Below are 144,179 nucleotides of genomic sequence, written 5' to 3' on the forward strand. Positions count from 1 at the left end.
CTGTAGGACAACAAGCAGGCTAGGGATCACCCTCGAATCCTTAATGGCACATCTGGACGCCCCAGTAATATTTATATTCATATCCGTGATGATAATCTGTGGACTAGAGAGCCATTGTTGACATGGTGACAGATATCTCTTTGATACATGACCTATCCATGCATGTAGCAATCCATCGGCTAGACATCTCGTTTACAATGACACGTCGATAGGCCTACCTTTAATAATTAAACACATTATAGGCTATAATGTCTGACGGGCAGGAAAATGTAACCTGTAAAATAATAGTGGGTATCCATTTGCTGGATATTTTATAATGCACTAGGGGGCCTATGCTATTGTGTGTAATCCGAATAGGCCTCTCGGCTTTGGCTGTTGGCATGCAACAACAATAAATCCTCAGGTTTATGACTATGTGATTCACAAATCCACAGTCATGGAAAGGGTAAATAGGCGATTTAGGCAGTAGACGCGGTGGGGTTCCTATTCAGAAATAGGACACAGCCTTGGCTATACTCCTACTTCGCTCCCCTTTCAATCACTCTTTAACGACCGCGCTGCGCACCTCATTTCAAGTTGCGAACGCACGATTCGCATCTGGAATACGCCTCGGGTCCACGCCTACGGACCAATTCCCCCCTCCACCAACCTGCGTGCCCGAAAAACGCCACGGTCCGGTCTAGGCCAGACTGTTTCGTACGCGGAGGCACATTTCTCTCTCTCGTGTTATAGACATTTGAGGCTAGAGTCGTGTGTGAGATTTGCATTCAGCAGCGTAATAGTTAAAGCGGTACCGAATGCGTTGTTTTATGTTCTGTGTGGTGCCCTCACTCCAGCAGACCGCTACAGTAGGAAGATGGCGTCGGAGGGAGCGAGCGGGGAGCAGCCTCCTCCGGTACAAACACTGGCAACCACAGTGCTTGGAAGTGTCGAAGCGGTAAGACCTTTTGTTTTATATTATATCCAGGTCTATATGTTTACATCGTTGATTTCCCCCCCCGTTTTGGAATAAAGGAAAGGGAGTAAGGAATTAGGAAAGACGGCGCATTTCTCTACGAACCTGAGTGTTCATCTTGAAGCAACAGCAATATGTTTGGCAATGTAGAGAAAAGCAAAACCAGGGTTCTCTGATTTGTGTAGACGCCGACTATACATATGATCAAAGGCTTTTATGGGAATTAAAATCCTATAGAAAGGCAAAGGAATTGGGTTTATCTATCACAAATAGGTTAATAGCTCAAATTGGTACGGCCCATATGGGGAAACGTAGTTGGGCTATATAGGACTGATTTGCGATGGTTACAAAGGGGGTTTCAATCTGTACTTACAGTTGAAACACAATTTGGGCTATAGGTTTTCGCTCTCACAGACCGGGATGTATGTAGGCTAGTCGTCTGAATAGATAACGAGCTTGCTTTTGACATGGCTGTTCGATGCATAATCGTGCCCCTTTTTCACTCCGTCAACGCTCCAAGTTGAAACAAAATATGTTGATGGCTGTGTGTCAGTGAGGCTTTTGACGTGAATATGTTGTTATCAGATGTAGCCTAGTTATGTTTGAACAAACCTGCCTCTACGGTTAAAGAGAGAAAGACACTAAATATCCTATGAGGACCCCAAACCTCTTACAATCTTACATTTTAAGCAGCTCTTGTCTGACCACAAAGCGTGGCTTATTTGCAGTCAAGAATAATGTTTCCTATTCTGTATAGACCTACTAATGCTTTTAGATTTGACCTGTGACCCTTAGAACAATATTAGAAATGTTGACTCTCAGTGAAAGTGGTTTTGTTTGTCTGCAAACTCCCCACTAATCGGACTGAGCTGCAATTGTTTTTTTTTTTCTTTTTTAAGCTCATCTATCCGGGACTTCTCACATTGGTCCCTCATCTCGCAGACAGGTTGCAACATGTGTGCCAGGACACCGGCTTGCTACCCCTCTGTGCAAATTAATCAATCTCTTTCCCTGCCGGAGGGGGCCATGCAACCTTTCCCTGGTTGTGGTATGCTTGGATGGTTCCATGTGCTCTGTTCAGTCAGACCATTGCCCACTACCTATTCTGCATGAATTTACTGACTGGTCAAAAGAAAGCAATCTCCCATTTGCCACTTGACTTTATCCTCAACTACATCATATACTACACTCATTTTTATATGTAATTGAGCAGTCCTATAGGACACGGGAAATATAAAGAACTGTTCTGGGTTTGAGGTTCAAAGGCTATTGAGACTATGGACTGTTCTTGACTGGAAGATCCCAAGGGACGGCTGTTGAAATGGGAGGAAAATAAGACGTGTGGGTGGGAGGAAAATAAGACGTGTGGGTGGGAGGAAAATAAGACGTGTGGGTGGGAGGAAAATAAGACGTGTGGGTGGGAGGAAAAGGCAAGAATATCAAGGCAAAGTAAAATAGCGATGGAAAGGGGGCGAGTGAGAGCAGAAAGAAAGCATGAGAGATGGACGGAAGGAGAGCAGTGAGAGAAGCCGGGTGGGGGGTTCATGTACACCAGAGACATGTCTAAATTGGTCTTCATTTCAGTGACTCAGCTGGTATAGCTCAGAGTACTCTGTTAGCCAAGCCAGCCCTGATCTACTGAGTGCGTTCAGTGCACATTTCGCTCCTTCCTTGCTTTTAAAGGCCCGTTCTGCTGAACTGGTACCTCGACGACGGCACCGCAGCACAGCAACCAACCGTCCTCTCTGACTCGGCCATACATCTCTGCCTGTCTCTCTCGCAAACCGTCTTCCAAACATGCCAGGACAAGCCAGGCCAGCTAGCCTCTCTTTAGGGGGGCTTCTGCTTCTATGCTGCCAGTTAAATAAAGCTCTTTGCATACCCCTGCAAGACCCTCCTTTTGTTTGCTCTCGGGGGAGGAGTTTCTCTTGTGAAGGGTCCTTGCGGACCGGCTCACTTGGTTTAGAGAGGGGTCAGAGGGTGAAAAATGGTGGTGGTGTGGGGCCACACTCGTCACCCTATAGCATTAGTTAGTACGCACACATTTTTTGCTACTTGTTCGGCTGTAGAGGGATGTCTAATTTATTTGAATGTCGCCACTAATCCAACCTATTAGGCTATAGGACAGAGCCCATAGCAGTTGGCTCTCCCTTCCCTCCACATAGTGCAAATACACACTCACCCACACAGAACAGCTATTTTGAAACGCACGCCTCATGGAACAAATTAGCATTAGCTTCCCTCACCTGCTCACTGTGCAGAAATGCAGGAGGGTGAAATGCCACCCGAGCACATTGACGAAGACTGGGGGGCCCACCTGATAGGCTTTTGGTTTGGATAGTGTCGTGCAAGCCTTCCCGAGACTCCCAAATCCGATTCTCCAAATGGCTCACTGGCAGCACAGTGAGGGAGAATGCTGTGTGGGGTTGGTTGGAAATTGATTAGCTTGTTTTTTTTTTTTTCAAGCTTTCAAATCGATCGCTGGATTCTTTCCTTTTAACCCCCTGCTGTTCAGAATGAAATAGAATGCCGTACTTTCTAAGGGCTTAAATCACACTGTATCCTGGTTCGCTTACTTGCACTACTAGTTATTTGACATGTATTAGGCTAAAACCTGTCTCATTGTTGGCCTATGATTTACGCAAAAGTTGACGTACCGATATCTCAAGCCCTATGAGTGTCTTGTCATCAAGACATAGTATTTGAATGCCCAGTATTTAGGGACACTTTGAACTACAACAGTCTGCTAAAAGATCAGACCTGCTGGTTCCATATTCCATATTTTGTCCGTGATTTAAGAGAGGGCTTTGAAGGAGGCTGCTGGGTCAAAGATGAAAAAATGGAGAATACTTGGCAGGGATTGAAACGCATGATAGTAAATCACGCACCTATGGCAGGGTGATCGAATGTCGGGAACAGGTACCAATGAATGTGCCTATGCGCAGATCGACTAGAACACTTGTGACTTGAGGCAAGGAGGAAGTCTCTTCCTCCCTCCCAGATTATCTTTGGTTTATGATGTTTTATTGAACAAATAGCCGTGCAAAAAGGAAAGCTCCTCTGGGATATAAATTAAATTGAAAAATGGAATTGGATGTGTTTCTAGAAGAGAGAGGTTTCTCTGCAGATGTTCTTGCCAAGTAACTTTCTCCCATCCAATCTTACCTCAGTGTATCTCTGCCTGTGAGGTTCTCTCATTTTCATTGTACACTTGTGAATGTAGTTCAGTTAAATTCCCGATATCTTCAAAAGCTGAGGATGACTAGACAAGTTCTTCTTATTCATCAGGACACTGCCGTCTCTGTCGTGGAATGTAGACGAACCAGCCGCCGCTCCGATGTCCTCGCTCCTCACCCTACTAGCTGCCATTCGGATAAACCCAGGAACGACGTACAGTCTGACATTTTTCTTGTTTTAAGGATGTTTTAATTCCCTTTTCTAAGGGCAACAGTCAGAGAGGATGGAAAAGCCTTTTAATCGATTGAAGCAGCAGTAGAAAGTGGTCCCGTCACTCACAATTACCCTCAACCTCATTCTTTCTCCCTGTCCGTTTGCCCTGCGGGGTCCGTCTGGCAAAATCAGCGTTTAATGATGTGGCTAAATGCAATTGGACCTTTTTTAATAGCCTCAAGGTTCGGCCAGACATTTTAGGTTTCGTTAAGGTTCCGAAACTATCTTGAGGAATGAGTTCTGTTTGTCATTGTGCGACTTGCAAACCCAACTGTTTTGCAGTAAGTTGGTGCTCTGAAGTTCTATGCATGTCCTTCTTTGCCCCAGAATGTGGGATTTCCCAAGAATGAATAGAAACATGTCCTATAGAACACGGTGTCAAATTATTTCAGGAGACAAAAACGTGTTTTAGTTATATTAAAATGTTTCCTATGCTGCGAATAATACTTATCTTTCTGTGTGTGTGTGTGTGCGTTTTTGCAGAAATGTGAGTTTAACATGGATAATCTGAGCAAGCCGGAGCTCCTGACCCTGCTCAGCATCATGGAGGGAGAGCTGGAGGCCCGGGACTTGGTCATAGAAGCCCTGAGGGTGAGTCTGGACCACACACACACACCTAAGTTTTCAGTACCCTCGTGAGAAAATGCAATTGGGAATTGAACCGTTGTTACAGTTGATGCAAGCTGTAGAAATCTATATGGACTTGCTCAATACATATGCGGACTGTGATACGTCAGTGTTTACTTGTCAGCGATATGGACGAAGGATGTTATTTGTGTAGGCTTGTTGTTGTAAGGGCCACTTTGACCGAAATCTGGAAGTTCTACAGTAGGGATGAGGTTACTCTATTTGGATTGAGAAGGTTCTACAATACAGATGCGATGGATGGTGTGGTTAAATTGGATGTAGACAAGGTGACACGGTGTCCGTTCCTCTCGTTTGTGTGTCCTGGCATTGAGGTGACTATCCGTCCTCCTCAGGGGGCTAAGTGGCAAGTTATTTCTGTGAGAAGAACCTTTCGGGACACTCTCTCCTTCTCTACCCCCCCCCCCCCCTCTCTCTCTCTCTCTGCTGTATTTAGGTCAGAATCACACCACTGAATTTTGCTCGCTGCTCCACTTCGAGCTGTCCTGTCCTCTTAAACTTTTTAATAGGTTTCTTAATGTTGAGTAGTTCTGGGAGCAGGGCTGGAAATGGGATTGAGGCCAATCTCTTTTCTTAGCCTCTGGAAAGTGATATTTGAAATCAGCACGTTGTTCTCTACTGGCGAGAAATGGGGTTTGTACTGTATATTGCGGTTTGTACTGTATATTGCGGTTTGTACTGTATATTGCGGTTTGTACTGTATATTGCGGTTTGTACTGTATATTGCGGCTTGTACTGTATATTGCGGCTTGTACTGTATATTGCGGCTTGTACTGTATATTGCGGCTTGTACTGTATATTGCGGCTTGTACTGTATATTGCGGCTTGTACTGTATATTGCGGCTTGTACTGTATATTGCGGTTTTTCTTTGCTGTAGTGCGTTTTGTTGTTGTCCTTATCGACCTGACTGGCCTTGAACAGTGTTTTCTGACATCATTTTTTTCTTCCTTGCGCCTAGGCACTGGCTGTGCTTGGTTTGGATCTATACAGTGCATTCGGAAAGTATCCAGACCCCTTGACCTTTTGCACATTTTGACATGTTACAGCCTTATTCTCAAATGGATAACAAACAAAAAAAATCCTCATCAATCTACACACAATACCCCATAATGACAGAGATTTTTTTTCGAACTTTTTGCTAATTTATAAAAATGAAAAACAAATACCTTTTATTTACATAAGTATTCAGACCCTTTGCTGTGAGACTTGAAATTCAGCTCAGGTGCATCCTGTTTCCATTGATCATCCTTGAGATGTTTCTACAACTTGATTGGAGTCCACCTGTGTTAATTCAATTGATTGGACATGATTTGGAAAGGCACACACCTGTCTGCATAAGGTCCCATAGTTGACAGCACATGTCGGAGGAATTGCCCGTGGAGCTCTGAGACAGGATTGTGTCGAGGCACAGATCTGGGGAAGGGTACCAAAACGTTTCTGCAGCATTGAAGGTTCCCATGAACACAGTAACCTCCATCATTCTTAAATGGAAGAAGTTTGGAAGCACCAAGACTCTTCCTAGAGCTGACCGCCCGGCCAAGCTGAGCAATTGGGGGAGAAGGGCCTCGGTCGGGGAGGCTCCAGAGTTCCTCTGGGGAGATGGTTGTCCTTCTGGAAGGTTCTCCCAGCTCTACAGCACTCTACCAATCAGGGCTTTATGGTAGAGTGTGTCTTTTACCACTCCACAGTAAAGGACACATGACAACCCGCTTGGAGTTTGCCAAAAGGCACCTAAATGACTCCGACTATGAGAAATAAGATTCTCTGGTCTGATGAAACCAAGATGGACCTATTTGGCCTGAATGCCAACCATCATGTCTGGGGGGAAACCTGGCACCATCCCAACAGTGAAGCATGGTGGTGGCAGCATGCTTGTGGGGATGTTTTTCAGTGGCAGGCACTGGGATGCTAGTCAGGATCGAGGGAAAGATGAACAAAGCAAAGTACAGAGACATCCTTGATGAAAACCTGCTCCAGGGCGCTCAGTACCTCGGACTGGGGCAAAGGTTCACCTTCCAACAGGACAATGACCCTATGCACCTAGCCAAGACAACTCAGGAGTGGCTTCAGGACAAGTCTCTGAATGTTCGAGTCCGGGCCACTAAAGGACATCTATGGAGAGACCTGAAAACATCTCTGCAGTGACTAGAGGTCGACCGATTAATCGGAATGGCCGATTTCAAGTTTTCATAACAACCGATTTAAAAAAAATAAAAAATAATAATAATAATAAAAATATATATATTTTTTAAATACCTTTTATTTAACTTTGCAAGTCAGTTAAGAACACATTCTTATTTTCAATGACGGCATAGGAACGGTGGGTTAACTGCCTTGTTCAGGGGCAGAACAACAGATTTTCACCTTGTCAGCTCGGGGGATCCAAACTTGCAACCTTACAGTTAACTAGTCCAACGCTTTAACAACCTGCCTCTCATTGCACTCCATGAGGAGCCTGCCTGTTACCCGAATGCAGTAGAAGCCAAGGTAAGTTGTTAGCTAGCATTAAACTTATCTTATAAAAAACAATCAACCAATCATAATCACTAGTTATAACTAACTACACATGGTTGATGATATTACTCGTTTATCTAGCGTGTTGCATATAATTGATGCAATGCTGGGGGATGATTTAACAAAAGCGCATTTGCGAAAAAAGCACAATCGTTGGACGACTGTACCTAACCATAAACACCAATGCCTTTCTTAAAATCAATACACAGAAGTATATATTTTTAAACCTGCATATTTAGCTAAAATAAATCCAGGTTAGCAGGCAATATTAACCAGGTGAAATTGTGTCACTTCTCTTGCACGCAGAATCAGGGTATATGCAACAGTTTGGGCAGCCTGGCTCGTTGCAAACTAATTTGCCAGAATTGTACGTAATTATGAGAACATTGAAGGTTGTGCAATGTAACAAGAATATTTAGACTTAGGGATGCCACCCGTTAGATAAAATACCGAACGGTTCCGTATTTCACTGAAATAATAAACGTTTTGTATTCGAAATGATAGTTTCCGGATTCTACCATATTAATGACCAAAGGCTTGTATTTCTGTGTGTTATGTTATAATTAAGTCTATGATTTGATAGAGCAGTCTGACTGAGCGATGGTAGGCAGCAGCAGGCTCGTAAGCATTCATTCAAACAGCACTTTTGTGCGTTTTGCCAGCAGCTCTTCGCAAGCACAGCGCTGTTTATGACTTCAAGCCTATCGGCCCAATGGCTGGTTTAACCGATGTGAAATGGCTAGCTAGTTAGCTGGGTGTGCGCTAATAATGTTTCAACTGAGACTTGGAGTAGTTATTTCACTTGCTCTGCAAGGGCCGCGGCTTTTGTGGAGCGATGGATAACCCTTCTTCGAGTGTGGCTGTTGTCGATGTGTTCCTGGTTCGAGCCCAGTTGGGGCGAGGAGAGGGACGGAAGCTATATTGTTACACTGGCAATACTATAGTGCCTATAAGAACATCCAATAGTCAAAGGTATATGAAATACAAATGGTATAGAGAGAGAGTCCTATAAATATACTATATTAACTACAACCTAAAACCTCTTACCTTGGAATATTGAAGTTTCATGTTAAAAGGAACCACCAACTTTCATATGTTCTCATGTTCTGAGCAAGGAACTTAAACGTTAGCCTTTTTACATGGCACATATTGCACTTTTACTTCTCCAACACCTTTGTTTTTGCATTATTTAAACCAAATTGAACATGTTTCATTATTTATTTGAGGCAAAATTGATTTTTATTAATGTATTATATTAAGTTAAAATAAGTGTTCATTCAGTATTGTTGTAATTGTCATTATTACAAATAAAATGTAAAAAAATCGTCAGATTAATCAGTATCGGCTTTTTTGGTCCTCCAATAATCGGTATCGGTATCGTCGTTGAAAAATCATCATCGGTTGACCTCTAGCAGCGATGCTCACCATCCAACATGACAGAACTTGAGAGGATCTGCAGAGAAGAATGGGAGTAAATCCCACCAAGCTTGTAGAGTCATACCCAAGAAGACTCAAGGCTGTAGTCACTGCCAAAGGTGCTTCAACAAAGTACTGAGTAAAGGTGCTGAATACTATTTTTTTTTAAATGTCATATTTCAGTGTTTTATTTTTTTTATGCATTTATAAAAAGTTTGCTTTGTTTTTTTATGATGCATTGTGTAGAATTTGGCTGTAAAGTAACAAAATTTGGAAAAAGTCAAGGTCTGAATACTTTCCAAATGTACACCCATCTCTCGTTCCCTCTTTCTCTCTGTTTTTCTCTTTCTCATTCTTTCTGTCTGGCATTCATGCTGGCTTTTAGTGTTCTTCCCGGCTCCCTCCCTGTGGAAATCGTATCTCTGCAAAAAATAAATAATGCCCTCTTGACTGTCGTGATGACTGTCCCAAACACAAAGACCCTACTTGTTCTTCCTGAGATAAGCCTGCTCAAAGAGGGAGGAGAGCGATGGCTAGATGGATAGAGAGGGGGGGCCTATACCCTGAGAGAAAGAAAGTGTTTCCCGTTTTGTTTGTCTGTTTCACTTGCTTTGGCGCTGTAAGCATATGTTTCCTATGCCAATAAAGCCCATTGAAGTGAGAGGAAAATAAATGGGAAGGGAACTAAAAAGAGTTGAGGACAGAGATAAGGGGCCCACATCTTGACGTCTTGAGAGGGGTGGAGAGGCTGACGTCCTCTGTGAAAGTGGGATGGACGGTGTGCCAGAGAAGATTTGGCTGACAAAATCCTCTCAAATCGCCAGAACGAATGGAGCCGTAAATAAAAAAAAGTCATCTGGAGACCAGCTGGCTAGAGCCATTGATATCACACAGTTAGACAAGTCCTCTTCTTTTAAACCAACCACTAGTGCTGTGCCATTTAACCAAGATTTTGTTTTGTTGTAAACAACTAATTGACCGACGTCTGTTTTAATTATTTGAATTACGTGGTATCGGTGTTTTTGTGTTTGCGGTGTTTGGGTGTTAAGAGGCTTTTGTGGCGACGACTAATTAGCATGTGGCTAAAACTGGCTGAGCCCCGCGAATCAGTTTCATTTTAGAGAATAGAAGGGCCGTAAACAGATTAGCCAAACGAGCGCAGTCACATGATTAGTGCAGCAGTACAGCAGAGCACTCTCATTCTTATGGTGGCTGAGCGTGTCTGTCAATGATCAACTGTCAACAACCAGGGTTTAGTAGCAGTTGGTCCGGGCAACCACTTAACCTAAGACTGGGTAATAAAACACAGTTTGTTAAAGGTGCAGAAATCTCTCCATCATTTCCTGGTGACTAAAATTCAAATACTTTTGTCTAATTTCACTTTGCGACAAAACAAGAGGTCATTGTGTGGAGAATCATTGTAACATCTAAGCCGCTGTGAAATCTATTTTTATTTTCAGCTGTTATACAAAACCGAAAGTATAAGGCACTGGAAGCATAAAAACGGTGCATATAGAGCAGCTCTACCTACCACTTATTAGACGCTTTCAATGAGAATGGCAGATCTATAACTCACATTTCTATGTTTTGGTCAGGCATCCAAAATGTGACATTGCAGCTTTACAGTGGAAGCTCTTTTTTTGGAGTGCCAAAATCTCCCATGAGGATGTTTGTTCATAATTCATGTAAAAAAATATATATATATAATAATAAAGCTAAATGGTGGATCCCCTGATTTGACCTATGCAGTTGTTAGATCGGGGATTATTTTATGTAAGTAAGGAAGGAAGCATTTTATAGGCTAAGTATTCCAAAAGGGCACAGGTCCAGCAGACCAGGCATATATTAATTCCACCCACTACTGACTTGGGTTCATTCTCTCGCATGCTCCCAACAACAGAGCTGCGTGTGATCTCTTGTATGAGTAAAATGCTATGATACCCTTATCCTTGAGGCATTATGTAGCCAATGTTTATGCATAGCAGGATGCCCCAAGCAAGTTTTATTTATAAAAAAAAAAAAAATAAATATATATATATATATATATATATATATATATATATATATATATATATATATATATATATATATATATATATATATATATATATATATATATATATATATATATATATATATATATATATATATATATATATATATATATATATATATATTTAAGCTTTGAGACGTGGATTGTGTGGGGGTGGTGATGATGGTGGTCGCTATTCAAGCAGGGTTGAAACATGACCCCAAAAATCTCCATGACTCTATCGCCATGCAGGGGGGGGGGGTCTGGTTGCTATGCGGACATCAGAGCCATGTGGTTGGTTGGATGCTAATTTACTAGTGTGGCGGAGAGAAGAGGGTTAAACTGAGACTTAACACCAGCCAAGGTAGACCAGCCTCTGTAGCCATCCAGTTATCTATATATACATACACCCGTCACTCTGCCTCTCCGGTGGATTTATGTCTTACATTTTTATCTCATACAGGTTTCTGTTTCCAAAACTAGAATCTGTAGACTTTACCCTTCGCCAAAGTAATTGTTTCATTTTTTAAAATTTTTAAATGTGGTGTTTAAAATGTATTTTGACACTGATAGGGGTGGGGGGGATTTGAAGCCCTGTCAGACTGAGACAGGTTAGTCTCTGGAGAGAATGGAGTCTGACTGTGTGGTTGACCAAGTGTCTGTCTTGAAGAGGGTCAGTGCACACTGGAGTCGTGTGTTTTACAGGGTCAGCCATAGTAGTACCTTTCGGTTACTGGCCCAACACTATGCTACCACTAGTCTACCTGCCGCCTTATAACACATGGGGATTGGAGAAGAGAGAGGTTTAGGAGGTAGGTCTTAGGAAGCTGCTCTCACTCTCTCTCTCTCTCTGGTGATTGGTGGGCTACAGGGTGAACTGTCTCCTGGATGATTGGATGACGCAGCACAGGCCTGTTTGATGTGCGTCAGGCTTCACTCTAATGTTGCGCGAATGTGTTCGCACAGGGTCGTTCCACCTTGATTGCCAAATGAAATAGGAGAAGGACACCAAAATAGCCCCCCTCTCTTTCTCAATCTCACTTTGCTGTGTGTCTGTGTGTGTCCTTCTTTTGGCTGTGTGTGTGTGTCAAGGTTACCGTTGGCCGATAATTGCTGTTTTTTGTATAAAAAAAGAAAAGCATTTCCCTCCCCCCATTCCCTGTCATGCTTATCGGTCTCAAGGTTCATTTACATAATTTGGTGGAATTATATTGACCCATGTGTGTTTTCATTAGTCATCATGTATCTTATCACATACACACAGCATACAGAGCCTATTTTGAGCGGAATATCACCTCCGCTCTAGATCCTCATCTCGTTGCTGCTTGAGTGAAACCTGCTTTTAGAAGCCCAGTCATTGCGCAGCAATTCTAAATGCAATGGCATGTTAACTGTTTTTGCTGGCCGCTAGGGTTGCAAAGGGTCGGAAACTTTCCGGTAAATTTCTATGGGAAGTTAAGCCCCGGGAATTTTGCTTAAATTCGTCAAAAAAGTTAGCTTATAACAGTGCACCATTTTTGGGGGGGATACACAAGGCAATTATAGGTCTTGTGGCATATTTTGGTTAAACTATCCCCAACCCTCTGCATGCACAGTGCATTCTTCCATCACATGTAAGGCTGATTCTCAAGATCTTGCACACTAATGAGATGCTATTGAGCCCACACTGCTACACTGTCTTAGCCAAGGACTACATGCTTTCTGGAAAGAATGCAACAAAGATGCAGAATCATCTGGCCAAGTGCATGAAGTTCCCTCAGGAGAGATTTCCGAGTGTTCTTTGCCCAGCATACACCCCTCCAACCAGACATGCTTTATCTACTCATTTGCTGGATGCAGAGTTCAACAGAGTTCAAGTGAAGGTCAAGTAAATCATAGAGAAAGCTAACTGTATTGCAATCATCTCTGATTGGTGGTCGAATGTCGTGGGCAAGGAATAATTAGCTACATCACCTCCACCCCTCAACCAGTATTCTATAAGAACAAAGACACAAGGGACAACAGACACACCGGGCTCTACATTGCAGATGAGCTGAAGGCAGTCATCAATGACCTTGGACCACAGAAGGTATTTGCACTGGTGACAGACAATGCTGCGAACATGAAGGATGCTTGGTCTAAAGTCAAGGAGTCCTACCCTCACATCACACCCATTGGCTGTGCTGCTCATGCATTGAATCTGCTCCTCAAGGACATCATGGCACTGAAAACAATGGATACACTCTACACGAGATTCAAGGAAATGGTTAGGTGGGTCATATAGCAGCAATCTACCTCACCAAGCAAAGTGAGAAGAATAAGAGCACCATATTGAAGCTGCCCAGCAACACCAGTTGGGGTGGTATTGTCATGATTGACAGTCTGCTGGAAGTGAATGAGTCTCTGCAAGAAATGGCCATATCACAGTCTGCCGATATGGACAGCCCCATCAAGAGGATCCTCCTGGATTATGTATTTTGGGAAAGAGTGGTAAGCAGCCTGAAACCCCTGAAACATATAGCAGTAGCCATTGCACGGATTGAGAGAGACAATGCCATCCTGTCTGATGTTCAGTCTCTGCTTGCAGATGTAAGAGAAATCCGTACTGCCCTGCCCACTTCACTGTTGCTCCAAGCAGAGGAAACAGCAGTTCTGAAATGCATCAAAGAGCGTGAAGACTTCTGCCTGAAGCCCATACACGCCGCAGCGTACATGTTGGACCCCAAGTATGCTGGCAAGAGCATCCTGTCTGGTGCAGAGATCAACGAGGCCTATGGTGTCATCACTACCGTGTCTTGCCACCTTGGCCTGGATGAGGGCAAGGTTCTTGGCAGTCTGGCGAAGTACACTTCCAAGCAAGGGCTTTGGGATGGAGATGCAATATGGCAGTCGTGCCAACATATCTCATCAGCCACCTGGTGGAAGGGACTTTGTGGATCTGAGGCTCTTTCCCCTGTTGCCTCCATCCTACAAATCCTATCAACATCAGCCACATGAGAGTGCAACTGGTCCTTGTTTGGGAACACACACACCAAAGCTGACCAATACAAGGGTTGAAAAATTGGTGGCCATCCGGGCAAATTTGATGCTTTTTGAGCCTGACAAAGAGCCATCCTCAACAAGGTTGGAAAGTGACAGTGAAGATGAGGCCTCAGTCGGATGTTCAAGAGGTGGACATTGAGGAGGTCCAGGGAGAAGACATGGAAGCCTGAGAGGAAGACAACCAAAGCTTTAGTTTCTAGATTATCATTTTATGTATGTTGAAAACATTTTTGGGAGATGCGATGCGTCATTGGAGATCATTCAGTATTCCCTTTTGTTGTTCTGTGAAATCATCCCACGTGAAGAGTCAAAGAATTTAATTAAAATTTGATTCGTATACTAAATTTGTTTTTTAAAAATTGATATTGGAAGCATTTAATCATTTGCAATTATATCTACTTATGATAAGCGTGCCTCCTATTCGCCATTCAAGTGCGTAGGCAGTGGTAGGCAGGCTATCAGCATGGCACACAGCACGTTGCAATGTGAGCTGGAGGCAGTAGGCCACGCATTATGAAAACATACACATATTTGTTTGAAACCTGGAAGTTTTACTTCATATTATAAGGCATGTCTTGCCTTCCTTCAAATTATAGGAAAAATCCATCCGTAGAAACGTGGAGGCAAATATTTTATAAAGACTTCATCATTTGCATTTCTCTCCTGTGTTATTGGTTTTCATATAGGCATATTGTCATACCTTCATACCGACCTTGTGCCATACCGGGATATTCGGTAATACCAGCACTGAACACAATGCTAACAAGTACATGTAATCCCATAGAGGGTGCTAATTAAACGCTAACGTGCATTGCAAATGGTTTGAGGGAGCGTGCAATTGGAATGTTGACTGCAGGAATGTCCACCAGAGCTGTTGCCAGAGAATTTTCTGTAAATCTTTCTACCGTAAGCCACCTCCAACATCGTTTTAGAGAATTTGGCAGTACGTCCAACCGTCCTCACAACCGCAGACAACGTGTATAGCGTTGTGTGGGCGAGCAGTTTGCTGATGTCAACGTTGTGAACAGAGTGCCGCATGGTGGGGGTATGGGCAAGCATAAGCTACAGAAAACAAACACAATTGCGTTTTATTCATGTCAATTTGAACGCACAGAGATACTGTGACCAGATCCCGAGGCCTATTGTCGTGCCATAAATCCGCCGCCATTTCATGTTTCAGCATGATGATGCACGGCCCCATGCCGCAAGGATCTGTACACAATTTCTGGAAGCTGAAAATGTCCCAGCTCTACCATGGCCTGCATACTCTCCAGACATGTCCCCCATTTGAGCATGTTTGGGATGCTCTGGATCGATATGTACGACAGCGTTTCTGTTCCCTCCAATATTCAGTAAATTCTCACCGCCATTGACGAGGACTGGGACCACATTCCACAGGCCACAATCAACAGCCTGATCAACTATTTGCGAACAAGAGGTAAATGTTGTAAACAATCACCATGTGACTGGGGACTACGGTAAGCTTCGTAATAATGTGATGGGTGAAATGAATTGCACAAGTTGACTGCAGGTATTTACTTAAGTAGCTACAAATATTTTAATTCATAAAAAAAACATCAGGAATAGTTTCAACGGTGTTGGAAAACCATCCCATGGCTTTTTCCAAATACCCTGGTATGTATACTGCCCCCAAGCCTATTTTCATATCAACTTTCTTTCATTGTCCAGAAGCCAAAGGCACAATCCTAGTCATATTAGTAACCCATCCGAGTTGTTGCATCTTTAGATTATCCCTCTTCCTTTTGTTTTTAACAGAGATTTTTTTATCTCTGTCACATATGGGACCGCACACATCAGGTGCGCTGTTTTAGAATGGCGTTTTCCTGCAAATGGCATTTTGGCAATTGTTTGAAAATGTCATTTGTATTGGCAGCTTCATCACAGAAGTGATCTAGGTATTATTCCTGTCATTCTGAGCACCGTTGGTGGACCACCTAATGGGTTTACGCGCCCAATGCATATGGGTCCGGTAAATTTCTCAACTGGCCGGTAATTTAACATCTTGTCCAGCGGTTTTCCTAATGGAAACCCTGGTGTGTTTGTGTGTGTATGCTCTTTTTCTTGACTGTGTGTGTTGCCTTTTTGTAGGAGTGGTTTTTAGCATGTTAGACCTCATTTTCCACGTACCTTTAGTGTTTAAGCATCATCCAGACAATTGTTTTGGTCAGTTCCATACCTGAGATTTCTTTGGCTTGCATAGTTGCTTGCATGAGGTCATATAGTGGTAGTGGCCAGACTCTCACAAAAATAATTAAATAATCTGCAACCATCCACAATTGTGCTTTTGAAGAAAATGGAAAAGCTGCTTCAGCCGAAGTATGTTGGCAGTAATCGGAATGGGCGATTTTTAATTAGGCCCAATTTCAAGTTTTCATAACAATCGGTAAAAACTTCTTTTTTTTTTACCTTTATTTAACTAGGCAAGTCCTTTAAGAAGATTAAGAACAAATTCTTATTTACAATGACGGCCTAGGAACGGTGGGTTAACTGCCTTGTTCAGGGGCAGAATGACAGATTTTTACCTTGTCAGCTTGGGGATTCAATCTTGCAACCTTACAGTTAACTAGCCCAACACACACCTGATTACATTGCACTCCACGAGGAGCCTGCCTGTTACGCGAATGCAGTAAGTTTCTAGCTAGCATTAAACTTATATTATAAAAAACAATCATAGTCACTAGTTAACTACACATGGGTGATGATATTACTAGTTTATCTAGCGTGTCCTGCTTTGCACATAATCGATGCGGTGCGTATTCGCGAAAATGTGTACCTAACCATAAACATCAATGTCTTTCTTAAAATCAATACACAGAAGTATATATTTTTAAACCTGCATATTTAGCTAAAATAAATCCAGGTTAGCAGGCAATATTAGCCAGGTGAAATTGTCACTTCTCTTGCGTTCATTGCACGCAGAGTCAGTGTATATACAACAGTTTGGGCCGCCTAATTTGCCAGAATTTTACATAATTATGACATAACATTGAAGGTTGTGCAATGTAACAGGAATATTTAGACTTATGGATGCCACCCGTTCACTGAAAGAATAAACGTCTTGTTTTCGAGATGATAGTTTCCGGATTCGACCATATTAATGACCTAAGGCTCGTGTGTTATGTTATAATTAAATCTATGATTTGAGCAGTCTAACTGAGCGATGGTAGGCACCAGCAGGCTTGTAAGCATTCATTCAATCAGCACTTTTGTACGTTTTGCCAGCAGCTCTTTGCTGTGCTTCAAGCATTGCGCTGTTTATGACTTCAAGCCTATCAACTCCCGAGATTAGGCTGGTGTAACTGATGTGAAATGGCTAGCTAGTTAGCATGGTGCACGCTAATAGCGTTTGAAACATCACTCGCTCTGAGGCTTGGAGTGGTTGTTCCTCTTGCTCTGCATGGGTAACGCTGCTTCGATGGTGGCTGTTGTCGTTGTGTTCCTGGTTCGAGCCCAGGTAGGAGCGAGGAGAGGGACGGAAGCTATACTGTTACACTGGCAATACTAAAGTGCCTATAAGAACATCCAATAGTCAAAGGTTAATGAAATACAAATGGTATAGAGCGAAATAGTCCTGTAATTCCTATAATAACTACAACCTAAAACTTATTACCTGGGAATATTGAAGACTCATGTTAAAAGGAACCACCAGCTTTCATATGTTCTCATGTTCTGAGCAAGGAATTTAAACGTTAGCTTTCTTACATGGCACATATTGCACTTTTACTTTCTTCTCCAACACTTCGTTTTTGCATTATTTAAACCAAATTGAACATGTTTCATTATTTATTTGAGGCTAAATTGATTTTATTGATGTATTATATTAAGTTAAAATAAGTGTTCATTCAGTATTGTTGTAATTGTCATTATTACAAATAAAAATTTAAAAAGTCAGATTTAATCTGTATCGGCTTTTTTGGTCCTCCAATAATTGACCTCTAGTTGGCAGTGTTGTTCTGCTCTCCAGAGCAACAAGTCTTGTGCTCAGGAGTAGGCGTGTCCATCTCTCGCTTGTCAACAGCACATGGATACAAGTACAGGAATACGGATAAGGAATACAAGCAGCATTTCACTAGCTAGGACTAACATACGGATAGCCTAGATGTCACTAGCTAGGACAGGGATTAGCATACGGATAGCCTAGAGGTCACTAGCTAGGACAGGGATTAGCATACGGATAGCCTAGATGACTAGAAGAAGCTATATAGGTTGTTGGATTGCTGAAGCATGTTCTGGGACGGTGTGTCACAGCCTCATCGGACTAAGCTTGTTGTTATTGCAGGCAATCTCAACACTGCGTTACAGGGAAGACATCCTCCTCCCTCATGTGGTACCCTTCCTGCAGGCTCATCCTGACATGACCCTCCAGCATGACAATGCCACCAGCCATACTGCTCGTTCTGTGCGTGATTTCCATGGCCATGGCCAGCGAAGAGCCCGGATCTCAATCCCCCGGCAGCACGTCTGGGACCTGTTGGATCGGAGGGTGAGGGCTTGGGCCATTCCCCCCCCAGGAATGTCCGGGAACTTGCAGGTGCCTTGGTGGAAGAGTGGGGTAACATCTCACAGCAATAACTGGCAAATCTGGTGCAGTCCATGAGGAGGAGATGAACTGCAGTACTTAATGCTGCTGATGGCCACACCAGATACTGACTGTTACTTTTGATTTTGACCCCCCCCCCCCCCCCCCCCCCCTTTGTTTAGGGACACATTTTTCCTTTTCTGTTAGTCACATGTCTGTGGAACTTGTCAGTTGTTGAATCTTATGTTCATACAAATATTTACACATGTTAAGTTTGCTGAAAATAAACGCAGTTGACAGTGAGAGGACGTTTCTTTTTTCTTTTTCTTGCTGAGTTTATTTACATGGTTCTAGCCATAGACGTGTTGTGTAATACGTTTTGGTGTCATTACGGGTTCAGTCTTTACACGTTCTTGAGAATCAAGTGGTTCAGAGAAGCAGGTGTGTGACCTTTTCCAAGCTTTCTCCCTTGAGTTCCATCGCAATGCGAAACGCGACAAGACTGTATTGACTATGGAACATGGGAAAATATCAATAAGGGATCATTATAGGAAACAGATAACACGTTCAAATTGGTATGCATTCGTTATTGATCATTTCAACGGTTTACTTACTCTATGGGCAGCTGCCCGTTTTGTCCCTCTGGCCATGGAAAAACGGTTTCAATTACTCCTGGGTTGATGAGGGCTGGGAAAACCTGCATGATCTGTCACACAGATTGTTGCGCTGTTAACGGCATCATCAGTGTCTTCGGTAGTTAAGTGTTGGCATTATGAAGTCCCATCGGAACAGCAAACACACTACATTTCGGTTGGTATTGCCTTGCACCCCCCCCCCCCCCTTGATTTTTCACATTTGCACCACCTGTCTCTGGGAACTGGTCTGCCGGTCTGCCGGTCTCACTTGTTGCCATTTCCCCCCTGTCTTCTATCTGTCGAAGCTCTTCATCAGTATATTCTGGCTCATATATAAATATGGTTCTCAATATGCTCATGATAGTGGAAATATCCAAGTGCCCACAAAGACATGAGATGGCTGTAGAGTTTCTTGTGAGGATGTTTTGAAGCTTTTTTTTTTTTGTCTGCCCACTACCACTATAAGGCTTATGCAAGCAACTAAGCCAGCCAAAGAAATCTCAGGAATGGAACTCTGACTAAAACCACTGTCGAGATGATGCTTCAACACTTTAAAAAAAATAAGTGGAAAATGAAGTCTAACATGCAAAAAAGAACCGAAATATCCCTTTAAGAATGTTTTTTCCATTTGTCACATCCCCAGTATTGTCACATCCCCAGTATTGTCACATCCCCAGTATTGTCACATCCCCAGTATTGTATGTTCCGCAGAGTTCTATGTTATGTGTGCACGTTGCCTAAGTGTTGAGTGGAATGGACCCTCGTTAGCAGTAGAAGGAAATTAACCACCCCACACACACACACTGTTAATTCACCGTGGGTGTTTTGCGGCGGGGTTTGTTGCTCGTGACAGAAGGAGAGGAGCAGCTGCGAGCAGTTGTTACATCACCAAGCAAGGACTGCTGTCGCCGTCACCATGGATAAGAGGCCTGATGACCAGGGGAGAGCGAGTCCGACAGAGAGAGAGAGAGAGAGAGAGAGAGAGAGAGAGAGAGAGAGGAGAGTGACTAAGTGAGACCGAGAGTCAGAAAGCCCAAGAGAGATGTTAGAGAGACAGACTGTAGCTCTACTCCAAATCTCTCTCTCTATCTGTACTATCTGTATTTCTTTACCTCAACCCTTACCTATCTCACTAGCAAAACGCCCCCCCCCCGCCTCCCTGTCATCTTGGCTGGGAACAGATATTATCATGACAGTTAGGTGCCGATACGTAATGTATTGCTGTTCTTTACCGCGACGTTGTTGTAATTTGATGGTCCAAACCCAGGTAACATGCACACCTTTGGCCGACCTATCAAGTTGCATGGGGAATGTGTAGTTTGGAGAGAGATTGCACATTGGGAACATGTCAGTCGAGACATCCAGAATAGAATAGACTTCAGCATGTTGATGTCTGGTCGTCGTATAAACGCTGTAAAACTGCAGAGTTTAGAATGTGGGCATTCTACATACATCTGCACGACGTCTCGCCAACGAGTAAACGCTGTCTAAACGTCTTTCTTCCCAATGTATCCTGTACACATCATGCCTACGTTGGGCAGACGTGTGTGTGTGTGTTATCTGGGAACATATTGCTCACTATATGTCTGTTGTAGAGAGCGCATGAGAAACTGATCAGTCATAGAAATGAAAGTGCTGAAAACACGTTGGCTCACTATTTAAAAAGGGGAACGAGCTACAGGATGGAGAATACCAGAGTTTTGGAGCAGGTACAGACGACTAGCGCAGAAATAACGCTACCTAGCAACAACAACAACAAAAAGATTCACACCCCAATACTTTTTTTTCTCTCTCACATTTTTTTGTGTTACTGTCTGAATTTAAAATGGATTCAATTTAGATTTTTTGTCTCTCACTGGCCTACAAACAATACCCCATAATGTCACCAGTTTTTCATAATTTGTCAAAATGAACTTAAAATGAAAAGCTGAAATGTCTTGAGTCTAACTAAGCCTAAATACCCCCAGGAGTAAAAATGTGCTTAACAAATAGCATAAGCTGCATGGACTTTTGTTTGCAATAATAGTGTTTAACATGATTTCTGAATGGCTACCTCATCTCTGTACCCCACACACACAATTTATCCGTAAGGTTGAGCAGTGAATTTCAAACACAGATTCAACCTCCAAAGACCAGGGAGGTTTTCCAATGCCTCGCAAAGAAGGGCACCTATTGGTAGATGGTGTATCAATACACCCAGTCACTGCAAAGATACAGGTGTCCTTGCTAACTCAGTTGCCGGAGAGGAAGGAAAGCGCTCAGGAATTTCACCATGAGGCCAAGAGTAACGTTAAACCGTTTTAATGGATGTTGTCGGAGAACTGTTGTTACTCCAAAATAGTAACCTAAATGAGAGTGAAAAGGAAGCATGTATAGAAGAAAACTATTTCAAAACATGAATCCTGTTTGGAACAGGGCACTAAAGTAATGCTGCAAAAAAACGTGTCAAGCAATGAAATTTTGTCCTGAATACAAATAGTTTTGTTTGGGGCAAAATGAAGATGGGAGATGAATTCACCTTTTCAGCAGGATAATAACCTAAAACACAAGGCCAAATCTACATTGGAGTTGCTTACCAAGAAGACTGTGAATGTTCCTGAGTGGCCGAGTTACAGTTTTAACCTATATCTGCTTTAAAAACTATGGCAAGACTTGGTTGTCTAGCAATGATAAACAACCAATTTGACAGAGCTTGAAGAATTTAGAAAAGAGTAATGGGCAAGTATTGTACAATCCAGGTGTGCAAAGCTCTTAGAGACTTACCCAGAAAGGCTTGCATCTAATGGCTGCCAAAGGTGATTCTAGCATGTATTGACTCAGGTGTGTGAATACTTATGAAAATGATTGATTTCTGTGTTTAATTTGCAATAAATGTGCAGACATTGATAAGAACATGTTTTCACTTTGTCATTTTGGGATATTGAGTGTAGATGGGGGGGAGAAAAGATTCCATTTGGATTTCAGGTTGTAACATAACAAAATGTGGTCAAGGGGTATGAATACTTTCTGAAGGCTGTGTGTGTGTGTGTGAATATAGAGTTGAAGTCAGAAGTTTACATTACACTAAATTGACTGCCTTTTTTAAAAAGCTTTGAAAATTATGTAATGGCTTTAGAAGCATCTGATAGACCTCCAATTGACCCAAATTATGTCAATTAGCCTATCTGTGGATGTATTCCAAGGGCTACCTTCAAACTCCGTGCCTCTTTGCTTGACATTATGGGAAAATCAAAAGAAATCAGCCAAGACCTCAGAAAATACATTGTAGACCTCCACAAGTCTGGTTCATTCTTGAAAGTGCATTTGGAAATTGCTCCCATCTGTACAAACAATAGTACTCAAGTAAAAACACCATGGGACCACGCAGCCGTCATACCGCTCAGGAAGAAGACGCGTTCTGTCTCCTAGAGATTAATATACTTTGGTGCGAAAAGTGCAAATCAATCCCAGAACAACTGAAAATGACCTTGTGAAGATGCTGGAAGAAACAGGTACAAAAGTATCTATATCCACAGTAAAACGAGTCCTATATCGACAACCTGAAAGGCCGCTCAGCAAGGAAGAAGCCACTGCTCCAAAACCGCTGTAAAAAAAGCCAGACTACGGTTTGCAACTGCACATGGGGACAAAGATCATACTTTTTGGTGAAATGTCCTCTGGTCTGATGAAACAAAAATAGAACTGTTTGGCCATAATGACCATTATTATGTTTGGAGGAAAAAGGGGGAGGCTTGCAAGCCGAAGAACATCATCCCAACCGTGAATCACGGGGGTTGCAGCAGCATGTTGTGGGGGTGCTTTGCTGCAGGATGGACTGGTGCGCTTCAGAAAATAGATGGCATCATGAAGGAGGAAAATGATGTGGATATATTGAAGCAACATCTCAAGACATCAGTCAGCAAGTTAAAGCTTGGTCGCAAATGGGTCTTCCAAATGGACAATGACCCCAAGGATACTTCAAAGTTGTGGCAAAATGGCTTAAGAACAACAAAGTCAAGGTATTGGAGTGGCCATCGCAAAGCTCTGACCTCAATCCTATAGAACATTTGTGGGCAGAACTGAAAGTGTGTGCGAGCAAGGAGGCCTACAAACCTGACTCAGTTACACCAGCTCTGTCAGGAGGAATGGGCCAAAATTCACCCAACTTATTGTGGGAAGCTTGTGGAAGGCTACCCGGAACGTTTGACCCAGGTTAAACAATTTAAAGGCAATGCTACCAAATACTAATTGAGTGTTTGTAAACTTCTGACCCACTGGGAATGTGATGAAATAAATAAAAGTTTAAATAAACCATTCTCTCGACTATTATTCTGACATTTCACGTTCTTAAAATAAAGTGGTGGTCCTAACTGACCTAAGACAGGGACATTTTATTAGGATTAAATGTCAGAAATTGTGAAACTGAGTTTAAATGTATTTGGCTAAGGCGTATGTAAGTATGTATGTATGTGTGTGTGTGTGTGTATATATATATATATATACGTATATGTGTGTGTCGATATATTGTCCAAAATAATGTTGCGATGTGTAACTATCAATTTATTCCCTCATCACTACTTTCATCCCTGTTGTACTCTCATTCTTTCTCTGTTATCATCTCTTATTGAAGAGTGTGGAATAGCTCTGAGCACAGGGCCATGGTTTCCGATCGATGACTAGGCATCTGCGTGAGGAGAAGGGCCTGCCAGTGTGTGTGTGTTTGTCTGTTCCTCTTGGATATAATTAATTGAGATGTCTCCCACAGACTTTAGTAAGAGTAATTACGATGAATAATAGGGTATTAGACTAGAGGAAGGTTAATGACAATGAATAATGACAAAGAATATGATGACTTGTCATTCACCACATTTCAATTTCATCATTCCATTACAATTGAAAGAATGATTAACTAACTAAAAGGTGGTTAAATAATTAATCCTACAACAAAGCAATTCACAAACCAGAGCAGAGACACTGGCCAGCACTGCCACAGACCCCAGACCCCAATGACTACTTAGATAGAAGTTCTATCGTCACCGTGTCAGCAGAAATGCGACTGAGGCCAGCCACAATGGAAATAAACCTTCAGGCTCGGTGTTAATCCTCCATAATTGTTACGTTCATGTTAATGTCGCCTCCAGCTGGAGCGTCTTTTTATATGCATTTGAATGATCATATGAATTAAATCAATCAGTCTATGGGAGCCGTGGGGACGTGACTGGAGCTGTTGGAATGGGAAACGCCAAGTGTGTGTGTGTTTGTGTGAGAGAGCGAGAGAGGCTGAGGATTGAGGAAGGGCCGGGATGTGATGGGAAGAGAGCGGTGTTTTAAGTGCTGCTGTGTCTGTGCTGTATAAGGCCTGGCTGGCTTTCATTTGGACTGGTGCCCTGTGCCTCCCCCAACAGCAGACAGTAACCCCACTACAGCCCTCTCAATGAGACACTCCATACTGGACGGTGACACCTGGCTGCTGTCTGCTTTTATTAAAGATATGTAGACATAGATCACCGCCATTACTGGCTTCCCAGGCAGTGGTCAGTAAAGCTATAGAGTTCGCTGCAACAATTCAAGGCAAGGGCTTAGCAATGTTAACGTAAGCCTTTTTAAAAAATATTTAATCGGGAGGACTTGCCCTATCCATCCCGGTAAACTGTTTCCTAGTTTAACTATGCATGTGTGTGTGTTCAGTTTCATGTCCACGGAAATTCAGAAACTGTCTGTAATAAAACAACCAAATGAGGTTGTTCTCCTCTTTATCTCTGTCTCAGTACAGTCCTGCCTTGAGGCTGCGGCTAGGGGTCGTCTGGCTTGTGAGGAGAGGAGGTCTCGGCGACTGTCTTGTCGTTATACAGAAACAGCTTTGTCCTATAGGAGAGGATAGCAGAGGAGAGCTGCTCTTCTCAACACTGGCTCTTCTGTTGTCCCGCTCGTGGTTACACTACTGTTAGCACTGCCCTCCTACCTGCTGTCAGGGGACACGGGGCTACCTACCTTTTTTAGGTCCCCACATTTTGAACCTGGTTAGGTCCCCTTAGTGTGACGGGGGGGGGGGGGGGGGTAGTCGGATAGCTCCGGTCTTCGAGGGGCCATTGGTGTCGCACGTTTGCCCTCTATTCCTCTACAGTAAAATGCCAACGCAAGTCAGCGTCATTCACAAGTTACTTCAATTCCATAAGGACTTTCCTGGCCCGTTACAGGCCTCTTCTGTTCCATTCTACTCCCAACATTACTTAACCACCCACCTCATCTCATTAATGGCCGCATAGTGTCTTTACAGCCTCCCCTCAATCCCTCCTCCATTTGATAGGTTTGGGTTGGTGGCAATATTCCCAGGCAGGGGACTTTAATTCAATCTGAAAGGAGGTGGTTGTTTTTAAAGGATGCAGAGCGCTTTGGGGTCATTACAGTGTGGGCTTATTTTATTGGAACCCGCGGTATGTACACTGAGCTTCTGGGGAAGAGGAAGGCGAAAGCTGCATGGTTTAGGGAGGGGGGGGGGGGGGTGGGTTATGTACCCAGGGCGGTCCACTGTGTGTGTATTGAAGCGGGTGGGTTATGTACCCAGGGCGGTCCGCTGTGTGTGTATTGAAGCGGGTGGGTTATGTACCCAGGGCGGTCCGCTGTGTGTGTGTTGAAGCGGGTGGGTTATGTATGTATTGAAGCGGGTGGGTTATGTACCCAGGGCAGTCCGCTGTGTGGGTATTGAAGCGGGTGGGTTATGTACCCAGGGCGGTCCGCTGTGTGTGTATTGAAGCGGGTGGGTTATGTATGTATTGAAGCGGGTGGGTTATGTACCCAGGGCAGTCCGCTGTGTGTGTATTGAAGCGGGTGGGTTATGTACCCAGGGTGGTCCGCTGTGTGTGTATTGAAGCGGGTGGGTTATGTATGTATTGAAGCGGGTGGGTTATGTACCCAGGGCAGTCCGCTGTGTGGGTATTGAAGCGGGTTGGTTATGTACCCAGGGCGGTCCGCTGTGTGTGTGTATTGAAGCGGGTGGGTTATGTACCCAGGGAGGTCCGCTGTGTGGGTATTGAAGCGGGTGGGTTATGTACCCAGGGCGGTCCGCTGTGTGTGTATTGAAGCGGGTGGGTTATGTACCCAGGGAGGTCCGCTGTGTGGGTATTGAAGCGGGTGGGTTATGTACCCAGGGCGGTCCGCTGTGTGTGTTTAAAGGAAACCAGGGCTGTCAGTCTGTATTTGGCGTAAATGCATGGTGATGGGCGGAAACATAGCTTCCTTGCGGTTTTTGGGGTTAAGAGACCAGAGGCAAATCAGCCCACTCAGACACACGCACAAACACCCTCACATGAACACACACACACACTTTTTGAGGAGGTCCGCTTGACCTTCAGCCCTGTGCGACCTCCAGTGAATGAGTTAGTGGTTGTTAGTTAGTTAGCCAACATGAGTTTGATTGCGTGATGAACAGTGTGTGGTTGACGTGATCTAGGAGGCCCCTGTCCAGACTGACCATTAAAGAGGAACAGAACATGTTTTAATAGGTGTGTGACTGGGCAATTCCACAGTAATGGAATAATGCTTTGACTGTTTTTTTTATCACTTTAAAATATATGCTAAACAAAAAAAACTGATTTCAAAGTTGATGCGCAAGGACTACGTCTAACACTTTCCACAAAATGTACAAAAACAAATTCAGCAGATTAACTTTGCAGGTGTGAACTTTGGTAACGCCAATGCGAGCAGGTATTGCACTAACTTCCAGTCATTGCTCTAACGCTAGTTAGCATTGGCCGGCGAAACTACCCTGAACTTCCTTCATACTGGACACAGAGACCTGAACATGGTTTCCACTAGTTCATCTGGCTCTGGGGAAGGGAGTATCCCTTTTAAAAGATGTCTGCAGAAAGACTGGGGTGTCAGCTATGACATGGCACTGTGAGTTTTATAAAAAAATATATATTTTTGGTTATTCAAGTACAGTAAGTGAAGTGGCTTTACACCCGGTAACGGAATTGCGTCGTGGGTCCCTGGTCTGTACTACACAGAAATGCATAATTATGGATATGAATGTCATTCTCCTTGTGTTTCACAAGTTTGGACAGTGCAGCAGATCACAGAAGAGTATAGAGTGTAGAGTTCTGTGCAGAAGACTGTTACAGTAGACTATACTGTATTCGACTCTACTGTGCTATACTCTTTCTTTACTGTAATGTATTTCACTGTACTGTGCTATCCAAAATTGTGAAACACACGTCTGTGATGGGTTCCGATTTGGTTGGGTCTGTCTGTGGGCGTTTACATCAAGGTCAAGGTGGGCTGAATAAATGTCAACTGCCCATGGGTGTCCGGTGCTCAGTGGGTGAGGGTGTCGGTTACATTCAATGGAGAGACAATGGGGCTCATGGGTAGGTGTGCGTGAGCGAGTTTGATTGATCCCTCTTGGTTTTGACCAACAGACAAGGAAAACCATCATGAGCTGAACATAACAGTATACCACTGTAAGGGAGGACAGTAGCGGGTGACCGAAATATATTTTGTGACTTATGATTTCCCGTGGTAGCGAATTCAGTTTGGTAACAGAATTAAGAGTTTTAATCACTTAATAATTAACAAACAAAATTCATATCAGTAAAATGACGACAACGAATTGATAGGTCTACCTTTTACTTGTTACTTCGGTGAACTTTCGTTATCCTCTCTCCTCATGAGGGAGAGAAATTAGAAAATATCTTAAAGATATGTGGGTTTTTGGTCAGTATTTCTTAAACTTACAGAAGGTAAACAATTTCTCCAAAATAAAATATACAGTAAGTGTTGATATTAGTTGGCAGGTGTCTTTACGTCAACTTTTATTGTGTTTTGATGTATTTCTGATACCATTTTAAGACTTTTTCTGGTAGATGTTTTCTAAGACCCATTTTCCATCTATTTATCGTGAAATCAAAGCCTCTTTATTTATGATTAGGTCACTTTTTTTTTTACATGGAAAATGGTTGAAAATGTATCCATGCCCAAAATATAGACTCTTTCATTTCACACCCAAATTGATGTGCTCATGGGCCCTTTTTAGATGGAAATGCCCCGGTGTGGTAATGGACTTGTTGAAGGGTCAACAGCCTCCGTCTCTCGCTCTCTCTCTCTCTCTCTCTCACTCACTCACTCACTCACTCACTCACTCACTCACTCACTCACACACACACACACACACACACACACACACACACACACACACACACACACACACACACACACACACAGAGTTCATTTGATTGAGTGGCCGGCCTCGCACTCAAGCGCTACACACACACACCAAATGAGGTGTAGATGTGTTTGTGCACAAGTGAATTGCATTGTCACCTTGTGCTGTACATTGCCAGTGCCCCGCCACTCTACAACAAGTGCTAAAACCACAGCGGCCATTTTATCTCCTGGGACTGAAAGCAGCAGAGTAGTGCTGGTAGAGTGGGGTTCATTAAATATCTGCTGTGCAAGACTCTAGGCCATGGTATTTGTCATTGGATGGTAGGCCCTGCTAAAGTTCTCACTCTAGTCATATGGTTTATTACTCTGCCAACCTCCAAACAACCCCTTCTCTTTCTCTCTCTTTCTTTCTTGCTTTCCCCCCCTTCTCTCTCTCTCTGCCTGTCCTTTCTTCCCCAACCACCCCCGTTTCTGTCACTCTCTCCCTCGATTCCCCCTCCACTTCTCTCCACCTCCCTTCCCTGGCATGTTTTAAGTAGTATTTCCTCAGGTCTGTGTGTTGGTGCTGCTGCTTCTATTCAATGTGCTTTTCTAACTGCTCCCCTGTGTATTCAGGACAGTCTATTCAGGGGTCTGTCACCGTCTCTCACACTCTCTTCCCTTAGTCACCATTCCCTATTTTCATTGGCTAGCCATGGGGGAGCAATGACCTTTGCCACCCACTCTTATTGGTCGGTCCTCAGTTACGCTTGGGGTGTTTGGGTGTAGGGTGACCCGAGCTGCATTCAGAATGAGTGGCCTGGTATAATTTTTTGCCAATTTGTGATATGGGATTACGTTTTGGAATGCATTCAAAATGGTACCCTATCCCCTACATAATGCACTACTTTTGTCACACTTCAGTTCAGACCCACCCACATATTGTGCTTGAACATAATGTTCCATCTTATTTGTGTTAAGGATGCGCATCTCTCCCTTTCAAGACGATTTGATACGTATCTAGATACACGGGCTCCGATACAATACAGGAACGATACATTTCGGTTTGAAACAATTCGGTGCGATTCCATTTGATTAGAGGAACGAATCGACGCGTTTCGTTCTGATGCGATACGGTTCGACACGCAAACATTTGCTGAGTGTATATATTCATTTTCTTTTCTAAAATGTCAAATCTTGTGAGCTCAGCGTCTCTGAGCTGGATCTATCTAAGCTGACTTGTCTTTGTGTGCGTACAAATGATGTGTGTATGTGGGTACCTGAGCTGAGCCATAGCGGGGTGGTAGATGCCCAGTCTCCCTTATCAGATTGGGGGGGGTGCAGGTAATGCATGCTTTGTGATCTGAAATCACCATCACCCACTAATTAACTTGTCATTTTTGCAGATTAGAAGTGTTTGAGCTAGTAGTGTATCGGCATTTATATTTCAAAAAAAAAAATAGCATGACAAAGCAAATGAATATATAGCACAACTTTGGATTTCACCCAGTCTCAAAATTTAATTGTTTTGACCGCTTGGATTTTGACCGCTTGCATAAACTCCTGTAACCCAATTTTGCAAGCTCTGATATTGCTCATATTTTTTTATATAAGTAGGCAGTTGTCTGCCCTACATACACACTCATAGATAATTAGGATATCTTAATGCATATTGGAAATATAGACCTGGGAAACATATATTTAGAAAAGGAATACTTTCACCAAATTACCAAAAAAGGATTCTTTAAACTTTACATCACCAAATTATCCCATTAGGTAAACCATTTACAGTATTAAATTGCCTATTGTAGAATAAAGGTAACCTTTCACGTTGAACAGCTTCAGTGCTGTTCTTTGTTTACACCCATTTAGCATCGTTCACACCCGCTAATGCCTTACGTTGCTGACCAGACCGGACACGCCGCGTGCGCGAGCGTTGCAAAATAAATTTAGAAATCCATTTTATTCAATTATTGCACCCACACTGCTCGCGCGCGCCAACGAGCGTCTGCTTTGCCAATTGCAAAAATAAAAGTAATTCCTATTTCTGACGCAGATCGCGCTGCAATTCCTGCCTCTCCCATCTTCTCATTGGTTTATAGAAGCAGGCACCCACGTGCCATCTCCTCATTGGTTATACCCACATGGGTGATTGAAAGACAAACTGTTTTGCCGGTCGCCGTGGTAATACTATGAAAGTTTAGATGCCAATCACCATATAAGTTCAAAGATGAAAAAACCCTGGAAGGAGGAGAGATGACTAGAAACAATTCGGTTGACCGTTTTATGTGTGGATTAATTGTCATCCCTCTCAACTATACAATTGTTCAATTCCTGTCTGCTGCAGATTTTCATTCTCCCAAGTCGTCCTATAATAATGTGGAGTTATATTATTGTTATATCTCTGTGTACATTTAAGGGCCAGACGTGCTGCCCTGTTCTGAGCCAATTGTAATTTTCTTAAGTCCCTCTGTGGCACCTGACCACACGACTGGACAGTAGTCCAGGTGTGACAAAACTAGGGCCTGTAGGACCTGCCTTGTTGATAATGTTGTTAAGTTCCTTGCTCAGAACATGAGAACATATGAAAGCTGGTGGTTCCTTTTCACATGAGTCTTCAATATTTCCAGGTAAGAAGTTTTAGGTTGTAGTTATTATAGGAATTATAGGACTATTTCCCTCTATACCATTTGTATTTCATTAACCTTTGACTATTGGATGTTCTTATAGGCACTTTAGTATTTCCAGTGTAACAGTATAGCTTCCGTCCCTCTCCTCGCCCCTACCTGGGCTCGAACCAGGAACACATCGACAACAGCCACCCTTGAAGCATCGTTACCCATGCAGAGCAAGGGAAACAACTACTCCAAGTCTCAGGGCGAGTGATGTTTGAAACGCTATTAGCGCTCACCCCGCTAACTAGCTAGCCATTTCACATCGGTTATTTTATTTATTTTACCTTTATTTAACTAGGCAAGTCAGTTAAGAACAAATTTTTATTTTAAATGACGGCCTAGGAACAGTGGGTTAACTGCCTGATAAGGGGCAGAACGACAGACTTGTACCTTGTCAGCTCGGGGGTTTGAACTTGCAACCTTCCGGTTACTAGTCCAACGCTCTAACCACTAGCCTACCCTGCCTAATCTCGGGAGTTGATAGGATTGAAGTCATAAACAGCGCAATGCTTTAAGCATTGCGAAGAGCTGCTGGCAAAACGTACAAAAGTGCTTTTTGAATGAATGCTTACGAGCCTGCTGGTGCCTACCATCGCTCAGTTAGACTGCTCAAATCATAGACTTAATTATAACATAACATTATAACATAATAACACACAGAAATACGAGCCTTAGGTCATTTAATATGGTCGAATCTGGAAACTATCATATCAAACAAAACGTTTATCATTCAGTGAAATACGGAACCGTTCCAATGTTCCATATTTGATTTAACGGGTGGCGTCCATAAGTCTAAATATTCCTGTTACATTACACAACCTTCAATGTTATGTCATAATATGTCATTACGTAAAATTCTGGCAAATTAGTTCGCAACGAGCCAGGTGGCCCAAACTGTTGCATATACCCTGATTCTGCGTGCAATGAACGCAAGAGAAGTGACACATTTTCACCTAGTTAATATTGCCTGCTAACCTGGATTTATTTTAGCTAAATATGCAGGTTTAAAAATACATACTTCTGTGTATTGGTTTTAAGAAACGCATTGATATTTATGGTTAGGTACAGTCGTGCAACGATTGTGCGTTTTTCGCAAATGCGCTTTTGTTAAATCATCCACTGTTTGGCGAAGTTCGCTGTCTTTGTTAGGAAGAAATAGTCTTCACACAGTTTTCAGTGAGCCAGGCGGCCCAAACTGCTGCATATACCCTGACTCTTTTGCAAGAGAAGTGACACCATTCTTCCTAGTTAAAGAAATTAATGTTAGCAGGCAATATTAACTAAATATGCAGGATTAAAAATATATACTTGTGTATTGATTTTAAGAAAGGCATTGATGTTTATGGTTAGGTACATGTTGGAGCAACGACAGTCCTTTTTCGCGAATGCCACCGCATCGATTATATGCAACGCAGGACACGCTAGATAAACTAGTAATATCATCAACCATATGTAGTTAACTAGTGATTATGATTGTTTTTTTATAAGCTAAGTTTAATGCTAGCTAGCAACTTACCTTGGCTTTTTACTGCCTTCGCGTAACAGGCAGGCTCCTCGTGGAGTGCAATGTAATCAGGTGGTTAGAGCGTTGGACTAGTTAACTGTAAGGTTGCAAGATTGAATCCCCGAGCTGAGAAGGTAAAAATCTTGTCGTTCTGCCCCTGAACAAGGCAGTTAACCCACCGTTCCTAGTCATTGAAAATAAGAATGTGTTCTTAACTGACTTGCCTAGTTAAATAAAGGTGTAAAAAAAAATATATATATATATATATATATATATACATATATATATACATACACAGTGGGGCAAAAAAGTATTTAGTCAGCCACCAATTGTGCAAGTTCTCCCACTTAAAAAGATGAGGCCTGTAATTTTCATCATAGGTACACTATGACAGACAAAATGAGAAAAAAAAATCCAGAAAATCACATTGTAGGATTTTTAATGAATTTGTTTGCAAATTGCTTGTTTGTAGGTATATAATAAATCGGCCAAATCAGTGTCCAAAAATACTGATTTCCGATTGTTATGAAAACTTGAAATCGGCCCTAATTAATCGGCCATACCGATTAATCGGTCGACCTCTAGACCAGACCCCAACTTTGAAATGTAAAGAATAGATACCATTTGAGTGTGTAGCACATCAATCACAGGAGGTTGGTGGCAACTTAATTGGGGAAGACGGGCTCGTGGTAATGAGTGGAACAAATATATCAAACACGTGGTTTCCATGTGTTGGATGCCATTCCAGCCATTATTATGAGTGACGTTGGTAGAGTTTAAATACCTGCTCGGTTTAAATATCACAGTGTAATTGTCTTTAGGTCAGCTTTTTTTTTTAGTTATGACATTTGTGTTTCTTTACGTAATATGTAATTGTACTGTATGTGTGTCTATAGTTTTGTTCAATGGTGTGTTAGTGTACGTAAGTTGTTTTGTCTGGAACATTGTCCCCCCCCCTGCTGCTGTCAGACAAGTTCTCTTGAAAATAAATGTTATCTCAATGAGAAAAACCTGTATAAATAAAGGTTGAATAAAATAAAAAATGTAATAAATAGAGCCCTCCTCTTCTCAGCCACCTCCAATGACGTCGGTGCCATACCATAGCCTTATTTATGCATTGACATTTTGGGATTCCCCTTTTGGCACAAGCCTTCATATAGCCTAAATGAGCACATTCTATTCAATTCACCCATTAGCCACATGAGTATTCGGTTTGCGATTGGTTTTGACGGAGAGAGCACTCATACCTGCTGGGTTGTTCTTGTTAGCCTAGCGCTGTTGGCATCTGGGGCCTGTAAATGCCATTGTAGTGGGACCGAATTAGCCACTCGCACGTTCCCTGCCTGCCTGGCCTGCTGCTCGGCTGGTTATATAAGAGTGGCTTGGTTTGTCCCTAGCGGTGGAGGCTCAACACCAGCTAACGGCTAATGTAAATGTAATGTCACTGACTGTTCCTCTGCTGTCACGTCACCCTGAGGCAAGGCACACACATTTCAGTAGGATAGACTCTAAGCAAACATGCTGTGACAGAGAGAGAGAGAGAGCGAGCGGAGGGGGGACTTAGAGGCATAGAGAGAGACTGAGAAATGAAGAATGTTGTGAAGAATGGATGGGGTGACATGGATGGAAATGGAGAGCTGGAGACGGAGCGAGTGAGGAGGGATGGAGAGTGTAGCTAAAAAACGTCTATTCCAAAATGGCAATACCATTTAGAATGGCTCCATTGTGGTGCAGCTGTATACTGTAGTAGAATATGACACACAGATAGAAAGGGGGTAGACTGGCCAGCCACTTTGAAGCTTCAAACAGCGTTCGAAACGTCAATCTTTTCTCAAAGGCTATCTGCAGGTGCAGTTGGTATGCTCTGCTATAGGTTTAAGTGCTGTTGTAGATCCAAGGAGGATGTGCTCAGACATGATGTATTAGTTGTTAGTTGAAAGACTTGATCCAATCCGACGCTACTGTTGCTGACACATTCCTATTGAGCAACACTTAAAAACATGAACAGATTCTACTTGTCTACCCATGTGTGAAAATCTCTGTTAAATCAGCCTTATATTCTCCACTGTTTCCATTTACAGACCCCTGAGTCACTCCTTAAACAAATCTCCCTTTCCTGTTCTCTCGCTCTCTCTCTCTCGCTCTTTCTCTCTCCTGGTCTCTTTTCTCTCTCTCTCTGTCAGGCATGTGCTGGTAAATGTTCATGTGTTTATTGATCCCTCCAGCAAAGTGAAATCCCTCTTGCTCACTCTCGCGCTCTCTCGACTCAAAAGGCAGATCTGTTTCTATGTTACAGTAAGCTACCCAACATACTGGAAATGAGAAGAGATCATCATTTGATTCATGCTGTATGTGTGTGTCCGTGTCTCTCTCTTATCTAGATCATTATATTATTCCCATACTGTTTTTCTAGTTGGCAAATTAGTGGATGACCTGTCTCTCTCTTGTTAGTAGAGCACAGACTGTGATGTGCACATGCACCCCCCTCCATTCACCTTCCCTCTCATTGCCCAACTAATCATCGGTCTTGCTGTACATTTGAATCCATCTCCTATGATCCTTCGGGAAGCCCAGGTCTTTTCATATGGATATTTGTCTCCCACAAGGCATTGCAGCACAGTGAAGGGTACGCTCCACCCCACCCCACCCGAGAAGAAAAGGAATAGAGAGACGATCAGGATGAGTCACTCTTCTCTTTCGTTCTCTTTATCTCTCCACCCTCTCCCTTCCATGAGGGAGGGATGGCCTCACCATATTGAACATATGGTAAATGGATCTCTAGTATTGTTCGTGTTACATGGGATAAAAAGGAAAAGACTGGTATGAGAAGTGCATGTATGGTTGAAAGACCTTTTCATTGAAGCAGGTACACTTCTTTGGTGGTACTTTTTGACAGTTCAGAGGAGTAGGTTTAGGTGTTTTTTGTTGTTGTTGACGCGTCATGTCTTATGGTTGTTGATGTGAGGTGGGGTTCAGGGGCGGCAGGGTAGCCTAGTGGTTAGAGCGTTGGACTAGTAACCGGACGGTTGCAAGTTCAAACCCTTGAGCTGACGAGGTACAAATCTGTTGTTCTGCTCCTGAACAGGCAGTTCCTAGGCCGTCATTGAAAATAAGAATTTGTTCTTAACTGACTTGCCTTGTTAAATAAAGGATATATATATATATAAAAATAAATAAATCGTAGTGCCTGGGTGGGTGTGACAGAAGGGAGAGAGAGCTGGGGGACCCCCAGGACCCATACTGCCCCACACACACACTCTGGCCAGTATTCCAGTAAAGCCTCCAATATCCCAGATATTGGATCTCTAGAGAACATAAATGTAGATAGCCTATCACGGCTTTATCCTCAGTCATAATATATTCAGTTTTTCTGATAAGCTGATTCACTTTTTTTATATATATTTTTTTAACCTTTATTTAACTAGGCAAGTCAGTTAAGAACAAATTCTTATTTTCAATGACGGCCTATTTTCAATGACGGCCTGTCGTTCTGCCCCTGTTCAGGGGCAGAACGACAGATTTGTACCTTGTCAGCTCGGGGGTTTGAACTTGCAACCTTCCGGTTACTAGTCCAACGCTCTAACCACTAGGCTACCCGATTTGTGTATATATATATATATATATAACACACCTTTATTTAACTAGGCAAGTCAGTTAAGAACAAATTCTTATTTTCAATGACTTAAATTAGGTGTTTTAGTGAATGAGAACAGTATTGCCAGTCGTGTGTGTGTGTGTGTGTGCATGTGAATATCAAAGGCAGGATCTTTAGATGGGCAGCTTTGAGGCAGAACTCTTGCATTCAGACATGATTTTTTGTTAATGACCCAAAAGCGTTCTTTTCCCCTGGTTCTTGCAAAGAACAAGCTAGTGTGTGTGTGAGAAGAGAGGCAAGGGAGAAGGCCCCGTGGAAGTCTTTAAATACCACAAAGAGCTCGCTGTGTCTGATTTAAACGGTCCTACACACACCCATACACAGTCGACAAAAGCCTCTCTCATGGCTGACCTTTCGACCTTGGCCCCTGCCGCATATGATTCCAAACGGCCATTATTCCGGAGTCCTTGATGGCAGAATTTCCCAATCCCAGTGTTGTCCTTCTGTCTGCCTGCTAAAAAAAAAAATATATATATATATTCCCCTGGCCCCACCATCACACAAACCCACCCTAGTAGCCATGTAACTAGTCTACTAATTCCCCTCAGCTTAACTCATCCTATCTCGCAACAGGCGAGCATTAGCAGCAATAGCGTCAGTTTGTTTAGCCAGGGGTTGGAGGTGTATGGGGCCGTGGTCGGACCATGGTGGGCGATGTTGATCTGGAGCCCCTGTGGCTGAAATGAGGAACTTGTGGAGCTGTCGACGTATTGACCAAGCTGTCATTGCACGGGTGAGGTAGCACATAGAAATGTAACATGTAGAGGTGATGACGCGATTCTTTATTGCTACGTAACAGAGACGTCTCTGTTCTACATAATGCATTTCTATCGGCCTCTTGGAGTTTTATCTGGGAGAGCAGCAGAGCACCAGACAATAGCTGAGTGTCAATATTAGTAAGGGCCTTCCTTGCCTTTCAAAGTTTAATCATTTTTCTTTGAGTTGTAGAGGAAAAGATAACATGTACATTTATTAAATCCTTCTAGATTTAGGTAGCCTTTCCCCTCTGCACACACATATATATATATATATATATATATATATATATATATATATATATATATATATATATATATATATATATATATATATATATATATATATATATATATATATATATAATATATATACACACGTTTTTTTTACCCTGTAGCTGTTAGAGATATTGATTTATGCATTATGGCCAGATTGACACTGCCTCTAATGTAAAATTCAGATTGTCATGAATACACAATTAATGGGGCTTTGAATAAAATATGATCCTTTTTCTCCAGACGAGCTTTGAGTGCTCTCTTTTTCTCTCTTTCACTCTCACTTTATTTTATCACACCCGCTTCCTTCCGCTGCCACTCTCTTGCTCTCGCTGCCACTCTGTCTTACTCTCTCCCCTATCCCTCTCTCTCCCTTCCCCCTCTCTCGCCCTCTCTCCCTCCCTTCCCCTCTCTCTCTCTCTCCCTCCCTCCCTTCCCCTCTCTCCCCTCTTCTCCTCTCTCTCTCACCCCTCTCTCTCTCTCTCCTCCTCCTGACTGTGCTGTTTCTCTGGCTGCGTTCCCTGAACCCTCTCACCCAGCTATGCATGCCTGTAAAGGTCGATGCTAATAATACTGACTGGGGCCTTAGTATACACACAGCACTGGCAGTAAATATACTCTGATGTTACTGCAGTCTTACTGGTGAATAAAACACTATGAATATTGAAATACTCTGTTAGTAGTAGGGCTACATGGATACACTCTGAAATAGACTGCCTATACTGTTATAACTTTCAGTACAGTACTGTGCCACATACATACATGCATGCATACATACATACATACATACATACATACATACTAGAGGTCGACCGATTTAATTAGGGCCGATTTCAAGTTTTCATAACAATCGGTAATCGGCATTTTTGGACACCGATCATGGCCGGTTACATTGCGCTCCATGAGGAGACTGCATGGCAGGCTGACTACCTGTGCAGCAAGGAGCCAAGGTAAGGTGCTAGCTAGCATGAAACACATCTTATAAAAAACAATCAATCTTAACATAATCACTAGTTAACTACTCATGGTTGATGATATTACTAGTTTAACTAGCTTGTCCTGCGTTGCATATAAACAATGCGGTGCCTGTTACTTTATCATCGAATCACAGCCTACTTCCCAAACGGGTGATTTAACAAGCGCATTCATGAAAAAAGCACTGTTGTTGCACCAATTTGTACCTAACCATAAACATCCACACCTTTAAAATCAATACACTAGTATATATTTTTAAACCTGCATATTTAGTTAATATTGCCTGCTAACTTTCTTTTAACTAGGGACATTTTGTCACTTCTCTTGCGTTCTGTGCAAAAGAGTCAGGGTATATGCAGCAGTTTGGGCCGCCTGGCTCGTTGAGAACTGTGTGACGACTATTTCTTCCTAACATAGACAGCCAACTTCACCAAACGGGGGATGTTTTAACAAAAGAGCATTTGCGAAAAAAGCACATTCGTCTAAGGTGTATGTAAACTTCTACATACATACATACATACATACATACATACATACATACATACATACATACATCATGGGGAGTGTTAAACACTGGCTCTGCTAGGAAATACCACAGGCATGCAGGAATATCCTCCCGCAGTCAAAACAGCTGATCTTGGACATAATAAAACACACCTTATCCTTAAGCACATCAGGGAGCAAAACTATTGTCCCCCTGTACAACTTTCCATCAACAAATCTCCCCCGGCTGTCAATTCCACACTAATAATATTTTTTCCTAAGCATATTGTTTCCCAGTGTACAATGTACTTACAGTATCGGGGAGGTATTTAAGTATCCATTCTAAATGACACTACAGCCATAACAGCACATTTGTTTTCAGCATTTGTCAAAGGACCTCCAGTAGAGGAGCCTCTTCCTGCCCACCCCCGACCTCTTCCTGCTCACCAGGAAATAGATAGCTTTTCCATTTCCTACAGGACTTATTCGATTCTTATTCCTGATTCACACTATAGGGCCGACCCTATGGTGTAGTGTGACGCGGTCTTGTTTTGTGCACTGTCCTCTTCCAAATGTTCCAACCTGCACGTATACAAAGATGTCAACCTTGCCCTGTTCCTTAAAAAGTATACTTATTAACCACAGAAAGCATTTATTAAGCACTTATAAATCATTAATTAACCGTAGAAAGGGTCTGCCTCTGGTTATCTGCAGGTCATCTGCAGGTCATGTGACACTTACTAGCCTGTGCTGGTCTGGCCACCCTGAGGTAGCCATGTCCTCTCCAGTGTAAATATTATTGGATGGATACACCCCCCCCTTCCCCTCCGGAAATAAACGCTGGTTACAGATGCCATCTCTCTCACAGGGAGCCACGGGCTGTTTTTATTTGTTGAGGTAAACAGAATTTTCCGCTTGTTAGTTACTTAACGTGCCCTAGAGTTGTCCTCTAAGAGCTCTGTATTCAGGAGTGTACTGGCATCAAAACACGGAGTATCGTAGAGTAGAATGCCCATGTATTTACCTGCCAACAACTGGCCACATCTATCCTCTTTTATACAATCCAGATGAGTAGTCAGAGTAGGGCTGGACGGGATACCATATTTTACGAAATACCTGTATTGATGCACGGACCGCTTTGTTTTTTACTTCACTTTTTTTATATACGGGTTTTTGAATGTTTTGGTGTGTTATTGAATGTGATACGCCGCGTGTAAAGTCCAACTCTCTCCGTTCTCTCTCTCTCTCCATGCCGCTTTCCACACAGACCAAGCCCCGCCCCCTGTCACTCAAGGAGCGCATTTGTAGTTCCTCCACCACGAGACGCTTGCGTTCAGTCTCTGCGTTGTTAATGCAGCACATGCGGTAATGTTGACGACAACGATGGCGTTTTCACTTAGCTTCTTAATAGAAGTCCACTAGCGTTTTTATAATTACACCATTAGTTTGTTTCTTACATCTGGAAACCACTAGTTTGTCTTAGTAGGTTGGGTCTAAATATTGTTAGACGCTAATTCTAGTCGCTAATGCTAATCGCCAGCTAGCTATTAATTGTACTGAGTCAGAGCGAACGTAACTAATCAAATTTAATTATAAAGCCCTTCTTACATCAGCTGATATCTCAAAGTGCTGTACAGAAACTCAGCCTAAAACCCCAAACAGCAAGCAATGCAGGTGTAGAAGCACGGTGGCTAGGAAAAACTCCCTAGAAAGGCCAAAACCTAGGAAGAAACCTAGAGGAACCAGGCTATAAGGGGTTGCCAGTCCTCTTCTGGCTGTGCCGGATGGAGATTATAACAGAACATGGCCAAGATGTTCAAATGTTCATAAATGACCAGCATGGTCAAATAATAATAATCACAGTGCCATATAGCCTGATAATACCAGTGATGGTGTAGACCTACATCTGCATAATTTTTTGTTTAACAGTATCTTCTAAATCAAAGGAATACGCGAAGCAAGAATATGTTAGCTACATGAAGTAGTTAAGAGAAAACATTCAATGTATATAAAGATTATAGGGTGCCCTAGGAACAATTGTCAACACTTTGGTTTCTACTCTGTCACAATAACTCCTCCCTGGCATTTTCATTTGTAATGTCAAAACACTGCATTTAAAGTACCCAATATTATATTCTAACTATAGAATTAGAATAATCATTCGATTTCCATGATTCCAACAGTTCACCCAAGCGTTATGCTCTAAATCACAAGTCAAAGTCAAATTGCAAGGTTTGGTTCAAAATAAGGCCTAGATTGTTTCGTGCAGCCCTGCGTGGGAATTCTCAATGAGCGCAGGGAAATGCAGACGTTTCTGAAAATGCTGAAAATTTTGAAATATTTTGTCCATATCGCCCAGCCCTAAGTCAGTCTCCTAATAACCCTATGTTGAGACAGTATAAACGTCTGTCTGTCTGTGTGTGTGTGTGAGGTGGGGGTCTATGTATGGTAGATCCCCTGTAATTAGGGATGATATTTGTGAAAGCCCAGTGGAGAAGACCAGATGTCTGTGACCTCACTGCACCCTCCACATCCATACTGACTTACACATTAGGGAAAAGATCAGATGGGTATCAGATATGCAAAAGATCTGAATCGGGATGCCTTTGTAAATGCAGCCACACACACACACACACACTTCAATGTCCCACACCCAACTCTCTCTCGCTTGCTCTCCCCTCTTTCCTTCTTATTCCTCTCTCATCCATACTCTCTCGCTCTCTCCCTTTCTGTGGTATGTTCACAGTTAACGGTCAGAGTAATGGGAGCTACCTTTGAATGTTTGGGGATCGCCATCAATCTCTACCCTGCTCCTACCCTCTGTGTGTGTGCTCGTGCGCGCATGTGTAGCAAGGCTATGCAGTAGTTTATTTATGTGTGTTCAAAGTATTCCTATTTAATGCACGTGTGCGTTCTGTGAATTTCATCTCCTTCTTTGGCGAAGCATCGGCCACAAGAGCACAGTAGCTAGCCACCCCCCAGGAACACATTCTGTGTCTGTTCTCTCACTTCTCTTTGTGTGTGTCTCTCTCTCTCTCTCTCTCTGTTTCTCACTCCCCTTCTGCTTGATTTCAAGACCAACTGTCATAAATTATTCCTTTTACCCTGTGCACACAGAACTCAATGTCCTGAACATTGAACACTGTGAATGTAGCACTGTAACACTGTAGAGGTAGCTTCATGTTCAGCCCTAGCCTAGGGGAGATCCCCCTTTCCTCTGAACAATGAAGGAATGTAGGGTTTCAGCTTCTCTCCAGGAATGTACAGTAGTGATTCGTCCTTAAAACTGTCCGTGTTTTACTATTTAGTTCCTTAACCAAGGGGTTTGGTTTGAAGTGGTTTATGACCTGTGAATCCTTTGGTCACTGGCTCGTGAGCTCAACGATCGTGTGGTCAATTATTACATGGTCAATGGTGTCCACAGTTGCCCGAAGGCCTAGATGATAATAATGGCTACAGTAGCTTAGCGTAGCTGCATTGGCTAACTGACACTTACTCATAGCAGTGCCTCAAATTCACCCACCGGTGCTCTTATGCCCAATAAAGACTCTTGCCTGATACCAAATTATGCCGGTGCATTAAAAAGTACTTAGGTGCCTGGGAATCTATCCCCAGTTATTGTCTTCCCATTGTCTTATCTACAGTGGGGCAAAAAAGTATTTAGTCAGCCACCAATTGTGCAAGTTCTCCCACTTAAAAAGATGAGAGGCCTGTAATTTTCATCATAGGTGCACTTCAACTATGATAGACAAAATGAGAAAAAAAATCCAGAAAATCACATTGTAGGACTTTTTTATGAATTTATTTGCAAATGATGGTGGAAAATAAGTATTTGGTCAATAACAAAAGCTTATCTCAATACTTTGTTATATACCCTTTGTTGGCAATGACAGAGGTCAAACGTTTTCTGTAAGTCATCACAAGGTTTTCACACATTGTTGCTGGTATTTTGTCCCATTCCTCCATGCAGATCTCCTCTAGAGCAGTGATGTTTTGGGGCTGTTGCTGGGCAACACAGACTTTCAACTCCCTCCAAAGATTTTCTATGGGGTTGAGATCTGGAGACTGGCTAGGCCACTCCAGGACCTTGAAATGCTTCTTATGAAGCCACTCCTTCGTTTCCCGGGCGGTGTGTTTGGGATCATTGTCATGCTGAAAGACCCAGCCACGTTTCATCTTCAATGCCCTTGCTGATGGAAGGAGGTTTTCACTCAAAATCTCACGATACATGGCCCCATTCATTCTTTCCTTTACACGGATCAGTCGTCCTGGTCCCTTTGCAGAAAAACAGCCTCAAAGCATGATGTTTCCACCCCCATGCTTCACAGTAGGTATGGTGTTCTTTGGATGCATCTCAGCATTCTTTGTCCTCCAAACACGACCGTATGACATTCTCCCAATCTTCTTCTGGATCATCCAAATGCTCTCTAGCAAACTTCAGACGGGCCTGGACATGTACTGGCTTAAGCAGGGGGACACGTCTGGCACTGCAGGATTTGAGTCCCTGGCGGTGTAGTGTGTTACTGATGGTAGGCTTTGTTACTTTGGTCCCAGCTCTCTGCAGGTCATTCACTATGTCCCCCCGTGTGGTTCTGGGATTTTTGCTCACCGTTCTTGTGATCATTTTGACGCCACGGGGTGAGATCTTGCGTGGAGCCCCAGATCGAGGGAGATTATCAGTGGTCTTGTATGTCTTCCATATCCTAATAATTGCTCCCACAGTTGATTTCTTCAAACCAAGCTGCTTACCTATTGCAGATTCAGTCTTCCCAGCCTGGTGCAGGTCTACAATTGTGTTTCTGGTGTCCTTTGACAGCTCTTTGGTCTTGGCCATAGTGGAGTTTGGAGTGTGACTGTTTGAGGTTGTGGACAGGTGTCTTTTATACTGATAACAAGTTCAAACAGGTGCCATTAATACAGGTAACGAGTGGAGGACAGAGGAGCCTCTTAAAGAAGAAGTTACAGGTCTGTGAGAGCTAGAAATCTTGCTTGTTTGTAGGTGACCAAATACTTACCACCATAATTTGCAAATAAATTCATTAAAAATCCTACAATATGATTGTCTGGATTTTTTACCTCATTTTGTCTGTCATAGTTGAAGTGTACCTATGATGAAAATTACAGGCCTCTCTCATCTTTTTAAGTGGGAGAACTTGCACAATTGGTGGCTGACTAAATACTTTTTTGCCCCACTGTATCTGCCCGTCTGTGTTACAACATCCCAGAATATTACTAACAGATTAAACACACCATTTCCCCTGCCTCTCGACTCCCAATGTAATCTAACAGACATCATGGCTCCTGTAGCAGTGAGTGGTTGGACAGGAGAGTGGAGCTTAGGAATTGGCCCACGCCAGAGAGGGCACAGTGGGCACAGCATGACCGTCTGGACTTGCCTTTCCCACGACCCGCGGTGCTGGGCTGAGCTAAGGCTGGCCAGAGTGCAAGTGAAGGGGCTGAGCTGAGACTGGGTCCCATCAATAACATGTATATGGGTCTAGGACAGGGGTGGACAGTTCTTAACTTGAAGAGACCCTGCGTGTGCAGGCAATTAGTAACACTTAGGACCACAGACATGCTAATCAATCCACTCGTATAGTAATCGTCAAACGTGTACCTAGCTAATACCCTTCGGCTTTTTAAGAATCGATTGGTTGTACAAATCAAATGGTCATAGACAGAGGAATCACAGAATTCCATCTGTCTGTCTCTCTCTCTCTCTCTCTCTCTCTCTCTCTTTATTTATTTATTTATTTATATCTCTCCGTAGGCGCGGCGGAAGGAGGTGTTCCTGCAGGAGCGTTACGGCCACTTCAGTCTGACCGACCCCTTCCTGGCCCTGCAGAGGGACTTTGACTGTGTCCCCGGGGGGGACAAGGAGCGCCGGCCTGTGGGCTCCAGCCCCATCGCAGTCCTGGAGGCTGTCATGGCCCACTGCAGGAAGATGCAGGAGAGGATGTCAGCTGAGCTGGAAGCTGCCGAGAGCAGGCAAAAGAGGGTAGGTTATGGGAGGCTATTTGTAGACAATACTATAATATGATAACTGTGTGTGTGTGTGTGAGATGCATTTGAAGTTGCTTTGCCATATTTGGTTAATGTCAAGTGTGTGAATGTGCGTGCGCGCGTCGGAGAGCAAGTGTATGTATCTGCTGTACATCTTACTGTCCCTGGACTATGTAGGACTACCTGTCTGATTTAAGTCCACCGTGGCCAGATGTGTTCCGTCTCCGTCCTGTTTCCCCTCTCTCTGTGTGCTATCCCAGCAGAGGTAGTGGGTGAGGGATGGAGTGGGTGAGCGTAAGGGTGTGTTTATGGGAGGTTTGCAGGGCGAGTGTGAGGGGAATGGTGTGCGTGGCAGTGTATAATTGTCTGAGGTTAGATAGAATGTTGGTGTGTGGAATGGGGCTTGCCTGGGAGGAAGGCTGGGGGGTGTATGTGAGAGAACTGCTCTCCTTGTCCTGTTCCTGAACCCTTCCACCAGTCACAGAGCCAGCGGAGACCCGAGATTCTCTCCAACCGGGCTTGTGTGGCTGGGGAGACACCTCTGTTAGCCAGCACTGTGCTGTGTGCTCCAGATAAGCAGTGAGACACAGCCAGCCAGCCAGCCAGGGGATGATGCGGAGAGAATGGAAGAAGGGGGGGAAGGTAGAGTAAGAGAGAGGTGATTGAGGAGTATTTAGAGGATCCACTTCCGTACTAGCTAATTCTATTGCAAAACGTTTTGCTACGGTGTGCCCTACTCGACATGACCCTGCTGTTTGCGTTTAGCCACTGAGACGCAATGAAACCTGCAGCCGCTCCATTTTGACTCAATGTCACTACAGCAGCACAGCATGGAGTCCAAAAAACTAGAAGCTCTTGGCTCATTTTCCCAATACCCCCTCCCTCCCACTCCTGGAATAAACCACCTCCCCCAACCTTCTGCCTTTGTCACGGTGACAGGCCACACGATTGTCTGGATGAAGCTAGCCATTTCATCTGCCACAAACCAGAACATGACAACGACGAGAACGCCAAACAAATCGTTTGCTCTGGTCTGTGAATAATAACATACTGGAACATAAACAAATACATGAGAAACAACTTTATTTATTTTTTTATCCTATCCCGTGTTCACACCGACCCCCATACAAAGTCACGTTTTTCTGAGTCAGCCTCCTGAAATATGAATGGGTTTTAAAAGCCAGCTGAAAGGCCTGGTGCCATTCATCCGTGTGTAACACTCCGCTCACCTGCCTGGCAGAGTGCAAGGCGTGTGTGTGTGTGTGTGTGTGTGTGTGTGTGTGTGTGTGTGTGTGTGTGTGTGTGTGTGTGTGTGTGTGTGTGTGTGTGTACTGGCATAATGCATTATGAATGAGTCATTAGGAACAGGGCAGGGTCCTTACTGACTTTGTGATGCCAGTGAGGTGTACACGCCGAGTGGACAATACAAGTAAATCAAATGGTCCTTTAGGGAGAATATAGACTCCACTCGAACAAGACCCGCATCCTAAATGGGAGAAATTAGTGTTTCCTCATGGCAACAGATCTCACCGTAGTACAAACGGCACAGTTGGAAGTGCTTCATTTCAATCGGATGTCATTCTGTTGCTATTCAAGCTTCATGCCGTAGGAGCTACTCGGCCTCATAGGAGTGACGTAACAGGGACTCAGTCGATCAGTCCGAGATGTGTGTTCGTTCCTGTGAGGATTTACAAGGGGTCGTGTTTGGGGGTGGGTAGCAGGCAGGCGTAGTGGATATCAGCCTCATTGTTTGGGCTCGTTAGAGCAGCGGGGCAGGCAATCGCCCGGAAAGCCCAGTTAAGCCTGTACCCTCGCTGCCAACGCACAGCTAACAATAGCAGCCTCGCTCCAGATATAGTCGCCCGGGGTTGACAAGTCATCGAAATTCAATCAGATGTTTGAAACGTTAGATTCCATCGTCCATTTTTTCCCCCCGTGTGAGTGCCGTTCTTCCAATAACTGCTCCGCCGTGTGTGTGTGTGTGTGTGTGCTATTTTGCATATTGACTGTTTCTGTGTAAATTAGGTCTTTTGCTTTCTGAATTATGATTAAATCAATATTCTAAAAAGGAGGACTGTTATTGCTGAATTCAAACGGGTCTGTTTTGTATTTTGTGGTCTTCTAGGGAGAGACCGACAATACTGAGGTCATTTAAACATGACTATTTTCCACTGTTGTGTGAACATGGAGAGGAGGAAATGTTCCTCATTCTTGTTCAGTTAGTTGAGCACTACTATTCACCTTGTCCTTTTGAACATACAATGTCAGCTTGCAATTATTGCCAAGTGGTGTTTCCTGAAAGGTTTGTAGCTTTTCAAAATCATAGTAAATCCATTGTAGGCGTTGTCGTGTTTTCAAGTCTTTGGTTATCAGACCAGGTAGGTTCAGGAAATAGTTTCAACAAACGCAAGGAGCCTAGAGAGCACCTCCACAGTTCATAAAGTGAGCATATTGATTTCAGTGTGTTGGCGAGCTGAGCTCTCCACTCTGGGCGTGATTTGAGGGAGGCGCTTGTGTGTGTGTGTGTGTGTGTGTGTGTGTGTGTGTGTGTGTGTGAGTAAGGAGGGAGCAAAGTGAATGTACGTGCACCCTTGTGTATTGGATTAACGTTAAGGTGATGTGTGTGTGTGTGTGACGCAGGGCCTACGTGGTTTATGTGACGTGCCGCAGATCTACTGTATGTCATGTGGCGGCGTGGGTGTGACATGCTGTACACCGAGCATACAAATCAACACCTACTCGTTCCGTGACACAGACTGACCAGGTTAAAGCTATGATCCCTTTATTGATGCCACTTGTTAAGGACTTTTTAAGCCTTGAGACGATTGATACATGCGTGTGTCTGCCATTCAGAGGGTGAATAGGCAAGACAAAAGGTTTAAGTGCCTTTGAACAGGGTATGGTAGTAGGTGCCAGGCGCACCGGTTTGTGTCAACAACTGCAACGCTGCTGGGTTTTTCACACTCAACAGTTTCCTGTTGTGTATCAAGAATGGTCCACCACCCCAAAGGACATCCAGCCAACTTAACACAACCGTAGGAAGCATTGGAGTCGACATGGGCCAGAATCCCTGTGGAACGCTTTCGACACCTTGTAGAGTCCACGCCTCGACGAATTAAGAATGTTCTGAGGCCAAAAGGGGGGTGCAACTCAATATTAGGAAGGTGTCCCTAATGTTTGCTATACTCTGTGTATGTTTTGCAAAAGATATACCAGATGTGGGTAGTAGATATGTGTGCTTGATATCTGTGTAGTTTGGTGTAGGTGTGATCTGACCGTGTGTGTATGTTGTTACGCAATTGTGTGAGTGTGTGCAGATAACGTGTGTGATTTGAGTTTCCATGTTTGAGATTGTTTGTACAGTTTGTGTTTGGGATAGCGGTGTGTTGTTCGGTGTGTGTGTGTGTGTGTGTGTGTGTTTTTTCTAAACGACATCTCCCCTGACTGGCTTGTGGTCTCTGTCTCTCAGCTGCAGCTGGAGAAACTGCAACTGCAGAGTCTGGAGCAGGAGCACCGTAAACTAACCGCCCAGCTGAAGGACGAGCGGGAGAAGAACAAGCACATCGTGATGATGCTGGTGCGGGAGTGCAAGCAGCTGGCCACGCGCGTGGTGGAGGAGTCGCAGCGCTTCGACGAGATCTCCGCCCGGCTGGACGACGAGGGCCGCTCGGCCGGGCGGCTGCAGGAGGAGCTGACGGCAGAGAGGCAACGCGGACAACAGTTGGAGGCCAAGATGGAGAAGCAACTGTCAGAGTTGGACACGGAGCGTGAGCAGCTGCGTGCCAGGCTGGGCCGAGAGGAGACTGAGAGCCTGAGCCTGCGCCGTCTGGTAGAGCAGCTCAGGACTGAACGGGACGGTCAAGATGTTGAAGACTGTAAGGATGATAGAAGGGTCTCGGCCCAACTGGGTGCTGCTGCCGTGGATCCCACCGCTGCCACCAACACGCCACCGCCCAAACCTACGGTCTCTGTTGCCGTGGCCACGGACCCCGTCATATCCCGGACGGCCTCCTGCCAAACAGATCTGTCCCCTCCAGAGGCCGAGGGGCAGAAGAAGCCAAGCCCCCTCACCATCCCTGTCAAACCCACTCCCACCAACTACGCAGGCCTCAGCCTGCCCAAGACGCCCAGCGCAGGCCGGGGGCTGGTCCATAGTAGCGCAGGGGGACTTCCTCAAACGGGGGAGAACGGAGCAGAGGGCCAGACGCCCCACGGGGGACTTCACTCCCCAGCCCCCACTCCAGCGCTGCCCACGGGGGTGAGCCCTCGCGTCCAGGCTGCCCGCTACAAGTTTCAGGAGCAGGACCAAAACGGCACGGCCTCCCACAGCAGCCCGCCGTCCCGCGACCTCTCCCCCACCAACCGCGACAATTTTGCCGCCAAGCAGCAGGCGCGCCACACCGTCACGCAGGTCCTCTCACGTTTCACCAGCCCCCCAGCAGGGGGCCCCAGCGCCCTCCGTCCCGGTCTGCCCCACTCCACCTCGGAGGGGGGCCCCTTCCCCGGCCGACTGGGCCACCCCATCGGCCTCAAGTCCCCCACCGTGGCCAGGATCGACCGGGGCAACCCGCCCCCCATCCCGCCCAAAAAGCCGGGCCTCTCCCAGACCCCATCCCCTCCTCACCCACCCATCAAAGTGGTGGGGGACGGCAGCCGCTCCCCCGGGGTGGGGTTAAAACCCGCCACGCCCCAGCTGCCGCCCAAACCCGCCCTGGACCTGGTCCCAGCCCTGACAGCGTCTCAGGTGGGTGCCTGCCCCCCCGCGAGGGGGCCGCACCAGGCCGCATGTGCAGAGTGCCCCCCCACCAGCGCTGCCATCACTGTCAGTAGCCCCTCCATAAACCCCTCCTCCTCCGCTAGCGCTCCATCCCGTAGCTCCCGTGCCCCAGGCAGCCCCCTGGCAACAGCATCAGGTAAAGGGGCACCACGCTCCCCCTACCGCTCTCCCCCTACTGCCTCTACCTCTCCGCTCCAACTATCTTTCCAATGCTAGGTTAGCCTAGCTTAGCGTAGTGTTCAGGATATAGGGAACCTGCTTTAACCACAGGAGTCCAGAGGAGAACACAACAGAGCAGGGTCAGTCAAGTTCAGCTCTCGTCCCTTCTGGCCCTAAACCATTGCTTGAGACCTGATCTCTCTGTACGCATACTTAATTCTCTTCCCCCTCCTTCAGGAGCCTGTCGTCTCCCTGCTTCTCCATAGACCTATTCTGACACGTTATCCCCTAGCTAGCAGCTGTAAACAGACCAGTGGCAGGCTAATATCATGGGCCTGGATAAAGGGTCAGATGCTAGGCTAGCTTGCTCCGGCTGTAGGAATTAGGAGCGTTACTCCACTGTTTCTTGAGGTTTTGGGGTTAGTTTTCCCTGTTCAAATAGGGTGTGTAGGGTTCCTATGAGTAACCCTCCTCTCTGAAGCTGATGCCAGTGGCTGCTCTCTCCCCTCATCCCCTTCATCGTCCACTAGCATGATACCTGTGACCCTTGGCCCTTCTTCCTCTTCATCACTACCCCCTCCCTGCACACTTCCTGTCTGCACATTTCCTGTTTTCCCTTCACTAACCCCTCCCACTGACCATTCCATTTCCCTTCCTGTGTCAACTCCTGCACTCTGTTTTGATGTACCTATTATATGTATGTTGACAGTCCTATGAATGTTGATGCTGTTGTGCTTAAACTACTACTTCTTGTTTATACTGCAACGTGTGTTTGTCGCAATTGGTTGAAAAAAGGTTTTCCACAACCATTTTCCAAGCAATCAAGTGGAGAAGTTGCGTGATGCAAGTCCTGTTTTTTTTGTCTTTTTAGTTTTTAATGTCAATGTGAGAGAAGTGTTTCGCACTACACTGACCGAAACAAACTAGTAATGGTGCTCGTTAGTTCTTAGTGCAGATTTCGCCGTTTTCTTTTGACATTTGCAGTATTCTATGCCCCACATTACTTCATGAAGTGATACATTTGCTTTTCAGGTTAATGGTCCTGTTGTCAGATTCCAGTCCCAAAGTTGTTTTGTTTATCCAAGTCAAGTTTGTCTCAATGTTTCAATATGCCGAGGAAATTGTATAATTTCCAAAACGCACATCTATTAAGACTAGATCATACAACGTCTGACTCCACAGCGGTGAGACAGACTTTATTTTCGACCAAACTAACCAGCCGATGTAATATCACCAGTAGTGGTGTGGTCTCTGTTACCCGTCGACATGGAAACGGCGACTGCTGATTTACTTACTCCCCTCCTCCCTCTCCTTTTCAGTCTATCAGACAGGGGTGTTCCCGGAAAGGTCTTCAGCTCGCTTTGCTCCACCCACTTTTTTTTAACCTGTTTGTCCTGAGGAGTGTCAAATAACCCACAATGTACCTTTTTTGTAGCGTTGTAGCTAACAACGGCCTTTACCTTCCCTCCCACCCCGTCTGTAGAGCAGAGTTTTTAGCAATTTTACAGCACAGTAGATTAGAGCTGAATAATATTAGGCCTATGCTGTTGAGTTGCAAATTAAAAGTAGGCTATTGGCTTTCCTTTCTTTCTTGTCCTTTACTGAATCGTGTTATGGTTTCTTCTTTACATGTTTCTTTGCTCACACACATCCTGCTAAGTAACAGTGTCGTCAACATACTAAACGGTGTATGCATGGATGGGGTCGGTGTGTTGATTGACCATTAAATACACGCGTGAATGGGGATTGTTGTGGTTGGTTGTGCGGCTGGATGGATGGATGATGGTTGAGATGACAAAAAATGCCCTCCATCCTACACCTGGGTTCCATGACGTGTCCACCTGTTCTGAAAGGCAACTTATTCTATGTCGTTGCTTACGAGGGCATATGTAGCAAAGGGAACAAACTCTTTAAATTCACTCGGTTATCAATAGACGCATGCTTTCTCGTTTGAGCTGTAACTACACTAGTCATTGTGTCGTGGAACTCCCAGGTGTCGTCCCTCCCCCTCTTCTCCCAGCTCCTCTCTATCCGCTTCCCTGCCATGTTAAACCTTGTGTCCCCTTTAACTCCCATTTAGGCTGGTGTCCCTCCATAGTCCCCTCGCTAACCTGCGGTGGGCCCGTTGCCCTGGACGACGGGCGCCCCCTGCTCCTCCAAGCTGCTTCCCAGGGAAATGTCACTTTATTGTCAATGCTGCTTAACCAAGATCCAACGGATAATATTAGTCACCTTGAAGACCACCCAACCTCTGCCTTGTTTTCTGCTGCTCAGACCGGACACACAGGTACAGTCATCACATTTTGTTGGTCAGACGCGCCGAGTACAACAGGTGTAGACTTTACCGTGAAATGCTTACTTACGAGCCCGTTCCCAACAATGGAGAGTTAAAAAAAAAGTAAGACAAGTATTTGCTAAATAAAAAAAAGAAATAGTTACACTATTAAAATGACAATAACGAGGCTATATACAAGGAGTACCAGTGCCGAGTCGATGTGCAGGGTTACGAGGTAGAGGTAATTACGGTATGTACATGTAAGTGGAGGCAACTAGGCAATCAGGATAGGTAATAAAACACAAAGCTGCAGCATATGTGAAAGTGGGTCTGTGTGTGTGTGTGTGTGATGTCAATATGCATGTTTGTGTGTCATTGTAGTATGTGTGAGTGTATGGGTAGTCTAGTGAGTGCATAGAGTCAGTGCATAGAGTCAGTGCATAGAGTCAGTGCATAGAGTCAGTGCATAGAGTCAGTGCATAGAGTCAGTGCATAGAGTCAGTGCATAGAGTCAGTGCATAGAGTCAGTGCATAGAGTCAGTGCAAAACATATATGATACACACCCGAAGATGTTCAACTCCATTGATTCATTTTAGTCAATACAGTTATTATAATTGATATGAAGCACAGAATTACTGCAGATAGACAACATGGGAATTGTGGCCTCGAGGGACAGCGATCCCTGCTCACTCATGTGTGTCAGAAAAAGCTCCTGCTGTTCCACTCTTAGGCGGTAGACACACACACACACACACTACCTATTGCAGCCAAGATTTGAAGCCTTTCTTTCACGTTTGATAGTGTTCCGTCATTCAATGGTTGTCGATCCGTAAACAGTGGCAATGTGCAGAGGCACAATTAAAACCCTGCTTCATTTAAAGGAAATAACTGAGGAAATGAATGGCTATTTCTCTCTCCCACTCTCTCTCAGAATGTGTTAAGCTGCTGCTGACTTCAGGGGCGTCTGCTGATGTTTCTGATGAAAACGGATTTACGCCTTTACACTTTGCCGCCGCGTTCGGACACCACAGGTTGGTGCACAACGCACACAACCCCTATTCTTTACATCAACCTGTCTCTAAAAACAGTCACTGCTACATACTGCAACCCCTCAATATCTGGTTCCATAATAGAGCCACTGCCAGTAACTGTCGGCTCAGTATCTGGCATGCGTACAAACTGACAGATATTGTCTCCCCATATGTATCACACACAGCAAACTGTCAAATCCTGCGCTAAGCGCGTGACATGTCATTGTGTTACTGTACATGTTAAATATAGTATCCTCTCAAATATAGTGTCGTCCGCGTTTGGATGGACTTGGCGGCTCAGAGTAAAAGTTGCCTTAACCGCACAGATCTAGGATCAGCTTACCTGCCCCGAATCCATAAAGGGAAATGTACGTTTTAACTTCATATTCATCATCTCCAGCACCACCCCAACGTCAACATATTTGACAAATGGTGCCTTTCTATGTTTTGTTGTAAAAAAAAAATAAAGATGACATCATCACCAATTAGTAGACAAAACCCTACACATATTTGGTTATAATTACACGATGAACACCGATGTCATTCGAAACACTTATCTTCCTTACTGCGAAACATAACGGGCAATTTTCACATATGTTGGGATGCTGCTGGAGGTGAATATGAAGTTGAACAATTTTGAAATGTGTCTTTAACCTCGACGGGATCGGTGTCCTCCCCTGCGGGATGGTTGCGCTAATGTGAATCCCAGGACATAGACATATCTATGGGCAGAAAGCTTACGTTCTTGTTTATCTAACTGCACTGTCCAATTTACAGTAGCCATTACAGTGAAAGAATACCACGCTATTGTTTGAGGAGAGCGCACAATTAGGAACTTGATAATGTATTAATAAACCAATTAGGCACATTTGGGCAGTCTTGATACAACATTTTGAACAGATATGCAAAGGTTCATTGCTGCCATCTAGTGGCCAAAATCAAGATTTTGCCTGGGCTGTAATAATACATTATGGCCTTTCGCTTGCATTTCAAAGATGGTGGTAAAAAATATATAAAATAAAGTTTTTTTCTTTGTATTATTTTTTACTAGATCTAATGTTATATTCTCCTACATTCATTTCACATTTCCACAAACCTCGAAGTGTTTCCTTTCAGATGGTATCCAGAATATGCATTTCTTTTGCTTCAGGTCCTGAGCTACAGGCAGTTAGTTGGGTATGTCATTTTAGGCGAAAATTGGAAAAAAAGGGTCCGATCCTTTAACAGGTTTAAATTAGGGGTTTCCCACCCCTGGTCCAGGGGCAGTTGTAATCCTCTACTTCTCTGGCGCCCCCCTGTGGACGGACACCTGCAGAGTGACGTGAGACAGGAGCAGCTGGGGATGTTCTGTCCGTTATGTGAGCCGTGCTGTGCTGGGCACGCATCCAGCCCTGCCCTATACCATCCTCTGTTGAGTGTAGAGGCACATCCTGAGTAAAGTAGTCCTTAGCCCTGACCTAGGAATGAACAGTGGTGGCTGGTTGGAGGCGGTATAGGAGGACGGGATCATTTTGAATGGCTGGAATGGAATAATTGGAACGGTATCAAACATATGGAAGCCACGTTTGACTCCCTTCCATTTATTCCATTTCATCCATTACAATGAGCCCGTCCTCCTATAACTCCTCCTACCAGCCCCCACTGGAATGCATGTTACCAGTGCTGCAGTAAACATTTTGAGACAGTGAAACACCACTGTGTTAGTGACTGTCAGCGTGCCGATCGGCTACCCCCACTATTAACAACTACTGTTGTTGCCAATTACAACACTGCACATTCACCAGATGGCCAGGGCTAATACGAACACACACACACGAACGTGAACACACACTGACCTATGTCTGCAATACAGGAAAAGGGTGACCGTTTGACAGCGTAGAAATGTTACCATAACTTTTAAGTTTGACAAGAGTTTCACTACCTCTACGGGGCTGTTTCCCGGACAGAGTTGAAGATAAATCAGGATGAAGATAATTCTACTTAAATGAATCCGTATAAAAAATAAATCTGTTCTAGACTAGGGAGTCCCAGACTAAAATAAGGAGGATGCTTCAAAAACCACAAAACCACCCCTGTGTGTGTAACCTGACCTCTTCTCGTGTGTACGTCCAGGTGTGTGGAGGCCCTGGTGTCTGGTGGGGCTGATGTGGATCATGGGGCTGTGGGTGGACAGACCCCTCTGTTCGTGGCCAGTGGAGCTGGCAGGCTGGACTGTACCAGAGCCCTGCTCAACGCCGGCGCAGACCGTTCACGATCCACCACCGTAAGTCCCCAACTGGCGCCAGATGTCCTCAACCGTGCCTCGTCCTCCCCTGTCCTACATTTCTCCTATTTTCAGATGGTCCTTCACTGACCCTTATTGTCACACTCAGGACTGAGATCGTTTGACTTTTTATTCCCCCCCCCAGTCAATCAAGATCACAGAAAGCTAATTGGGTTTTAATGTCTGATAGGCGAGTCGTGGCATACAGTGAATTCATTCCCTTGCTGTTTTGAAGCGTACTAGTCCTTAGAACACATACGCTTCAAAACAGCAAGGGAATTAATTCACTTTTCACATTTGCATCACAACACATGGAGCTTCACAGGGCCTTTTAGTCAGATTTTTGTTATTTTATTTAACCTTTATTTATGCAGGCACGTCGGTTAAGAACATTCATGTCAGGGATTCGATCCAGCAACCTTTCGTTTACTGGCCCGACCTGCCGATCAGTGTTTCACTTATAGATTTCCTGTATCTCTAAAGCAGCCATACGGGATATTTTATTTATTTTTATTTTATTTTACCTTTATTTAACCAGGCAAGTCAGTTAAGAACAAATTCATATTTTCAATGATGGCCTAGGAACAGTGGTTTCACTGCCTGTTCAGGGGCAGAACGACAGATTTGTACCTTGTCAGCTCGGGGGTTTGAACTTGCAACCTTCCAGTCCAACGCTCTAACCACTAGGCTACCCTGCCGCCCCAAATATCTCATATGACCAATTTACTCACGGTATTGTTGTTGCCAATTATTCATGAATGGGTTTTGCTTAGTTGTGTATTTAGACAGCTGTGTATTGCCCCATGTTGTCCCTGGGGCAACTGCGTACAAATGCAGCTCCACTGGGCTATTTTAGTCAACATCACATTTGCAGAAGTCATATCAACCAATATATCACAGAAAGTATTTCCAATGTTGTGTGCATTTTTAAATTGGAACAGCTTGGAGTGTATGCAGGTGGCTTATGTCTTTGTGTGTGTGATCCACAGGACAGCTGCACGGCTCTCCACGCAGCGGTTAGCTCGGGACATGTGGACACTCTGCGGCTTCTCCTCTGCCACCCTCCCCCTGACCACACACACCATGACCCTGACCACAACCATAGCTCTGACCGTAGCCCTAGTCCTGCCACGGTCCCGATCCTATCCAGCACCTTGCTGAACCAGGCAAACTGTGAGGGCTGGACCGCTGCACACATTGCTGCTGCCAGGGGCTTCAAGGTACTGGGACATGACTCATGTACTGTAAAAGCCCACAGCAATGTAGTATGCACTGTATGTATGCACATAGACACATTGACCATATTTTTCAATTTTGTTAATTGGAGACAAACAAAAATGCACATGCTTAACACACATAGTAGCTGTGCAGAATCCCCCCCCCCCCCCCCCCCCCCCCCACACACACACACACACACACAGTTCTACTAAATGTAACTGATGTATTATGGAGTGAGATACCTAACACTTTCTGAAGAAAAAAAAAATCCCCATCAAATATTGACTAAATTATAGCACGTAAACAATTGTGTAGTGATGGACAAGAAGTCAATGTAATCCGCCAGTTTGAGTAGGAAATACCGTTTTCAACTTTGTCGAATATAATTTTTTTTTTTAAATAATAATATTTGAAACGACCCATGCTAACATTTTTCAACCATAAACGACCTATTTGTGTTTTTTTTATTATATTGTTAGAATAATAATGTTTGAAAATATCTCATTCACAAATACACTTGCATGAAATGACCCTCCATCAAACCAGCATCTTTCAAAGGTACCGCCCCCTCACAATCCGCCTCCTAAGCTCCTGTATTTTTCACCATGGATTTCATGATTGTTTTTGTAAAGTCCTCTTGCATATTCAACATTAGTTGGGAGACTATGTTTATAATCTAAACACGGTTCTCTAGAATTGACCAATGCACAAATCGTTGACATTGTGTCCAAGATCAAAAGCCCTATTTATGAGATTGGGACGTTGCTTTTCGGGAGCGATTTCCATTGTAGTGAGTTACTTTGTGAACATTTGAATAAAATCTGAACTTTCTTAAACTGTACCAAAAACACCCACCTGTGCAAAGAACGCTTCCTCCTCGGTCTTGTGGTATAAATATTGTCTTTATACGTTTTAACCCCCGTCCAAGGGTCGGTGTTGTAAACTATGTCGATCAATATCCACATTTGACATTTTGAAGGGGACCGACATGTTTGAGCAGTCATAGCAGACGTTGGCGTGATTGTGAAATCAATTGGGGAAAAATTATCTTTGTACGAGCAAGAATTGGAATATGCATTGGTTCTCTTTTGAAATGTGAATCAATCCAGCAACAATTGTGCCAAGTTAATTTACACCTGACAAAAACCAGGGATTTAAATAGTGGAAAGAAAGGAATTCTGCGGTGGGCGGGGTATGCATGTAGCTTCACACAGACACGTACTGTGCCTTCTGAAAGTATTCAGACCACTTTTTCCACATTTTGTTACCTTACAGCCATATTCTAAAATTGATTAAATTGTTCCCCCCCCCCCCCTCAATCTACATAATGACAAAGCAAAAACAGTTTCTTAGAAATGTTTGCTAATTTATATTAAAAAAAGAAGAATAAATGAAATTACATTTACATAAGTATTCAGACTCAGTACTTTGTTGAAGCAGTTTTGGCAGCGATTATAGCATAATCTTCTTGGGTATGATGCTACAAGCTTGGCACACCTGTTTTGTGCCTTTTTGCTGAGGGGTGGCTTCTGTCTAGCCACTCTCACCTAAAAGCCTGATTGGTGGAGTGCTGCAGAGATGGTTGTCCTTCTGGAAGGTTCTCCCATCTCCACAGAGGGACTCTGGAGCTCTGTCGGGTTCTTGGTCACCTCCCTGACCAAGGCCCTTCTCCCCTCATTGCTCAGTTTGGCCATGCGGCCAGCTCTAGGAAGTCTTGGTGTTTCCAATTCAAGACCTCATGGCTTGTTTTTTGCTCTGACATGCACTGTCAACTGTGGGACCTTATATAGACAGGTGTGTGTCTTTCCAAATAATGTCCAATCAATTGACTTGACCACAGGTGGACTCCAATCAAGTTGTAGAAACATCAATGATGATCAATGGAAACAGGATGCACCTGAGCTCAATTTAGAGTCTCATAGCAAAGGGTCTGAATACTTATGTAAATAATATATTTTTGTTTTATTTGACTTTGTCATCATGGGGCATTGTGTGTAGATTGCTGATTTGTATTTAATCTGTTTTAGAATAAGGCTGTAACATAACAAAATGTGGAAACATTGAAAAGACTCTAAATTGAGCTCAGCAGTCTGAATACTTTCCCAAATGCTGTGTGTGTGTGTGTGTGTGTGTGTGTGTGTGTGTGTGTGTGTGTGTGTACAGTTGAAGTCGGAAGTTTACATACGCTTAGGTCATTAAAGTCATTCAAATTCGTTTTTCAACCACTCCACAAATTTCTTGTTAAGAAACTATAGTTTTGGCAAGTCGGTTAGGACATCTACTTTGTGCATGACACAAGTCATTTTTCCAACAATTGTTTACAGACAGATTATTTTACTTATAATTCACTGTATCACAATTCCAGTGGGTCAGAAGTTTACATACACTAAGTTGACTGTGCCTTTAAACAGAATGGACAATTCCAGAAAATTATGTCATGGCTTTAGAAGCTTCTGATAGGCTAATTGACATCATCATTTGAGTCAATTGTACCTGTGGATGTATTCCAAGGCCTACCTTCAAACTCAGTGTCTCTTTGCTTGACATCATGGGAATAGCAAAAGATATCAGCCAAGACCTTAGGAAAGAAATTGTAGACCTCCACAAGTCTGGTTCATCCTTGGGAGCACTTTCCAAACGCCTGAAGGTATTCATCTGTACAAACAATAGTACGCAAGTATAAACACCATGGGACCATGCAGCCGTCATACCGCTCAGGAAGAAGACGCGTTCTGTCTCCTAGAGATGAACGTACTTTGGTGCGAAAAGTGCAAATCAATCCCAGAACAACAGCAAAGGACCTTGTGAAGATGCTGGAGGAAACAGGTACAAAAGTATCTATATCCAGAGTAAAATGAGTCCTATATCGACATAACCTGAAAGGCCACTCAGCAAGGAAGAAGCCACCTCTCCAAAACCACCGTAAAAAAGCCAGACTACGGTTTGCAACTGCACATGGGGACAAAGATCGTACTATTTGGAGAGATGTCCTCTGGTCTGATGAAACAAAAATAGAACTGTTTGGCCATAATGACCATCGTTATGTTTGGAGGAAAAAGGGGGAGGCTTGCAAGCCGAAGAATACCATCCCAACCTTGAAGCACGGGGGTAGCAGCATTATGTTGTGGGGGTGCTTTGCTACAGGAGGAACTGGTGCAATTCACAAAATAAATGACATCATGAGGGAGAAAAATGATGTGGATATATTGAAGTAACTCAAGACATCAGTCAGGAAGTTAAAGATTGGTCGCAAATGGGTCTTCCAAATGGACAATGACCCCAAGCATACTTCCAAAGTCAAGTTATTGGAGTGGCCATCACAAAGCCCTGACCTTAATCCCATAGAAAATGTTTGGGCAGAACTGAAAAGGTGTGTGTGAGCAAGGAGGCCTACAAACCTGACTGTTACACCAGCTCTGTCAGGAGGAATGGGCCAAAATTAACCCAACTTATTGTGGGAAGCTTGTGGAAGGCTACCTGAAACATTTGACCCAAGTTAAACAATTTAAAGGCAATGCTACCAAATACTAATTGAGTGTATGTAAACTTCTGACCCACTGGGAATGTGATGAAAGAAATCAAAGCTTAAATAAACCATTCTCTCTACTATTATTCTGACATTTCACATTCTTAAAATAAAGTGGTGATTCTAACTGCCCTAAGACAGGGACTTTTTACTCTGATTAAATGTCAGGAATTGTGAAAAACTGAGTTCAAATGTATTTGGCTAAGGTGTATGTAAACTTCCGACTTCAACTGTGTGTGTAATATATATTATACTGTTTTGTGTGCTGTCAGGACTGCCTGGAGGTGCTGTGTAGCCACAGTGACCAGGATATAGAGAGGAGGGACAAGTGGAACCGCACCATCCATGACGTTGCCACCGACGACTGCAAAGACTTACTAGAGAACCTATGTGAGTACCAGCACCAGGGTGTGTGCACGCTTGTTTTTTTGTTCCAGCCTAGCACCTGATTAAACTGTGGCTCTTCTGTGTTTGAGTGCTCCATCCCCCTTTTCAGTCATGTGGAAATATGTAATTGGCTTCCATTACACGGGATCAAACATTGCAATAATACTGCACCGAATAAAAATATAAACGCAACATTCGCCCCCTAATCTATGGATTTTACTTGACTGAGAATACAGATATGCATCTGTTGGTCACAGATACCTTAAATAAAAGGTAGGGGCTTTGATCAGAAAACCAGTCCGTATCTGTTGTGACCACCATTTGCCTCATGCAATGTTGCACATCTCCTTCTCTTAGAGTTGATCAGGTTGTTGTTTGTGGCCTGTGGAATTTTGTCCCACTCCTTTTCAATGGCTGTGCGAAGTTGCTGGATGTTGGCGGAAACTGTAACACTGTCCAGAGCATCCCAAACATGCTCAATGGGTGACATGTCTGGTGAGTATGCAGGCCATGGAAGAGCTGGGACATTTTCAGGAATTGTGTACCGATCCTTGCGAAATGGAGCCGTGCAATATCATGCTGAAACATAAGGTGATGGCGGAGGACGAGTGGCACGACAATGGGCCTCAGGATCTCGTCCGGGTATCTCTGTGCATTCAAATTGACATTGATGAAATGCAATGCAATTGTCCATAAATTATGCCTTCCCGTACCATAACCCCACTGTCACAATGGGGCACTGTCCACAACGCTGACATCTGCAAACCACTCGCCCACACTACGCCATCTGCCCAGTACAGTTGAAGTCAGGATTCATCTGTGAAAAGCACACTTCTTCAGCATGCCAGTGGCCATCGAAGGTGAGCATTTGCTCACTGAAGTTGATTATGACTGCCAAACTGCAGGTCATCCTGGTGAGGATGACAAGCACTCAGATGAGATTCCCTGAGATGGTTTCTGGCAGTTTAAAAAAAACAAAAATGTAACCCCTTTTTCGTAGAATCCAATTGTCTCATCGCTGCAACTCTTGTACGGACTCGGGAGAGGCAAAGGTAGAAGAGCTGTGCGTCCTCCGAAACACAACCCATCCAAGCCGCACTGCTTCTTGACACAATGCCCACTACTTCCAAAATCTCTAAAACTACGTTGGAAGCGGCTTATGGAGAGAAATAAATTAACTTTCGATTCACTGGCAACAGCTCTAGTGGACGTTCCTGCAGTCAGCATGCCAATTGCACGCTCCCTCAACTTAGATATCTGTTGCATTGTGTTGTGACACAACTGCACTTTAACAGCAGCCTTTTATTGTCCCTAGTACAAGGTGCACCTGTGTTAATGATCATGCCATTTAATCAGCTTCTTGATATGCCACACCTGTCAGGTGGATGGATTATCATGGCAAAGGAGAAATGCTCACTAACAGGGATGTGAACAAATTTGTGCGTGTGGAACATTTCTGCGATCCTTGGTTTCAGCTCACGAAACATGGGACCAACACTTTACATGTTGCATTTTTCTATTTCTGTTCAGTGTAAAACTAATTATCTCTCTCTGCCTCCCCTCTCCCTCTCTTTTTTGTTATTTTATGCACCACTCCCTCGCTTCCTCCCTCAGACTCCTACAGGGTGTTAGTGTGTGTCCAGTCCAGTGGCTCAGGAGAGCCCATGTGTCCAGTGGAGGTGTTGAAGGATGGGGTGTGTGTGAGCGTGCTGGGGGGTGTGTGTATTCACCGGGCTACGCGCTGGGCCGAGCTGAACTACGCCCTGGGCCAAGCCTTGACCTCTCACCTCCAGCTGCTCTGTGGCAACACCAACACACACACACACCAACACACAAACCAGCCCACCAGAGATGACACACACCAACACACACACCTGGGACTGACCCCCGCTAGCATGGCCTCCATCCTCATAGGTAAGGAGCTGTATTGGTTGTTGTTCAATTGATTTACTAGTTAGCTTATAAATACCGATATGATTTTAACACCTTGACATTGCCTTAGCTAGTGGTACGTTTACCGAAGTGTAGCCTAGCCTGCTGTCTCTAAAGGATATCCCAAACAGAGAGCATACACTTGGTGAGCAGGGCCTTGTCTGTTTTTTTAAAGCCAAATCTCCCAACCTGAGCCAAGTTTACAGAGGTGTTGTGGCCTATTTTGTGCGACAATGCAACATGTTCCAAACAGCTGCTGCCTCTGAACGCCTCCCGACCGCCCCTGGGTTCAAGTTTGAATTTCCCTTAGTCAGCATGAGGGAATGGATGGCACCCAACAGGAGACCAACGACTCCCTGCTGAACTGAATCGCTTATCTGAATATGAATCTCTCTTATTCTCAACAATGAATCGCTATTACAGTAGGAGTTCATTCCAGGGGAATCTCTATGGAAAGTATGGTTCTTAGATAAATGGGTTTTCAAATCAAATTGTATTTGTCACATGCGCCGAATACAACTGGTGTAGGCCTTCCTGTGAAATGCTTACTTAAACAACAATGCAGTTTAAAGAAAAAAAACAAGTGTTAAAAGTATTTATTAAATTAACTGAAGTGAACGCTAAAAAGGAAAATAAAAATAAATTGAAAAATTACACATAATTAAAGAGCAAGAATAAAATGACAGTAACAAGGCTATATCCAGGGGGTACCGGTACAGGTGTGTGGGGCCACTGGATAGTTGCGGTAATTGAGGTAATATGTACATGAAAGTAGAGTTAAAGTGACTATGCATAGATGATAACAGAGAGTAGCAGCAGTGTAAACATGGGGGGGGTCTGTTCAGGTTAGCTGTTCAGGGGTCATGGCTTGGCGGTAGAAGCTGTTAACCAGTCTGTTCAGGAATCTCATAAATCAAATTTCTCAAACATACAAGTATTAGGCACCATTTTAAAGACACAAATTCTCGTTAATCCAGCCACCGTGTCTGATTTCAAAAATGCTTTTACAGCGAAAGCTCTACAAACGATTGTTAGGTCACCATCAACTCACAGAAAAACCCAGCCATTTTTTCAGCCAAAGAGAGGAGTCACAAAAAGCACAAATAGAGATAAAATTAATCACTAACCTTTGATGATCTTCATCAGATGACACTCATAGGACTTCATGTTACACAATACATTTTGTTCGATAAAGTGCATAATTATATCCAAAAAATGTCATTTTACATTGGTGTGTTGTGTTCAGTAGTTCAAAAACATGCTGTGATTTTGAAGAGAGCCACATCAATTCACAGAAATACTCATAAATGTTGATGAAAATTCAAGTGTTATGCATGGAACTTTAGATACACTTCTCCTTAATGCAACGCTGTGTCAGATTTCAAAAAAACTTCACGGAAAAAGCATAATCTGAGTATGGCGCTCAGAGGCCAAACCAGCCAAAATAAATATCTGCCATGTTGCGCAGTCAACATCAGTCAGAAATAGCATTATAAATATTCACTTACCTTTGATCTTCATCAGAATTCACTCCCAGGAATCCCAGTTCCACAATAAATGTTTGATTTGTTCGAAAAAGGTAATAATTTATGTCCAAATAGCTTCATTTGTTAGGGCGTTTGGTAAACAAATCCAAACGCGCGTTCAGGTCCTGCTGAACGTCGGATGAAAAGTTCAAAAAGTTATATTACAGGTCGTAGAAACTTGTCAAACTAAGTATAGAATCAATCTTTAGGATGTTTTTATCATAAATGTTCAATAATGTTCCAACCGGAGAATTCCATTGTCTGTAGAAAAGCAATGGAACGAGAGCTACCTCTCATGTGAATGCGCGTGACTGAGATCGAGGCTGCTGCCAGACAGCTGACTCAATCAGCTCTCATTTGGCCCCCCTTCACAGTGGAAGCCTGAAACAACGTACTAAAGATGGTTGACATCTAGTGGAAGCCTTAGGAAGCGCAAAATTACCCATATCCCACTGTGTATTCGATAGGGGCTGAGTTCAAAAACTACAAACCTCAGATTTCCCACTTCCTGTTTGGATTTTTTGCCTGCCATATGAGTTATGTTATACTCAGACATCATTCAAACAGTTTTAGAAACTTCAGAGTGTTTTCTATCCAATAATAATATTAATATGCATATATTAGCATCTGGGACAGAGTAGGAGGCAGTTCACTCTGGGCACGCTATTCATACAAAAGTTAAAATGCTGTCCCCTATCCCAAAAAGGTTAAGCAGGAATTAGGAGTTTATATTTATGGTCAGATTTGCCAAATGGCGGGCGAGGGAGAGCTTTGTACACGTCTCTGTGTGTTGAGTAAAGGTGGTCTATAATTTCTTTCCCCCTCTGGTTGCTCATGTAACATGCTGATAGAAATGAGGTCAAATGGATGTTAGTTTCCCTGCATTAAAGTCCCCGGCCACTAGGAGCGCCGCCTCCTGGATGAGCATTTCATTAGCTGCAGGTGAATCCCCGGCCCTTTTATATCTCTCAATTTCCACATAATTATATCTTAACTATTTTACTTGGACATTTAGGAGTAAATGGCAAATGAATAGCAGGCTGTAAAATAAAACGTAACAAACGTTTTTTGTGAGGATGAGCCCCTTTATGAGTAGCTGTCAGTAGGGTTTAGTTGTGTTTTATTCACATTCACAGCTTAAAAGCTGGATTTCAGTGAGTGTTGGATGAATCGTTTTGGAATGAATTGACTCCTTCATAGATGATTATTGAAATCGGGGCTCGTTCCAGGCACCTGGCGTTGCAGCTGGTTTAGCAAAGGTTACACTCACACAGACACACGCAAGCAGGCACGCCCACTCTCTCGCTCTCTCTTTTGTTCCTGTATCGCACATCCACCACACATTGCAGCTCTGTTGGATGGCACGCATCCCTGGGTCCTGTCCAAAATTGTGATCGCCAAGCCGGAGAGGGCTGGAACATGAGCCTAATTGAGCTTGGCCCGATCACACCACACCACATTCACACAGAGCCTGCCCAGAATGAACACACACACACACAAACACACTCCAAGGAGGTAATTTCCTGGTCACATTGTTAGGACAAACTCCCTAACGTGTGTCCTGTCTACTATGAATGACTAATCTCGGCACCGAGAACCAAATCAACTGTTACATTTTTAACATGCTAATGTTAAGTCTGTCACAAGAGACTAACGAATGACTGGCTTGGTACATAGTCTGAACCGACTTAGTGAAGTCTGGCCTAGCCAGGGGAAAGATAATCCAGTCTGTCTGGCTGAGCTCATACAAAGGAAAGGCGAATGGGTCTGTCCTCTGTTTAACACGTCAAGGTGAAACCAGTCAGTGGGAATTATGCCGACGCGACCGCTTTTCCCCCAAAAAAACTCAAGGACGAGAGCGCAAGGGAATCCGCGGTCAAGGGAGGGATGAAAGCGAGAAAGAGAACAGTGGCGACTGGGGATGCATTATGGATGAGATATGGAAAGATAGAGGAGGAAGGAGAGCTGGGGGAGGGGGTGTTGACATATTCAGGGAAATGTCTGATTTCCGTGTGACGATCAGCGCCCTCGATGGGTTTTTGGGTTCGTCTTTCTTTTCACCTCTGAGGGAGTGTGTGCGTGGGTGGGTGCAGCACCATGTGTGTGCTTACAGAACCTTTAATGTATTATTAACTGTGTAAATGTGACGTTGACGTAAAGTTGTCTAGACATGGCTACAGTGTGTCGTATTTAGGTTACGTTTGAATGCTGTATTTGTTGTTGGTATGCAAATGTCTGTGCGTTTTAGTGTAGCGTGTATTGCGTGTGTCTTCAGTGCAGTGTGTGGTGCTGCTGTTAACATGTCACGTTGTCTTGTTGTTGTAGGTGACACTGTGTGGTTGCCAGGTCAGGAACTGCCTCTGTCTCCATGGGACCTAGTCAGGAAGCCACTGAGCCAGCACATCACCATCAGACTCAAAGGTACCAATCTGGCAACCCTGATCATCTTGGAATACAGCTCTCCTCTTTTTATTTTTTTATTCTCTTTTCTCCTCTGCCGTGTGTGTGTGTGTGTGTGTGTGTGTCTATCGAGCCACTGTCCACCCACTGCCAGTGTATTGACCCATTGCCAGGGAATCTTTAGCTAGCTTTTTCTCTTTCTGCTGTGTTTATATAGATGGGTTGGTTGTTTAGCAACAAAACCAGATGCGTGCGCAACTATGGGGCGAAACAGACAGGGTTGGCTTAGACTGTTGACTATATTTCGTCTCCATCAATACATTTGCACAATGAGCTCTTGTTGTCTCAAATACATCATTACGGTTGTTGGTTAGCTAGCTAGCAAATGTTTTGTCGTATTAACATTGACATGACATCAGTCAAAACAAGACTATGTGTCAAGAACAAGATACAACTAGCTGACACGAGCCACCTGCGATTCCCCACATGGCAGATTCTAGTCATTATTCCTAGCCATCTGGCAATCCAGCCTTCTGCCCCTTTGAAGTGCGCAAATAGTTTTTTCGTGACGTTGTCAGCTCTATTGGCAGGCTCATTTTCAGTCTGCTTAGAACCGTGTGTTTTGACAGCGCAGGGAAGATTCCTCCAGTTTTGACACTGAAACACCGTATCTGAAGCTCAGAGCACAGTTAAAACTCTCAGGAGGATATTCAAGTGTGTGTATATGTGTGTGTGTCTTCCTGCATATATCTATGCGTCTGGGTGTGTGTTATGATTGCTCATTTCCATGTGGGTTTTGCGTTTCTCGACAGGTCTGTCAGAGTCGTGTCTGGATGAGCTGGCCCTGGAATCTCTTATCCCCCTTCAGCTGCTGCAGAACTACGTCCGCCTGGTACACACACACACACACACACACACACACACACACACACACACACACACACACACACACACTGAAAAAGGACAAGAAGAACATTCATATCATTATATGGATTCCCAAAATAGGTCACTTGGATTTTGGGTATAGTATTGTTATGCATGTTAGTATGCCCTCTACTGGCCACATCTCATTTAGCATGAGAATGTAGTGACTGTGAGTTCCCGTGTCCCCCATTTCTGCCTAAGTGTGTCTGAAACTGCCTGGAGCTTAGTGTGTCACTTTGTTATATTCTCTTCCACTCATCCCTCTTCAGGTGGAACAGTACCGTAACATTATCTTCCACGGGCTGGAGGGGAGCTGTCAGGAGTACCTAGCCAATCAGATCTCCCGCTGCATCAAGACCAAGCAGGAAGTGTTGGGTGTGGCCTGTGACATCATCAGGGTGGAGGTAGACAGGAGTCTGACTAAACAACAGCTGTTGGACACCTTCATAACTTGTGGTAAATGCCTATAAATCACACTCCACCCTTATTGGATTGTTCTATGTGTTGTTTAACTTCTTGATGCACCCATCCCGTTCATCAAAATACTGCCCCCTACACTCAAGAGGTTAAGCAGTAAGGCCCGAGGGGGTGTGGTATATGGCCAATATACCGCAGCTAAGAGCTGTTCTTAGGCCGGACGCAACCAGCTTAATTAGAGCAGTAAAAATAAATGTTTTGTCATACCTGTGGTATACGGTCTGATATACAACGGCTGTCAGCCAATCAGCATTCAAGGCTCGAACCGCCCAGTTTATAATATAGCAATATAGATATACCTGCCTTTTTTTCTGTTCAGGGAGCTTGGATTGTGTGTTTATAGAATCTACAGCTTGTGATTTTTGCCTCTCTTTTTTTTCTCTCTCCCCCTCACTGTATTTGATGTGTGTATTTTTTGGATTTACAGGGCTCATTTGAAAAATAGACCTTGGTTTTCAACGTGACTCCCTGTCAAAAATAAAGGTTCAATGAAATAAAAAAATCTAATTGTCCGTGGTCTCCCTGCAGGTTTCCTGGTCCCAGTAGGTGGTGTGTCTCTGTGTAGCAGTACTAGTAGGGTGGGGCGGTGTGTGGTGGTGGTGTTGGAGGGACTAGAGAAGGCCCACTCTCTGACTGAGCTGCTGGGAGACCTGTGTGAAGGCCTGGAGAACCGTGGCACAGCCTACCTACTCCATGGTGAGGCCTACTGGATATAGACTGGCTGACTGAATAAATTAATGAGAGTATATATGTGTGTGTGTGGGGGGGGGGGGGGGTGAACCAGCGAGTGTGTGAGTGAGCGGATGAACTGTGAGGGAGTGAAAGAATGAATGGATTAATTAAGGACTGAATAGATGACAGAATGAACAGATGTCCAACTACACCCCCCCCCCCCCTCCCCTCCAAATCATCATCATCCTCCCAACAGGCCAGATGGGCCCGCACCACTTTCAGGAGGGAGGCTTTCTGATTGGCACGCTGTCCAAGTCCCGCCTCAAGGGCTCAGAGCTCCGCCTCCAACAGCACTTCCGCTGGGTAACGCTGCGCTGGGACTCGGAGCCGCTGCACGGCCTTCTGGGAAGGCACCTCCGCAGGAAGCTGCTCCACAAGGTCAGTCACAGAAACACACTGCTCCCGTAGGAACAGACCTAGATTCATTGTATCCGTACCTCGATCCGCTAGGGCACAAAACACAAAACGGACCGTATATCATTCGTCTTACTCGCGCAAGTGGGGGCCAGCCATCTTGGCTTTCTCTGATAAGATTGGAAATATAGTGACGTTCTGGAAAGCTGTGCTTTCCCTTGACTCTCTCTCACTCTCTCTCTCTCTCTCTCTCCAGATGCAGGGTGGTGGCAGTGGTCAGGCTCCCGAGGGCCTGCTGGAGAGGACGGTGTGCTGGGTGAGCTGTGTGTGGCAGCAGCTGAATGCCTGTCTGTCCCGCCTGGGGACCCACGAGGCCCTGCTAGGACCCCAGCTATTTCTCTCCTGCCCCGTGGTGCCAAACAACACACAGGCCATCGTCAAGTATGCACCTGTGTGTGTGTGTGTGTGTGTGGGGGGGGTTTCAAGCTTAATTTAAGTTAGACTATGTATGACTGAGTGTTTCTGAACCAAACTAAGGTGATAGGGGAGCAGCAATATTCTGTGTGTTGTTTCTGTATTTCTTTCCCCGTGTGTTCCTCCAGGTGGCTGGCCCGGCTGTGGAACATGGTGGTGGTCCCTCGCGTGGAGGAATCCATCGTCTCCCGGGTGACGGTAAAGCGCTCCTCCGGCCAGCGGGTGTCGCCTAGCAACCTGCGCCTGAGCTCGGGCCAGCAGGCGGTGGTCAAGGCTGCCCTCAGCATCCTGTTAAACAAGGCCGTCCTGCAGGGATGCCCACTGCCACGTCACGGTGGGTACACACTTCACTATTGCCTGACAACTCACCCTGAATTTCATTCCGCCGCACTATGGATCGCTACATGCGTTCAGTCGGAAACTGCCATCCCCGAAGTTGTTTGTGTGACTTCAAAATGAGGGCCGTTGTACAAAACAAATTCATCAGCGATTGGATTGTTTCCAACAAATCTAACCAATCAGTGCCTCAAAGTTGATCATGTCATCATGTAGGCCGGCTCTGGCCCAAGCCATCGGTTTCTGGGACCAATCAGAACCGTCCGAATGTGTTTGCATTCGCAAATTCGCCAGGCAGGGAGGAAGAAGAGGAAACTTCAGTTGGCCCGAGCGACGCAAAAATTCACATTATAGGGCCGACCCCGAACTGAACTGCGCTGGCTCGCTCGCGTATGTTCTTTTCACGCTGTCATTTCCAGCACGGGCCCAGCAACTACGGTGGATGCGTTACCAGGCCAGCTCAGTACAGCTCGACTTGCTTGGATGGGTTTGTCCCTTTTTTAAAAATGTGAATCAGGATTGTATGTGTCTTATCTTTGTTTTGGATGGATGATAGGTAGACTGGTTGGACGGGACGTAGACAAAGAGAATAGTGTAATGCTACCTAATGTTAATGTCTTTCTCTCATCAGAGATTGACAGGCACCTGTTGGAGTTCCAAGGCGGGACCTTCCCCCTCGCAGCCATTGGCTCCTGTAAAGGAAGTGGTGGCAGGAAGGGGCGGGACAGCGGCATGTGGAGACGAGCTAATACCAGCCCACGGAAGAAGGGGAGCCCCACCTCCAACTGGACCTGTGGAGGTTCCCTCAGAGAAGGTCAGGATGAAGAGGTGTTTCCCCCCCTACGATTCCTGTTAGAATAGCCATAATGGGTGTTCATGTTGTCCTTCTGTTGCCCGCAGGGTCATTGTCCAACACGGATGTCCGCTTTATCACCAACGGCAACGCTCCAAGGTGAGTGACGTTAACCCGAGCCGTTTATTTGACACTATTAGGAAGTGTCCATTTATTCATGGTTTGCAGTAAAATGTGTTAATGTGACGCCGGCTCTAGTATGTTGTTTAGATCATGTGATATGCTGTGTTCTAGCCTCTAGGAAACGTGATAGAATAGAGTATTGCTGAGAGCATCCAGCAGGGGTCAGTGTGTAGTTTTATCTGAGTGTGTACTGTTGTACTGTACTGTGTGATTGTTTTTACTGATGTTGTACTGTGTGGGGTTGTACTGTACTGTGTGATGGGATTGTACTGTACTGTGTGATTGTACTGTGTGGGGTTTGCACTGTGTGTGGGGATTGCACTGATGTTGTACTGTACTCTGTATGTGTGTGGGATTGTTCTGATGTTGTACTGTGTGGTGGGATTGTACTGTTTGTTGTATTGTGCTGTGTGTGGGATTGTACTGATGTTGTACTGTGTGTGTGTGTGTGTGTGATGGCAGTGTTGTAGATGGGGACGCTGTGAGTCTGTCTCTCTGCTCTGACGATGAGACTGATCTGATCAGGGAGCTGCAGACCATGTGCTCCAGCAAGTCAGAGCCAGACATCAGCAAGGTAACGCTCACTCTCTCTCTCTCTCACTCTCTCTCTCTCTCACCACACACACACACACACACACACACACCATGAGGTTGACGTTTTCCGCCGGCTGTATTTTTCTGCGTTGCAGATTGCTCGGTCCAAGGGGGACTTCATTGTCTTCTCTGGTTCTCCAAGTGGACAATCGCCCCGCCGGAAGACCGACCATGAAGCAACCGCTCGACCACAGACGGTGAGTCAAACCGCGCTTAAAGGCTCTAATTAAAGGCCTAGCACCAACACACCTATTCAGCTCATCACGTGCAGGGCTAGAACAAAACTGAACTGTCTGGTGGTCCACCAGTAGCGAGAAGTGTTTCCCAACCATCTGCCTGTCTCCCCCTTTACAGACCGGCAGCCGTCACTCTACTCCCAGCACCGCCCCAGGCAGCCCCGCCCCTAGCAACGAGAGGCGACCAGCGTCGCGGCCCAAATCTCAGCTCCCCGTCCCCAGCAGCAGGGGGCCGCAACCACGAGCAAACAGCAGCAGTGCCGCACCACGAACACCCACTATGACCGCTAACCGCAACGCGGCCAGAACTGAACCAAGCAGCAGCAAAACAAGGCAGGCCCCAACCAGACATAACAACAACGTCAACGAGAACAGCCAACAACACGAGGACATTTGGATCCTACACCGAGACCTGCATGAAAACAACAACAACAATACAAAGTAGTAGATGAACTTCCTCCTCTTCCAACTCCCTTCCTTTCCTCCCACCCCTCCGCTGTTGTATCCCTCCATGTTGTAGTTAGGCTTATGACGGCCTTTTACTATTTGTACTTGTTATCCGTACTTGTTAAACTGTATAGCAATTGTGTACTTGGGGACCATAGTTTTATGATATTATACAGTATTGAAAGAAGTTTAAAAAAACAAACATTTCTTAGGGAATTATGTCCAAAGGAAAAAGACAGGATTTACCTTTCGCGGTGAGTGTTTTGGATCAAAGAAAAGCAGGCAGGTTGTTTTTGCAATTAGGTATTTTCTAATATTCAAGTGTTTTATGTTTAAATAGTTGCAAGGTTGGTTTAAATACTGTTGAAATTAATCAGGGTTTTACCAAATATTTGTAAATAAGAATTAGTAACTTTAATGGTATATAGATTGGTGTATGTGGTATTATGCTTGTACAGTAAGAACTGTACAGTAAAAAACAAAAGCTGAAGAAAAAAAACATGTACATATGTTTGTAATGATAATAACATGTGTATTTGGTTCATAACTTTTCACTTGTTTCAAAGTGAATGGAATGTGGCAATAAGTAAATGTAATTGCAAACACAGGACATTTGTTGCTTTTGACGTTAAGCCATAAATAAATACTTTAAACTACCCACAATTCTGCCCACGAGTCATGGTTCGATTAATCCATACACTGATACAAATTTCAAAGCAGCATGGTTTGTTCGCTTTATTTTGTTCAACATTTTTCTTTTTTAATGGCCATTGTTGATAAATGTACAGGAGATATTTTTGTCAACCTTTGGTGTTGATCTGTATGATGTAATGTCCTGCCTCCTTTAAGAACAAAACATTAAAACCGCACTGTTAACCCCAACAGTCCTCCACCTCGTGTCTTCTTACACCAGACTACTGGCCTGGGTACAGTATGGAGGACCTTCGACTGAGAATCTAAAACAAACGACTTATGAATGCTCTACATAGAGGCTTCACAAATCATTTCTAAGGGATGACTGCAGGTGTAATTCTCTACAACGCGGGTCAAGTTAACGAGAGACATTTTTTGAATTGAAAACCACCTGCATTACAGGGGGGGTTGGGGGGTCTTCAGGACCGGAGTTGAGAAACGCTGTCTTAACAATGACCTCGTCTTTTCTCAAGATCGTTTTACAGGAAATCAAACTATTCTAATGGAAATGCAAAACAATTTATAAATTTTTGGACATGCGTCTCTTTCCGATGAATAAGAAAGAGCTTATTTTTACACACACAAAAAAAATTGTCTGTAGTCAGTTACATTTCAAGGTGTCGGTACCATATTTTATCGTATCGTTATAAAAACTGTTCTCCAATATCACTAAGGAGCAATGTGCCAAATAAAAAGACAATTTCAAGTTCCAGAAGTACAAGAGGGAGCTTGACAAATCACATTTGAAAAAGCGTTTCATTTATTTTCCTTGCTATTACCCTGCCAGGCCACCATGAAAAAGTACCTCCGGTTTCTTTAAAGTGCATTCAAATAGAAACACTTGTCCATAGCATCACCCTAGCATCACCCACCATTCATTCCTGTTTTGTGTCTTTATAGCTTTGAATATAAGTTGCCCTGCGGCACAGTTTTCCTTCCAAGTCCTAACAACCATTGGGAGGGAAACAAAACTGACCTCAGATCAGTGTCTGGGCAATTTCATCCTACTCTGTATTTACAGGCAGCTTTTGAGTTTAGGGACTGTATGCTTTTTACAATCTTGCTTAAAAAAAAGTATGGCTTTATATATTCAAACAAAACTGGCATTCCAATGTTCTCAAAGTGAAACAAATCTCACTCTGGAAACACCAATGTGTACCAATAAGGACCGACCACCTCTCACATTCACTCTTATCATCATCTATAAACTAGAGGCACTTGGATGAGTCGGCAGCGCATCTTTCCACGATTCCTTGCAACCTATCTCCTTGCCTCCTCAACCATATCGGAGGAGAAGGTTCAAGGTCCCTCCTCGGGCCTACTTTTTCCCATGTGTTTTGACAAGGAGCCGAGGAGAGAGGATGCAAGGCAATGAGGAGAGTTTTCATCGAGGAAAGAGCATTCCAGAAGACAAAATGGCGTCCAGTTAATCCGGGCCTCCTTAAAGATGCGTGTTCTGGACCTCGTCCTCAGCCACCTCCTGCAGGGCGGTGATCTTGGGCGGCTGGGATTGAGGGGGTCGCTTGCTGGAGTTGAGGCGGTGCAGGGGGAAGAGTTTGAGGCGCTCAGCAGCACTCATGGCCTGCTTCAGGTGGCTGGTCTCATTCAACAGCTTCTGAATGGAGTCGTATCTCTTCATAGAACTGCCCTCGATCATCTGGAGGGAGAGAGGAGTTGGTTGGTTCCAATAGCTCAGTGGGTTTAAACTCAACTCTTGTTTCACTCCAACCTAGACAGACCCCAGTAAAACTGACGATTTGGTACAACGAAGGGTTAAAATGACACCAGGTTGTGTAATGCAGATAGAATGACATGTTTGAAGATGCTCCAGTGTCAAGCACCCAGCATCATGCCACTGTGCCTGCATTGTCACGCTGTCTGCTTGTGTGAACACAAACGCAGGTCACTTATACAGGGAGCGTGTACCAACACACACAGCCGACACCATGCCCTGAGTCATGGAACACCGTAAATCAAATTTGTTGTTTATGGCGAGGCTAACGAATGGTGATGCACTGATAGAAGAATTGAATCTAAAATGGAGGATATAATGTTTGTTTAAGCTGGTGGTCAGTGCTCTATTCTCACTTCTTACAGGGAAATACCAAGGGCTCTATCCAGTGTTTCCCAACCCTGGTCCTCCAGTACCCCCAACAGAACACATTTTCATTGTAGCCCTGGACAAACGCACCTCATTCAACCTATTTGAGGGCTTGATGATTAGTTGACAAGTGGAATCAGGTGTGCTTGTCCAGGGATCCAATAAAAATGTGTACCGTTGGGGGTACTCGAGGACCAGGGTTGGGAAACACTGCTCTATTCAATCTGTATCGCTGAAGAATGTAGGTAAAGGTCATTTCCTATTGAGCAGACGAAACCGTGAAGGCAGTATTTGCTAATAGAGCCGTAAATCATTTTAATAGAAGGGATAGGCAGTTAACAAAGGGTAACCTAATGCTTAAAGGGAGATAGGTGCGTGCGCGCTAACCAGGAAGGACTGGCACTCCAGCAGTGGTTCCACTCTGTGTTCTGACAGTATGACTGTACAGTTGGAGAACGACTGTTTCAGGGTCTTCCTCAGGACCTGCAACGTTCTGTGAACCAGAAACAAACCAAAACGCAACCATCAGACAATGTTCTTCAGTCAACCATCAACAAACCAGAGTACACTCAATTAACCAGAGAGTTTAACAGTAGGCCTGCATACACACATATATAAACACACACACACGCGCCGTCTCTCATTCTCCCTTCACGTACAAACTCCTTCCACTCTAGCTTCCCCAATGTGCACTTACTGCTGAGATTACTCTGAAGTAGACCAGTGTCATCAACCACCACTAATTCACTCATGACAGGCACCATTTAGCTTAAAGACCTGTGTCTTTACGTGTGGTTACACCCATTCTGTGCAAACACACACACAGTCAAAGACTTACAGTAAGTCCTAGAATTGTCACCATATGCAGCGAGACACTTAGGCTGCGTTTACACAGCCACCATAAGAACCCAATCTGATTTTCTTTCTATATCCAATCTTTTTTTTCTGGACGTCCACACTGTTTTACGTGTGATCCATATCGGATTTGCACATTCACACGGATGTAGCCTCAGAGGGGAGGTTGTCCTTGTAATGACTGGTCATGGGCAACAACAAAAAAACACTTCAGAGCAAACAAATCTGTTTGAGCGTCCAGACAGAGGTCGCATACGGAAGATCAGGTTTGTATCAGGATTCAGATCCACATACTGTATGGAGGCGGTATGAATCGGAAGTCAAAGGCTGTGTTTACACAGGCAGCCCAATTATTGGCAAAAGAGCTGACCTGATCGGTCAAAAGCAATTAATGGAAAACACAATTGGGCTGCCTGTGTAAACACAGCCCAAAAAAATCTGATTCCATGTGTTTTTTGTTGTTGCTGATTACACATTAGTGAAAAGATCAGATAGGTATCAGATATGCAAATAGTTGGCAAAAGATCTGAATTGGGCTGCCTGTGTAAATGCAGCCTCATACAAACACCAGAGGAGGCTGGTGAGGGGGAGACGGCTCGTAATAATTAATGGAATGGAGTCAATGGAATGGTATCAAACACATGCAAACCAGGTGTTTGACGTGTTGGAGACCATTCTATTCATTCCGTTCCAGCCATTACTCACTTAAAGTGCCACTAGCCACCACTGGCACATACACTTATCTTCCATGTCCAACCCCAAATCCAACACGCACTCTCTCACTTTCTCTCGCTCACTCTCTCCTCTTACATGGGGTCGAGGAAGGCGCTGGGTTCGTCTAGCAGCAGTATGCGGGCCTTGCTGAGGATGGAGCGGGCCAGACACATGAGCTGCTTGTGTCCGTTGCTCAGGACGTAACCCCCGTCCTCCAGCTGGAAGTCCAGCTTGTCTGGGAACTGCTCTATCACGGACTTCAGACCCACCTGGACGACACATAGGACCGGAAACACCGGAGGATCTCAATCAATCAATCAACCAATCAAATAAACAATCAACCAATCAAATGAAATGCACTGACTCAGTGGACTCCAACGGACCTCCGTAGGCAGGGCAAAACAGGTGACATGGAGTCTGATGTGGATTTCAGGTTAGTTCTACACACCGTCATTGTAAGCAAATACATGTGCATGTGCGTTAGGTGATCAATTTATAGGAGAGCAACTTCACATGCGCTATGGTCACAGGGTCAAGCCGAAGCAGACTTGCATGTGACTCCTGTTTCCCGACCTGGCTGTGCTTACTATGCAACTACCAGTATGGTGTGGCTATGGTGGCACCGTCACTGCCCTACTGACACACACGAACACAGCAGCGCCTTACCATCAGCATAGCATGTCGGAACGAGGTTACTACGGCATGGTAGGAAAGGGGTCAGCGGGACTCTCTGCAGTGTACAGACAGAAGGACGCTCAGACAGACAGGAGAAAGGTGAAGAGAGAGGGAGGACAGTGATAGAGGGGACCTGTTGTGATTGAGGCTAGAGCTAGGGTTGAACCGGGATGTGGATATAAAGCTAGGGTTAGAGCTGTGGGTTAGGATTGAGGGTAGGGTTAGGGTTGAACTGGAATGTAGACGTGAAGCTAGGGTTAGGGCTGTGGTTGAGGATTAGGGTTGAGGGAAGGGTTAGGGTTGAACAGGGATGTGGACGTGAAGCTAGGGTTAGGGCTGTGGTTGAGGGTTAGGGCTGTGGTTGAGGTTTAGGGTTGAGGAAAGGGTTAGGGTTGAACTGGAATGTGGACGTGAAGCTAGGGTTAGGGCTGTGGTTGAGGGTTAGGGCTGTGGTTGAGGGTTAGGGCTGTGGTTGAGGGTTAAAGTTGAACAGGGACGTGGACATGAAGCTAGGGTTTGGGTTAGACCGGAGACCAGTGTGACTGATGTGAATGTCGTGTCTCACCTCCTCAGCCACACGCCACAGTTCCTCGTCCCTGTAGCGAGCGTGTGGATCCAGGTTCATACGGAATGTACCAGTCAGGATGAAGATTTTCTGTCCAGAAAATCAGATTAGGGCATTACATTCACCATAGCAAAAATACCATTGAGCACTAAGTCTAGTTGCGGGGTGGTATTTACCTGTGGCACCACGCCGAAGGCTTTCCTCCAGGTCTGTAGGGTGACCGAGTTCCAGGAGACCCCATCGATGGAGATCTCTCCGTCTGTAGACGCCAGACGCAGGAGAGCCGATAGCAAGGTGCTTTTTCCTGAGCCCGTCCTCCCCAACACACCCACCTACACACAAAGCAATGAACATCCACCCGGTTCAAATATCCTCCTTACAGTGCAGACACAAAGCATTCCGATTATGTCCCTAAAATGTAGATGAAAATGTAGAGTACAGATCTTGAGCCAGCATTTCTACCATGATTAACCAACACTATGTGGAACGGGAGACTACTGTAGAATTAGTATTGGGGAGTAGTGAACTACATGTAGTTCATCCAGTAATTGAACTTGCAGTAGCTTGGTGGTAGTTCAACTAAACTTAAATCTCGGTCGTGTTTTCAGTAGTTAATTGCTTTTTTTTGAGGAGCTAACTACTGGAAATACAAACATAAGAGAAGATATGAGTGAAATAGGCCAGAATTTCCTTTATTTTTCAGCATCAGACCTGCCTAATTCTCACCTGAAACAGTTGTTTTTAAAAGGATAGACGACACATTCTGTTTACATCTGACTCCAGATCTGTTCTTCTGATTGTTAGCCGATGACGTTTCAGATTTAGATATGCACATTTTCCAGTAAGTAGTTTTGATGTAGTGAACTACTTTTTCGAAGTAACTTTTGTTAAGTCAACTATACTTTTCTTAAGGGTAGATTTAGCGTAGCTTAACTTCTTTCAGTGAGAAGTAATTGGTAACTTGGTAAACTATATTTCCAGAGTAGCTTCCAAAACACTGTGTAGAACCACTCTCCCACAGGCCAGAGCGTCAGTGAGTTAGGCCATTAACGGGAAGCTTTAGCTAATGGCTAGGGCGGTAGGCTAAAGTGCTGACACTAAGATAGTCTCCCTCAGGCCTCGTTACTAGGAATTGTATCTATCCTAATTACCTCTCAAGACATACCACAGGGAGTCTGAGTCTCTCTAGCCTCCTAACAGCCCGAGAGAGATTAATATATTGAATTCCCCGCCTGAGAGCAGGACCATCAGCCCCTCATCAGCCACACGCAGGCACGCACGCACACAGAGAGTGACCTACACTCTGTCCTCCTTCCACAGTGAAGGAGAGGTCCTGCAGGACGGAGCGTCCAGCCTCTGTGTATTTGACGGTCAGTCCTTGGACGTCCATGTGGCCCTGGTTGGGCCAGCAGTCCTGGGCGTGAGGGTTGTCGATCACCAGGTCTGTTCCTTTACCACCTCCACCGCTGGGTCTGGGCTCCTCTTGAGGCAGGTCGATGAACTTGAAGACCCGGTCTACCGATCGCATCTGGGGGAATAGGGGATGGAGAGATAAGAGCGATTGGAGGGAGTTGTGTGTACGTGCTGTGCACTTGTCATGAGAGAATAACAAACAATCTGTAAATAAGTACATGTGTGTTCCCTACTACCCTGCAATGTGTGACGGTATGTTTGAGTAGTGAGCTCCCCTCCCCGGTTAACGAGTTCTATTCCCACACAGTAGTGTCAGTCAGTCTGGCAATGACAGTGAGTGTTTCCTCTCACTCTGTGAGCACGAGGAGAACTACATGTCCTGCATTGTGATTAGAAGAATCACGGAGCCTGAACGCAGCTCATTTCAACAACAACACACACACACACACACACACACACACACACACACACACACACACACACACACACACACACACACACACAGGAGAACTGAATATATTCTTACCGAACAATAAAACAAGTAGAGTATCCCGCACAAGCAAAGCCAAGGAGATTCATATTTCATGGAGCGTGTGCTTGTGTTACTGATGACTGACCACGGGTAATGTGGTTTGTGAATGTAAATACACATCTATCTGCCGTGATGCTTGATCAAAACTGTGTGTGTGTGTGTGTGTGCATACCAGTCCGTCCACAGTGATGCTGGTAATGACAGCCCATTGGAACGTCCCAAGGATGAGCATGGCTAAGGCCACGATGATGCCAATCTCCCCAGGCTTGTCCTCTGTGGAATACACACACACTATCAATGGGCAGTCAGCAGTCACACACATTATCCTTTGGCAGTCAGCAGTCACACACATTATCCTTTGGCAGTCAGCAGTCACACACATTATCAATGGACAGTCACACACACACACACACACACACACACACACACACACACACACACACACAAAGTGTCACACACACACACTGGTAATAGCACACTTCCTTTGCATCCTGACGTTATACACACACAAACGCACAGATATTAATGAAAGCGAACGCTGTCAAATTACCTCTGAAATTCACTCCCAACATAAACACTGTGGTCCATTGAGACATTCTACAGGTGCATGCAAACGTACTGGCATTTATGCAGGTCGAAAGTAAATATGTGTACATGCAATGCAATCAGCATCTCCTGACTATGTCCCAAACGTATTTCTAAGCTGTCAAAATGGGCTGTGTGTGTGCGTGCGCCTGCCTGTCTGTCTGTCTGTGTCACTCACGGTTGGTTCCCACGGCGATGAAGACTGCGGCGGAGAAGAAGAAGACGAAGATGATGTCACAGCGGAAGAGGAACCATCGCAGCGTTGCGAGGTAGTGGAACCAGGTGGCCGTGTGGGTGTTCAGGGCCTTGTGGAACAACGTCTCAAAGTAGGACTGACGACCAAATGCACGTATAGTCCACAGACCCTTCAGAGAGATGATGAGGTGGGAGAATATTGGGCTACGGGCTGAGAGGAGGAGGAATGAGAGAGACAGAGTGAGGAAGAGAGAGATTAAAAAAAAGAGTTTATAGAAGAAGACAAATGTATCAAAGGGGGAGAGAGAGAAAGAGAGGAGGCAAGTAGAGAGAACGAATGGAGAGATGCAGGAAGGGGGAGAGAGAGAAAGAGAGGAGGCAAGTAGAGAGAACGAATGGAGGATTGCAGGAAGGGGGAGAGAAGAGAAACACAGAAGCATTAGTCAATCACTCACAGGAGGTCCGACACAATATCTATGTACTTCTTCACCAAAACGCATGGTTGATGTGGACTTGTTGACGGAATTTCAATTCACTTCCTGGCCCCAACCCTGACTTACAGTCAGCTACAAAACATCAGAGTTTGCTGTTCCAGAGGGGGCATGTTTATGTAAAGGAGTCACCAAGAGTCAAAAGTGTACCACGCTTCACAGTCTATGTGCCGGGGGTCCTGTGTGAACTTAAGTATGCTCCCTCTAATTCTCTCTCCCTCTCTCCCTTCCCTCCAGGAGGACCTGAGCCCTTGGACCATGGACCCTCAGGATTACCTGGCCCGATGACTCCTGGCTGTCCCCAGTCCACCTTGACTTGCTGCTGCTCAGTTTCAACTGTTCTACCTGAGGCTATGGAAACTTGACCTGTTCACCAGACATCGTCCCGGACATGCGGTTTTCAACTCGCCCCCTCTACCTGCTGTCTCGACCACGGAATGATCGGCTATGAAAAGCCAACTGACATTTACTCCCGTGGTACTGACCTGTTGCACCCTCTTACAACCACTTGTGATCATTAGTCGACCCTGCTGGTCATCTGTGAACGTTTGAGCATCTTGAGGAACAATATGGTCTTAATGGCCACGTTCTCTCATAATCTCCATCCGGCACAGCCAGAAGAGGACTGGCCACCCCTCAGAGCCTGGTTCCTCTCTAGGTTCCCTGCCTTTCTAGGGAGTTTTTCCTAGCCACTGTGCTTCTACATCTGCATTGCTTGCTGTTTTGGAGTTTTAGGCTGGGTTTCTGTATAAGCACTAGGTGACATCTGCTGAAGTAAAAAGGGCTTTATAAATAAATGTGATTGATTTGATTGGTACGAGACAGTGTCCCAACAATAAAGAGCGTGCAGTATTTTCTCATGCCACATTGCATAAAACCAAGGCTCTTGTTACGAGATTAAACCCTGACGTTTCTCCTGTACAGACGTAGGAAATAACGATGAGCTTGGTGATTGACATAAATTCACTGAAAACCCCACATTAACACGGTTACATTAACAGGATTCCACTTTTCACGTTGCCTCATTTTGACCAGCTAACAGCCTAAACGCCAATCAGGCAACATTTTGGACTACACGTTCAAATTCTGTTGCAGCGACAATACAAATTAAGATCCTACACCTGTATCTCTTACAACAGTCCGGCATGGACAGACAGGCAGGAAATGGACTAAAATGGAAGGAAGAAATTAAAGCGACAGCCTCTCTGCTCTCCAGTAGCTTTGATCACAGGAAGGAACAGTTACAGAGAATGTGGGTGTCTTGTTCAGTCGTGCGTGTTTTGGGAAAAGGGGATATCTAGTCAGTTGCACAACAGAACACACTCAACTGACATGTGTCTTCAGCATTCAATCCAACCCCTCTGAATCAGAAAGGTGCGGGGGGGGGGGGGGGCTTAATCGACGTCTACGTCATCGAAAAGTTGCCGTTGTGGGGGTTAACTGTGTGTTTCGTCTAGTTGTGCATTGGGAGACAGGGAGAGAGTTTTGTCCTTTTGGGGACAGTGAGTCTGTGTGTGTTCAGTGAGGGACCGTGAGAGAGCGATGCCAGGATGGAGCCAGAGGAAATCCCTGATCACGTTTTCTCTCTCTCCATGGCTGCGGGAAGGCCTTGTTGTTGCCATCGGCGACACACTCGGAATGACAGGATCAGGAGGAGTAATGTCGGAATGTCCCAAGACCCGGCACACACACACACTTCTTTCTCACTAAGTAAGTTAGGGGGGAATGTATGGAATGTTTTCAGAGTGTTAGGAATTGTTGTGGTGAGGGAGAATGTATAACCGTTACTTTGTTCGCCTCCTTGCACAGTACAATGTAACTTCTGGATCTGCCCATCTTTCTCGCCAATCAAGATGTATCACGCACACCTGCAGTACTTGAGAGTTCTCCATCCCCAGCCCCAGGTTAATCTGTCAAGAGCCCCATCCAATCCCCCTCCCAGTCTCACCCTCAGCCTCCAGTTGTTTGAGCTGCTGTCCCGTACGCAGAAAGTACTTCCTCAGAACCACGAATATGACGGCCAATGGGATCACGGCAATGAAGATGTACGGCCTCATGATGGACACAGTGAATATGGCACCCAGCACGATCAGAGTTAACTGGAGGGAGAGAATAGGAAAGAGTCAGAGAGAGAGAGAGAGAGAGAGAGAGAGATAGAGACTGAGACGGGCAGAGCAGACGGCCACTTACCTGGATGAGGTCAAACAGTGCAAGGGGAAGCATGTCGTCGATGGTGGCCATGTCTTTGGTGAACCTGTTCATGATCCGACCTAAAGTACAGGGCAGAAAAACACATGCATGGAATTGACTGCCGCTGGTGGTCGTACTGACTAACTGAAAGGCTGACAGACTGACTGATTGATGTATAGGCTGTGAGGTTGTATGGACAACTGACTGATAAGTTAGCCATTCAAGTGTTCAGACACCGGTAGATGCATGTACACTATGTGTCTACAGCTGATGCATAACGCTTGGTTAAGCCAGGGGTTTCAGCAGCTGCGCTCACCAGTCTTCATAGTGTTGAGTACAGCCATGGGGGCCCTGAGCACAGCGGTCAGCATCTGTTCATGCAGCCTCTTGGACACGGTCAGTAAAGTGTGGACCAATGGCAGGCCTCTGAAGAACCCCAGCGCTAGAACGCTCTCCGACGTCGCCACGTAGATGTAGATGATGTAATAGGCGCTGGTCGGCGTGACGATGACTGGCTTTTGGACGGCGGGCGACGAGGCGTTGGCGTGCTGCTGGTCTACGAAGTTAGGCGCCGACGGGTTGGCCTCCTCTGTCCAGATCTTACTGGGAGGGAGAGAAGAAAGCACAATGGTTGCAATGGTATCTGAATGGTGGTCTTTTGTCTGAGTACTGTACTCTGTATTGGGCTGTTTATATGTTATCGGGCTGATCTTGGTGGTCTTGTGGTGAATACTACTTGTTCACAATTGATCGTAGGCTGATGTTGAACATGTATTGCAAATGTTTATCAGCACAGCATTACGACAGCATTTTCTAAACTGCAGAGAGGGTTCTTGCTGTTATTTTGTAGGTTTCCTGTACCATTATCTTCTGTAGAATGAATATTGCACATAAAAATAAACTTACTCTGTGATAAGAAATATCCCCAGGACAGAGCCAGCAACCTACAACACACGGCAAACACAGTTAGACTGAGGGTGGCACCTTGCATTGTAATTAAATTGTCAACAGGCAATATAATTAGGCAATTGTGTTCCAACAGAGACCCTGTAGTAGAAAGAGGAGGAAGGGAAGTGCTACTAAAGGTACACAATAGTACATTTTGGGACACAGAAGGTGCTCTTTGGTAAAAGGGGTGAATTGGTCATCAAAAAGAAAGGAGGACCAAGGCACTCTTCATATAATTGATTGAAATGCCTTTATTTGTATGACATGATATATGACATTGGCCATATATCACAACCCCCGAGGTGCGTTATTTCTATTATAAACTGGTGACCAACATAATTAGAGCAGTAAAAATAAATGTTTTGTCATACCATTGGTGTACGGTCTGATATACCACGGCTGTCAGCCAATCAATCATAAAGGGAAATAATGCCCGATCTAGATTGCCCTTCAAGCAAATCAGAAACGAGTATTCAACAATGGCGTAGCATATATATATACAGTGGGGCAAAAAAGGTATTTAGTCAGCCACCAATTGTGCAAGTTCTCCCAATTAAAAAGATGAGAGAGGCCTTTAATTTTTATCATAGGTACACTTCAACTATGACAGACAAAATGAGAAAAGAAAATCCAGAAAATCACATTGTAGGATTTTTAATGAATTTATTTGCAAATTATGGTGGAAAATAAGTATTTGGTCACCTACAAACAAGCAAGATTTCTGGCTCTCACAGACGTGTAACTTCTTCTTTAAGAGGCTCCTCTGTCCTCCACTCGTTACCTGTATTAATGGCACCTGTTTGAACTTGTTATCAGTATAAAAGACACCTGTCCACAACCTCAAACAGTCACACTCCAAACTCCACTATGGCCAAGACCAAAGAGCTGTCAAAGGACACCAGAAATAAAATTGTAGACCTGCACCAGGCTGGGAAGACTGAATCTACAATAGGTAAGCAGCTTGGTTTGAAGAAATCAACTGTGGGAGCAATTATTAGGAAATGGAAGACATACAAGACCACTGATAATCTCCCTCGATCAAGGGCTCCACGCAAGATCTCACCCCGTGGGGTCAAAATGATCACAAGAACGGTGAGCAAAAATCCCAGAACCACACGGGGGGACCTAGTGAATGACCTGCAGAGAGCTGGGACCAAAGTAACAAAGCCTACCATCAGCAAGGGCATTGAATATGAAATGTGGCTGGGTCTTTCAGCATGACAATGATCCCAAACACACCGCCCGGGCAACGAAGGAGTGGCTTCGTAAGAAGCATTTCAAGGTCCTGGAGTGGCCTAGCCAGTCCCCAGATCTCAACCCCATAGAAAATCTTTGGAGGGAGTTGAAAGTCTGTGTTGCCCAGCAACAGCCCCAAAACATCACTGCCCTAGAGGAGATCTGCATGGAGGAATGGGCCAAAATACCAGCAACAGTGTGTGAAAACCTTGTGAAGACTTACAGAAAACGTTTAACCTCTGTCATTGTCAACAAAGGGTATATAACAAAGTATTGAGATAAACTTTTGTTATTGACCAAATACTTATTTTCCACCATAATTTGCAAATAAATTCATTAAAAATCCTACAATTATACATCCGTATAATGCATAGAAGGTGATTCTGATTCCCTCTAATACAGTACTTTTATTGTTTAGTATAGTATCTCCAAGACAGGTATTATCTAATGCTATCATTTAATACCGTTTCTTTACCTCTACAGCGAAGACAAGGAAGATGAAGATGAGGACGTAGACGAGGTTCCTGTTGGTGAAGATGTAACGCAGGTAGGTGTTCCACGACGTCGTGTCGAACACGTTCTTGCGCTCGTCTGCAAAGCATTGCTGCAAACAGACAAAAGATACGTGTTCGAATGAAACACTCGAACCTAGCTGTTCTTAGTGTTTTGTCTTCAAATGTCTCGGTTCAAACACTGGTGCACTTTCGGTGACGTCCCCTGGGCTATTCCTTGACCCTAACCCTAAACTTAACCTTTACCCTAACCTCCATGTGCTCATGAAGACCAGCAGTTACAGAGGAAAACATCCAACCTGCCTTGAACCCAACCAGCTCCCTTCACTGAACCTACCTCCATATCCTGCTCGTCCACATCCTCGCTGATGTCATAGACACTGTCTTTGGACAGGCGTCGTGCGTAGATGTCCAGCTCAGAGGCCAGCTCGCACTGCGGCGTGACGGACAGCTTCTTCCTGAAGGACGTCTGGAGCTGCTCCCTCCTGCCCTCCCCCCGGGCGTTGGTGATGAACTGCAGCACAGACTGGCGGCGCTGCCCGCTCAGGTGCTGCAGGCCATGATGGTACTGGTTCCCCCGCGGCAGCGACTCTTCAATCTACAATAAATAATAATATAACATATGCCATTTAGCGGATGCTTATTGGCAGACGCACTTCATTTAGCAGATGTACATGCAATCAAATCAATGAATCAGTCAGATGCACGGGACAAAGCAGCGTAGTGTACACAGTGCAATGAAATGCTTAGTTGAAATGCGAGCTCTCCTCTCAAAAATTAGAAAAACAGCGCAATAAGAATACTTTGAGCCGGTTCCCCAGACTCAAACTAAGCGTAGTCCTGGACTAAAAAGTATTTTCAACAGAGATTCTCCATTGAAAGCATTGCTTTGTCCAGGACTAAGCTTAGTCTGTGTGCAAGAAACCTCCCTTCAGTCAAAGAAGATAAGTAGAGAAGCAGCCTCACCTGATCGTCCTCGGGCACCACTGAGAACTTCCTCTCTGACAGCTCTCGCACGGCATCCTCGATAGTGGTGGACCCGGGTGGAGGAGCCTGGGCTTTCTGGGATCCTGCACCGATGAAGGAGAATTTACGGGCCGGGGCTAACGGATTAAGGATAATTGACTGTTTACGTTTTTCCGCTGCTGTGAGACCGTCGCCCCCGGCAATGGTGATGGCTTGAGGACCATTGTTTGTACAGATGATCGGTGGCGGGGGCTGGCGGAAGGACTGGTGGATGGGTTCGGGGCCACGGAAGACGGCAGATTCATCGATAGAGACGCGTCGGAGGGTCTCGGTGAGGATGGAGCTGCGGCGTTCGGCGTTGATGTTGTCGTAGGCCTCCAGGCCCAGGAGCAGGGAGCTGAAGTCTGGTCTCTTGGCCTGCAGCTCGGAGAAGGAGCCGTAGAAGTAACACACTCCGTTGTGAAGCAGAAGGATCTTGTCCGCTCTCTTCAGGTGCTCCAGCTTACTAGTGACCACGATGCGAGTCTTGGAAGACATCAGTTTACACAGACACCTGGCAGGAGAAAATACATGTATCCTTTGTTTAGTTTATCAAACTTTACTTTAGGCATTTCTGTTCAATCATGTGCTCATTTCTGGGTGGGAAGTTGCTGATAACACAAACATCAAAAATCAGACCAAAGGTCATGATTGTCAGAGAAAGTTACATTTCCATGAAAAGCCCTTTGATCGACCAAAATAACATCTCACCAACTTGACCTTAACCTTCTCTCCTCTCCTTAACCATTCACCCTGCTCATTCCACCCAGCCCAGACCAACCCTCCCCTATCCTCCAGGCCCCGGCCAATATTAAAGCCTCAGTGTTGAGCCACAGACAGACCTCTCAAAGATCTCTTTCTCAGTCACAATGTCCAGGTGGGTAAAAGGTGAATCCAGTAGGTAGAGGTCGGCGTCTTTATACACAGCTCTGTAATAGCACACACAAACACAGAGAGAAACAAACACACGGAAACGTGAATGGAAAAAAGTCATAAATTAAATAGGCCTTTAAATGAGGAAGTTAAGTCCCTGTGGGATTCAACTCAGTTTAAGTGATACATTTACTATGACAATATAGCCAAACTGACAAATGTGTATTTTGTTAAGTGGGAGCAAATGGGCACCCAATACAATAAAACCAATAAATAATGAATATGTCGGAACATTGGAATATACAGTACCAGTGAAAAGTTTGGACACACCTGCTCATTCAAGGGTTTTTCTTTATTTTCACTATTTTCTACATTATAGAATAATAGTGAAGATTTCAAAACTATGAAATAACACATATAGTAACTAAAAAAGTGTTAAACAAATCAAAATATATTTTATATTTGAGATTCCTCAAAGTAGCCAGCCTTTGCCTTGATGACAGCTTTGCACAATCTTGGCATTCTCTCAACCAGTTTTGATGGGGTAGTCACCTGGAATGCATTTCAATTAAAAGGTGTGCTTTCTTAAAAGTTAACTTGTGGAAGTGGCATCAAGGAAATGGGTGGCTACTTTTTAGAATCTCAAATATAAAATATATTTTGATTTATTTCACACTTTTTTGGTTACTACATGATTCCATAGGTGTTATTTCATAGTTTTGATGTATCCATTATTATTCTACAACATAGAAAATTGCAAAAATAAAGAAAACAGAAATAAAACCAATTAGATCATAGAACACCACAGTTACAGGAGCTGAACTAACAGTCAAATGAAGAAAATAATAATAATATTGATTCGGTAGTAATCATCTTTTTCATTGGGCATTATGACCATTAGGATGCACTATCCATGCATACATTGTCCCATAACAGCAGTCTCGTGGGCAAAACAACACAAGATGCATTCTGCCTTCAAGAGTATCAAAATCAAATCCATTCTTTTTTGTCACATGCGCCGAATACAACAGTGAAATGCTTACTTACAAGCCCTTAATCAGCAATGTATTTTTAAGAAAAATAAGTGTTAAGTAAAAAATATTGAACAAATAATTAAAGAGCAGCAGTAAAATAACAGTTAACAGGCTATATACAGGGGGTACCGGTACAGAGTCAATCAATATGCGGGGGCATCGGTTAAGGTAATTGAGGTAATATGTACATGTACTATAGGGGGGGTCAATGCAAATAGTCTTGTTAGCCATTTGTTTAGCTGTTCAGGAGTCTTATGGCTTGGGGGTAGAAGCCTGTTTAGAAGCCTCTTGGACCTAGACTTGGTGCTCCGGTACCGCATGCCGTGCGGTAGCAGAGAGAACAGTCTATGACTAGGGTGGCTGGATTCTTTGACTATTTTTAGGGCCTTCCTCTGACACCGCCTGGTATAGAGGTCCTGGATAGCAGTAAGTTTGGCCCCAGTTATGAACTACCCTCTGTAGTGCCTTGCGGTCAGAGGCCGAGCAGTTGCCATACCAGGCAGTGATGCAACTGAGGATAGGCCTGGCCAGTATCCTCGCCCTCTGACCTCCACTTAGGATCACCCTTCCCTGCATAAGGGTCGTCTACACCATGCTCTCGATGGTGTAGAACTTTTTGAGGATCTGAGGACCCATGCCGAATCTTTTCAGTCTCCTGAGGGGGAATAGGCTTTGTTGTGCCCTCTTCATGACTGTCTTGGTGTGTTTGGACTATGATAGTTTGTTGGTGATGTGGACACCAAGGATCTAGAAGCTCTCAACCTGCTCCACTACAGCCCTGTCAATGAGAATTGGGGTGTGCTCAGTTCTCCTTTTCCTGTAGTCATGTCACATTCCATTGACATTTCCATTTTAGAAAGTACTGTAAGTATCGGAATATACATCCATGTATACACAACAGCAGTCTCATGGGCAAAACAACACAAGACGCATTCTTCCTTCAAGAGTATTATGTCACATTCCAGAATGAGTGTTTCCACAGGACGTACATGCTGAGAGACAGGTGTGTGTGTGTGTGTGTGTGTGTGTGTGTGTGTGTGTGTGTGTGTGTGTGCGCACCAGTACGTACCTGGCCAGGCCTATCCTCGCCCTCTGACCTCCACTTAGGGTCACCCCTCCCTCCATAAGGGGCGTCTTGTCTTTCTCCGGCAGCAGGGCCAGATCCTGAGGGGAGAGCAGGGGAGGGTTAGATAAATGTTTGAGACATAGACATGCACACCCACACACAAAAACATGAAAGGTAGGGGAATTGGAATGTCAAAGCAGTAGTAAATGTATCGGGGAAAACAAAGAGAAAAGTTCAGTGTTAGTAGACATAACAGACTGAAATGTCAGCTACAAAAATATAAACAAACAGTTTGTTTATGTCATTTACTCCTGAAAAAAGGTGGTTAAACTGGGCACTGACTCAGTTCAACATCCCCTAGTTTTTCAGTCAAGTGTTTAAATGTGAAATAAAATAACCTGGGGCCTGGTTAAAAGATGATCTAAAGTACCGTGTGACAGTTATATAAATGAGTTTTGCAAATCCAATTACTTTTTCATATTGGTATACAGCTTCAAAGCAATCAAATCACATGTACTTAAAGCTGCAGTTAAGGCTTTAAGTACAGTAGCTGAAAGACAGAAAGGTGGAATTTCAAAAGTCTAATTCCACCACATCAAACAAGATACACTGAAACATCGAAAGAGTATGAAAAACTTCACAAATGGCCACTAAAAAACAATTTGTCATTTAGAAAACATCGATATGAGTCAGAAACATGTACTTTATTGTCAAAATTAACTACAAAGGTTAAATGGGATTTTTTGATAAAATATCGTTTTGTGAGACTTGTGGTCGTGACTGCATCGCAAACGTAAATGAAGGTTGGGTTTGTTTCAAATCTGCCCACATGCCCACAGCAGGCAACGCACAAGTAATCATCAATTTGGAGTGCAGCTGCAAGCAACCCGATCATAATGCCTGTGGTAAATTTGGATTGACTATGGGACTAGTTAGGGATGATCGGTTAATAACACAATGTACATGGGACAATATGTTCAAATTTGTTAAAACATGTTATGATTTGTTAAAACATGTTAGAAATTGTTAAAACAAAATATAAATTGTAGAAATTCATATACAAATATTGAAAACATTTAAGGAGAAAACTCAAAGGTGTGAACAAAATATTGTCTCATTTATATTGTGTAATAATTTATCCTAACTAGCCCCGGAGCGAGTCAAACCAACTTAGCCACTGTTGCACACCCGCCAGCTGAAGCTAATGGGCAAAATTATTTGCCTAACTATTCCCACATGCGAACACACACCCAAGACACCCACATCAAATCACAACCCGAAACCAACTCACGTTTGAATTCAGTCATGGCCGCTAGCATTAATTTTCGTAATGAACCAAATCTAAAAACGAGGCCAAATCAGGAAGTGCAGTCGCCCTTTAATAGCTAGATGATTTCAAACACAAATGTCTGAAACATGTAAACCAACATGTGAAAGAATGAATTTAGTCATACATAAAACCTCCTACCTTTATAAACGCTACTTCTGCTATCCAAACGGAAGGCATTGGGAATTAAGTTCAGAGGTTGTTTAACAGGTCGTAAAACACAGCAAGTGGAGAAAAGGCACCGTGTCTCAAACTGACAAAAAAAGCGTGGCTAGCGCTACAAGCTAACTATTCTCTCACCATAAACCTTGGTTCTGGGTGCTGAGATTACAAGCTAGCTAACTGTTAACGTGCAAAATGATTGGGGTTTACAAGAAACAGCCCACCCATGGACATTTTCTGGTCCTAGGAGAGGTCGAAAAATAGACTGGAGCATGATCACACAGTCTGATACGTCTGGGAACACAGATGTCTTTTTATCCTCTCGGTCTCAGACCACGTATACCAGATTTCTTTTGTCATATTCTCTTTTGAGAGATGGAATATTCATGACTCCTCTGAAGTCACTCAGTCGTTGAGAGTTTGGATGCAGGTGAACATTACACAGTTACAGAAGAGTTGAAAGGTCAGGTCAAAAGGTGCTCATTGGGAGCTGTCAAAGGGTTAAAAATAGGTGCATACAGTAGTGTTTGCTTCGAAACAGGCAACGACACACTTGGGCCTAGGAGACGTGGCACATCATCAGAGCTGTTCCATAACGTATTTTGTAACAGCCTTTTTCAACGCAGCGGTTTACTTCGCACTTATTGGGGGGGGGGGGGGGCGGGCTGGCGCACATTTCAAACAGTGCCTCAAGACGCCTCAGGTAACACACCATCCAAATGATCTGCGCCAAATCATCAATACCCCCAGGGCATGAGCGGTGCCAGTGTGCCACTAATCATTTTCACGCCATCTCAGTAGTCTAAATGTAAAAAAACAATAAATGCTACTGTACAGTAGCTCTGTTGCACAGAGTTTTCTGGTCAGGTCACGTACACAGAGATAGACAGAAACACAGATTGACAATGAATGCTCTAGTCTAGTCTAGTCTACATCCATGCTTGTGACTGAGCAAGCTGATATTCCGTCCCAATGACATAATGTGGGGTGTCCATGGCAACGGGAGTGTCAGGGACAGTAATCCAGTGACACGCCCCCCCCACTCAACACTGGGGCTCCACACAGGGACGGAAGGGTGTGTGTGTGTGTGTGTGCGTGCGTGCGTGAACTGGAGAAATATGACATCTCAACTCCTCACAAAGGCTCCTGGGTAGACAGCCAGGTGGAACATATGAGTCAAGGGAGGAAAAGAGAACAGGGCTAGGAATAAGAGATGAGCAAGAGAACATGGGGAGGTAGAGAGAGTAGAAGAAAAAAAAACATCTGGTAAAAAGAGGGGATAAAAATCTTTTTTTTAATGAACGTGGATGGAAATAAAGCAAAGACAGAGGAAAGCAGAAGTAGAGAAACATCCAACACGACAACGTCAAAGACCATACCTGAGACCAAAACAATTCTAACCAAGCTAACAGCCCGACAGACAATATGACAGAGCGACAGCATATTTCCCTCCATCCGTACCTCCTCCAGCTGACAGGCCTTGATGACAGAGGTGTAGCGGAACTCGTCGTAGGTCAGGCCAAACAGGATGTTGTCACGGATGGTTCCGGGCATGATCCAGGAGGTCTGGGGGGAGAAGGAGATCCGCCCACTGTGTCTGATCTTCCCCTCCGACGGGACCAGCTCCCCCAGGATCATCATCAGCAGGGAACTCTGGGGTGGGGGGGGGGCACAATATCCGAAGCGTCGAGCACAATACATGTGATGGGGTAAAATTGTGTGTTGATTTTTTGGGGGAAGTAATTCCCAGCACCATAAAGGAGATAAGCTTGGTGGTGTGTGTTAATCCTGTTGTGAAGGGAAGAAATGTCAGAACACCTCTGAACACTATGGAGTAAAAATATGCAGAGAGGGGAGAGATACTGTATATGTGCATCCCTAATCTATGTACAACATTACGCCCTGGAGAGAGAGGAATAATAATGTATTCTATGATATGCTATCCACTTCAGCTCACCGGGGGAAGGGATGGCGTGTAACTGTAGGTAGGGGGGCAGACACTCATCTCCAAACCTCGGATTGACTGCACTTAATAGCACCAGTAGAGGTGGAATTGAGGCATAGACACAAAGTGAGATATTTATAATATTAAGTCTTTCACTTTGTCTCAACATGTAATATATCTCAATCACATGAGGCTGGTGGCACCTTAATCGGGGAGGAGAGGCTCCTGGTAATGGCTGGAGCGGAATAGGTGGAATTGTATCCGATACATCAAACACATGGTTTCCATGTGTTGGATGCCTCTATTTGCTCGGTTCCAGACATTGGCACCGTCAAAGGGTGCCACATTTCCAACAACTCAGTTCATCATATTTCTGCCCTGCTTGAGCTGCCCCGGTCAACTATAAGTGCTGTTATTGTGAAGTGGAAATGTCTAGGAGCAACAACAGCTCAGCTGCGAAGTGGTAGGCCACACAAGCTCACAGAATGGGACCGCTGAGTGCTGAAGCGCACAGCGCGTAAATATCGTCTGTCCTCGGTTGCAACACCCACTACAGAGTCCAAAACTGCCTCTGGAAGCAACTTCAGCACAAGAACTGTTCGTTGGGAGCTTCATGAAATGGGTTTCCATGGTCGAGCAGCCGCACACAAGCCGACGATCACCATGCACACTGCTACTTGCCCGAATGCATAGCGCCAACTGTACGTTTGGTGGAGGAGGATCAATGGTCTGTGGCTGATTATCATGGTTCGGACTATGCCCCATAGTTCCAGTGAAGAGAAATCTTAACGCTACAGTGTGCTTCAACTTTGTGACAAGAGTTTGGGGAAGGCCCTTTCCTTTTTCAGCATGACAATGCCCCCATGCACAAACCAAGGACCATACATAAGTGGTTTGTCGAGATCGGTGTGGAAGAACTTGACTGGCCTGCACAGAGCCCTGACCTCAACCCCATGTAACTCTTTTGGGATGAATTGGAACGCCGACTGCGAGCCAGGCCTAATCGCCCAACATCAGAGCCCGACCTTACTAATACTCTTGTGGCTGAATGGAAGGAAGTTTACTCAGCAATGTTCCAGCGTTTACTGGAAAGCCTTCCCAGAAGAATGGAGGCTGTTATTGCAGCAAAGAGGGGACCAACTCTATATTAATGCCCATGTCCTCCTGTGTCTCAATAATATTATTATCTTGAGCTTGGACGCTGCCATTGGAGGCGACCAACTCAAGCAGTAGCTTTCGCCGACTTAAAAGTAAGCATTCCCTCAATGGCTGATGGCCGATGGCAAAGCCGGACACCCGATGGCTGTAGCGTAGCAGGGACGTTACAGGGACTGCAGTTGGCACATTTACAGAAATGTTGATTCATGTACATTGTTCCTGCCAATTCAAATATACAAAGGCCCAGACCTTGTCCGTCCAGCCCAGTGTTCCCAGACAGTGAGTGGTAGTGGTACCTTCCCAGAGCCGGTGGATCCAGCCACGGCCAGCATCTGTCCCTTCTCCAGGTACAGGCTGATGTTCTTGAGGACGGGTGTGACATACAGGTTTGTGAAGAACAACCCTGCGTCACCGTTAGAGTGGCCGTTAGCCTTGTTCTCCTGCTTAATTTTCTCAAAGAGCTCCCCGATACCCTGGAGAGGGGGAAGAGAGTAGGGTGTGAAAGAGAGACGGGGGTAGAGAGAGAGAGAGAGAGATATTAAATTGAATTTTCTCTCATACAATATGACTAGAACAGCTTGTTTGAAAAAGTGAGCTCACGTGCATACATTTCTGGCTGTAATAGGAATACTAATTGGGCATAAAATGGAAAACAGACTGGTGAGAAAATGCTATGATGAAGGCTTTACGCTGAAATGCGTCAGCCATCCGGCCGAGAACATTTTCAATATTCTGGGAATCACTGAGAAATAAGAGACTCTTGCCAGTATATTACTCAAATGTCATTATTGCCCCCTAATCCATCAACAATTCCATTGAAATCAAATCACTGGTGAGGGTGAGACTTCTGTAGGACAGTGGTTCGCAAACTGTGGGTCATGCCCCCCCCCCCCCCCCCCCCAGTGCGAAAGTTGCAATAGTAGAATGCACAAGGTGCAATTTCGAAATTGGGTAGTGCATCATCAGTGTTCCTCTTGTCATGTCAGTCATTGCATACCATAGAGAACTTGTCAGAAATGTCCAGATCAATTAGCTAGGTTTTTTAGAGTATAGATTTCAGTCACTCAGATATCACAAAATTGCAATACAATTAGCTTTAAACCTGCAAAATGTTCTCTCCGCCGAAAAGAGGGGTGTGAATAGTTTGTATCATGAACGGTGCTTGTGCCCATAGAAATAGACTTGCCGCGCGAGGGGGGGTGGCTGAGTGGTTGGTTTGTTTAACCATTAACCTGGGTGACATTTTATGGGGTAGTGATTTTCCCAGCATATAAATGGGTTGGGTTTAGAATAGTTTACCACCGTCTAGCATAGCATTGCTGTTGCTTATCTGAATTAGTGCACAGTGTCTGAACACAAATGATTTTCTGCCTACTTGGGATGGTCATAAAACGTATCCATAAAATGAAATACACTGCCTGTGACATTTCAAACTGATAATGTTACTCTGTGGTAATGAATTGCCTTTTTCCTAGATAGTAGTAGGATCATTCTCAGGAAGAATAGAATGCATACATACACCTGCACGCACGCACGCACGCACACACACGTACTTCATCCCAGGAGGCGGTCACATTCACCAACTCTATCTCAGTGGTGGTCAGGTTGTACTCCAATACTTTGTACTCCTCTTTGCAGAGGTACTCCTACAGGATAGACAATGGATAACAAAACAAGAACGTTATCTTGGCAACAACAAGTCAGGTCAATACACACGCGCACACACACGCGCACACACACACACACACACACACACTCTGGGTATAAATATAAACAGTAGTGTAAGACGAACGTAAAGCATGTGTTGTCCGACTGTAGTGTCCTGTGCAGTATAAAGACAGAATAAACAGCATGTTCAGGAGACCGAGAGGAATTACTGATAAGATTGATACAACAACTGTACTGTGATGGCCTTTTTGGCTGAGGATGACATGTGTGTCTGTCTCTGTCTATTTCATGATGTGCCTTTACGGCAAGGCGGTGTGAAGGGCATGTGTGTTTCTTGGGGTGCAGTCGGGGTGGGGGTGGGGGGGGGGGGGGGTGTTTTGGATTCCAGATGTTGGACTGAGAAGATGACTCCAAATAATCATGTACTCAAATACTCATGTATGTGGGTCTGGTCTGGTGTGGGTATGCGGGTGTGTTTGTGTAAGCCAATTCCCGTGTCTTCTTTAGACATGATGTCAACAACATTAAAAATATAACGTAACTTACATAACCACCAAATGTAAATAAAAATAGCTCATTAACAAAACCAGAGTTATCATCAACCTATGTTAACAAGCACTCCTCTCCCCTCCACTTCCTCTTGTCAAGTCTGTACATTCCACAGGCAAATGTACACTATATACAGTATCAATAACTATAACAGGTGCTCCTCCAACCCAGGTGCTCAATCCCAACCATTACAGCCCTCGACCAGACTTCACCCAAGTAAAATGCCCAATTTGACAATGTCTCAAAGTTCCAGTGTACTGTACCACATCTAGATGAACGTTCAAATCCCATCCATCCTTCTCACCTCCCCCTGTCCTTCCCCCATTTCTCACTCCCTCATTTACTCCCATACCCATGTACACAAATCCGCTTCACCTCTATCTTTGTGACCAGCGCCAGCGTGTCGTACCACATCTGTATGGAGCCGGGCAGCTGTCTGGTGAGGGTCATACGGAGCACCATGCAGTAGGAGGCAGTGGTGAAGATCCGCCTCAGGATAATGCCCTGTAGAGATCAGATTGAGATTGTACTTTATTAATCCCAATTGGGAGAATTCCATAGATTTCTAACCTCAATGTCAGAGTTTAACCTCAATGTCCAGCACAATGTCAGAGTTTAACCTCAATGTCCACCACAATGTCAGAGATGAACCTCAATGTTAAACTCTATTTCTATGTGTTTGGCCGAGTGTGGTTCCCAATCAGAGGCAGCTGTCTTTCATTGTCTCCGATTGGGGATCATACTTAGGCAGCCCTTTTTCCCTCCTTCAGTCTGGGATCTTGTCTTTGTTTGAGTGCATGTAGTTTGCACGACGAAGCTTTTCGTTCGTGGTATTGTTTATTGTTTTTTTTTCTTGGTGGAACATTTAAATAAAAGAATGTACGCCTACCACGCTGCACCTTGGTCTCCTTCCGACGACAAACGTTACACCTGTGGTACATTCAATTGATTGGACATGATTTGGAAAGGCACACCTGTCTATATAAGGTCCCAAAGTTGACAGTGAATGTCAGAGCAAAACCCAAGCCATGAGGTAGAAGGAATTGTCCGTAGAGCTCAGAGACAAGACTGTGTCGAGGCACAGATCTGGGGAAGGGTACAAAAAAAATACCTGCGGCATTGAAGGTCCCCAAGAACACAGTGGCCTCCACTGTAAAGCCGCCTGGCCAAACTGAGCAATCAGGGGTGAAGGGCCTTGGTCAGAGAGGTGACCAATAACCCGATGGTCACTCTGATAGAGCTCCAGAGTACCTCTGTGGAGATGAGAGAACCTTCCAGAATGAAAACCATCTCTGCAGCAGTCCACCAATCAGGCCTTTATGACAGAGTGGTCAGATGGATGCCACTCCACAGTAGAAGGCACATGACAGCCCGCTTAGAGTTTGCCAAAAGGCACCTAAAGGATTCAGACCATGAGAAACAAGATTATCTGGTCTGATGAAAACAAAATTGAAATCTTTGGCCTGAATGCCAAGTGTCACGTCTGGAGGAAACCTGGCACCATCCCTTCGGTGAAGCATGGTGGTGGCCGCATTATGCTGTGGGGATGTTTTTCAGCGGCAGGGTCTGGGAGACTAGTCAGGATCGAGGCAAAGAGGAACGGAGCAAAGTACAGAGAGATACTTTTTTTAAATTATTATTTACACCCATTATTATTTGACCCTTTTTCTCCCCAATTGGTAGTTACAGCCTTGCCCCATCGCTGCATCTCCCGTACGGACTCGGGAGATGCGAGATTCAAGAGCCATGCGTCCTGCGAAACACAACCCTGCCAAGCCGCTCTGTTTCTTGACATACTGCTCACTTAACCGGAAGCCAGCCGCACCAATGTGTCGGAGGAAACACCATACAACTGGCGACTGTGTCAGCGTGCATGCGCCCAGCCCGCCACAGGAGTTGCTAGAGTGTGATGGGACAAGGACATCCCGGGCCGGCCAAACCCTCCCCTAACGGCGCTGGGCCAATTGTGCATCGCCTCTTGGGTCTCCCGGTCACGGCCAGCTATGTGACAGCTCGGGATCGAACCCGGATCTGTAGTGATGCCTCAAGCACTGTGATGCAGTGCTTTAGACCGCTGCGCCACTTGGGAAGCCCTACAGAGAGATCCTTGATGAATACCTGCTACAGAGCACTCAGGAACTCAGACTGGGGCGAAGGTTAACCTTCCAACAGGACAACGACCCTAAGCACATAGCCAAGACAACGAAGGAGTGGCTTCGGGACAAGTCTCTGAATGTCCTTGAGTGGACGCTCCCCCTCCAACCTGACTGAGCTTGAGAGGATCTGCAGAGATGAATGGGAGAAAATCCCCAAATGCAGGTGTGCCAAGCTTGTAGAGTCATACCCAAGAAGACTCAAGGCTGTAATCGATTACAGCTGTAATCGCTGCCAAAGGCGCTTCAACAAATTACTGAGTTAAAGGGTCTTTTGTTTTATATATATTTTTTGCAAAATAAATGTAAAACCAGTTTTTGCTTTGTCGTTATGGGCTATTGTGTGTAGGTTGATAAAACATTTTAATCAATTTTAGAACAAGGCTTTAATCTAACAAAATGTGGGAATACTTTCCAAATGCAGTGTATGTGAAAATGGTGCACTTCCTTTATTAATCACCAAGTGGAAATTCATTGGTCGTACTTTGTCATAGTAAAAAACAAACAATACAAATACAAATACTCACCACATAAAAAACATCCAAGTAAATAAAAAATGGATATAAATATACAAAGGCCAGTGGAAAAAGTACCTTGCTGAGGGCGTGTGGCACAATGGCTGACACGATGACCAGGATGGCAGAGAAGAAGTAGGAGGCGCTGTAGAAGTAACGCAGAGAACCAATCTTCCGCGTCAATGACATCTCATCCCTGTAAGAGGTAGGTGGGGGATTCATTTTATATAATACTTCCTATTACGTAACCTCTCTTACGTTTGTATTTTAAATCATTTTCTTATTCATTGGAATTATTCGGTTTTCTCATTGAAAAAACATAGTTTACGCCAAATTTGGACTAGACAAGGAAGCCAAGGTCACAAGACGCCTTGTCAAAGGTCTTGACGCAGAGGCGTCAATAGGTGGACAGACATCAACAGGGGAATCCAATTATGTATTTAGGCCCAATTCACCCAAATCAGACAGGGATTAAACACTGGCAATTGACTCAAGGTTTGACTAGACTACACAATGCAGGAGTGTTTCTCTGATTGGCTTTGTTTGTGAATGTCGTGTGTCATGATCATAGATGGCAATTAATCCTCCCTTTGAGCTTATTTAATGGAATTTAAGTGAAAATATCTTGATGGGAATCTTATTTATTAATGAGAGTCACTGGTCATCTATTCCAGCTAACAGTTTTTGATTTCCAGAAGATCTCTGGTGGATGGGATAGTGTTCCTACCATGACCTTTCACCTCAGAGTATTAGTGTTAGAGAAGGGATGGGCAACTCCAGTCCTCAGGTGCCTGACTGGTGTCACACTTTTGCCCCAGCCCCAGTTAACACACATGACTCCAATAATCAATTAAACATGATCTTCAGTTTAGAATGAAATGAGTTTAATCAGCTGTGTTTGCTAGGGATGGTGAAAAGATGTGACACCACTCTGGCACCCGAGGACTGGAGTTGCCCATCCCTGTGTTAGAGTCAAAGCATGATCACTTTCCCCATAGTTCTCGGAATGTTACCAGCAAACAAAATGTGGGCTCAATGCATGCTAAAATATGGGTCCCGAGTAGGGTGCCAATATTGGGCCAATGCGCTTTTGCTCATCTGCTCATGGGCTTATTTTAGGCTAAGTGAAAGCTGCCTTACCAGTAATGTGCTGCCCACACTGGGAAAATGCCTTGGGGGCCAACGTGGATTTTCCCAGTGTTGTCCCAGTGTTATTTTGGCATTAACATGTGTCACATATCAGTTCGCAAACAATGTAGCAAAAAATGAATTGAGTTAATAAAGCCGCATATAAACATGGTCTCTTTTTTGTTTTCTTGAATAAGGCAGCTACAAAATGTGTTTAAGCAGAAAATACAGAGTGTAGGGGTTGGTAAGCTTCTCTAGTTGCATTGTGATTGGCTCAGTGTTCTGTCACTCTTGGGAATACTACGTCACTGCAAAATCTAAAGGGAGAGATTGTCAAATCAAATTAAACACACTGTTTGTATTTGACCATTATTCCCAGTCACCTTGCTGTGGTTAAATGCGGTGGTTCACACTTTCAGTTTTGCGCGAATGCTGCCATCTATGCACGGTTTCTGGTCTGGGTAGTTTTTAATAGTCACAGTGGGAACATCATCCTCTATACACTTCCTGATGAACTCAGTCACTATGTCCGTGTATACATCAATGTTATTCTCAGAGGCAACCCAGAACATATCCCAGTCTCGTGATCAAAACAATCTTGAAGCATTAATTCCGATTGGTCAGACCAGCGTTGAATAGACCTTAGCACGGGTACTTACAGTTTGAGTTTCTGCCTATAGGAAAGGAGGAGCAGAATAGAGTCGTGATCTGACTTGCTGAAGGGAGGGCGGGCAGGGGAGGGCCTTGCAGCCCCCTTGGGTGCTGCCATAGATTTACATTAGAAGTGTCCATCTGGCCTCCCGAGTGGCGCAGCGGTCTAAGGCACTGCATCACAGTGCCCGGATTCGATCCCAGGGTGTGTCACAACCGGCTGTTGTGACAATTGGGCGGCGCACAATTGACAAATCGTCGTCCGGGTTAGGGGAGGGTTTGGCCGGGGGGGCTTTACTTGGCTCATCTCACTCTAGCGACTCCTTGAGGTGGGCCGGGTGCCTGAAGGCTGACTTCGGTCATCAGTTGAACGGTGGTACAGTGACACATTGGTATAGCTGGCTTCAGGGTTAAGTGGACGTGGGTTAAGAAGCACGGTTTGTTGGGTCATGTTTCGGAGGATGTGGGACTTCCCCTTTGCCTATCCCGAGCCCATTGGGTAGTTGCAGTGATGAGACAAGATAGTAATTGGATTGCAATTGGATATCCCGAAATAGGGGTAAAATGCAAAACAATTGAATAAATAAAAATAAGTGCCCATCCAAGAAGGCTCAAGGTCATTGGCCACAGATAAAATTACATCAAATCACATTATATCTACCGTAGCTTTGATTGGACTGCAAGCTAGACAAGCAGTGATCATCATGAATCACGTTGATAATCTACTGTCACGGATTCCCCCGTTACTGCTGCTCATTCCGTTCAGCAGCTCCAGAGGTCTACGTCACCAGCACTCTAGGCGTCACTGAACTGGATTCATTACCACTAACCCCGGACTGATAGAACAGAAGCCTCTGGTAAGACACGGGGTGGGGGCCTATGCATATACGTGAACAACAGCTGGTGCACGATATCTAAGGAAGTCTTAAGGTTTTGCTCGCCTGAGGTAGAGTACCTCATGATAAGATGTAGACCACACTATCTACCAAGAGAGTTTTCATCTGTATTTTTCGTAGCTGTCTTACATACCACCACAGACCGATGCTGGCACTAAAACCGCACTCAATGAGCTGTATACCGCCATAAGCAAACAGGAAAATGCTCGTCCAGAGGCGGCGCTCCTAGTGGCCAGGGACTTTAATGCAGGGAAACATATCAGTTTTACCTCATTTCTATCAGCATGTTAAATGTGCAACCAGAGGGGAAAAAAATCTAGACCACCTTTACTCCACACAGAGAAATGTGTACAAAGCTGTCCCTCTCACTCACCAGAATTCTATCCTCCTAATTCCTGTTTACAAGCTAAAATTAAAGCAGGAAGCACCAGTGACTCGGTCTATAAAAAAGTGGTCAGATGAAGCAGATGCTAAACTACAGGACTGTTTTGCTAGCACAGACTGGAATATCTTCCAGGATTCTTCTGATGGCATTGAGGAGTACACCACATCAGTCACTGACTTTATAAATAAGTGCATCGAGGACGTCATCCCCACAGTGACTGTGCGTACATACCCCAACCAGAAGCCATGGATTACAGGCAACATTCACACTGAGCTAAAGGGTAGAGCTGCCGCTTTCAAGGAGCGGAAGCTTATAAGGAATTCCGCTATGCCCTCCGACGAACCATCGAACAGGCAAAGCGTCAATACAGTACATTACTAAGATCGAATCGGCTTGCAAACTATTACAGACTACAAAGGGAAGCACAGCCGAGAGCTGCCCAGTGCCACGAGCCTACCAGATGAGCTAAATACGAGGTTCGAGACAAGTAACACTGAAACATGCATAACAGTATCAGCTGTTCCGGATGACTGTGTGATCACACTCTCCGCAGCCGAGTAAGACCTTTAAACAGGTCAACATTTACAAGGCCACAAGGCCAGATGGATTACCAGGATGTGTACTCTGAGCATGTGCTGACTTACTGGCAAGAGTCTTCATTGACATTTTCAACCTGTCCCTGTCTGAGTCTGTAATACCAACATGTTTCAAGCAGACCACCATAGTCCCTGTGCCAAGAAAACTAAGGTAACCTGCCTAAATGACTACCGATCCGTAGCACTCAGGTCTGTAACCAGGAAGTGCTTTGAAAGGCTGGTCATGGCTCACATCAACAGCATTATCCCAGAAACCCTAGACCAACTCCAATTTGCATACTGCACCAACAGATCCACAGATGATGCAATCTCTATTGCATTCCATGCCACCCTTTCACACCTGGACAAATGGAACACCTATGTGAGAATGCTATTCATTGTCTACAGCTCAGTGTTCAACACCTAAACACCTCCCTCTGAAACTGGATCCTGGACTTCCTGACGGGCCGCCCCAGGTGGTAAGGGTAGGTAACAACACATCGGCCACTCTGATCTTCAACACGAGGGCCCCTCAGGGGTGCGTGCTCAGTCCCCTTCTGTGCTCCCTGTTCACTCATGACCTCATGACCAGGCACAACTCCAACACCATCATTAAGTTTGCTGATGACACAACACAGACAACGATGAGACAGCCTATAGGGAGGAGGTCAGGACCTGGCGGTGTGGTGCCAACCTCTCCCTCAACGTGATCAAGACAAAGGAGATGATTGAGGACTACAGGAAAAAGAGTACTGAGCACGCCCCCATTCTCATCGACGGGGCTGTAGTGGGACAGGTTGAGAGCTTCAAGTTCCTTGGCGTCCACATCACCAACAAACTAACATGGTTAAAGCACACCAAGACAGTCATGAAGAGGGCACAACAAAACCTATTCCCCCTCAGGGGACTGAAAAGATTTGGCATGGGTCTTCAGATCCTCAAAAGGTTTTACAGCTGCAACATCGAGAGCATCCTGACAGGTCAGCCTCCGACCGCAAGGCACTACAGAAGGTAGTGCGTACGACTCAGTACATCATCGGGGCCAAGCTTCCTGCCATCCAGGACCTCTATACCAGGCGGTTTCAGAGGAAGAACCTAAAAATTATGAAAGCCTCCATCCACCCAAGTCATAGACTGTTTTCTCTGTTACCGCACGACAAGTGGTACCGGAGCGCCAGGTCAAGGTCCAAGAGGCTTCTAAACAGCTTCTACCCCCAAGCCATAAGACTCCTGAACAGCTAATCAAATGGATACTCAGACTATTTGCATTGCCACCTCCCCCTTTTCTACACTGCTGCTACTCTCTGTTATTATCTATGCATAGTCACGTTAATAACTCTACCTACATGTACATATTACCTCAATTACCTCGACACCGGTTCCCCCATATTGCGTCTGTACCGGTACCCCCTGCATATAACCCAGCTATTGTTATTTACTGCTGCTCTTGTATCTCATACTTTCTTTTTTAGGTATTTTCTTAAAACTGCATTGTTGGTTAAAGGGCTTGTAAGTAAGCACTTCACGGTAAGGTCTACACCTGCTGTATTCGGCGCATGTGACTGGGCTTGGTGTGGGCTGGCCCGTGTTGGGCTGGTGTGGAATTGGTGTGGGCTAGCCTGTGTTGGGCTTGTTGTTGGGTTGCCTGTGTCAGGCTGGTGTGGGCTAGCCAGTGCCCACCTTGCCCACTGAATACCAACATGGGGCCAATGGAGTCATGTTTGCTGAATTGCCTTAAAAATTGCTCGTTAGGTCACTTGGCTCTGTTGATGTACAGCACGTGTCAAACTCATTCCACAGAGGGCCACGTGTCTGCAAGTTTTCATCAACCCTTGTATTCGATTGATGAATTAACGTCACCAACTAGTTAAGGAACTCTCCTCACCTGGTTGTCTAGGTCTTAATTGAAAGGAAAAAACAAAAACCTGCAGACACTCGGCCGCCGTGGAGTATGACACCCCCGATGTACAGTATTAGGTTGTAGTTAGGTTATGGAGGGTTTTGTATGTGTGTCTTACTGTCTGATGTTCTTGATGATGGTCTCCATCACCTCCTCCCAGCCGTAGGCCTTCACTGAGTGGATGTTCTCTACTATCTCTGAGGTCAGAGCCAGGCGACGACTGATCATCCCTGCTCGTTTCTGCCTGATTATAGGACCCCCCCACACACACACAAACACACACACAAACACACACACACACACACACAAACACACACACACACACAAACACAGAATAAGACACGTACAGTGCCTTGCGAAAGTATTCGGCCCCCTTGAACTTTGCGAACTTTTGCCACATTTCAGGCTTCAAACATAAAGATATAAAACTGTATTTTTTTGTGAAGAATCAACAACAAGTGGGACACAATCATGAAGTGGAACGACATTTATTGGATTATTTCAAACTTTTTTAACAAATCAAAAACTGAAAAATTGGGCGTGCAAAATTATTCAGCCCCTTTACTTTCAGTGCAGCAAACTCTCTCCAGAAGTTCAGTGAGGATCTCTGAATGATCCAATGTTGACCTAAATGACTAATGATGATAAATACAATCCACCTGTGTGTAATCAAGTCTCCGTATAAATGCACCTGCACTGTGATAGTCTCAGAGGTCCGTTAAAAGCGCAGAGAGCATCATGAAGAACAAGGAACACACCAGGCAGGTCCGAGATACTGTTGTGAAGAAGTTTAAAGCCGGATTTGGATACAAAAAGATTTCCCAAGCTTTAAACATCCCAAGGAGCACTGTGCAAGCGATAATATTGAAATGGAAGGAGTATCAGACCACTGCAAATCTACCAAGACCTGGCCGTCCCTCTAAACTTTCAGCTCATACAAGGAGAAGACTGATCAGAGATGCAGCCAAGAGGCCCATGATCACTCTGGATGAACTGCAGAGATCTACAGCTGAGGTGGGAGACTCTGTCCATAGGACAACAAAAAAAGATGAAGATGGTTAAAATTGATGGGAAGCTGGATGGAGCCAAATACAGGACCATTCTGGAAGAAAACCTGATGGAGTCTGCAAAAGACCTGAGACTGGGACGGAGATTTGTCTTCCAACAAGACAATGATCCAAAACATAAAGCAAAATCTACAATGGAATGGTTCAAAAATAAACATATCCAGGTGTTAGAATGGCCAAGTCAAAGTCCAGACCTGAATCCAATCGAGAATCTGTGGAAAGAACTGAAAACTGCTGTTCACAAATGCTCTCCATCCAACCTCACTGAGCTCGAGCTGTTTTGCAAGGAGGAATGGGAAAAAATGTCAGTCTCTCGATGTGCAAAACTGATAGAGACATACCCCAAGCGACTTACAGCTGTAATCGCAGCAAAAGGTGGCGCTACAAAGTATTAACTTAAGGGGGCTGAATAATTTTGCAAGCACAATTTTTCAGTTTTTGATTTGTTAAAAAAGTTTGAAATATCCAATAAATGTCGTTCCACTTCATGATTGTGTCCCACTTGTTGTTGATTCTTCACAAAAAAATACATGTTTTAAATCTTTATGTTTGAAGCCTGAAATGTGGCAAAAGGTCGCAAAGTTCAAGGGGGCCGAATACTTTCGCAAGGCACTGTACGTACACACACATACACACACCAGATGATACAATTAAATTCCAAGTTCAGAGAGATGGCTGAGGATAAACATCCAAACTTGGTGAGTCTGCATGTTAATTAACCAGATTTATTCCTGGGTAAAAAGGTTTTTGTCCGAATACACTGTGGTATTATAGGTGTCACGTTTATGGGAGGGTCACAGCAGTGTGTAGGAGGGAGATTCCAAGATGTGGGAAGTGTGCAGGAGGACATAGGACAGAGGAAGGTGTAGTTTTGGTGGGAACAGTTGTCAACTGTAGGGGTGCCCATGTTGCTGGGGATCAGAGGTGTCCGGTTCGAGAGAGGCAAGTTGAAGTGGCCAGGGTCAGAGTAGTGCAGAAGATATTGTATGCTGAGGCAGTGAAGAAAGCAGAGGAAGGTGGATCAAGGGTGAGGGATTCTGAGAGGATCCCTGTGAATAGTAGATCTGTGCCAGAACAGAGGGACAGGCCAATGAGTGATATATGTTTCAGTAAGGTTGGCTTCTTAGCATTCAATAGCCATGGATATCAATTGTACCGCAGAGGTGGAACGTAAGTCACAGAAAATAGATGTTGTGGCGGCAGCTGCAGGGAAGTACTTGGGGGGTACGAGATTTGACTTCAGAAGAGTTACAGGACGTGTTGAGTGGTAGTGTCCGGTCCACACTGGTCTTGGCCTGGGGTAGGGTCAGATCGGGTTAAAGTAGTGGAATAAGGTCGTTTGCCCTTTTCCCATTTTGTATCACAAAGTTGAATGGATGTGTATTGTAGTTCAGTTGGGTGGCGCTAATGCAATATATTGGATGCCAACCGCCATTAAACTCCACCGAAGAAGAAGACTTTGCAGGCAGTGGGGAAAAAACCTTGTTAGCATTTATCAGTTTCTTTCTGTTATCTGCGTGTCCAATATCAAACGTGAGTAACCCGCCATATTGACTACACGTTTCTTACTATTTTGTGTCAATTGATGCGCATTTAACGATGCAATGTTGCTTACTAGTGGTAGAATGTTAGTCCAGTACCAACCTGTGAGGCCCCATCTTCTGTGAGAGGCAGGCCTGTACGATGCCCAGCAGGGTGAGGGCAGCCAGGGCACAGAAACCATTCACCTCGATCAGTTCCCAGATCAAACCCACACACAGGATACACTGCAGAGGGGTGATCCACACAAAGTGGGCCAGGCCAAGGCTCTGCAACACACATGAATGTATGAAGAGAGATGCAGCAACACAATACTGTTTGTAAAAGCTTTTAAGTGATATCAAACCCAACGGTGACGAAGACATGGATGTCTCACAGTATGGTGGGTTATGCACCATGGGTAACATGGTTAACACCTTAGTCTCCTGAATGTGTTTGGCATTCAGGTCCAAAGAGTCTCTTTCTGACCACTTCTTCCATGGGTGAACATGTATGGAGAGTTTTGTTTCAATCAAAAGGAATGCTGTCAAAATGGGATTGAACTCAAATGTATTTACCCTGCCATGCCTGTCAGGTGGATGGATTGTCTTGGCAAAGGAGAAATGCTCACTGACAGGGATGTGAACACATTTGTGAGCAACATTTTTTGAGAAATAAGCTTTTTGTGTGTATAGAACATTTCTGGGACCTTTTATTTCAGCTCATGAAACCTGGGACCAACACTTTAAATGTTATGTTTATATTTCTGTTCAGTGTATAAACGCAACATGCAAAGTGTTGGTCCCATGTTTCATGAGCTGAAATAAAAGATCCCAGAAATGTTCCATACGCACAAAAGGTTTACATCCCTGTTAGTGAGCATTTCTCCTTTTCCAAGATAATACGTCCAACTGACAGTTGTGGCATATCAAGAAACTGATTAAACAGCATGATCATTAAACAGGTGCACCTTGTGCTGGGGACAATAATGGCCACTCTAAAATGTGCAGTTTTGGCACATTGCCACAGATGTCTCAAGTTTTGAGGAAGCGTTCAATTGGCATGCTGACTGCAGGAATGTCCACCAGAGCTGTTGCCAGTGAATTTAATGTTAAATTCTCTACCATAAGCCACTTCCAACGTCATTTTAGAGAATTTGGCATACGTCCAACCAGCCTCACAACCTCAGACCCCTTGTAACCACGCCAGCCCAGGACCTCCACATCTGGCTTCTTCACCTGTGGGATCATCTGAGACCAGCTACACGGACAGCTGATGTAACTTGGCTTTGCACAACCGAAGAATTTCTGCACAAACTGCCAGAAACCGTCTCAGGGAAGCTTATCTACGTGCTCGTCGTATTCACCAGGGTCTTGACCTGACTGAAGTTCAGCGTTGTAATCGACTTCAGTGGGCAAATGCTCACCTTCGATGGCCACTGGCACACTGGAGAAGTGTGCTCTTCACAGATGAATCACGGATTCAACTGTACAGGACAGATGTACAGGGGCGAGCGGTTTGCTGATGTCAACATTGTGAACAGAGTGCCCAATGGTGACAGTGGGGTTATGGTATGGGCAGGCATAAGCTATGGACAACAAACTCAATTGCATTTTATCAATGGCAATTTGAATGCACAGAGATACCGTGACGAGATCCTGAGGGCCATTGTCGTGTCATTCTTCCGCCGCCATCACCTCATGTTTCAGAATGATAATGCACGGCCCCATTTCGCAAGGATCTGTACACAATTCCTGGAAGGTGAACATTTCCCAGTTCTACCATGGCCTACCACCAGACATGTCACCCATTGAGCATGTTTGGGATGCTCTGAATCGACGTGTACGACAGCGTGTTCCGGTTCCACCCAATATCCAGTAACTTCGCACATCCATTGAAGAGGAGTGGGACAACATTCCACAGGATAAAATTAACAGCCTGATCAAATCTACAGAATGAGAAGGAGATGTGTCGTGCTGCATGAGGCAAATGTTGGTCACACCAGATACTGATCAGTTTTCTGATCCCCACCCATACCTTTATTTTTAAAAGGTATCTGTGACCATCTTTATTCCCAGACATGTGAAATCCATAGATTAGGAATTTATGAATTGATTTAAATGGACTGATTTCCTTTTATGAACTGTAACTCAGTAAAGTCTTTGAAATTGTCACATGTTGCGTTTTTATTATTTTGTTCAGTGTAAGTAAATGATTTGGGTCCTTAATTCTCATCCATATTGTTGAGGTTAGGGTTAGTACAGCAGATGAGTTGGGTGGTTCTTACCTCATCCAGCTTGTTGAGGTGGGCTGACATCAGGCTGACTAGCTGACCTGTGCTGATCTTGTCCAGGACCCGGCTGGACAGCTTCAGAGTCTTGGGGGTTGAAGGTCAGGGGTTAGGACGGACACAAAGGGTTAAAAACGTGACACATGAGAGGCTGCTGTGTGACACTAAGAGGATGTAGCAGCTACATAGCTGACCCTCACACCAGAGAGTGGCTACACTGAAGAGTGTGATGTGGATCTGCATGCATGCCTAGGTGGTGGCATGTCAGATGCACACAAACACTCACCACTTCCTCCTCACACACACCACTCTCCCCTCCCACACCCCCCCCCCCCCACACACACACACACCACTCCCCCCCCCCCCCCCCCCACACACACACCACTTCCCCCTCCCACACACATCACTTCCTCCCCACACACACCACTTCCCCCTCCCACACACACCACGTCCCCCTCCCACACACACCACTTACTCCCCACACACACACCACTTCCCCCTTCCACACACATCACTTCCTCCCCACACACACCACTTCCCCCTCCCACACACACCACTTCCCCCTCCCACACACACCTTCTTATAGATGAGGCTGAAGAGAGCGATGCGTATCTGCATGCCCAGGTGGTGCAGCCCAAAGATGGCTGGCTGCAGGAGCAGGAAGCGAGTGATGAAGAGAAGACTGAGACCCAGGGCCAGGTAGTAGCCCTGCTCCCGCTCCGGGGCATGAAAGGGGTCGAACGAGGCAATGATACGACCCAGGAGCTGGGGCTGCACTGCCTTCGACGCCTCCTGGAAGAAAAGAGAGAAAAACATATATATCTGTCATGCTATAATGATCCGTGTGTTCCTGAAAATCTGAAGTAGCCTGTATAATGAAAAACGTATCCAGTATGGGGGAGGGGTGCGGGGAAAAAGGTTGCCCTACAAAACTGAATTTGGTGGCACTTTGATATGATCTTAATGATATAACTTGATACCTCTGCTCTTAATCTCCCATAACCCCTGAACTGATGGGCATTCCTAGAAGGTTCCATGGGGATCACCTCACACCACCAGGTTACGCAAGACCTGCTGCTGACGTCAAACTTCCTCACCGAGCGGAGGAAACTGGGATACTCACACGGCAGTGAGACATGCTTCCTCTCCATACTATGGTCATGCCGCTAATTCACTAGTAAGTACCACACAGGTACAGGACAGAACAGGCTAACAGCTAGCCTGGGTTGGGTTGAGGTCAGTTCCATTCCAGTTCCAATTCCCTCCAATTCACAAAGTGAATTTTAACTCAGTTCATGAGTTGAATGAGAAACTGAAACTCCCCATTGACAAATGATCCCGTTTTTTTTTTAATTCTAGAATTGGAACGTCCATTCCCTTCCTGAATTGAAATGGAATTGACTGCACACACAACCCTATCAATGGTATAACACCTCTGCTGTCACAATATATGATCTGTTCTCATATGAGAGATCCTGTATGAGAGACAGATGCACTTCAAAGGGGCAAAATAACACTATAATAAGACCCAAATGGCAACCCACATTTTAAATACAAGGTTGTTCATCACCTGGCATCGTAGTAATAAAGTATGCAGGCCTTTATAACAATCGGGGCTGACTCCGGTTGTGGCGAGCCCACAATGTGTGCAGGCTTTCGCTCTAGCCAAGCTCTATGACACCCGATCAAATAGATCGTTATTTGGTTTTATATAGAGTTTGACTAATGTGGGTTAGTTAAACTAGAGCAACACATTTTCTTTTTAACTAACTGCAACCGTTGGACACCTGTGCTTCATGTGGAGAGATGGACTCACCCCAAAGTACAGCAGGATTCCGTAGAACACAAAAGGCCAGAGGAAACAACGGGAGAGCGCCCGCAGAAGCCGTGGCTTCTTCTTGGCCGATGCCACTTCTCGGTCCCATTCTCTACACCAGGAAAACAGAGCGGAGAAGTTAGAATCTATCTGGGGAAAAAAACACACACACACACACACACACACATTGGCTGACAGTAAAAGTAAAGTAGGGGCACATTGTTCAGGGCCCTGGTGTATAACCTGGGCACTTTGGCTGACTTGTTAAACGGAGTGCAGAGACCTTGACGAACGAAGGAGAAAAAGAGGTAAGAGAGAAATGTGAGAATTTGTGAGAAAAAGAGAGCGGAGGGAGGGAAAAAGGCAGAGAGGGGAGAAAAAAAAGGTGATGAGCGAGAGAGAGAGAGAGACAGGGACAGAGAGAGGGTAAGAGAATGTGTGATTGCACATGATAGATGGAGGGACCTTACCAACATGTTAATTCAAGGTAAAGTTCAAATTCCCATGCAGCTACCAGCAGAATTTGGCAGATAAATAAAATGCACATAATTCAGCACTCTACGGACAACTGGCCCTTTCAAAGGTCGACTTTCACACCTATTTAAAGGGCTGCTGGCACACTTTACTGTGACACTGTCCCTACCCTCACCCCATAGTGGCCCAGCATGGGACATGGTTGTGTTTATTTTGTTTTCGGGGACAAAAAAACACGCGTGGCATATAACAGGTGGCCTAAGATCCTCCCCTTTTTTCTTTCTACAATCCTTTCAATGTGTGACATTTACACACATCACAGAACGGGGACAGAGCAGAAAGGACGTACAGTGAAGGGAAAGGGGAGAGAGACAGAGAAAGGGCCAGAGAGATTGAGAGGAGAAATTGACCGAATTAATTAGAGAGAGAAAGAGAGTGGTGAGAGGAATGAGAGAAAGAGAATGAGATTGAAAAATAGGAAAAGTGCATAGATTGAGAGAAGAGAGATCGAAAGCAGAGAGAGAGAGACAGAGAGAGAGAGAGAGAAAGAGAGAAAGAGAGAGAGAGAGAAAGAAAGAAAGAGAGAGAGAGAGAGAGAGAGAGAGAGAGAGAGAGAGAGAGAGAGAGAGAGAGAGAGAGAGAGAGAGAGAGAGAGAGAGAGAGAGGGCCCAGCCTGCCCCACCCGCCTCCGGTGTGTTTATTTGGGACATGCCAAAGTTTATGTTTGTCTGCCCCTCTCCAACCAAAGGCCATCCCATATTTTAGGTTAGCGTGGGTCATCTAGAATTTCCAGTTCTTTAGCTAATCATTGCGATCATTGAATGGGGGGGGGGGGGTAAATACACTTTAGCCCCGAAGGGCAGTAAGAAACATCCATTCTCAACTCTCTCAACTCAACAAGACAACAACAAAGAAGAGAAGGGACCAACAACCCCAACAGGAGCACGTTGATCTATTGTTATGGCCTGGGGCTGATCCTTTGGGACATGTGTTTGTGTTCCGTATCATTGAAATGTCTGGAATCAAATTTGGACAGGAGTTAAAATAGGTAATCAAAGCACAGCACGGTGTGTGCGAACGTGTGTGCGTAATGAAGACAAAAAGAAAGTCATTTAGAATTGAGTAACTTCCAAGGATGCACAGGTGTGTTCAACATGCCTTGAATGTTCATAAAGGGAGACACTTTGGCTGATTTGCAAACCTTTCTAGTCGTTCAGAAAGATTGTCCGCCAGATCAAACGACGGTGCTTTGTAAACATCGGTCAAATCCAACTTCTTTCTGAAGCCCTTCCTCAACAGTGGAGATGTCCACCTGCAATACAACAGAATGGATGGGTATGGGAGGTTTGGTTGGCGAAAAAGTATAGAATATAATAGCCTACTTCTGAGGTACTTACAGTAGACCAATCTCCTCTGAAGTTGAGCACAGATAAGCCTGCTCAAGACCTTAATACATTGTATTAACCAAACGCCCATGCAGTCATATAGGGTGGCAAAATCATACATTCATTATATCAGCAGCATGCATGTAGCATGATAATTAGGCCGAGGTCTACAATTTAGATAGCTGCATAATTTGTTTAAAAAAAAAAAAAGCAATCCTAAATCTGTTACATAATGAGTTTTGGGATGGCATGGGCTTTTCCCATGACAGGACGCGTGTGGTGAGTGTTGTAGCCTACATGACACTATACATATACACTATACATGCAGGACAAACGACGAGATATCACAATTGAAAGATGGAGCGCAAAGAGCTGCTGGAATTTCATCTCGGAGCTAAACACACAGAAACGGTCCTTGGAGCATATTTGCACGTTCGTTTTTAGCATTTACAAGAATCTACTAAAAGTGAACATTGAAAAATAATACGATTCCTGTGACCTGACTTGCCGGAAAAGTGACTCTGTCCCCTTTCACAAATGCGTTCTCCATATCTGGCAACAGCCTCTGGCAAATCATTCAATTGTTTATTTACGACATATATGAAGAAAACATATCATTCCTTACCAGAATACATATTTGGAGAGGAAGTTTGCATCTTCCACGGGTGACTTCTGCATCCTAAGAGCACCGCCAGTTTTATTTCACTGCACCTGTGTCCTATCGCTTCCCCTTTTCTCGTGGATGACCGCTAGTTCTGTTCTGACTGTCCCAGCTTGTGCCGATTGTATAAATGCGCCGAGCAGAGGTGATGTCACTGGTGTGAAATTGTCTCCAAGCCGGAGCTGCGACCACTATCCAAACAACTAACACACAATGCAGAGCACACAACACACAGACCGCAGCAAATGGGCTGTCTTGTCCTTGCCTCGATCCCGACAATGAGAACACGTTGGTTAGCGAGAGAGAATCATTTATGGACTCTCCAAACATCCCGGAGTGCGTCATTTCCATACTGACAAGCCTCTTCAAAAACGTACACGGGTTGCATATTGTGGCAACCCAATTTGCGGAGACATAAACTACTACATCTATAATGGCGCACAATTTTTTAGCAGGCAGGTTTCAAAGAAATCACCTCTTCTGCAAGTATGTCAATTTATTTGAATCAAAAGGGTATGTGATCTCATTCATTTGTTAGAATGAATATGTCCTTCAGAAAACCCAGTTACATCACCTGGGCTCCAAGCAATGTATCAGAATAAGACTAGATGATGGAGTTAGTTAGTCTGGAGAATATTAAAGAAAAAGTAAGCTAATGTCCTGGCATCTTCTGGTCTGTTCCATGAAATGAGTCCTTTTGCGTCCTTTTTTATTTTATGTAGAAATTGTGCATCAATATTGCATTTTAAAAGGCTGTTACATTAAATGATGTGCACTTTAATATAGACCACTTTGAAAATTAAATGAATCAGATTTTTTTTTATATGAATAAAGACATTTGTGAAATTCAGCGTTTTGACATGTCCCTCTGGGCACTCCTCTCCAAGCGTTCTCCTCCAAGTTATCACTATCATTGCACAGCTCTAATTATTTCGTTGCTTTAACAAAGTCATTTCTGACAATTATTATTTATTTCATGCGATTAGTGATTAATAAAAAAGTTTAAAAAAACTTTCCCTCATTTTAATGTCAACCCTGTTATGTGACCTGAACTCTCGTTTTAATATGGTGAAACTATTCATTAAAACAAAGAAAATTCAAAATAAAAATTGAACCTCTAATAGTCAACTCATTATGTAAAATAATAACCCTGTTACTTTATTTGGCACTTAATAGGCACTTACTATAGTTTAAAATATATATTTTAATTAACCTCTTGAGATGGGAAAACATGTTTTTTATTAAGTTGAACATGTGCTCTTCATGGCAGAATATATACTGAACAAAAATATAAACGCAACATGTAACTATTTCAAAGATTTTACTCAGTTACAGTTCATTTGAGTAAATCAGCCAATTGAAATAAATTCAATAGGCCCTAATCTATGGATTTTACATGATTTAGAATACAGATATGCATCTGTTGGTCACAGATACCTTACAAAAAAGGTAGGGGCTTTGATCAGAAAACCAGACAGTATCTCGTGTGACCAACATTTGCCTCATGCAGGGAAACACATCTCCTTCGCATAGAGTTGATCAGGCTGTTGATTGTGGCCTGTGGAATGTTGTCCCAGTCCTCTTCAATGGGTGTGCGAAGTTTCTGGATATTGGCGGGAGGTGGAACACGCTATCGTACACATCGATTCAGAGCACCAAAAAATGCTCAATGGGTAACATGTCTGGTCAGTATGTAGGCAATCTAAGAACTGGGACATTTTCAGCTTCCAGGAATTATGTACAGATCCTTGTGACATGGGGTCGTGCATTATCATGCTGAAACATGAGGTGATGGCGGCGGATGAATGACAGGATCAGGATCTCATCACGGTATCTCTGTGCATTCAAATTGCCACCGATAAAATGTACTTGTGTTCATTGTCCGTAGTTTATGCCTGCCCATACCATAACCCCACTTCCACCACGGGGCACTCTGTTCACAACGTTGACATCAGCAAACCGCTCGCCCTCACAACTCCATTCTTACATATACTCCCTCTCCGGCGCTCTAGGTCACCAGGCTTCGCATTATTATGCACACCTGTCACCATCGTTACGCGTACAAGCGCCTCACCAGACTCACCTTCCCTATATCTGTCATTCGCTTTGGTTCCTTCCCCAGGCGTTATTGTTTCATGTCTGTACGCTGCTCGTGGTTCTTGTTTTGTCCATGTTCTTTTATTTATTCATTAAATTATTCACTCCCTGTACTTGCTTCCCGACTCTACAGAATAACTTCTCACCAAATGGATGCATTAGGGAGTGTTTTTTGTTTTGGTAGGTGCCACCGGAGTGCCGCTCAGGGGCAAGTGAGGATGCCTCAGCCTGCTCTTCAGGTTCACAAGACTCAGTTGTGTTGTGTGACAAAACTGCACATTTTAGAGTGGCCTTTTATTGTCCCCCGCACAAGATGTACCTGTGTAATGATCATGCTGTTTAATCAGCTTCTTGATATCCCACTCCTGTCAGGTGGATGAATTATCTTAGCATAGGGGAAATGCTCACTAACAGGTATGTAAACATATGTGTGCACACAATTTGATAGAAATAAGCTTTTTGTGTGTATGGAAAGTGTCTGGGATCTTTTATTTCAGCTCATGAAACCTGGGACCAACACTTTACTTGTTGCGCTTGCATTTTTGTTCAGTTTAAAAATGAGATGATTTTTTTTTTAAATTCAACAAGTTACACTACACAAAAAGGGACTTATTTTGTGGAATGACCCTTTTACACTTCGAAATAGCAAGAGCAACGTCATAGTGTGAGATACATTCAATGGCTTTACAATCAAATAGAGTAAATAATACACAACCGGTCCTGGCATTCATCATTGCGTGCAACTGGCATTCATCATCATGCACACCTGGACTCCATCACTTCACTGATTACCTCCCCTATATCTGTCACCTCCTGAGGTCCATTCCCCAGGCAGAATTGATGATGTGCTTCATGTCTATACGCTACTTGTGTTTGTTATATTGTTCCGTGGACCATGTTCCGTTTACTATTAAACTCAGCACCTGCACTTGCTTTCCGACTCCCAGCATATACGTTGCAGCACCACCAAGGCGAGGCAGAAGCGCGTATAGACTGGAGCAACCCACTGAATGATTTCCATATGTTCAAAGAAAATGTAGCTGACATTTTACTTGATTGAGCCAAGGCTTTCATCTGACTCTTAGGGGGAAGGCCCATCTCTCCTTCCCAACAAGTATTGATCCCCTTGAGGGTTTTGGCATCTGGACCCTTCAGTCGAGAAGCAGGAGATATGTGTGATGTAAGTGACTGTATGCGGAATAGTCCACAAGTCTGAAATGCTATATGTGATGTGAAAGACAAATACATCAAGTTCCCCTGATGCTGCTGCCCAAGTCAACAACAAAGTAGAGTTTTATGAATGTGGGAACTTCCCTGGAGTCATTGGGCTATATAAGATATACAGTGGGGCAAAAAAGTATTTAGTCAGCCATCAATTGTGCAAGTTCTCCCACTTAAAAAGATGAGAGAGGCCTGTAATTCATCATAGGTACACTTCAACTATGACAGACAAAATGAGAAAAAATAATCCAGAAAATCACATTGTAGGATTTTGAATTAATTTAATTGCAAATGATGGTGGAAAATAAGTCACCTACAAACAAGCAAGATTTCTGGCTCTCACAGACCTGTACCTTCTTCTTTAAGAGGCCCCTCTGTCCTCCACTCGTTACCTGTATTAATGGCACCTGTTTGAACTTGTTATCAGTATAAAAGACACCTGTCCACAACCTCAAACAGTCACACTCCAAACTCCACTATGGCCAAGACCAAAGAGCTGTCAAAGGACACCAGAAACAAAATTGTAGACTTGCACCAGGCTGGGAAGACTGCATCTGCAATAGGTAAGCAGCTTGGTTTGAATAAACTAACTGTGGGAGCAATTATTAGGAAATGGAAGACATACAAGACCACTGATAATCTCCCTCGATCTGGGGCTCCACGCAAGATCTCACCCCGTGGGGTCAAAATGATTACAGGAACGGTAAGCAAAAATCCCAGAACCACACGGGGGGACCTAGTGAATGACCTGTAGAGAGCTGGGACCAAAGTAACAAAGCCTACCATCAGTAACACACTACGCCGCCAGGGACTCAAATCCTGCAGTGCTAGACGTGTTCCCCTGCTTAAGCCAGTACATGTCCAGGCCCGTCTGAAGTTTGCTAGAGAGCATTTGGATGACCCAGAAGAAGATTGGGAGAATGTCATATGGTCAGATGAAACCAAAATATAACTTTTTGGTAAAAACTCAACTCGTCGTGTTTGGAGGACAAAGAATGCTGAGTTGCATCCAAAGAACACCATACCTACTGTGAAGCATGGGGGTGGAAACATCATGCTTTGGGGCTGTTTTTCTGCAAAGGGACTAGAACGACTGATCCGTGTAAAGGAAAGAATGAATGGGGCCATGTATCGTGAGATTTTGAGTGAAAACCTCCTTCCATCAGCAAGGGCATTGAAGATGAAACGTGGCTGGGTCTTTCAGCATGACAATGATCCCAAACACACCGCCCGGGCAACGAAGGAGTGGCTTCGTAAGAAGCATTTCAAGGTCCTGGAGTGGCCTAGCCAGTCTCCAGATCTCAACCCCATAGAAAATCTTTGGAGGGAGTTGAAAGTCCGTGTTGCCCAGCAACAGCCCCAAAACATCACTGCTCTAGAGGAGATCTGCATGGAGGAATGGGCCAAAATACCAGCAACAGTGTTTGAAAACCTTGTGAAGACTTACAGAAAACGTTTGACCTCTGTCATTGCCAACAAAGGGTATATAACAAAGTATTGAGATAAACTTTTGACCAAATACTTATTTTCCACCATAATTTGCAAATAAATTCATAAAAAATCCTACAATGTGATTTTCTGGATTTTTTTTCTCATTTTGTCTGTCATAGTTGAAGTGTACCTATGATGAAAATTACAGGCCTCTTATCTTTTTAAGTGGGAGAACTTGCACAATTGGTGGCTGACTAAATACTTTTTTGCCCCACTGTATTCCCATCAAATGTCCCTCTACAGGAATCTGTAGGAATATGTCATTGTTGCACGTTGGAAAGGTGCAACTCATGACTCAAGGATTTTCCAAAACTCCTCTTTGTATGCTCAGCTTAAAGGAGGACAAGATAGTGGAGCCATGCTTGGCGACAGTGGGTATTGCACAGACCAACTTCTCGTTCACCCCCCATCTTCATGCAATAGGACCTGAGCAACAACAGTATAACCGAGCTCATATCCGTGCCAGAGGTGTATTGGAGCGCATGTTTGGTGTATGGAAGAGTATTTTCCAGTGCGCTTTCAACCAAAAAGATGCATTGTCATAATTGCAACCCCAGTGCTTCACAATTACCTCAGATAGCATGGCTGCCCAGGTCCTTGCATTGGAGGTGAGGATGATCCAGATGTTCCCATGGTTGAGGCAGACAATGACAGAAATGGACAAGCCTGCAGAGGTGCTTTTGCTGTGCAGCACTCCTCACAACAGATAGCTCAAGTGATTGTAGCAAAGAAAAAATATTCACAGATGGTAATATCTGGATCCTCAACTGGTGCTGGTTGGAGAAGAACATTGCTACTTCACATTTCCCTCCTATTTCATAGCCAACTCAACATGAAGGATGTGCATCTTCATATCATGCTCTTCTTTTAAATACATTAGTTTGGGCTCATTAAATTCCATGGCCAGTTTCTCATGCACGCTCAGCCTCTGTCTTTATCCTCCGGCCCGGGTTCAGTGACACAATCTTCCTTCCTGGCTGCTGCAGATGAAGCGTGCTGACCTTCATCCTGTTAAGACAAGTTCCCTCCAAGCTATGGTGATCATCTGCCTCTAGAAAATGGTTACGTTGCTGCATTAGAGGACATTATTTCTTTAAGAGTTGAGTTCATTACATGATTTTTATTATGGGAGTGCAAGAGATGACTGACAACATGACATATTCCCTGCAGTCCGGGGATGGCACAGGTTTTTCTATCTGAACTGTCTAAATGGGCATCATAGGGGATACCTTCCAGGGGTTACTGTCTATCAATAATTCTGGTCAACAAGTCCCCTAGCTCATCTGTCTTTGGTATTACCAGTCTTGAAATGCTCTCTACAAGCAACAGCATTTGTCTTCTTTAAGTAGATTTTTGTTTTTCCACAAGACCTTAGAAAGACAAGACAATATAGAAATTATATTAGTAATTATACATGATAGTGTTTGTTACATTTATTTCACACAAATACATTTAGGCCCCACTGTTGTGTTACACAACAAAACTAACATTTCAAAGTGACTAGAGAAATGTATACTGTAGCTAAGAATGTCATACTACACATATGTTGTGTAGTAAGCTGTTAGTAGCCCATGTGCCTCACCCTAATAATTTGGTATTTTCCCCCTCATAACTTAGCCTACTGTTCTGACTTGGTGGTGCACATGTAGCCTATAGCCTGTTTTAGAGAAAGAAAATCATAGAATACTGTTAGAGCTTTCATTAACAGTTTACAGTATATGCCCTATTTGTTTATCCTGTGGTTCTGACTTGGTGTACAGGGAGAATACTGTAATAATAGTTATATGTACTACATCCGTCCTAGCTCACTCAATAATGTCCTCATTACAGATGGCCTCTTATACGCTCGTCGTCCGCTTATCTCAATTGTCAGTAGAAACCACATTTGTTGAAGCAAGTCAGCCAGCCATAGCAGCTATGTTTTTTAACAGGCAGTGAATTAGGCAAAATTAACTGTTTTTCTGCCAAACAAGGCTCCGCTGATAGCCAGGTGTAGCAGTGGTAAGGATTCACCCCATGGTGAAAGAAGAAAGCTCTGCTGTTGGGACAGTTTTATGTAGGCCCTAACAGTTTGTGGGCATTGCTTGTCACCGTTATAGTTCAATTAATGTATTGTTTAGTGTTGTGTAGTCGCTTTGCTGGAATGCATCCCCCCAAAAATATTTGAGTTTGTACCACCAAGATTTACATGCTAAAATCACCACGGGCTAGGATGGAGGGATTATTAGTGCTGAATCTAGATTCCCTTTACCAAGGGAACCTGTTCAAAAATATCTGATATTTAAATTGAATTACTCACAGTTTAACACTTTACACTCAAATAGGACTATCTATTTGAGATACAATCAAATCCATTCTGTAACGATATACGCTGAGAGTCGGGAAGCAAGTTCAGGGAGTGAATACATTTAATTAATAAATGAACAAAACAAGAAACACAAATAGTGCACCGACATGAAACACCAACAATGACGACTGGGGAAGAAACCAAAGGGAGTGACATTTAAAGGGCAGGTAATCAAGGAGGTGATGGAGTCCAGGTGAGTGTCATAATGCGGGTAACGCTGGTGAAAGGTGTGTGCCCTGACGAGCAGCCTGGTGACCTTTTATTGTTTTTTACATTTGACCTTTATTTAGCTAGGTAGGCTAGTTGAGAACAAGTTCTCAATTGCAACTGCGACCTGGCCAAGATAAAGCATAGCAATTCGACACATACAACAACACAGAGTTACACATGGAATAAACAAAACATACAGTCAATAATACAGTAGAAAAAAGAAAGCAAAAAAAAGTATATATACAGTGAGTGCAAATGAGGTAAGATGAGGGAGATAAGGCAATAAATAGGCCATGGTGGCAAAATAATTACAATATAGCAATTAAACACTGGAATGGTAGATGTGCAGAAGATGAATGTGCAAGTAGATATACTGGGGTGCAAAGGAGCAAGATAAATAAATAAATACAGTATGGGGATGAGGTAGATAGATGGGCTGTTTAAAGATGGGCTATGTACAGGTGCAGTGATCTGTGAGCTGCTCTGACAGCTGGTGCTTAAAGCTAGTGAGGGAGATGTGGGTCTCCAACTTCAGTGATTTTTGCAGTTCGTTCCAGTAATTAGCAGCAATGAACTAGAAGGAAAGGCGACCAAAGGAGGAATTGGTTTTGGGGGGGTGAGATATACCTGCTGGAGCACGGGCTACGAGTGGGTGCTGCTATGGTGACCAGTGAGCTGAGATAAGGCGGGGCTTTACCTAGCAGAGACTTGTAGGTAACCTGTAGCCAGTGGGTTTGGCAACGAGTATGAAGCGAGGGCCAACCCAGGTTGCAGGTCGCAGTGGTACAGGTCGCAGTGGTGGGTAGTGTATGGGGCTTTGGTGACAAAACGGATGGCACTGTGATAGACTGCATCCAATTTGTTGAGTAGAGTGTTGGAGGCTATTTTATAGATGACATGGTCAGTTTAGGATGGTCAGTTTTACGAGGGTATGTTTGGCAGCATGAGTGAAGGATACTTTGTTGCGATATAGGAAGCCAATTCTAGATTTAATTTTGGATTGGAGATGCTTAATGTGAGTCTGGAAGGAGAGTTTACAGTCTAACCAGACACCTAGGTATTTGTAGTTGTCCATGTATTCTAAGTCAGAACCGTCCAGAGTAGTGATGCTGGACGGACGGGCAGGTGCGGGCAGTGATTGATTGAATAGCAGGCATTTAGTTTTGCTTGCATTTAAGAGCAGTTGGAGGCCACGGAAGGAGAGTTGGATGGCATTGAAGCTCGTGTGGAGGTTAGTTAACACAGTGCCCAAATAGGGGCCAGAAGTATACAGAATGGTGTCGTCTGCGTCGATGTGGATCAGAGAATCACCAGCAGCAAGAGCGACATCATTGATGTATACAGAGAAGTGAGTCGGCCTCGAGAATTGAACCCTGTGGCACCCTCTGTCATGACTTCCGCTGAAGTCGGTCCCTCTTCTTGTTCGGGCGGCGTTCGGAGGTCGAAGTCACCTGCCTTCTAGCCATCGCCGATCCACTTTTCATTTTCCATTTGTTTTGTCTTAGTCTTACACACCTGGTTTCAATTCCCCAATTACTTGTTCATTATTTAACCCTCTGTTCCCCCATGTGTGTTTGTGAGTAATTGTTTGTATGTATACGGTCCGTTATTGTGGGCTAGTGTTATTGTATTTAGTCTATTTTGAGTAAATTACGTTTATTTCTCATATCTGCTGTCCTGTGCCTGACTCCTCTACACCATCTACACACAGGCCTGAATACAGAATTACTGACCTAGAACGGAGTCAGCAGGAGAAGACATCCTCCCTGTGGTGGTAGAAGAGTGCACAGGATTTCGCGGGATGGAACAACAGGGCCCTGATCGATCACTACCGGTGCAGCCACCATCTGTGGCCGCAGAGGGCACACTGCTGGTCGGTGCTGGGGGGGTTCCTCAGGGAGTTGAGGCAGCAGGCAGGGCACTATCGTGTCACCCCAGGTGAGTCGGCACCAGGATCACCCAGAGATCCCCTGTTGCTCACATGTATGTGTTTATCAAATTCCCTGAGTGTTCCCCGCATTCCCGGCATAAGGCTCTCGTAGATTCATGCGCAGCTGATAATTTTATTGACCGTTCATTTGCCCATAGTTTAGGTCCCCCTTATTCCTGTGGATATGCACTTCCCTGTGCACGCCCTAGATAGTCAACCATTAGGGTCAGGGCTGAGTAGAGAGGCCACCGCTCCACTAAGCATGGTTATGCAGGAGGGGAGAGAATAAGGAGGGAATCTTCCTTATTGATTCTCCTGCGTTTCCGTGGTGCTGGGCCTACCCTAGTTGGCCTGTCATGACCCCACTATTTCGTGGAAACAGAGGGCTCTCAAGGGGTGGTCACGAGGGTGCTCGGGGAGGTGTGTAGGGGTTTCCATCGGGTGCGACTACGGTGGAAAGTCCAGACCAGGTCTCCACCGTGCGCATCCCCTCAGAATATGCCGATTTGGCTCTCGCCTTTTGTAAGAAGAAGGCGACTCAATTACCACCCCATCGACGGGGGGATTGTGTGGTAAATCTCCTGGTAGACGCAGCACTTCCCAGGAGTCACGTTTATCCTCTGTCACAGGAGGAGACTGCGGCTATGGAAACATATGTCTCCGAATCCCTGGGGCAGGGATACATTCGGCCCTCCACTTCACCTGCCTCCTCGAGTTTATTTTTTGTGAAGAAGGATGGAGATCTGCGCCCGTGTATTGACTATCGGGGTATCAATCAGATCACAGTGAGGTACAGTTACCCACTGCCTCTCATCGCATTATCATGAATGCTCCATCAGTCTTCCAGGCCTTTGTTGATGAGATTTTCAGGGACCTGCACGGGCAGGGTGTAGTGATGTATATCGACGACATTCTGATATACTCCGCTACACGCGCCGAGCATGTATCGCAGGGTGCTGGGTCGACTGTTGGAGCATGACCTGTACATCAAGGCTGAGAAATGTCTGTTCTTCCAACAGTCCATCTCCTTCCTAGGGTACCGCATTTCTACTTCAGGGGTAAAGATGGAGAGTGACCGCATTTCAGCCGTGCATAATTGGCCGACTCCCACCACGGTAAAGGAAGTGCAGCGGTTCCTAGGCTTTGCCAACTACTACCGGAGGTTTATCCGGAGTTTTGGTCAGGTAGCGGCTCCCATTACCTCACTGCTGAAGGGGTGACCGGTGTGACTGCAGTGGTCGGCTGAGGCGGACAGAGCTTTTGATCACCTGAAGGCTATGTATACCTCGGCTCCCGTGCTGGCTCATCCGGATCCCTCTTTGGCGTTCATAGTGGAGGTGGACGTGTCCGAGGCTGGGATAGGAGCTGTGCTCTCTCAGCGCTCGGCCACGCCACCAAAGCTCAGTCCCTGTGCTTTCCGAAGAAGCTCAGCCCGGCGGAGTGAAACTATGATGTGGGGGACAGGGAGCTGTTGGCTGTTGTCAAGGCTCTGAAGGCTTGGAGACATTGGCTTGAGGGAGCTAAACACCCTTTTCTCATCTGGACTGACCACCGCAATCTGGAGTACATCCGGGCGGCAAGGAGACTGAACCCTTGCCAGGCAAGGTGGGCCATGTTCTTTACCCATTGTGTTTTCACTCTGTCCTACAGACCAGGTTCCCAGAACGCTAAGGCAGACACACTGTCCCGGATGTATGACACAGAGGAGCGGTCCATGGATCACACTCCCATACTTCCGGCCTCTTGCCTGGTGGCAACGGTGGTGTGGGAGCTGGACACGGACATCGAGCGGGCGTTACGCACAGAGCCCACTCCCCCCCAGTGTCCAGCTGGGCGTCTGTACGTTCCGTCTGCTGTTCGTGACCATTTGATCTATTGGGCCCACACGTCACCCTCCTCTGGTCATCCTGGCATCAGTCGGACGGTGCGTTGCCTTAGTGGGAAGTACTGGTGGTCCACCTTGGCCAAGGAAGTGAGGGTTTATGTGTCCTCCTGCTCGGTGTGCGCCCAGTGCAAGGCTCCCAGGCACCTGCCCAGAGGGAAGTTACAACCCCTACCCGTTTCACAACGGCCGTGGTCGCACCTGTCGGTGGACTTCCTGACGGATCTTCCTCCCTCTCAGGGCAACACCACGATCCTGGTCATTGTGGATCGTTTTCTAAGTCCTGCCGTCTCCTCCCTTTGCCCGGTCTCCTTACGGATCTACAGACTGCGGAGGCCCTGTTCACTCACGTCTTCCGGCACTACGGGGTCTCTGATCGGGGTCCCCAGTTCACGTCCAGGGTTTGGAGGGCGTTCATGGAACGTCTGGTGGTCTCAGTCAGCCTCACCTCAGGTTTTCACCCCGAGAGTAACAGGCATGTGGCGAGAGTAAACCAGGATGTGGGTAGGTTTCTGCTGTCATATTGCCAGGGCTGGCCGAGGGAGTGGGTGGTGTTCATCCCCTGGGCAGAGATGGCCCAAAACTCACTCCGCCACTCCTCCACTAACCTCTCCCCCTTCCAGTGCGTACTGCGGTATCAACCGGTTCTGGCACCTTGGCATCAGAGCCAGGTCAAGGCCCCTGCGGTGGACGAATTGTTTAAGCGCTCGGAGGAGACCTGGGACATTGCCTATGTGCACCTGCAAAGGGCCGTGAGGCGGCAGAAGGCAAGCACCGACCGCCACCGCAGCTCTCGACCCGAAACTTGTCCCTCCGCCTGCCATGCCGGAAGCTGGGTCCGCGGTTTGTGGGGCCATTCAAAATCCTGAGGAGACTGAACAAGGTATGCTACAGGTTACAGTTTCCCTCAGATTACCGTATTAATCCTTAGTTCCATGTGTCTCTCCTCAGGCCGGTGGTGGTTGGTCCAGTCCAGTAGTCTGAGGTGAGGGAGGTTCCTCCGCCCCCTCTGGACATCGAGGGGGCCCTGGCGTATGCTGTTCGCGCCATCCTGGACTCGAGGTGTCGGGGGGGGGGGGGGCCTTCAGTACCTCGTGGAGTCTGAGGGGTGCGGTCCGGAGGAGAGATGCTGGGTGCCAGTGGAGGATGTTTTGGACCCTTCGTTGCTGCGGGAGTTTCACCGTCTCCATCCGGATTGCCCTGCGCCTCGTCCTCTGGGTCATCCCCGAGGTCGGGGCGCTGCTGGAGCCGCACGTCAAGGGGGGGTTACTGTCATGACTTCCGCCGAAGTCAGTCCCTCTCCTTGTTCGGGCGGCATTCGGCGGTCGATGACACCGGCCTTCTAGCCATCGCCGATCCACTTTTCATTTTCCATTTGTTTTGTCTTAGTCTTACACACCTGGTTTCAATTCCCCAATTACTTGTTCATTATTTAACCCTCTGTTCTCCCATGTGTGTTTGTGAGTAATTGTTTGTATGTATACGGTCCGTTATTGTGGGCTTGTGTTATTGTATTTAGTCTATTTTGAGTAAATTGAGTAAATTACATTTATTATCTGCTGTCCTGCGCCTGACTCCTCTACACACTACTGATTACACCCCATAGAGACTGCCAACTGGTGTGGGTGGAGTATGCCCGGAACACCCTTCCCTGTTCGGCCACAGGACTCTCCATTTGAGTGTTCTTTGGGGTATCAACCTCCACTCTTCCCGGAACAAGAGGAAGAGGTCAGAGTACCCTCGGCCCAGATGTTTGTCCGCCGCTGTCAATGTACCTGGAGAAGAGCTCGGGCGGTACTTCTCAAAACCAACTCTAGGTACCGTCGACAAGAGGACCGTCGCCGGACTCCAGCTCCCCGCTACCGCATTGGGCAGAGGGTATGGCTTTCCACTCGGTCCTATTCCCATCTCTAGAGTCCTTAGTTCCACTGCTGTCCGTCTTGTGTTACCTCATACCCACCCTACTTTCCATGTGTCCAGAATTAAGCCTGTGTCCTTTGTCTTCTGTTCCAGGCCCATCCCTCCCCCCAGGTAATCGATGGCCAGCCAGCGTATATGGTGAGACGCCTCCTGAGGGTTTGACCACAGGGCAGGGGTTTCCAGTACCTGGATGACTGGGAGGGTTTTTGCCCGAAGGAGAGGTGCTGGGTTCCTGCTAAAGACATCTTGGACCCGGCTCTCATCGCCGATGTGTCACTTCAATGGCCATTTGTTTAGCAAATCTCCATCTCATGTGCGCTACAGAAACACTGCTGACCATACAACAGTGCTAGGTGCCTGCCAAGTTGATTTAAAGGCTAACCACACACAAAAAAAATCTAAATGTATTCGATTTTTCCCAGACCTCAAAAGTGGGTATCTGATGTGGTTTAAGCATTGTTGTAGACTTTGAGAGCGAAATTCTGAGTCAGTTGACGATTTAATTTATCTATTTCAATAGTAGGCCTACTATTAGCTTACTTGCACAGTACAACTTGTAGTACAGCTTGGGCTGGCCTGACTGAAAGACCAATATGGGATTTATAATTTTAGGTCATTCAGAGTGTGTTACTGTTTACGCCATTTGGGAAAGTTTTGGCAAAATGTGAGTATACCCACTTCTCCAGGCACCACTGCAACACTTTACTAACGTATGTGATCGTAGCCCAATGTAATCAAGGTTTGAAATTATTCAGTTTTTGTCAAATACTATATCTGTTTGGGAATCTTGCGGTCAATTTGCAGTGTACAAATGATTTATAACTATGTTCCGACCCCCCGACCATCGTTCAAGGGGGAAAAAAATAAATTCGCTCCACGGCTGAACTTAATTGGGGAACCCTGATATTTCCATATGACTTTGTAAGATCTGTTGGAAATGTTGAATTTAAAGCACCAGTTAAACTGAATCTTAGGGATGGAGGAACAAATCGATACAGTTACATATTGCAATATTATTTTGGACTAGATTATACTGAACAAAAATATAAATCGCAACATTCAACAATTTCAAAGATTTGACTGAGTTACAGTTCATATAAGGAAATCGGTCAATTGAAATAAATTCATTAGGCCCTAATCTATGGATTTCACATGACTGGGAATACCAATATGCATCTGTTAGTCACAGATACCATAAAAAAAAGGTAGGAGCGTGGATCAGAAAAGCAGTTAGCATCTGGTGTGACCACCATTTTCCTCATGCAGCGTGACACATCTCCTTCGCATGCAGTTAATCAGGCTGTTGATTGTGACCTGTGGAATGTTGTCCCACTCCTCTTTAATGGCTGTACAAATTTGTTGGATATTGGTGGGAACTGTAACACGCTGTCGTATACGTCGATCCAGAGCATCCCAAACATGCACAATGGGTGACATGTCTGGTGAGTATACCGCCCATGGTAGAACTGGGACATTTTCAGCTTACAGTAATTGTGTACAGATCCTTGTGACATTGGGGCGTGCAATATCATGCTGTAACATCGGGTGATGGCGGCAGATGGTAAGACAATGGGCCTCAGAATCTCATCACGGTATCTCTTTGCATTCAAATTGCTATCGATAAAATGCAATTGTGTTCATTGTCCGTAGGTTACGCCTGCCCATACCATAACCAAACCGCCACCATGGGCCACTCTGTTCACAATGTTGACATCAGCAAACTGCTCAATGTCATACACGTGGCCTGTGGTTGTGAGGCCAGTTAGACGTACTGCCAGATTGTTTAATATGACATTGGAGATGGCTTATGTAGAAAAATGAACATAAAATGATTTAGCAACAGCTCTGGTGGACATTCCAGCAGTCAGCATGCCAATTGCACGTTCCCTCAAAGGTTGAGACATCTGTGGCATTGTGTTGTGTGACAAAACTGCACATTTTAGAGTGGCCTTTTATTGTCCCCAGCACAAGGTGCACCTGTATAATGATCATGCTGTTTCATCAACTTCATGATATGCCAAACCTGTCAGGTGGATTGATTATCTTGACAAATGAGAAATGCTCAATAACAGGGACGTAAACAAAGTTGTGCACAAATTGAGAGAAATAAGATCTTTCTGCGTATGGAATACTTCTTAGCTCTTTTATTTCAGCTCATGAAACATGGGACCAACCACTTTACATGTTGCATTTATATTTTTGTTCAGTGTATATCGATACTTTGAGTCCAAGTATCGAATTGTAAAAATGTTTTTGCTAGGTAGAGCTAGTTGGCGCTTGTCGGCTGTATCTGAGCCAAAACTACAGTATTTTTCATCCTATAGCTTGCTCTTCATTTTCTTTTATAATAGTGAGCCAATATGTTTTCAGCACTTTTTTCCCATGACTGATCAAAACAAATGTTCTAATGCTCTCTCTTGTCTCTGCAGCATACATATATTGAGTAATATGTTCGGAGCATGAAATTGCAATTATATTGCAGTATTGAATCTTAAAACACATCAAATCGTGACAATCGCAATACATATCGTATCAGCACCTCAGTATCGTGATAATATCTTATGGTGAGGTCCCTGGCAAATCCCAGCTCTATTGAGTCTGCCTTAACTGAAAATTGTAACCTTTTGTTTCTGCCCTCTTGTTCAGGCAATGTTTGGTACATGACAGTGTTTTCAACCTTGCTGTTTGGGGTCTTCTTTGAACCCAGTTAAATAACTAAGTCCTGTAACTCTGTATGGCCTGGTTTCACCTTTCTAATTCCTGTGTCAGGCCTGGATGTCGAGGCCAAGCTGGGCTTTGAGTGGACACCGCTGATGTGTGCCGTGCACGTGGCTCACTATGACATCGCCAAGTTGCTGCTGGACATAGGAGCCAGCTCTAACTTCGGCAGAGACAAAACCAACGCGTCATAAGAGCCAGCGCTAACTTCAGCAGAGACGAGACCAACTCGTCATAAGAGCCAGCGCTAACTTCAGCAGAGACAAGACCAACGCGTCATATTAGCCAGCGCTAACTTCAGCAGAGACAAGACCAACGCGTCATATTAGCCAGCGCTAACTTCAGCAGAGACAAGACCAACTTGTCATATTATGTAGGCTACAGCTTGTATTCAATACCATGCTCCCATCAGCACTCTGTTGACTACATCCTGGTGCGTATTAGGTGTGAAATAATTTTGCATTGTAGTTGAAGTGCAAGTTAATAGGCGTAAACGTTAAATCATTCCACCAGGCCAATATGTTTTTCAGATGTCATGGTTTTTCAGGGTTTCACAGACAGTGGTGTGACAGAATTTGACCAATTTCTGGTAGACACTTTCATATCTTCCAGCTTCTGCAAGACTGCTTGTAGAAGAGACTATCTGCTCTATAGAGACACCAATTAAAAGAGAGAACACGGCTGCTGGCACGGGCTCAAATGACCTTCCTGTTAGAAGTTGGACAGATAGCGGGATATTGCAACAACACAGCAATGATGGACATGGAAAGGAAGGAAGGAATCCTGTGATATAAAATGACCCAAGCTGTGCATGTCCAGACTTAATCCTCCCGTCTTCCGACAGGCCACTTCTGCTTTCCATGAAAAAACTGTATCGCACTTGAATCACACACATGCACACACAGTTAATTACCCCACCTCTCGCACCTTCTCTCAATTTCCACACGTGCCCCGGCCAAAGACTGGGGAGCCAATTAGAAGCCTTGGCACTAGCTTCATCTGCCTTTACTTAAAGTCTATGACGTTAAAGAGGAACCTTCGAAAAACATGCTGCTAATCCGCTGGTGTGTTTTCAGTTTACAGCTCAGACCAGATCATTCCAGCCTCTCTCACTCTGGTGGAGAAATTGAATGCATCTTTCGGGGTATCGTTGTATCAGGGATCTAGGAAAGGGAGACAAGAGTGTCAAAGTCATGGATAGACAGAGGAGAGTGTTACCCCGGTTGGGTGTCACAGTCTGTGCTTACGTTTGTGCATTACTCCAGTCAGCACATATGGGATGGATGGTTGTGTGTACATTAGTGATGGGCGGGTCAGCCGTTTGTTCACCCGCACCCAATTGCTAATAACTAGGGGTGTAAAGGTTCACCAAATCCATGGTTCGGTGCGTATTGCAGTATTGGGTTCACGGTTCAGTGGAAAAATGAAATGTACTTCAATGTTCAGCATTCAATGTTCCTTGCATTGTCCGTTGTGACCGGATTGTTGTGTTGGGTTTCCACTCTGATGCTGCGTTTGTAACCTTATGGAATGTGCGAGTTTACCAGTTGTGAAGTCGTAAATACCAGTTGGTATGCATTCATGTGATTGTTTTTATTTTCCACTGACCTGCAAAATAAAGTACTGGTTTATATCCTTATTTTCTGTTCCTTTTGAAAGCTCTGAAATATATATATTTTTACATTACCTCGACATTAAACTACTTCACCAGTACGGATAGAGCAGCTCACTATGGCGCGGGTAAGCTTTATAGTTGTTTACATATGCGATGGACAGACAAGTACAGGCCGCAACTAACATTTTGCTGGTGGGGAGAGTGCGAGAGGGGGTGGAGGAAGGTTGTGCTTGAAGTGCTGGGCATCTTGTTATGACTAGCTTCGACACAACCAAGAGAGTTTTGCTATGCATTATCTGAATTGGGCCCACAGAGTTATACTTACTGAGGAGCAGCTTCGATGGAGGAACTTTTAGTTTGTGTGTGCAGAGCAGGACCAGGATTAAAAACACATCTTAATTTTTTGTAGTTAATAAATTCAATGTTAAATATAATAACTATAATATCTGTAACTAGCATTGAAAAAAATATAAACATAGCCTACCTATTGCTCTTGTAATTTCTTTGGCCTGGTCAGAATCAGCTACCAAGTGCTGCTTGACTGCAGATTGCAGACATTGTGTTGTTGTTTCTTTGCATTTCTGCTCGCTCCGGTATACTGGGCTGATGTCTGTGTAAATGTGTCAATATGTTTGAGGTGTTGGCAGCTGCATAGGCTGTTCTCGTTGAGCGTGGCGACATTAGGGCTGTCCCCGATCCCAAAAAATCTTGGTTGACCGAAAGTCGTCTGTTCTTTCAACCAATCGATTGGTCTACATAGAAAATGTATATTTTTCCATATACACTACCGTTCAAAAGTTTGGGAGTAGTACACAGCGTTGTACCAGATTTTCCGTTTCTTGCCAATTTCTCGCATGGAATAAATAGTCTTAATTTCTCAGAACAAGAATAGACTGACGAGTCTCAAAAGAAAGTTATTTGTTTCTAGCAATTTTGAGCCTGTAATCGAACCCACAAATGCTGACGCTCCAGATACTCAACTAGTCTTAAGAAGGCCAGTTGTATTGGTTCTTTAAATCAGGACAACAGTTTTCAGCTGTGCTAAATAATTGCAAAAGGGTTTTCTAATGATCAATTAGCCTTTCAAAATGATAAACTTGGATTAGCTAAGACAACGTGCCATTGGAACACAGGAGTGATGGTTGCTGATAAGGGGCCTCTGTATGCCCATGTAGATATTCCAACAATGTCTACACTGTATTTCTGATAAATGTTATGTTATTTTAATGGACAAAAAAATTTGCTTTTCTTTCAAAAACAAGGACATTTCTAAGTGTCCTCAAACTTTTGAACTGTAGTATATTTGACCTGTTTCAGGAAGCTAGCCATATGTGGCACTTAATTACTTCACAGGAGAGGCATTTTATAATTTTTTTTTATCAACATGTGTTATTTTGGTAGAAATGCCTTCTAGAACGTTAACTTTCAAATGCCTTAATAACAAACTTGTATTCCATCTGTAAATACGAATATTTGTTTTTAATTACAAGTTTAGTTGGTTTAGCCAAGGAAAAAGGCAGGAACCTTCTCGCTAGCAATGATTGGCTGAGAATGGTTGGGCTGGACATGCTGGGAGATGAGTTTGGATTGGTCTGCCATGTAGCATGCTCCTGTATAACATGAGTTGCTCAGTATGAGTTGATAATCTTTTGTACTGTGGCGTTTTTGAAAGATATAACGTTTTCAATCGAGAACTACAAAAGTTGCTACTTTTCTCAACAACATTGATGCCCTGAATTTAGCAGGCGCTATCGACAGATCAGTTGAAAAAAGTTGTGATTGGCTACTTTCTCCACACGCCATAGTCAGTGTGAATGGGAGTGACTTGACTCAAAGTTGGCCAAACAAGATGTAGCTACAAACAAAACAGAGTGAAATGGTTCAAGTCTGCTGTGAGGCGTTCATCCATGTATACTGGTCTAGCAATATTTTCAGATATATGTTTGATATATGATATTATATGTTCATTTTGTCAGAAAGTAATTTTCATTGCAAGATGAAATGTGTACTGTTAGTTAGCTAGCGAACTTTAGCTTACTGGCTTGCTAGCTAATGTTACGTGTATGACCTGTGTAGTAATATTATTCTAATTAGAACTCATTTGCATTGCTAGTTATAGCCTGATTTTGGCTAGCTAACATTGAACCTAGTTGGTTAGCTTTAGCTACCTGCAGATTCATACTACAGGTATGACAATGCTTGTATTGGTGGTAGTAGTATGAGTTGTGATTATGCCGGTTAATTGTTTAGCTAGTTAAATAGATACCCAGCTACATGTCTAATCAAGACTCCACTTGGCCAGATGATTGCATAACCCATCAAGTTAGCCAGGTGTGTCTGGGGGGGTGATTACAGCCATCTAATGTATTTCATGAACATGTATACATGTCTAGAGAAGTGACCCATCCACGTAGCTAGATGTGGCAAGGGGGGTGGTTACAGCATTTCTTTCACATGACCCATCAATTTAGACAAGTGTGTCTGGGTAAGCATCATCTAATAATTATATCTGCACATGTTCTGTTTTTGATATTGTTTATGCAAGTAACCATTTCACAGTGCCATTTACACCTTCTGTCTCCTGTGCATGTGACAAATAAACTTGTGTGTTTACCAGAGACGGTAATGAACAGCATGACCTGCACCAAAGTCAGATTAGGATATAACCTAAGGACTAGATAGTGTATTTTTACTTGGATTTTTTTCCCTTATTGTAGGCTACTACTTGAAATATTTGGTTGTTTACTACACTACTCTGTTTAGCACATGGCCTCATGTGAATCCTTACAGAGATGTGTGGGGCTAAGGCTTAAGAGGGTGTGAATGATGCTGAATGGCTGTAGACATAGAAGAGCTCTCCAGTGGGTGTACCAAAACATCTAAGGGCTTTTTTTTTTATACAGGTAACGAGTTCAAACAGGTGCAGCTAATACAGGTAATGAGTGGAGAACAGGAGGGATTCTTAAAGAAAAACTAACAGGTTTGTGAGAGCCGGAATTCTTACTGGTTGGTAGGTGATCAAATACTTATGTCATGCAATAAAATGCTAATTAATTACTTAAAAATCATACAATGTGATTTTCTGGATTTTTGTTGTAGATTCTGTCTCTCACAGTTGAAGTGTACCTATGATCAAAATTACAGACCTCTACATGCTTTGTAAATAGGAAAACCTGCAAAATCGGCAGTGTATCAAATACTTGTTCTCCCCACTGTAGACACACCCTATGTGTTTTAATAAAAATCAACTATATGTATTGAGCTTGTCTGATGCTTCAAGCAAACGGTTTGATTAAATAAAGACACAGATTACTCAAGAGGGAGCCCGAGATCAAGATAACAGGAAGAAAAAACCTTAACCTGACCGGACCATCCTCCTCTCATTCTGGCTGGCTTTTGCTGATTTTGCCATTACTCCCATGAAGTTGCCTGTAACAGGCTCCACGAGGACGCGGCAACCTTTCTCATGTGGAATGCCAATTTATCTTACCATTTCCACCCATCCGCGTGCCAGTTATGGTTTTCATATGCACAGTTTCATTTCAATTTATAATAACATCCTTGTATCTCAAAATCAGTGTCATGTGGTTAATCAAAATTCTATCCAAATCTAAATTAAAATGATACAAACGAGAAAGACACAACGAACTTGAAACATTGTATCAACAATCAACTTGGGTCTGGCCATTGTATAAAATATTCTGGGCCCTCAGAGTTGCCAATGTCAGTGAGATCGGGACAAACACAGCTGTAGGCTATTTGAGCAAGAGATAAAAGGTAATCGGATAGGCCTATTTTATGACGTTTCCACTGGATCAGAGCATTATATTTATAGAAAGGGAGAGAGCTGGAAAGATTTAATTAACTATTGTCATTCTCAATGGATGCAAAAACAGACTTTGTTTGCTTGCTGTCTGAGATTTAAGAAAACATTACTTCGAGAAGCTCCACAGCTCATGAGTGGTGGTGTTTTAAGCCAATCAGAAATACTATCAAATCCCCAAATGGGCACATTTATATGCCTACATTTGTACGCAGGCCAGGTAGCCTATAGGCCTACTTCTATGCATAATCAGATGCTTGTCCTTGCTCAACATTGACAGGAGCACTCCAAACAAAAGACACTTACTAAATTGACTAAACTCGTAAATGGAAGGAAATAAAGCAAAACCTGTTTCTCACAGGCATAGGTTGTTCACTCTGCAAACAACGTGTCCACTCCGACAATGAGAACAGTAAAATAATAGAATAATAATAATAATAATAATAATATATTGAATGCATTAACAGAAAAGACCATAATCAAACAAAGATTGTAGATTATAAATTAATGGTAAATGTACAACCATACAGTACCAGTCAAAAGATTGGACACACCTACTCATTGAAAGGTTTTTCTTTATTTTTACTATTTTCTACATTGCAGAATAATAGGGAAGACATCAAAACTATGAAATAACATATATGGAATCATGTAGTAACCAAAATTGTGTTAAACAAATCAAAATATATTTTAGATTTTTCAAAGTTTGCCTTGATGACAGCTTTGCACACTCTTGGCAGTCACCTGGAATGCTTTTCCAACAGTCTTGAAGGACTTCCCACATGCTGAGCTTGTTGTTGGCTGCTTTTCCTTCACTCTGCGGTCCAACTCATCCCAAACCATCTCAATTGGGTTGAGTCGGGTGATTGTGGAGGCCAGGTCATCTGATACAGCACTCCATCACTCTCCTTCTTGGTCAAATAGTCCTTACAGAGCTTGGAGATGTGTTAAGTCATTGTCCTGTTGAAAAACAAATTATAGTCCCACCAGATGGAATGGTGTAATGCTGCAGAATGCTGTGGTAGCCATGCTGGTTAAGTGTGCCTTGAATTCTAAATAAATCACTGACAGTGTCACCACCAAAGCACCCCCACACCATCCCACCTCCTCCTCCATGCTTCACGGTGGGAACCACACATGCGGAGATCATCCGTTCACCTACATTGCGTCTCACAACGTTATGGCGGTTGGAACCAATAATCTCAAATTTGGACTCATCAGACCAAATGACAGATTCCACCGGTCTAATGTCCATTGCTCGTGTTTCGTGGCCCAAGCAAGTCTCTTCTTATTATTGGTGTCCTTTAGTAGTAGTTTCTTTGCAGCAATTCGACCATGAAGGCCTGATTCACGCAGTCTCCTCTGAACAGTTGATGTTGAGATGTGTCTGTTAATTGAACTATGTGAAGCATTTATTTGGGCAGCAATTTCTGAGCCTGGTAACTGTAATTAACTTATCCTCTGCAGCAGAGGAAACTCTGGGTCTTCCTTTCCTGTGGCGATCCTCATGAGAGCCAGTTTCATCATAGCGCTTGATGGTTCTTGTGACTGCACTTGAAGAAACTTTCAAAGTTCTTGAAATTTTCCAGGTTGACTGACCTTCATGTCTTAAAGTAATGATGGACTGTCATTTCTCTTTGCTTATTAGCGCTGTTCTTGCCATAAGATAGCCCTATTTGGTAAAACACCAAGTCTATCTTCTGTATGCCACCCCTACCTTGTCACAACACAACTGATTGGCTCAAACGCATTAAGAAGGAAATAAATTCCACAGATTAATTTAAGACACATCTGTTAATTGAAATGCATTCCAGTTGACTACCTCGTGAAGCTAGTTGAGAGAATGCCAAGAGAGTGCAAAGCTGTCATCAAGGCAAATGTTGGCTACTTTTTATAATCTCAAATATAAAATGTATTTTGATTTGGTTAACAATGTTTTGGTTACTACATGATTCCATGTGTTATTTTATAGTTTTGATGTCTTCACTATTATTATACAATGTAGAAAATAGTAAAAAAATAAAGAAAAACCCTTGAATGAGTAGGTGTCCAAACTTTTGACAGGTACTGTATATATATGAACGTATGGGAACACCCCTTCAAATGTGGATTTGGCTATTGCAGCCAAACCAGATAAATGTACCGTTACACCCCTACTACCGATCCGCAACCGCCCGACAATATGTGATAAACTAAAAATCTGAGGCCCGCACCCAACCCTAATCCGCATATATTGAAAATGCGCTTTAGGCCTACAGTCAGAGATGACGGAATCATTTTTTGACAGTCCTTTTTAGATTGGCCTGTTTCCGCTTATTATTTCCAACATTTTGGTAGTCTGTTAGTCAACTTGTCTATAATTAGATACATGCAGCTTATCTTCTGTCATTAGCCTAATTGTTGCCCTAAAATACTAAATAAACCCTTGCTCACCAGAATAATGCCATAAATCAATAGAATAATTGCTTGAATCTGATTGACATCAGTAATGTTTGTTTTCTCTTTCTTCTCTGCTTCTCTCAGCACAGTGGATGTTTCAGGACCGGGGAGAAAATGCAATTTAAAAATATTCCATGCAACATTTCCAAATGAGTTTCAGCAGTTTTAAGGAAATTTAAAGCTGGTAAAACAACCCAACATGTTTCTAATAAGATTTCAGTTTGGCTTGGATGTCTATTTTATGTGGTTGAAATACTAATCAGCTTTCATGATGCTGTTAAAGACAGCACATTTACAGACATTCCCTAACCACTCATTCACTCTCTCAAGATGCTCAAAGAAAGAAATATTTATCCACTCGTGTTCCTGAATCCAAATGTACATTTGGTGTATAATTTTACTGCAAGTAATACTTAATTCTATAGGAGTTAATATTATATTAAGCTATGTCTGAGGTTTTAGACCTACAGTCAGTGTCCAGATTTCAGTTAGGCTACGATTCCATTTACCCAACTGAACACTACAGTTCCCTTGAGGTGGCATTTTGAATTCCCCTTCTCGTGACTGTCGAATTTGTATAGCACCTCACAATCATCACACATACAGTGGCTTGCGAAAATATTCACCACCCTTGGCATTTTTCCTATTTTGTTGCCTTATAACCTGGAATTAAAATATATTTTGGGGTTTCTATAATTTGATTTACACAACATGTGTACCACTTTGAAGATATTTTTTTTTGTGTGTGAAGCACACAAGAAATAAGACAAAAAAACAGAACTTGAGCATGCATAATTATTCACCCCCCCCCCAAGTCAATACTTTGTAGAACCACCTTTTGCAGCAATTACAGCTGCAAGTCTCTTGGGGTATGTCTCTATAAGCTTGGCACATCTCGCCACTGGGATTTTTGCCCATTCTTGAAGGCAAAACTGCTCCAGCTCATTCAATTTGGATAGGTTCCGCTGGTGTACAGCAATCTTTAAGTCATACCACAGATTCTCAATTGGATTGAGGTCTGGGCTTTGACTAGACCATTCCAAACCATTTAAATGTTTCCCCCTAAACCATTCAAGCGTTGCTTTAGCAGTATGCTTCGGGTCATTGTCCTGCTAGAAGGTGAACCTCCGTCCCAGTCTCAAATCTCTGGAAGACTGAAACAGGTTTCCCTCAAGAATTTCCCTGTATTTATCGCCATCCATCATTCCTTCAATTCTGACCAGTTTCCCTGTCCCTGCCGATGGAAAAACATCCCCACAGCATGATGCTGCCGCCACCATGCTTCACTGTGGGGATGGTGTTCTCAGGGTGATGAGAGGTGTTGGGTTTGTGCCAGAGATGGCGTTTTCCTTGATTGCCAACAAGCTCAATGTTTTGTCTCATCTGACCAGAGTACCTTCTTCCATATGTTTCGGGAGTCTCCCACATGCCTTTTGGCGAACACCAAATGTGTTTGCTTATTTCTTTCTTGAAGCAATGGCTTTTTTTCTGGCCACTCTCCGTAAAGCCCAGCTCTGTGGAGTGTACGGCTTAAAGTGGTCATATGGACAGATTCTCCAATATCCGTTGTGGAGCTTTGCAGCTCCTTCAGGGTTATCTTTGGTATTTTTGTTGCCTCTCTGGTTAATGCCCTCCTTGCCTGGTCCATGAGTTTTGGTGGGCAGCTCTCTCTTGGCAGGTTTGTTGTGGTGCCATATTCTTTCCATTTTTTAATAATGGATTTAATGGATATTTTTTTGTAACCCAACCCTGATCTGTACTTCTCCACAACTTTGTCCCTGACCTGTTTGGAGAGCTCGTTGGTGTTCATTGTGCCGCTTGCTTGGTGGTGCCCCTTGCTTAGGCAGATGAGTCTGCAACACCACTATCAGAACAGGTGTTTAAATACTGAGATCATGTGACAGATCATGTGGCACCTAGATTGCACACAGGTGGACTTTATTTAACTAATTATGGTACTTCTGAAGGTAATTGGTTGCACCAGATATTATTTAGGGGCTTCATAGCAAAGGGGGTGAAAATACATATGCACGCACCACTTTTTCATTTTTAATTATACTTTTTTTTTTGAAACTTTTGACTATTTTGTGTATGTCCATTTACATGAAATCAATTTAAATTACAGGCTGTAATGCAACAAAATAGGAAAAACTCCAAGGGGGGGGTGAATACTTTTGCAAGGCACTGTAACATATCCAGCAATGCTATGATCCTCATTTATCACTTCACCAAACATTTCCCAAACATTAGACTACTGTTCTGGCCCTCCCTTCTACTTATTTGCAACTCTCCATTTCGAAGCTTTTCTCTTCACGACATTGTGCTTTTTGCCTCAGTGGATCGAACAAAAATCAACGTAGCCTATAGATATGAATTACACACACATTTATTTTTAATGCATCGTTTTCTCTTTCCAGACAATATTGAATTACCTTAAACCCGCCCGTCGGATATACGGTGCATTCAGAAAGTCTTCAGACCCCTTCACCTTTTCCACATTGTTAGATTACAGCCTTACTCTAAAACGTATTAAATTGTTTTTTCCTCATCAACACACACACACACACACACACACACTAACCCATAATGACAAAGCAAAAACAGGTTTTTATAAACATTTGCAAATGAATTAAAAATACAAAACTGAAATATCAAATGACATTAGTATTCAGACTCTTTACTCAGTACTTTGTTGAAACACATTTAGCAGCGATTACAGCCTCAAGTCTTCGTGGGTATGATGCTACAAGCTTGACATACCTGTATTTGGGGAGTTTCTCGCATTCTTCTCTGCAGATCCTGTCAAGTTCTGTCAGGTTGGATGAGGGGTGTGGCTGCACAGCTATTTTCAGGTCTCTCCAGAGATGTTCAATCGGGTTCAAGTCCGGGATGTGGCTGGGTCACTCAAGAACATTCAGAGACTTGTCCCGAAGCCACTCCTATGTTGTCTTGGCTGTATGCTTAGGGTTGTTGTCCTGTTGGAAGGTGAACCTTCGCCCCAGTCTGAGGTCCCGAGTGCTCTTGAGCAGGTTTTAATCAAGGATCTCTCTGTACTTTGCTCTTTTAATCTTTCCCCCAATCCTGACTAGTCTCCCAGTCCCTGCCACTGAAAAACATCCCCACAGCACGATGCTGCGACCACCAGTCTTCATTGTACGGATGGTATTGGCCAGGTGCTGAGCGGTGCCTGGTTTCCTCCAGACGTGACATTTGGCATTTAGGCCAAAGAGTTCAATCTTGGTTTTATCAGAACAGAGAATCTCGTTTCTAATGGTCTGCGAGTCATTTATGTGCATTTATGTGCCTGGCCACTCTACCATAAAGACCTGATTGGTGGAGTGCTGCAGAGATGGTTGTCCTTCTGGAAGGTTCTCCCATCGCCACAGAGGAACTCTGGAGCTCTCTCCCTAATTAAGGCCCTTGTCCCCAGAAAGAGTCTTAGTGGTTCCAAACTTCTTCCATTTAAGAATGATGGAGGCCACTGTGTTCTTGGAGACCTTCAATGCTGCAGACGTTTTTTGGTACCCTTCCCCAGATCTGTGCCTCAACACAATCCTGTCTCTGAGCTCTACGAACAGTTCCTTCGACCTCATGGCTTGGTTTTTTGAAGTTGTAGAAACATGTCAAGGATGATCAATGGAAACAGGATGCACCTGAGCTCAATTTCTAGTCTCATAGCAAAGGATCTGAATACTTACGTAAATAAGATATCTGTTAAAAAAAATATATAAATTAGTAACATTTTCTGGAAACATGTTTTTTTATTTTTTATTATGGGGTATTGCGTGTAGATTGATTAGGGACATTTAAAAATATATATATTTTAGAATATGGCTGTTATGTAACAACATTTGGAAAAGGTGAAGGGGTCTGAATACTTTCCGAATGCACTATAACCAAGGGTTATGAGTCAACCCGTGCATCACTAGTGTTGGTGTGTGTTTCTATGTCTGTGTGTGTGTACACACTGCGGCGGCGACTGGTGCTGGAGGCTTTGAAAGGAAACAATTAAATGGGAGAGTGGTGGTCACTTCCTAATTTGTGTTCCGCTAAGAGAGAAAAAAATAGGGTAAGGAATGCAGGAATGATTGATAAAGCTGGTACACAGAGTGTGGCGCTGTCGTCATAGCACCGGGCCAACCCCAGACTTTTATTTATTTCCCCCTGGCAACCGCAGACACAAACCGGTAGTCTGGTTGCTTTCTACACCTGAACAGACCAGCAGCTGCCCTTTTTTGCTTTTCCCCTCTAACACACAAACATACACTTCCCATACAGACACGTACACACACAGTAGGTTTTAATGCAGGAACCATGATACCAAGATTTACTGCCCAAACCCAAAAGTAAAAAAATCTAGTTTGATTTGTCGCTTACACATATTTAGCAGATGTTATTGCGCATGTAGTGAAATGCTTGTGTTCTTAGCTCCAATAGTGCAGTAATATCTAACAAAACACAACAATACATGCTTGTCTATGATGCAATAGTCATGTGTTTTAGTCAGGCTGGTCTGACTAAAATACACTCGTCATCTGAGCACAACGTTTGTTGTTGAAAGCTGAATAAAGGTTAATTGTTTTTGTCAAGTTGACAGTGTTTCTTTGGACATTTTGTTTTTATATTATTTTGCGTTCTGTTGGGCATAGTTGCTGTGAGCGCTGCTGTCTGTCCCGGGATGCTGCCAGATTCCGCATAGGGGGAGAGACACGGACGCCCAGCTAGCCGAGCTGGCTCGGCTCTCAAATGGAGATCGATATTGAAAGTTTCCAGCACTGCAGGAGCGGTGTTTACTTTGCTTTGTTCCGGGACAATGTGGAACGTGCTGACTTTCAATGAAGCAACTGCTTGCTTGCGGAGGACAATGGGGCCAAGTGGCTATTCTTAGCAAGCAGGTAGTAAACCTACAAAAGCTACTGGGGAATCCATGCCCGCCTACTTTTAATTTGTCTTCCACCCCAGTAGCAGCACGCCACTTTGGTCTGGTGGAAGTGTCGCCGCCGTGTCGGCTTTCCACAGCCAACTGGTTGGTGCTCAGAAGGGATCCATCCCCGAAGGCGTCACCCCCTTTCCTGGAGAACGGAGCTGTTCTTGACCCAACCAACCAGCCATAGAGATACGTCAGTCAACGTGGAAGTTGAAGAAAGCATCCTCTGGCGACGACTTTGCCGCCCTGGATCCAGAGGTTCTGGCGCCTTCTTCCTTAGGGGCTTCCCATTTGAGATCGGATCCAGAGGTACCTGCGTCTTCATCCTCTATTCTGTCTCGCTCTCCGGTGGCTTCTACCTCGGGTTCAGATCTTCAGTGCTCCCACCCTCATCAGAACGTAAGGCTGCCTGAGAAACCTGCCCATTCAACATCACCAGCTGTCATCATCGGCAGCTTTATGGTGAGAATCATCTCGGTCACCAATGCAAAAACCCGGTGCTACCCAGGAGCAAAAGTACAGGACATCACAAGGCTGCTTACGATTGTTCTACTGCAGATGCCGGGAGCTGACGCTGTCGTAGTCCATGTGGGGTCAAACAACATTAAGAGGGCTAGCTCTGAACATCTGAAAATTGATTTTAAAAGAACTGATTTTAGCATTAAAAGACCCCAAAAAAGGGGCAGTCATTTCAGGTCCAGTACCTTCTTTGGGCCGCAGGTGTGAAAAGATTACTGAGGATAATAGCGGAGGATAAAGCCACTCATATTTGCCACATCTTCAATTTAAGCCTACTAGAAAATGTGTGCCCTCAGGCTTGGAGGGAAGCTAAAGTCATTCCTCTACCCAAGAATAGTAAAGCACCCTTTACTGGCTCAAATAGCTGACCAATCAGCCTGTTACCAACCCTTAATAAACTTCTGGAAAAAAATTGTGATTGACCAGATACAATGCTATTTCACAGTAAACAAATTGACAACAGACTTTCAGCACGCTTGTAGGGAAGGACACTCAACAAGCACAACACACAAATGACTGATTATTAGCTGAGAGAAATTGATGATATAATGATTGTGGAGGCTGTCTTGTTAGACTCCAGTGCAGCTTTTGACATTATTGATCATAGTCTGCTGCTGGAAAAAGATACAGTAGGTGTTATGGCTTTACACTCCCTGCTATAATGTGGATAAAGAGTTACTTGTCTAACAGAACACAGGTGTTCTTTAATGGAAGCTTCTCAAACATAATCCAGGTAGAATCAGGAATTCCCCAGGGTAGCTGTTTAGGCCCTTTACTTTTTTCAATCTTTACTAACGACATACCACTCACTGGCTTTGAGTAAAGCCAGTGTGTCTATGTATGCGGAAGACTCAACACTATAAACATCAGTTACTACAGCAACTGAAATGACTGCAACACTTAACGAAGAGCTGCAGTTAGTTTCGGAATGGGTAGCAAGAAAGAAGTTTGGGTCAAATTATTCACTAATCTCTCAACTCAACTACATGTCATAATGAATAATGTGGAAATTGAATAAGTTGAGGTGACTAAATTGCTTGGGGTAACCCAGGATTGTAAACTGTCATGGTCAAAACATATTGATACAACAGTAGGTAAGATGACGTGAAGTCTGTCCATAATAAAGCACTGCTCTGCCTTCTTAACAACATTATCAACAAGGCAAGTCCTACAGGCCCTAGTTTTGTCACACCTAGACTACTGTTCAGTTGTGGGGTCAGGTGCCACAAAGAGGGACTTAGGAAAATTGCAGTCGGATCCGAACAGAACAGCACGGCTGGCGCTTAAAAGTACACGGCAAGCTAACATTAATGACATGCATGTCAATCTCTCATGGCTCAAAGTGCAAGAGAGATTGACTTTATTACTACTTGTTTTTGTAGGTTTTGAGGTTTTGACATGCTGAATGCACCGAGCTGTCTGTTTAAAATATGT

The 144,179-nt window shown here is 44.4% G+C and overlaps 2 protein-coding genes across 5 annotated transcripts; one reads left to right on the forward strand and one right to left on the reverse strand.

Moving 5' to 3' along the window:
* Positions 1 to 318: 318 nt before the first annotated feature.
* On the forward strand, positions 319 to 72,582 carry LOC110524328 (cortactin-binding protein 2). 4 transcript variants are annotated; one of them, XR_016495567.1, is made up of 23 exons: positions 319 to 937; positions 4,889 to 4,996; positions 44,423 to 44,650; positions 48,125 to 49,568; positions 51,672 to 51,878; positions 52,799 to 52,898; positions 55,011 to 55,161; positions 56,151 to 56,381; positions 60,178 to 60,295; positions 61,907 to 62,206; positions 66,076 to 66,171; positions 66,963 to 67,042; positions 67,344 to 67,530; positions 68,080 to 68,247; positions 68,480 to 68,661; positions 68,894 to 69,078; positions 69,240 to 69,445; positions 70,079 to 70,261; positions 70,348 to 70,399; positions 70,535 to 70,584; positions 70,886 to 70,997; positions 71,113 to 71,214; positions 71,372 to 72,582. XR_016495567.1 is itself a non-coding variant. In XM_036979261.2 (22 exons), exons 1-22 carry the CDS (start codon positions 857 to 859, stop codon positions 71,696 to 71,698), a joined length of 4,848 nt encoding a protein of 1,615 aa, XP_036835156.2. In that variant the 5' UTR covers positions 319 to 856; the 3' UTR covers positions 71,699 to 72,582. The 4 variants fall into 4 exon arrangements, 3 of the variants coding, with proteins under 3 accessions (XP_036835156.2, XP_090089537.1, XP_090089536.1); XM_036979261.2 differs by lacking the exon at positions 70,535 to 70,584; XM_090233411.1 differs by lacking the exon at positions 70,535 to 70,584 and having other exon boundaries at positions 423 to 937; positions 48,125 to 49,399.
* On the reverse strand, positions 72,410 to 113,960 carry LOC110532369 (cystic fibrosis transmembrane conductance regulator). Its single transcript, XM_036979287.2, has 29 exons — positions 113,571 to 113,960; positions 112,762 to 112,872; positions 111,087 to 111,198; positions 109,847 to 110,062; positions 109,268 to 109,357; positions 107,107 to 107,270; positions 104,514 to 104,639; positions 98,939 to 99,056; positions 96,568 to 96,696; positions 95,529 to 95,621; positions 94,272 to 94,448; positions 92,334 to 92,525; positions 89,387 to 89,481; positions 87,253 to 87,339; positions 86,372 to 86,924; positions 85,743 to 86,003; positions 85,369 to 85,497; positions 83,616 to 83,653; positions 83,026 to 83,312; positions 82,710 to 82,789; positions 82,468 to 82,618; positions 80,012 to 80,239; positions 79,421 to 79,521; positions 78,604 to 78,831; positions 77,480 to 77,635; positions 77,304 to 77,393; positions 76,160 to 76,332; positions 74,882 to 74,987; positions 72,410 to 74,050 (listed from the first exon to the last, which is right to left on the reverse strand). The coding sequence occupies exons 1-29, from the start codon at positions 113,621 to 113,623 to the stop codon at positions 73,835 to 73,837; spliced, it is 4,560 nt and encodes a 1,519-aa protein (XP_036835182.2). The 5' UTR covers positions 113,624 to 113,960; the 3' UTR covers positions 72,410 to 73,834.
* Between the last annotated feature and the right edge of the window lie 30,219 nt (positions 113,961 to 144,179).

Source organism: Oncorhynchus mykiss, chromosome 1 (genome assembly GCF_057628025.1).
Source record: "Oncorhynchus mykiss isolate SJ-2025 chromosome 1, ASM5762802v1, whole genome shotgun sequence".
Lineage (NCBI taxonomy): Eukaryota > Metazoa > Chordata > Actinopteri > Salmoniformes > Salmonidae > Oncorhynchus > Oncorhynchus mykiss.

Bases quoted from the DNA above. Each gene is read 5' to 3' on its own strand.
- LOC110524328 (XM_036979261.2), top strand. From the start codon at position 857: ATGGCGTCGGAGGGAGCGAGCGGGGAGCAGCCTCCTCCGGTACAAACA. The intron at 55,162-56,150 runs GTAAGTCCCCAA...TGTGATCCACAG, and splicing joins ACCGTTCACGATCCACCACC to GACAGCTGCACGGCTCTCCA. The intron at 69,079-69,239 runs GTATGCACCTGT...GTGTTCCTCCAG, and splicing joins AACACACAGGCCATCGTCAA to GTGGCTGGCCCGGCTGTGGA.
- LOC110532369 (XM_036979287.2), bottom strand. From the start codon at position 113,623: ATGCAGAAGTCACCCGTGGAAGATGCAAACTTCCTCTCCAAATATGTA. The intron at 99,057-104,513 runs GTAAGACACACA...TACCTCTTACAG, and splicing joins ATCATCAAGAACATCAGACA to GGATGAGATGTCATTGACGC. The intron at 86,925-87,252 runs GTCTGTCTGTGG...TTCTCCTGCCAG, and splicing joins GAGAAAGAGATCTTTGAGAG to GTGTCTGTGTAAACTGATGT.